This window comes from Rhinolophus ferrumequinum, chromosome 7 (assembly GCF_004115265.2).
Source record: "Rhinolophus ferrumequinum isolate MPI-CBG mRhiFer1 chromosome 7, mRhiFer1_v1.p, whole genome shotgun sequence".
Taxonomy (NCBI): Eukaryota; Metazoa; Chordata; class Mammalia; order Chiroptera; family Rhinolophidae; genus Rhinolophus; species Rhinolophus ferrumequinum.
The window spans coordinates 78506709-78650887 of NC_046290.1; the positions used below are offsets into that span (position 1 = coordinate 78506709).

The 144179-nt window shown below is 38.0% G+C and overlaps 3 protein-coding genes and 1 long non-coding RNA gene across 8 annotated transcripts; 2 read left to right on the plus strand and 2 right to left on the minus strand.

The window, feature by feature from the left end:
- Positions 1–10446: 10446 nt before the first annotated feature.
- CDO1 (cysteine dioxygenase type 1) lies at positions 10447–22829 on the minus strand. The gene is made up of 5 exons (XM_033110642.1): positions 22470–22829; positions 19495–19572; positions 17269–17423; positions 12111–12280; positions 10447–11192 (listed from the first exon to the last, which is right to left on the minus strand). Exons 1-5 carry the CDS (start codon positions 22637–22639, stop codon positions 11163–11165), a joined length of 603 nt encoding a protein of 200 aa, XP_032966533.1. The 5' UTR covers positions 22640–22829; the 3' UTR covers positions 10447–11162.
- Positions 22830–25303: 2474 nt separating this feature from the next.
- On the minus strand, positions 25304–37733 carry ATG12 (autophagy related 12). Its single transcript, XM_033110233.1, has 4 exons — positions 37336–37733; positions 33320–33456; positions 27841–27903; positions 25304–27180 (listed from the first exon to the last, which is right to left on the minus strand). The coding sequence occupies exons 1-4, from the start codon at positions 37496–37498 to the stop codon at positions 27121–27123; spliced, it is 423 nt and encodes a 140-aa protein (XP_032966124.1). The 5' UTR covers positions 37499–37733; the 3' UTR covers positions 25304–27120.
- A 115-nt stretch (positions 37734–37848) lies between these two features.
- Positions 37849–100293, plus strand: AP3S1 (adaptor related protein complex 3 subunit sigma 1). Of its 5 annotated transcripts, XR_004423502.1 has the most exons (8): positions 37849–38049; positions 53911–54002; positions 56988–57099; positions 77126–77197; positions 88985–89092; positions 92386–92426; positions 96879–96926; positions 98163–98888. XR_004423502.1 is itself a non-coding variant. In XM_033110230.1 (7 exons), exons 1-6 carry the CDS (start codon positions 37981–37983, stop codon positions 98289–98291), a joined length of 582 nt encoding a protein of 193 aa, XP_032966121.1. In that variant the 5' UTR covers positions 37849–37980; the 3' UTR covers positions 98292–98314; positions 100145–100293. The 5 variants fall into 5 exon arrangements, 4 of the variants coding, with proteins under 4 accessions (XP_032966121.1, XP_032966122.1, XP_032966123.1 ...); XM_033110230.1 differs by lacking the exons at positions 92386–92426; positions 96879–96926 and adding an exon at positions 100145–100293 and having other exon boundaries at positions 98163–98314; XM_033110231.1 differs by lacking the exon at positions 96879–96926.
- A 25245-nt stretch (positions 100294–125538) lies between these two features.
- On the plus strand, positions 125539–131522 carry LOC117024974 (uncharacterized). The gene is made up of 3 exons (XR_004423538.1): positions 125539–125748; positions 130851–130942; positions 131286–131522. It is a non-coding gene; the product is annotated as an uncharacterized LOC117024974 (long non-coding RNA).
- The last annotated feature ends 12657 nt before the right edge of the window (positions 131523–144179 follow it).

Sequence of the window (144179 nt, forward strand, 5' to 3'; positions counted from 1 at the left end):
AGAGCTATGTGGCCTGGTGGCCTGCCGTCTCACTTGGAGATGCTTCCCAAGTAGTAAGTCCAAATAACTTCTCACCAGCTTGCAACTGTAACCTAAGATACCACATTTCTATTAAATATCCTCATGATGAAGCTTCCAGACTGCACCAGTATGATTTTGACCTTGCAAAGCAACTCGTAGGTATTTTTAAGAACATGCAGGATGCTGTTTCACGTGGGTGCAACAAGTCCCCTTGGCTCTTCCTTCCTGCTTAGCCTAATGCCACTGCCAATGATTCCTAGAGATTACTGGTCCTTGGGCCCATCACTGCATCCCCAAACCTGGTCTCAGGGAGAGGATCCCACCGCCACTTTGCAGGTCCAACCCAAACCTTCCCTTGATCCCTCACAGCCCCCCAGAGACTAAGTTGAGATTAACAAGGTATCACTGAAGGTTTGGGCATAACGAAATAGACTATATATAGTACAGAGTTTCATAGTGTGGCTAGATGTGGCTTCTCTGAGACCCCAAACTCAGACCCGCTTTGAGGTCTCTTAAAATGCTGCCTCCTGCCTCCTCAACTTGGAGGAAGCAGCCCTGCCCCCCTTCAAAAATGATCAGACTTGCTCCATATTTTACAGCTTTCTGCTGAGGCAGAAGAAGGAATTTTCACCCCCCTTTAGTCTATGGCTCATCTAGTCTTTCCCTCAGCCAGAATCTGTCTCTTCCCAGAATGGCTGAGAGAAAACAGACCCTCCCCATTCAGGGAAAGCCTGCCCCACCCCCTCCCTTCCTATCTCTGGAGGTGATCTGGCCCTCTGGCTCCAGTAGAACACTTACAAAGAAAACAGTCCAACTGTTCCTACCTTGCCAAAGTTGGGCACATTCTGTCTTGAACAACACTCAGAGAGGGACTCCTGCAGAGTCCACTCCGAGCCAGGCGATCTCCTTTACACCATTTCTTCTGCAGACGGAGGTAATTGTGAGGCTGTCTTGCCTCACCTCTAGGTCTCTGGAACTAGCTGGACCATACACACTGTCTATACAGAGAAAAGATCCATTTATTCCAAAGTAACAACAAAGTCTGCAGAGACATAAGTCGAATTCATATGATCACCCAGAGCATTTAGGTTATTTATCTCAACGATCGTTATTGGGATAAATGATAGCATCCCAGTTTCCCCAAAAGCAAAGGGTTAGGGCCCCTTGATTCCTTGAGTGTTACTGATGTTAATAAAAGACTGTCTGAAAATATTTTCCATGAACAAAGAGTCTTTCACGTAAGTGAATTCACAAAGTACTTGCAGTTTTTAAATCATATTATTTTCCCAATTTTTAAATGTCACTAAAGTTTCTAAAAATACCAAGGCATCCCATAACACTTATTCATCTCCTACCTAACACAGATTTAAAGGCTTCTATGTTTCACACATGTTTATAGGAGGTATTTAACTACTTTATTTGTTGTTGATGATGTACATTTTGAATCTCTGATAAGTGTCTGTTGTTTGTCAGGGACCAAGAATGACTATTTTATAAGCTGCCATAATGCAGAAATGCACATTTTCAGAAGGAGGCAAGACAAAGTGCATCTCTCAGCTCATAGCCTGTAGGTGCTCACCTGATCTCTGGATGACATCACCTCTGTTCTTACACTATTTGTACTCTTTTACTCATGATTTGGACCTTTTCTGAGTTAGAAATCCAGGTGTTCCCAGCAGACCCTTGCCCTAGGGGCCAGTGGAGTGCAAACTCTATGAATCTGAAATCCCTTTTGATTCAGCATTCAGTTCCCAGCAGCCAGGATCTTATCCAACATTGGAAGATGTGTTATTTGACTTTTCTGTGAATCAAAGTAATCCCAGCTCTTAGCCAGTATCTTATAAGGCTGACAGGAAACTCAATTTTGGTTTTTATTGGAGGGAGTTCCGACCCCCTATCAGGATTACACAAGAATTCAAGAAGCTTATGTGATGCTGAGAATGTAAATACCTCTATGCTTCATTTCACCTTGTTGTCACAGATAGGCTTATTCCTTAAATCCTCATGGTCCTTGGAAAAATCCTGCTTTGTGCTAAGGCTGGAGGTTCTAGTTCTCAGAGTCCAGCCTCTGTAGGTGTACCATAAATCAACTCTTTAAAATACTTCCAGGGAATGGGGCATAGGTCCTACTAAAAGAAATCACGTCCTTTTCCATTAGCTACGATCCACAAAGGCTTCTGGGAGCCTGCCTCTCTCCACCCTACCTACCCCTTGAACATCCACCATAATCTCTTCCATCAGTTTAAGCTTTTGAATAAAAAAGGTGGGGGAGAAGAGAGGTTGTCCTGAAGCCACTTCTTTAGTCCCTGAAACGAGGGAGGGAAATACAATAAAAAACAAAACAAAACTCAATGGCCAGTATTCTTTCTGATTTCTCTAACGTAGCAAAACAAGACAAAAATTAATATTCTTTTTTTAAAAAATTGTTTTGCAATAAGAATTAGCTGTGGCCTGCTAAATAGACGCCATCTCTGGGGCTGCTCAGTGCCTGAGGTATGTTATCTGGTGGTAGATCAAATATTCCTGTAACCTAGAGCGAATGTGGCAAGTGCTCCAAGAAAGTCAAAATGAAATTCTATGGAAGCCCAAAGATGAAGAGATTCCCTCTGATTGGGGAAAGTTCTCAAAGAATTGATGTTTGAGTTGGGCCTGAGAGAGGAGTTGCTATTACTCTCAGAAATCAAGGTACGAGCGCAGATTGTATTTTAGGCAGGAGACAGAAGAACAAAGCTAGTGAAGTAGGAGAGTGTTATTTGGCCAAAGCACAGGGAATTCTAAGATCTGAATGGAAAATCTGGCTCAGCTGGGGACGAGAAGGGGTGGGCAGCAGACATCAGTATGGTCATAGCAGGAGCTGGCATGTGGTCCTAACAGACTTAACACAGTCATGTAGATTGAGGAATGAACATTAGGAGAAGGATTTGAGTAACTCACAATGGCAACGCAGACTCCAACTCCTCAGCCTTATTTTATACAGAATGGGGAGGGTCGATGGGCTAGGGTTGCTTCCAGGACAACAGGCCCACCAGCTCCTAATGAACCCTGACGGGAAATACCTTACTCCAACCTCTTAGTGACTGACCTCTGTAGAATATGATGGGTATTTGACACCTTTTATTTTCAACCTTAGAATTTAGCTAGAGTCTGGGACAATGGGAAAAGCCCACTTGCCTCCTATTACACAGAGCTGTAAGTCTGGTGGAAGAATTTTGACACGGGTTAGGACTGATGGAGGTTATTTAGATACTAGTGGTTTCCTTGGGGCATACCCATGAGTCTATCTGTAAAGTCCTGTTTTGGGAGTGATGGGGAGTTTTATAAATTTCACCAGCAAGATAAAGAATAACAACTACTCTTGGATTGTTTGAATTAGTGTCATCAGGAGTAAAAAAGTGATGGTGATTTAGTTGCTATGATCTTTGATCATTTCTTCATCCATAATTCAACAAATATCTATTGGGCTATTGAGCTCCTATGTAGTAGAAGAAATCTGTTGATTTTGTCTTCCTAGCATCTAGTCTCCCCTTTCCCCTTTCTTCTCCTAAGAGAATCCTGATTTTCTTTGGTGACCCTACTCCCCACACCTATTTATTTGATTTGCTGAACTGGTTCTACCCAACTCCAGAGGTAAACACATGATTCAAGTCAGTGCAGAGATCATACCTTGCTGGTCATCATGCATGTGATACCATCAGAACCCGTATAGCTAAATTCCTTAACTTCTGTGGAAAGACTGCCAAAATTAAAACTGAGGTTGTAAACTGGGAGATACTGGGAATTATCTTACTACCACACACATAGACTTTAGAGTCAAGAAAGGCGGAGAGCAAGATAGAGTCCTAAAAGGTGTTTGAACCCCTCGATCCACCCTTGCCTGAGTATCCCCTGAACTTTGCAGTTGCATGAGCTTGTTTTGTTCAAGTCAGTTTAGGTGACATGTTGTCACTTGCAAATGAGTGAGTCCTACCCAAAATATACTGGTCTGGTGCCATGGGGTAGAACTTGTAAACATAGTCTCAAAGTTTATAACTCGTGCCCTGTCAATTAAGTAGGAATAAAAGCCTAGTTCCAACCTCTGCTATGACATAATAATTAATTAGATCCACGCAGGAAAAATAAAATTCTTCATTCTCCCATCCAGCCTGAGTACCTCATGAGTTTTTTGTTTGTTTTTTTTTAACTATGAAGTCAGGAACCAGTTGACAGATTTCAGACAGGAAAGCCACAGAGTCACCATGGCATTGGTCACGTTGTTGACTTTCTGTTTCCGCTTAATAGATTTTCTCTTTTGCCAAAGGTACAATGTGTCCTAAGCAGAACCAACATCTATTTTGGTTTTTCCATTACCTACTTGTGTGTCTTTGGGTAAAATAATTCATCTCCATGTGCCGAAATGTCCTCATCTCTGACATGAGACAAGGAGTGATAGTGTCTCTCTTACCTTAAAGGATTTCTGTGAAGTGACAATAACATATATCTACATATGCAAAAAATAATTTAAAAATTTAGAAGTCCAATAAAAATTAAAGGATAGAAATGTATATTTAAATAGTCCAGGCAAATCTTGTCTTTACCATATTTTGCTGTGTATAATGCGTACTCCCATATATAATGCGTACCCACGTTTTTGGCCCAAACTTACAGGGGGAAAATATCTTTCATCTTAATTTTTTTAATTCAAATTTGTATTTGTTTATATGTAGGAACTTGTTTTTTTCTATTATAAAGGAATTTTAGCATTTATTTTTTAATGTGTTATAGTAGAAGAAATTTTATGTAACAAATAATTACAAAACAGAAGAACAGATACAAGGTATGAGAAATTTTATGTACAGGTAACAAACTTATAATAATTACACATCATAGAAGGCCAAGAACTCTTTGTCCTTGCAAGTTTGTGATAAGTTCAACAAAACCCATTATCGTGTTCCAGGGTATTATTTTGCATACGGATATTGTTATTGGTTTCTAGAGTTCACTTTTAACTCATAAGCATAAATAAAAGAACTAAAAACATTTATATAGATATGGAATTAGTACTATCCATATATAATGCTCATCCTTATTTTTCCCTCAGACATTTGGGCAAAAAAATGCTCACTATACATGGCAAAATATGGTTATTTTGAATTGGTTGAATGGCCTTAGCTACAATGGTACACTGGCAGATGTGTAACAAGACTCTCTGGGGAAGAGATCTGCCCTGATTTGTAGCATGGACAGATTTCCACAGTGTACATACTCCCAACCACAGACAATTTTAACCTACCAATCAGTTTGCAGAATTCCCATGGGGCAGTATGAACCTGCACGAGTACAACATTGCTCAGATATGTTTGGTTACCCTTAACCTCACCTGCCTCAGTTTCTTCATTTATCCAAAGAGTTGTTTGGCTAAGTACTCACTCAAGTACATTTCATCTTTATGATTCCATGATATCATTATTTTATATTTATCAGTTAGACGAATCCAACATAAACTCCTTATGATCATACAGCTTTCGCTGAAAGGTGTATTGCAGTGATCTGTTCTGGTAATGACACTGTTTATTTTTGCTGTGACATGCCTAGGAGGGCTTTTGGCATCGAAGGCTAATCCATCTTCAGTTGCATTAGATTACTCTGTAGTTCCATATTTCTACTCCTTATGTGCAAGGAATTTTTCTGGTTGTGCTCTTAGGTAAACATTATACATATCACTATAGTATATGGATATAGAGATGCAAATATTTTAAGCAGAGATGACCATTTCCTTGAGCTTGTGTAAGGCTGTCTCACAGGCTGCTGACAGGTTTAAATCAGTGCTAAAACCCATAGTCAGCAGATGTCAGTGTCTCAGTTTCTTTATGTATCTTTTGTGAATTACTTACAAACAAAATGCCCCTCATTAAGCAACCTGTGAGGAATGTTTTCAAATAGCACATAAGGTTATCACATCTTCTCCAACCACTCAAAAAGCTCAGTGATAAAAACAAACAAAAATAAACGTCAAAAATGAAGCAACTCTCCTAGGCAGAATTCTAAACTGACTATGACCAGATCATTAGTTTTTTCATAAACACATGGGCTTTCTTGTTTGTAATAAGTCATCTCTCAGAATGTCAGGCTTCTGACAACATGGGAAGCTTCCCATGAACAAACATGGCCAATGCACAGACTGAAACGGCTGAATTGACGAGCAATGACGTCAGGTAAGAGATTCTACACAGAAAGGATACTCTTCAGCCAGGGCTGCTTGCCGTGACCTTTTCCTGTTATCTCACTTCCTGGGGCTGAGTTATCTTAGTTGTTTTGTAATAAAGAAACAAACAACTGATGTTTGTGAAATGACATTATATACATGGTTATTCATTGCAGAATTGCTTGCAGTTGTAAAAGGTTGGAAATTACATCAAAGTCTATCAATAGAGGACTGGTAAACTAAACTATGGTACATTCACACAGCAGAATACCACGCAGCCAGCAGGACAAAAGCATGAGGAACTGTTTGTATTCTGATATGGAAAGGTCTCCTTATAAATGTACAACATGTGCCTAAGTAAATGGACTTTAGGATGCTATCCTGTGCATAAACCATGGAAAAAAATAAATGAGGAAACACAAGAGACTGGTAATATAGGTTACCTCTAGAGAGGGAAACTGAGAGCCTAGGGAAAGGGATGAAAAGGAAACTTTTCACCATATGCCTTTCATAGCGTTTGCATTTGCTACGACAGTATGTCTTACCAACACACACACACACACACACACGCACACATACACGCGCATTTTTTCCCACATATGCTTTTTTTAGAAATAACTTTTTATTATATGCATAAATATGCATATCATATGCATAAATAATATTTGGGAAAATATGCATAAATAATATTTATGATTTTAACCATTCATAAACATACAATTCAGTGGCATCAAATGTATTCATACTGCTGTGGACCCATCACCACTATCTCCGCCCAAATCATTTTCTTCATCCCTCAAAGAATCTGTACCCATTGAACAATAACTCTCCTTCCCCACTCCACTCAGCCCCTGGTAACCTTTATTTTACTCTCTGTCTTTATGAATTGACCTATTCTAGGTACCTCATATAAGTGGAATCCAACAATATTTATCCTTCTGTGTCTGGCTTATTTCACTATCCCACATATACTTTTTCAAGAAAGCATCTACCAACTGGATAAAGTTGTGAAACTTTTTTTTTTTTTTCTTTTGCAATGTCTTTACAAAGAAAGAAAACAGATCTTGTAAAATGTGTGAATATGCCTCGGACAAAGTAGCATCAGCCTCTGGTGTTTCCTAGAAACCCGTTGGGATTTTTAAAAGGTTAACTAGTCACCGAGTTTGCTAATGTCCTCCTATCTCAGAAAATAACTACCACTTCCCACACTTCTGGACTCACATATGACAGGGTTCTTTAACTGGGGTCCCTAGTGGTCTTCAGTGGGTCCAGGAATCTTTTCTGAAATTGTATGCATATTTGTTGTGTGCTGGCCTTTCTGGAGAGAAATTCTTTAGCATTCAGAGATTTTCAAAGTGGTCTATGAATCAGAAAATAAATAAATAAAAAAGGCTAAGCACCATTGATTGCTAAATGGGGGTAATTAATGCTGTCCCTTCCCATGAAAGCCCTTCATTCATCAACTAGTTTGTCTAAGTATATGATTTAATGAGCCCACATCAAAAGATAAGCCTCTGACACAGGCCTTACAAAAGAAGAATGTGGCTTAAAGAAATAATCCTTACAATTTCCATTCTTAATAAAAATAACATGGCACACTTGATTTGGTGGCACATAGAAGAGAGCGTAGCATCAAGGGTTTCTTAATACAATTCTTATGTAAGGAGATTGAGGGTTTTTCCATTCATTTCATAAATATTTATCGAATACCTCCTGTGAGCCAAGGATGGTCTACGTGCTCAGGATACGGCAGTAAATGAAACACCATCTCTACCCCATGGGGCTTGCATCCTATTAGTAGGATGTAAATGATAAATGAGTGGAAAAAATAACGACACTTTTCAGATAACCGTAAGTGCGTCAGTGAAATTGGATGGAGAACGCCCGGAGATTTTACTTTTAGATAGGGTGGCTGGGGAATTCCTTTCTTAGGAGATGGCATTTGAGCTGACATCTGAAGGGCAAAAGGAGCCTGCCATGGAAAGAGCTTGGACAAAATCATTCTAGGCAGAGGGAAGAGCAAGTACAGAAGCTGGAGCTGTAGGGAAGGGAGGGATGGAGGACTGAGGTGGGGTGTGGGCCCACCACCAGCCCGCCTCTCATGTCTCCTCACACAAAGGGCTCGTTCCTCCCTGTCTGGACTCAGGTCCTTACCAGCTTCTTCCAGCACGACTCCGGCCCTCATGTTCTTTCTCCCTCCTACGTAAAAGGCCTTTGAGCCCTTGATGGCTTCCCTGCCTTGCCATTCGTGCATCCACCTCGTCAACCCAAGTGAGCGCTGAGCTCCTGGAGAAGCATGGCTGCTTCTCTGTGACCTCTGTCGTGGGCGGTAGAGATCAGAGGCGATCACAGAGGTCAGGGTGGGCAGGGTGGCCAGGACAATCAGAGCGTCCCTTTAGGTTGGGCCTCACATGCACAGGGATCCTCAAACTCAAATTTGGCCAATATTTGTCACACGTAGGGTATTACCTCATCTGTTGTTACAATTTGTTATTTATTAAACATATAAATATACCGTAACTTTGTTGTTTAAAAAGAGGAAACACAAAAATTGGAAGTGGCCCAGGTTTCTCTTACCCTGAAAGGCTTGACTATAAAGAGAATGGATTTTAAAGGAAGGTTGCTTGGCATCAAATCCTGGCTCTGTAATTTCCTGGCTGGTTAACTTTTGGTAAGTTTCTAAACTATGCTTAACAGGTTTCCCTATGGGAAAGAATTGTGTCCCAGGATGGCTAACACCATCTTACCATACCTAATTTAAAGGATTTGGAACTTGAGTTGATGAGATTTAGATAAGATTTTTGGAAGTTCACTTGGCATTGTGATGGAATGAGACTTTGGGGATCTTTGGGGTTGGGGTGAAACTACTTTACACATGGGATAGACATGGCTCATTGGGAGCAAGAGGACAAACTGTAGTAGGCAGAAGGACCCCACGAGATCCACATCCTATCCCAGGACCTGTGAATATGTTAGCTTACATGGCTAAAGAGACTTCACAGATATAAATAAGGGTACAACCTAGAGATGGAGATGTTATCTAGTCACTTGAGTCCTTCAAAGTCCAAGAGAAGGAGAGTAGGTCAGTGCTAAGATATAAAAGGACTATGCCAGCCACTGGTCGCTTTGAAGATGGAGGAAGGAGATACCAAGCCACAAAATGCTGGCCGTCTCTAGAAGAAACAAACCAGTAAAATAGATTCTACCCAGAACTTACAGAAAGAAATGCAGCCCTGCTGACCTCTTGATTTTAGCACTATGAAACTGTTCGATTTCTGACCTATGGAGCCAAAGGAAAATAAAATTTGTGTTGCTTTAAGCCACTAAGTTTGTGATAATGTGTTATAGCAGCAGAAAACCAATACAGTACCTAATTCATTAGGAATTATACTAACAAAATTAAGTTAGTACACATAAACAACTTATAACAATACCTCGTACATAATAAGCACTCAATAAATGCTAACATCCTTCTCAAAGATGACAGGAAGCAAAGATGTAAATAATTCTGAGATGGTATAAATGCAGCCAGACCTATGTAGAAATGTCTGCAAAGAACTTCACTTTGTAATTAAGTTCCTAAGAAATTGCCTGAAGTAGGGACAGCAAACTCAAGGGATACAGGCAAGTTGGAGGCTGCCACAGATTAGAAGCATCCCTCATCTAAGGGACAGACCCTAGCCTAGATAACTAATGTCAATGAAAATGCAATGCAGGTGCAGTGTTGCTAGATACTTCAAATTTTTAAGAAGCAGAAAGCTACACTTTCTTTTTCCATGAAATCTCCAGTTTTTAAATGTTGGAAAATAATTCACATTAAAACACAAACAGGCATACCTCAAAGATATTGCAGGTTCAGTTCCAGACTACCACGATAAATAAAGCTAGCTGTAATCTTTTTGCTGGTGGAAACTCTTGCCTTCAATTTGTAAAAATCGCAACATCTGTGAAGTGCAATAAAGCGAAGCACAATAAAACGAGGTCTGCCTGTTCAGACCCACACAAAATTTTCAGGCAAAATTGGTTATGTCTACATTTAGACACACAGGTTAGTATCTCCAGGCAGTTAGTGAACACAAGTAATGCCACAAAGGGTATGCTGCTTTTGAATGCACTTTTTGGCCCTCTCATATTCTTACATCATAAAAATCAAACTTTGCAGTGCTTTTGGTAGTCTACTGAAATCTAAGAAACTATGAATTTTATAAAATTCTTATCAACTTAAACAGAAAGACAACTTCAAATTGTGTTCAAATCCAGTTTTATTAAAATTATTTGGGAATTTGGGGAGCATTACAAAGTTTTTGACTATGACCACTGGACACACTAGACATGAGTTTATGTTTTTGGTTTGTTGTGGGTTTGGGTACACGTACTTTTCTAAATCATCTGTCCTTCATTTCATTACCAAATGTCAAAGTACCTTACATTTCTCTATCTATAAGATCCTATTAATAGAACAGGAATTTGTAACATAAGACTGAAAAAAATAAAATTCATAGGTTCAAAAAAATTCCCTTCAAACATTAAGAACATACAAAGTATACTAAAGACATCTACATTTAGTAATCCAAGTAACAAGGCAGGCTTTTGATGGCTGTGGTGTCTTGTTTTTATTTATTGCTAATTACAGTTCAGAGAACAAAGTGTTTCCAAAAGCTATAAAAACCTTCACTGACATTTCCAGGATGGTTCAATGGATTTAGAGGATAAAACCAGGAGAGCACTTGGTTTGGCCTTTACAATCACAAGCCTTTTTCTTTTCTTTAGTGGGATTTTTCTTCTGCAGTAGCTCAGGGCACTATTTGCTTACTTAATGCCTTATTAATTACCATCTGACTTACAGGAGATCTAAGTATTGGCTTTGTAAAGTGTACTGTTGAACAGCAAATGGTGGGAGGCCTTCCCGTCCGAGGCAAAACTTTCAGCAGACCTTAAAGTAAAAGCGCCTTGCTTCTCCTTAGTTGTTCTCCAGTGACCCTGAAGTGGTCTGCAAGAAAGGAAAAAAAAAGAAAGCTGTATGAGCATCTTCATACCAGACATTTCAGCTTGTTCTACTTAAGTTGTCCTGCTTTCTTATCAGACTATGAAAACTCAGCTATGGCAATGGAGCCCTGTTGTTTTGTTCCTGCGATAAGAGTAGCTCTTGGGGATCAAAATGCAGAAAACAACGCGGGGCAAACACTTGAGAAAATTCTGCCCTCGCTTTTCTCTCAAAGGCTGTACTTTCATAAGATACATGAGGATTGTTTACAGTCTTAACAGTTCCCTAAATGGCCAATTTATTTCACCAGAGGTAGGAGATTGCTATTCCATATGACTGTTGGTTGCCTTATTATTTTTAGGTGGAAGCACCTGTTCCTCTAGAGGGAACATGTTTTTAGATAGTCTGTTCTCATTTGTGGTCTGAATAGCATCTCTACTCAAAGAAAAAGCAACTTGGCAATCAAAATAGGCAAGTTTCTTTATTTGTACCATCAGAATAGGGCCTCACACTTTTCAAAGGTTAACTATGTAAGTTATTTGTGTGTTGTCCCAGAAAATTAGACCTAAGAATATTAAGTCATAGCAGAAGTTATATGAAATAATACAGGTTTCAGTTTATTATTCCAATAAATGAAAACATTTTCTTTAGGAATGAGCATTCATTTTGAACTTTCTCAATAAATAATTCTTTGCATCTAATTTAAGGCATTTTTAAAAATAAATTGAAAATATAGTCTTCAAAATTAAAGAAAAGAATTAGGATATAACGGGGCTTTCTCCTAAGTTAAGGTTCATCTAAACTTCAATTAAAGAATCCTTAAAACAAAATATTCAAATAATATATAAAACAAAAAAGCAATGCATAGTGTAATGTTGCCAACCCACAAAGTAGTTAAACCTAGGAGAAAGAAATTATACTTACAAATGGAGTCCTGATTCCAAATTTGCTATGGAATGTCATGGTGACTTTGTTTTTATGTCCTGTTCTTTGATCAAAGGCATGGCATGAATCAAAAGGTGGACTGTACAAATGAAGGCTCACGGCAGGTTCCGTATGGCTAACATTCTCTACCCGATGTAAGCCAATGGAATCTAAACAATATCCAAGAAGAATAGATGAAGGATTTTAGATGATAGCTGTAGGTAAAAATTTTGTCACTCACCTAAAATCGTAAATAAACTGGATACATATGGAATTAATAGAACTTGGTTAGAATTGAACTTCTGGTTAAAGATAATGAGACACATATACTTTGTTCTTTCCTGAAAACCCCCTACCGTTGCAGTAAAATAAAAAAAGGATCCACAAAGGTAATAGAAAAGAGAAAACATAAAAACTTAAAAGGCTGAAAGTACAATTGACTCTTGAAATGCAACATTAGAGGCACCAACTCCCACCCCCTGCAGTCAAAAGTCTGCATATAACTTTTGACTCCCCCAAAACTTAAGTTGTCCCTTAGTATCCACAGGGGAAATTGGTTCCAGGACCTCCCTGTGGATACGGAAATCCACAGATGCTCAAGTCCCCTGTATAAAATGGCGTACACCAATGCATACAGTTGGCACTCAGCATCTGCGGACTCGGATGAAAAACTGTACAGGTACTTATTGAAAAAAATCCATGTGTAAGTGGACCTGCACAGTTCAAACCCGCTGTTCAAGGGTTAACTGTAGATGGATTGCTTTGCAGAAGAGAAAAAGCTAAATCCTCAGCTATGCAGGGGGATAGCCAAGAAATAACCTGATTTATATCTTGAAACTCCGAAACGGCTCAGGAATTGGCAGCATGGGCATTTCTGGAAATGAGGATGAAGATAGGGCTACCAATACAAGAAACGGTTGAAAGTTTAAGTAGAGTCTCAAATCCCTTCCACCACTTCTCTCTCTCCTTCCCTCTGTTTCTAGCCTGAGAGCTACTCTCGAGGACGAGTATAGTAGATGAACTCAGGACAGGTGAAAAACAGGTGACTGAAGTCAATGTTTACATATTGAATGGGAAGATCTCCTTTCTTCACCACCTAACTGTCAGAATAATGCCAGACAGGAATTTTTTCTCCAGCAGGAGTTGGAAAGCACCTTCTCAGGGAATCTGCTTACCAAGAACAAAGCCCTAGAACAAAGCACAAAGCCCTAAAGATATTGCCATTGGTTCTTCTTCAAGGAAAAAGCTCTGCCAGACTATCCCAGAGTGAAGTCCAGTGTTCAGAGCTACTAATTCACTTTTTCTGTCTCTGGTTTTTAAATATTAGCACGCAGGCAAGGTCACCAGAAATTTGAGCAAGACCTCTATTACGAAACAAAGGCCAGAGCAACCTGAAAAAAAGCAACTAGAAACAGACACTATTTAGGAGAAGACTTAAAAAAAACACACAAAAAAACACCTTACCATTAATATCCTCAGAGATAAAATATTATAAAAAGACCGGAGAATAATAAAAAGAGCTTTTAGAAATAAAAAGTGATAGCAGAAACAAAAACCTGAGTAGAAGGTTGGAACCCAAACTGAGCAAGACTCAAAGAACAAAGACGGAAAATAGAAAGATAAAAGAAATCAGAGGAATAGTTCAGGACGTTTTAATATCTGACCAATGAGAATTTCAGAAACAGCAAAAAAAAAAAAAAAGTCAAAGAAATTAACTTGAGAATATTTTCTTGAATGTAAGGACATGAATTTCCAGATTGAAAGAACCCAGTGAGTACCCAGCACAATGAATGAGTCATGAAACAAGGTACATCACTATAATAGTGGGGGCAGAGAAAAGATATCAGAAAGAGATCTCCAAAGTTTCTAGAATGAAAAAATAGGTTTCACAGAGAGATTCAAGCATCAGAATTGCAGCAGGCTTTTGAGAAGAAGACTGGAAACTAAGACAAGGGATTACCTTCATAGTTCTGAGAGAAGAGGGCTGCCATTATCATTCGTGTTGCAACGGTTGAATAGAGAGATTTTAAAATATATGACGTCTCAAAAAATTTCTTCCCACGAATCCTTTCTCATAGAGCCACTGGAGGGTATGCTCCACCAAAACAAGGGCATGGACCAAGAATGAGGCAGACAGGAGATCAGGAAACAAGGGGATCAGCAAAGAAGACAGCAAAGGGAAAGCTTGGATAGTGTGAGGGGACCCCAGCATGACAGCTGAGCCCTGGCCTGGAGATGACCTAATCCACACTGAAGCAGGTCCACAGGCCCTGGAGATGTCTTCAAGAAGATTAAAATAAGAAATGACAAGATACACAATTGAAAAAAAATATGCTGGAAAGAAATTTATAGTTAGGAGAGAGTTTGAGGATTAATCAAGGAAAGAATTCAGTGAAATTAGTGTAGAAATATAGGCACCTAATTTGGCCTTATGCTTCATGATCTAGCTCCATGAGTTTGCATGGTAAAGAGCTAAGCTTAGAAGCAGAAGACTTAGGTTCCACCCCCAGCTGGACTATCTAGCTAGATTACCTTTAAACAGCTCACAACTTCTAGAATCTTCAGTTTTCCTCACTTCTAAAAATACGTAGGTCCCAACTCTCAGATCGAGAAACTCCTTGATTCTGAGGCTTACTGCTTTCATAATATACTGGCTTAAGCACAATTTTGAACAAAACTTCAACATTCTTAAGAACTGACTGCGCCAATACAAGTCAATTATTTGTTTCTCCAGTTGCAAGTGCATACACCATTCAATGCACGCTGGACAATTCTGCAAGACTCTGCAAAAACTAGTTAGCTATCTTTTAGAGAAGCACATGAAGCTCATATCTGACCTCAGTTGTTAATCCCAGCATTATTATTATTTTTGGTTTTTGCCTCCTTTCCTTTATCCCCATGGTATACCCTCTGTCACTGTAATATAGAACTTGGTGATACTTACGGATGCCACTTTGGTCCTGGCTATGTCTATCTTTTGCCTATTACAATAGGTAATTTGGTCTCCTTGCCCCAATTCTCCCTGTCCTCCACCCTATGTTGTATACTGGTACCAAAACTGATCAAAATACTCGCAAATAATATTCTGCTGACCAAAGCAAGCTGTTACTTTAGGCTGGTCTTGGAGGGCCAGGCCCTGATCTCACTTTATTCTTCCACTACACTTGTCTAAACCTATTCTTCTTTGTTCCCTCTATTTTTATTATTTGCAATGATTTTACCTTCACTCATGTTTTCCCCTGTATTTGAAACATCCTTCCCATTGATCACTATCTGCAGTCCTACGCCTACATCTGTAAAAATCAAAGGTTGTAAATTTGTGACTTTTGATCATATGGATAATTAGTCTATAGAAATATTTAGCTATCTCACCCAATATTGTACCAATTGGCAAAATTTCCCACAAAAATTGGAATTTCCCACTTCTATGGAAAAAGAAATCAGAATGATCTTGCTGGAGCTGGCTGCCCATTGGTGCCCCCTGGCTTGCACACATCAGTTCCTACAGCCTATTCCCAGCCTGATGGCTCATGTACCTTATCTGCTTGGCTCCAATAGTCTTTTGTATTGAAGACTCTTGAAAAAGCACCTATTCTTTAAGACCTAAACTAGTTTTATAAAGACTCTGACTACCTGAAAGTAATTACTCTGAACGGCTTTTTGCTTTATTCTGAGTTATATGGGCAACAAACTTGTCCTTGAAAGTTTGGTATGCCTCATTCACACACACACACACACACACACACACACACACACAGTAACTCTCAAATAATAGTTTCCTGCTCCATAAGAAATACCTTGTGTTATGTAAATGGAGGGAAAAAACATCCCATACCGTAGTCCCTCCTTATCTGCAGTTTTACTTTCTGCAGTTTTAGTTACCTGCAGCCAACCACAGTCTAAAAATATTAAATGAAAAGTTTCAGAAATAATTCATATGTTTTAAATCTTGCACTGTTCTGAGTAGCATAAAACCTCCTGCTGCATCCCGCCCAGACGTGAATCATCCCTTGTCCAGCCTGCTGTATCGGCTACCTGCCCGTTAGTCACTTAGTAGTTATCTTAGTTATTAAGATCATTTATCAGATATTTTGAGACAGAAAGAGGAGACCACAATTACATAGCTTTTTTTACTGTGCTTAATTTATAAATTAAACTTTATCATAGGTATTTTTATGTATAAGAAAAAGCAGTACATATAGGGTTCAGTACTATCTGCGGTTTCAGGCATCCACTGGGGGTCTTGGAATGTATCTCCCGCAGATAAGGATGGACTACTGTACACTCTGACCTTTCTAAGTGGCTTACATTCTTAAACTAATTAACAAATTTAGGCCAAGTATCAAGGCCAATACTGGTCTTTAAAGAAAGAACCTACTTTGCCAGAAAAATCTCGGTACTATTTTATTTTATGTAAGTGGGATAGCATCCCAATTAAGAGTATGGCCTTTGGAATCAAATTGCTTGAGTTCAAAGCCTGACTGCTACTTATAAGTTGAGTGACTTGGACAAGTTATTTAATCTTCCTATGTGTTGTAATATCATCTATAAATGGGAATAACTTCTCTCATATAAGCTTTAATGAGCTTTTGGGAAGGTTACTACCCGCTTTAAGAATACAAATGTTAATCACTGCCTCTCCTAAAAAGCATTTGGCTCTCCCATATCACATTTAGGGGAAAGAATGAATTCTTGGTAAGAGATCTACAAACCACTGCTAAATAATGTGCTTTGTAAAGTTTCCCTTGAGAATATTCTTTTAAGTATGTTGTATGCATTTTAGAAAACCAGGGACTAGTTAGCATTCTTAAACCACTTCCAGAACTTTTCTTTACATTTTCTAACACAGACTAATATTTCCAACTTGGCCTTACTCCTTTATTAAAAGATTCTACATATGTAAATTCATTATTTGATTCTAACTGTCCTAAGATTTAGCAGGTAAATGACTTTTTGGTGTGCACTAATTTACATGCATGTGTTTCTAATAGTGATTCCAATTCAGATGCAAAACTTTAAAAAAGGTCATTTCCCAAGTATTTGAAATCATGACTCCACAATCCAAGTTATACTGCACATGTATAGGAGTAACCCATTATTTCAGACGGGAGTCCCAAGTTTTTCCCACTTGCCCTTAGAAAAAGATATTGGCTGTTACCATTGATGTAGGCACACTGGTTTTCCCCCAAGGTTCTTTCTGACTTCTTGGTCATCTCATTGGACTTTTTGTCAGGCCAGGCAAATAATGTCTCCTTTAGATTTCCTTGCAGCATCTTCAAAAAGCAGTGGGAGTTGGTGTGATCATGGATACTGCTATATATACACAAAACGACAATTGAACTCAGTAGATGGTCCAGTACCCAGACCTGCAGTAACAGTCGGCCCAGAGCTCATAGCTGCACACTGTCCAGTAGGACATCTCCCAGGACAAAATCCATTTCAGCTAGATTTTTAAATGTCATCAATTTATAATTCAACATTGTTCAGGGCAAGATAATAAAATGTCTTCCACATCAATGCATAGACGGGGTACAGTTTTCATGAATAACCTCTACTAAAGAACAGTTAATTTTTAGAAATCTCCTTTTAATACTACTTTGATAAAAGAAACACAAAATCAGCAGACTTTTATCTTCTACAAAATATAGCTTTTAATAACTCAGCTAAGCTGGGCTAAAGCTTGATTATAAAACTACACTGGAGAAATTACAGAAAGGACAAAAATAATCCTCTATAATAATTGCATCACACTTTGAAGATCACTTAACATTTTTTTTTTTCCTCAGGCCTTTTTTCTCCTTCCGTTGGGGGACAAAAGGTATGTGTGTGCATTACCACCCTAAAATTATACTGTAATGTATACATAATGCTAACGCTTTGCAGATTTAGAGTATACTAATTAGTATGTCCCAATATTGCTGGGAGATAGAAAGTAAACTGGATTTGGGGAAAGAATTTATTCATACAATGTTAAATAGTACTTAAGTTTAAGTAGAATTAGTTGTAAAGTTGATTAAAGTATATGAACTTATATACATTTTTGGTATTTACTTCATATGTTGAATTCTATTAACCCATATTTGTACCATAAGAACTTTTTCCTAAATCCAGAGCCTAGTCCTACTCTTGACATATAATTTGCTTTCAAAACATACTGAGAAAGTAAGTGAAAACAACTTCACCCCATATGAGTACATAAATGTACGGTATTTTGTTGTGTATAACGTGCACTTTTTTGCCCAAATTTGGGAGAGAAAAATAACGATGCCTATTGTACATGGGTAGTACTAATTCCATATCTATATAAATGTTTTTGATTCTTTTACTTATGCTTATGAATTAAAAGTGTAACTCTAGAAACCAGTAACAACATCCATCTGCAAAATAATGCCCTGGAATACGATCATTGATTTTGTTAAATGCATGAGGAACTTGCAACAACGAAGAGTTCTTGGCCTTCTATGATGCTTAAATATTGTAAATTTGTTACCAGTACATAACATTTCTTGTTACCTTGTATCTATTCTTGTGTTTTGTAATTATTTGTTACACAAAATTTCTTATACCGTAATATGTTAAAAAATGCTAAGATTCCTTTATAATACAAAAAACAAGTACCTAAATGTAAACAAATAAAAATTTGAATTAAAAAACTAAAAAGATTTTTTCCCTGAAAGTTTGGGCCAAAAACATGGGTATGCATTATACATAGAAGCGTATTATACACAGCAAAATACAGTACTCTATAGACCAAATTTTCCAAAGACTTGTAAATTAACGTTTCCTTTCTCCCATCAAAAATGGGTCTGGATTATTGTTTTCACCATTCTCAAGACTGAGAAGGATTGGCTGAAAGAGATAACAATACTCAATTGGTAATAACGCTAGCAAATATTTAAACTAAGGACAATTTCAAAAGCAACTTTCAAAGAATTGACATTAGTTTAACTTGCCTTACCCTCTACATAAAGAAAGTAAGCAATTAACTTTAAAAATGAAAAACATTTTTTGAATTTGTGACTTGCTTTTCTAGCTCCAAATCCGGACACTTGGTCTTTGGTCCCGCAATTGTTTACACACGAAGGCCAAGTTTTAGTGCAATTCCATAAGTTTGGAGAGAGATTAAGTTAAACTGGTTTCTACCTCTTTTTATTTATTATTCATTTTGAGGGCTGGTTTTGATGTGCATGGTGTATGACTAAACCCCTCATGCTAATTCCCGTGAGGTTTTTTTTTGTTGTTGAGATTAATGAATATTATGAATAAATAATTACAAAATGATACTTGTTAGTGCTCTCAAGACTTGTGGCCAGCCTGGCTCTGTACATCTCATAGGCTGAAATAGATACTCTCATAAATATCTGTGAATGAATAGTTGTCTTACCTGCCATGTCCTTCACCCCAACATAGAATCATTAGATTAAATTTTCCGTTTCCTTGATCCACAAGATTTCGGGTGTACCTAAAAAGAATGTATTCAGAAGTTTGAATTTGGTTGATGAAACAAGCACTGGGAAAAATAAGTGTGTCACAAAGTACCATTCATTTACAGATGTTACTATTTTTGCCTCTAAGCAACTTTGTGGTTTTCTTATGAGAAACCCAGCACAAATGAAAAATATTTTTTCACAGTTCATTTTGGACTTTTTTTTTTGTATTCTGCATCACCACATTTCCAGCTCCTCAGTTTTAATTAATGGCATGGAAAAGTTAACAGGAAAAAAAGCAAATTCCTCGATTCTCCTTTGACTGCCTCAAACTGTTAAAAAAGAATCCAAGTTTCTCTCAGAAGGTATTTGCAAAGTGTATTAGTGCTCTAGGCAAGAATGAGCTATTGTTTTGCTTTGTCTCCCCTCCCTACTCCCCTAGCTCAACCAGAACTTGAGAAACAAGGTTTTATTAAATGGCTGTTACAGAATTCTCCTTAGTTTTCCCGATAGCCTACACACAAACCACATTCAAAAGTACATTCAAAAGTACTGCTAATGAAAAGTCCTCCACAAATAGGGTGGGGGTTGACCTAAGTACCAGAACATAGGAAGTAACCGAATCTTTTACAATGATGAGAAAACAGTAATTAGTCAAAATAAATCCTGAACCAAAACAAGCACACCATCAAGAAAAAAAGAGAAACTTTAAATTTTCTGTTGGTCCAAGAGGTACTACTGACATCATCTAATTAGAAAGTTTGATAATTATGACATTCATTTAGACCATCACTTTTAAGGAAAGCAATCTTTAGCCAATTTTCAGGGTAGTATTTGTTCACATGCCCCCCCCCCCTTCCCTCTCCTCCCCAGGCTGGAGCCCAGGTATTGGCAGCGTAGGTTCATTGATGGAGTTGATTAGTAAAAGCTTTTTAGATGTCAATCATCCTCACTTAGTAGCCCCTAATGACTTAGCAGGGAGCTGTGCTCACTGCCTTTAATTCCTACTAAATGCCTTTAATTCCCAGTAAATTCGGTTCCTGTAGCAGGATCCTACTTCTCCCTCCACCATCCCTCTTGCTTCTCTGGGGTTTCTTTCAGAGAATTCACTGTTTGGCCCATACTGGAACATTTTCTGTCTTGGTTCTTCTGCATTGGTCTTCCCAAGGTCAGAGATCAGAATCTTTCCCAGTGCTAGGACACCTATTATATGCAAATCGAATTGATTTCTGCTCTCTCCTCCCTCCTTCTCTCCTCCCCCAACTGCCCACCCAGCACTGCATCTATTATCTTAATTAGCTGTACCTCAGATACTTGTGGAATAGATCAATACAAGTGGTAGCATTTCAAATGGTTCAGAGCTCGTCAATCAAGATGAATTCAAGGCCTCTGAAAATACTCTCGTTCTAAAGATTAAGAGCCCTTACAGTTTATTCCGGTTAATTAACTTCACTTGGTCAATAGTATATCTAAGCAGAAGAAAACTATTATGCACCGTATGTCTGCAAGAAGTTTGGTAGTGGTTTTGAATGTGGGCTCTGGAATTATGCTAATTTGCATCCTGGAGCCACTACAGTGACAGAAGCATGACCTTGTGCAGCTAATACAACCTTTTTATTGCCTACCATTCATTCCTCATCCGTAAACCGGGGATAAGAACGATGGTACCTATGTCATAGGGCTATGGTGAGGTCATGAGTGATTGGGAGAGTATCTGACTCATAACAATCCCTCAGTTGTCTGGAACTGATGGCACAATTAAAAACTAGATGCTGGTACCTTTATTAGCAGCCACAGAAGGACCTCACCATGAACTGAGTTCATAGGAAACAAGGAAATTTCCTAGAGCTACTTGCAAGTGAAAAATGGGATCCTAAGTAGGCGTCACTTTATTTCAAACCCTAAAAAAACAGCCCTTGCCAACAACTTTACCAAACACGCCAGGTATGTTTAGTGAAGTGATTAACAAAAACTGCTCCCAAGGAAAACTTAAATCTTTCCTTATTCTTCTCTTTCAACTACCCTCAACCCTAGTAACCTGAGACTGAGGCTCTAGGTTTTCCCTTCGGGAGATGAACCCATCACCCTTCATGGTGATTAAATTTTACTTCTGGCCCCAGAGGATTGGTAGATTGATTTTTACTTAATCACCAAGCTGGGGCTGCAAAGGACCCGGTCTCCCAGGGCATCTCACTCCAGCATTGCTGGGAAACAGCGGTCGTCAACTCACATTTCAGATCCTCAGAACTAAGGATAAGAAGAAGTAATATTGTTTTGGGCAGAAAGATAGGTATTCGTTTAATTTGCGAGCCTGACAGTGAGTTGAAATAAAACCTCAGTCCAAGAAATTAAAATGGTTTGGGAGAGGGGGCACCACAGATTGAAAAAGAGCAGTTGACAACCTCAAGATACAAAAAATGCCTGTTGGCAGGTGCCCGGTCGTAGGCGACCGAGGGCGAAGTGATGGAGAATTGGCGTCTGGGAACTGTGTCCTCTATCGTTACCCCTTTCTCCAGATGGCTGATGTAGTTCTCTCTTGGGAACACCCTCCGTTAGTCCATCCAGCCGGTTCCCCAGGGCGGCAGGCGGCTTGAGCCTGAGGGCATTGATCCCGAGGCCGAGAGCAGGAGGAGTGGCGCTTTAGAAGCGGAGGTGGAGGCGTGAGAATAGAAAACTAGCTGCGCCGTGGCCTCCCCTCGGGAGAGTGAGCCCCGCAGCCCACGGAGGCGGCGCAGCACCGGGGTGCGGCAAAGACCCTGGGGCGCTGGGAGCGTGGGCGCGGCGGCCGCTGCGCTGCCCGAGCTCCCCGGGAGCAAGCCCCCTCCCCCACCGCACCCCTCACGCCGGCTCCTCCGCGGACTCGGCGAGTCGGCGCCCTGGGCTTTGAGGCCCGCACCGGGGTCCTCGGCGGGCACGGCTGCAACGCGCTCACCTGTACTGGTCGTATTTGGCGTACACTGCCCACTCGGCGGGGTCGCTCTCGTAGGCTTCCATGACGGCCTGCACCTCCTCCACATTGACCTCCTCGCCGGCGAAGAGCTGGTGCAGGATGCGGATCAGATCGGCCAGGGTCCGTGGCTTTAGCACCTCGGTCTGCTCCATCCCTCGCGGAGGTGGCGGCGCGCCCTTCTCACTGCTGGGCTTCGGAGGGGTGCTGAGCAAGCCGAGGAACCGAGGACGAGGGACCCTAGCTGCCAGCTAGACACACAAAACCCCCAAACGCTCGAGGACCACAGCTGAAAGAATCCCTGGCCAAGATATAAAGAGACCCCCCCCCAGCCCCCAGGGCAGCGTGGCGGGCCTGGGCTCGCAGAGAACGCGCAGAGCACACAAATCAGGACCAAATCTGTCGGGTTTAGCCTCCCGGGCCCTTTTTAAGCTCTTAGAGTCAGCGGGAATGTACCAATGGCCCTCGGAGGGTGGGGAAAGGCGGGTGCGACCTGAAGAAGGTGGCGGAGGAGGCGAGAGCATGCGGGCAAGACCCACGCACTTGGCGCCAACCCTCTGAGCACTCCAGCGCTCGCAGGAGCCCTTCCCTCCCGAGTCCTGGCACTCGGAGTGGGCTTCGCGCAATCTCTCCCCCACCTTAACAGGACGCATTTTGGCAGCCCATCCCAACCTCTCTCGCCGCGCCCCCCGCCGTCGCTCCCGTTGGTTCCTTAGGACCGCAGGGGCTCGCGACGCAGGGACGCAGACCGCAGGGGTCGGGAGAAGACGGCTAGGGTTGGATGATGAGGAAGAAAGGGGACCCTGCCTTTCAAACAGAGCTGAGGAATCCTGAAGAGCTTGGTAGGTTGCGGACGGATTCCTCCCCCAAGATGGAGAGCTGTTTTTGTCTATAGAAACTAGATAATACGCTCCAGGCTAGGTGAACATGAGGGTCTTCCTTTAGAAAAACCTTAAATGTACTGTACTGAAAGTACATTTTGACAAAGGAGGCTCAGATCTCAAGCAAGACTAGTGAAACGATGGAAAGCTGTGTCCCTCTGATTTTAAAATCAAACATTTCCTAAAAAGATATTCAGTGCAAAGACCTGATGTTTCAATTTATGGTGAAAAAAAATACTGACTTTATGTCTCCCAATGCAGTAATTTAAAGGGTCCTGATTAGGCTATTTAAATCCTTCAATTCTAGGCATGTGCTTGAAGAAGCCTACTGTTAATACACGTAAAGAAACACATTTCTATATTGTGCATAGCACTTAGCACGCTTGGAGAACAATGCAAATTATGAATGAAAATAAGAAAAATGTGAGGTACAGAAGAAATGCAAGTAGATTCCTTCCTCTTCATAAATGGATCCAGGGAATAATTTGGATTAAGGATACTAAAGGTCTAGATTTCAGGAAGACTGCTTTTTCTAGACTTTGCTTCAATATACCGGAGGTGCCAAAAAAGTGTACACGACTTGTATTCATCTTTTGTTATTGGTATAACAATTTTAGTAGTTTTTTCCTTTCTTAAAATGTCTACACATTTTTTTGGCACCCTCTGTATTTGTGTGTATAATGTACATATTTACATTTACTTGTGCCACATGAAGTCTTTCAAAAATCCCTGGTTAAACTGAAGTATTCTAACAATGCTATTAGGAAGTAAAAATGACAGCTCAATCATCATTGTTCAAAAAAGGCTTTGGGTAGAAAAGCAGGCCAGAAGCCAACCTTTTGTGTTGTGTTGCAAGGAGAGGCTCTATTATAATACCTAGATCTAGAAAGGTTGTAGTTCTGCATTGCCCAGGGTGATGATTTACACATTTTTAAGACATTGATATCCAGGGTCTTCACCCCACCCGTGCTGCACCTCTGGGCTGCAGGGTGACTGGGCCGAAGGCAGATCCTGCTTTTGCTTTGATATGGGATGGCATCATCATATACGCATTGTAATATCTCACATTACAAGAGAACATGTATTTTGAGACAACACTCACGTAACTTTTATTACAGTATAGTTATAACTTGTTTTATTAAATCTTACTGTACCTAATTTACATATTCAACTTTATCATAGGTACGCATGTACAGGAAAAAACAGTATCTATAGGGTTCGGTACTATCCAGTTTCAGGGATCCACTGGGTGGGGAGGTCTTAGAACATATCTCCCATGGATGTGTGGTCTGTAGCTGATTTCCCTGGCACCCAGTATATTATAGTCCTTGGAAAAGGAAGCAGAAGCTGCATGGAAGGTGATTTTCATTTTCATAGCCCCTGAACACTGCAGACTTTCCCAATTTGGATTACACACAACTAAACTGGCTGACCAATGCTCTATAACTAAAGGCATAGTCTGTACTTCTCTTTCAATTTTCTAGTCTGATATTTAGGTGATATTTAAGATCCCTTCAGGGTTAAAACTTAAAGAAAATCAGATTCCAGGAAGTATCCAATCTTATTTTGATTACGGATAAACATTCTTAGCTTACCTTACACCCTAAATATGAGGAACTCATTATGAAGTCCTTGGCATAGATACCTTCAAAGATGGAAGCACAATATTCTAATAATCATATATACTCCGTATGTTGTGGGTCATTTTTGCACAGTAAGATAAAGCATGACATTACTGACATCGATTTTCTCATAAACATGGAAAACAAAATATAACCTGAGGGTTCAGGCCCTGCCCCCCCAAGTTCAATTACAATTAACACAGTTTAAACCAGACATCTGCAAAAGCATTTGTGAACTGTATTTTAGGTTTTAGTCACCCAGTAACTTATGGGATCCAGTACAAGTAAATGTTGCTGCAAACTTAGCATAAAATAACTTTGGGTAAGGATTAAGAAATAATAGTGTAAATATGGTCTGAAAAAGTATAAAGCCCTATATATTCTTCAAAGTTATTAGGGGGAAAAAACAAGTAAGGTATACATATTTAGCTAACCTTAGGTTTAATAAACTAATAAGTTCTTTAGCTCAAAATAGAACAATTGATGTCACAGATTTGAACTCATTGAGGTAGTAAATATTCTATCACCTGAAACCTTAACAGCAAATATAACTTAAACACATTTTTGCTATTTGTTAAATATACATACAAATAAATATATTCACATCCTTCAGTAAACTACAAATGGACAAAGCTAGAGAACAGATCTTTTCCATATCCAACCTATTTGACTTGAAAATACACTTCCCAGCTTTCAACATATATACAAATTTCTTAGCTAGTTTACAAGATAAATTTGCACAATTTCAATCTGTATTATTCCAGTGCTAACTACTAGCTGTATTAATTTATTCATAGGAACACTGATATAAGAGGACTTAAGAGTTCATTCTTGGACAGAAAATGAGAACTGAACAGAGATTTCATTACCGTAAACTGAATTGTTCCTTTGCATCCCCCTGTGCTAATGTATGGCAGATCATTAACCACATAGTACATTCTGGGATTTAAGGGACATAAGTATAGTTCAAAGTCCTTTGACAAAGTCATACCATTCCCATTACCTTTGGAAAAAAACATAGAATTCTTGTACACACCTTAGATCCTGTTTGGACATTCCATTCAATTTATTGGAATGCTTTCTTTTAAATGCTACATTACAAATATAATACAGAATGAAGAAAAAAGTTAAATTTCATTTCAAGCAATTACCAGTATATTAGCATTAGTAAAAACGTACTTTTAATCATGGCATGAAATACATATAAAATCTATGGTTATTTTTTTCAATTATTCTGTGAGCATTTTGAAGTTGAAAAATGCATTACAAAGAACTGAAAAATGCTGCTATGTTTACTCAAGGGCTTTTGACTTTGTAAAAATAAGAGACAGAGTTAACACAACTGTAACCACCGGGACTCAAGAATCATCAAATGACAGGACTGAAAAGAGCTGTATGACTCATTTGTCCAAAATTTGTAAAATTCCTTTTGCTTCCTAATAAAATAATTAAAACTAAACTATGCATATTCTAAAGCAGTCTTCCAGTGTATCAACACACATGCTCTCTTGGCTAGATGTTTGCTAGAAATGAGCAGGAACAGCGTTTTTCCTCCATTATCATCTGGCCAAGATGTAAAACCAAACTCCTTCTTTCTGCCAGCTGGGCTGCCCTCTACTGGACGATATTAAGGTATAAAGAGAGCAGGTCAATGAAACTTTGTTTCATAACATACCATAGTAGATATCAATGAAAATGAGAAAAGGCATATCCCATTAACTCAAACAAACTGAACTTCCCGGAAATAAGCACAAAGAATCCTTTAGTAAACTACACTGACTTTTACAGTGGGAAAAAAATCAGCAGAGTGCTAATTCTACAAGTAAACAATTTCAGTCATTTAGAGAACTGGTAATAAAGCTTTGTACAGTTTTAGTCTCTATCTGGAGCAAGTTGTAGTAATAGATATGCTGTAATGTCAATCTTTCATGATGATTTCTGTATTAATGCAAATCGATTTTTTTGAGTCCATCTCTCTATAGATTTTTTAAAATGCATAAACATGGGTCATAGTAGATAACACGCTGAGTAGATCATATCCACAAGTCTCTTGCCATAAGTTTCAAAACTTTTCAGAGCTGTTTCCTTTGTGAAGATTTATTTTTAAGTTAGCAAGATCTTTTTCTCTGTAGTTCATCCCCATGCCTGAGATTTGCAGTAATGCAGGACCAGTTTACCATCACTGCCAAAACACTACAAAAAGAAAAAGGCAATAAATTTGTTATTCTTAGATAAAACTAAGAAAAAAAGTTATATGCATCATAAATATCCTCATACAAGTACGTGTAAGTTATCTATAAAGCTATTTCTTTCAAGAGATCAAGTTGCTATTAGACATGTATCAGCAATCAGAAATGTTTAATAAAACCTGTCCTTTAAGAATTGTAGGCATGCGTGGGCTTATGTATTTTACTTTTGTTCATTCTCTACATCTTGACTATACTGTATATAACTGTTTTGTACACTGTTTTGTAGTAGTGATGCTAGTGTGCATACTATAGTGATTACTGCCATGAAAATGTAAGAATGTTGAATAAAGTCATTCTTATGTAGTTTCCTTTTAAATTTCTTGGAGGCAAATCTGGATTACTGACTATATAAACAATGTAGAAGAAACTAGGTAATAAAGGAGACCTCACTTTCTGGGCATACTTCAAAGTCATCTTCATTCCTTAATTCTTCAATCACTGTATAATTCATTGAGATCCAGCCACGTTCAAGGTGTTAAGAGATATAACAGAGAATAGAAAGTAATCTCTTTTTTCCTGATAGGCAATTAAGAATGGCATCTCTTTAAATTAATAATCACAGATGTGCATACACTATTAAGAAAATAAAGCAGTAATGTTTTACCTCATAGAGAGTTCCAACTTCCTGGTCAGGGGAAGGGGCAAAGGACTGATTCACATAAATAAACTGCAAGAAAAAAAAATATGGCAATTCACTTTTAATAGTATCCTAATTAATCCGTATCTATCTGGATTCCAATCTGCCAGCTATTTCAAATTCTTTGTCTTCAGAATTGAAGAAAGCTTCCATAAACTTTCTTTCCTAATTCTCATAAATTAGTCAACTAAGGAGATTTTTATGAAGACCACATCTTTCCTCTGAAAGAATAAAAACAACACAATATTTGCTCCAAGAACAGTGGTTACCAACTTATAACTAAGAAACTTTTAAATATTGTTTTTATAAGTAGCTTTAGAAGGTGTATTCAAGAAATTATCTAAAGTATTAATTTTCCCATTTACTCATAATTAAAGACAGAATTTTTCCCCAACAAGATTTCACTCACATAGCCCAAAGTCAAATATTTGAGATAGTCTGTACCTTTTTCTTGGGTAAATGACCTACATGGTTGGATTTTTTTGACCTTTGCCACTTTTGAAAACTCTGAAAGGTACTGAACTCCAGGCCAGGTGCCACTACTGTAGTCACTTGTAGCCAAGTAAGACAGAAAAATAATGTAACATAATTGAAACCTAATGTCCTTTGTTCTTTAAAGGATTTATTATTCAATGTTTTAGTCTGTTTTCACTATTAGGTTGATGCAAAAATAACTGCGATTTTTGCCGTTAATTGCAAAAAACCGCAATTACTTTTGCACCAACCTAATAAAACATTTCTAGTACAGGTATCCTTGGCTTTTCAAAAGTTCGTGTTTAGAAAGACCTACATTAGTACCTGTTTTCACTAAAGAGGAGTCTTGCTTTTATGAAGGTGAAAAGTGAAAATAATGCTCAGCATGTTTTGCAGTGAGCCATTATATTCATAGAAGCAACTCACACCCTAGCAGTGAGTGGCTCTGCCAAGCTCCTTCCCTGGAAACTACACCCGGCACCTCAGCATCAATCCACCGTAGCTTTGAACTGTGTCTGTGAGCGTGTGCTTTATCTTGATTTATTTTGTGCATCTGTTAGCAAGATGTATCAAAAGGTATCAAAAAGCCTAAGAAAGATCAGCATAAAACTGGATATAATTAAGTGTATTTAGTACAATTTGATAGGTTACCTTTTGGGGTCTGGGAATGCTCAAAAATCTTCCCTTATAAAGTAATGGTAATTGCTTCTTTGTTTTATGCCATTTTAGCTTAGGAAAGGTTTGTAAAGAATGGTCTCTCTACTTTCGGATAGTGAGGAAAACCTGTACTTAAGGAAAAAATTCCTTAAGATACTGAAACAAAAAGTCAGAGTGTCAAAGTAGCTTTTGGTAATTTTTTTTTTAGAAAACAAAACATTATTTGCAGGCAACATTTTCAATTTTCTTTCATCTATAGGCAAATTCTAAGACTAAAATTTCCCGGGCTTTAAATATTAGTCTTTAAAACCCAACAATATCAGAATAGTTGGTTAACAGAGACTATTTGGGTCACCAGCTATAAAGAGTAAATATTGCTTACAATTCTCCCTTAGGCCATACAGTACGTTAATTAAGAATAGAGGGTGTACTAAGAGGATCTAGGTTTAAATTCTGTCTCTAAATACAAATAACTTTTCTCAGCCTGTTTGCTTATTTATAAATACGGAATATAATAGTAACTATAATAGTACTTGCGGCAGCTGGGAAAGATAAAATGAGATAGTATCAGTGCTTGGTATATGCTCTAATTATTAAATTATTTAAAAATAGTTCTTTGTAAATATCAATTAATGGTTAACACTGAGTAATGTTCTAATGCTAAAAATTTCAGAAACTTAACAGAGAGCAGTGTGTATTTAAATGTGTATTTCTGTAATACAGATATAATTTGTCTTTAGCTCCTGGCAGTTTAACTATTAATGAACATAGATTTTCTCTTGGGTGCATTTTAAATTAGGAGGGCCCTTGATAACAGTTCATTTCAGCAAACATTCACAGAGTGTCTATTATGTGGCAGGAATTACAAAAGGTGTGGAACGATGAAGATTAATATGATATAGCCCCTCAGTGAGTTTTCAAGCTACAGGAGAGGCAGACACATAAACAGATAACATAGACAAGAAAAGTGCATCTGACAAGGTGTTTAGTACACAGAGATGTGGCCTTAGTTTAGCCCAGCAAAAAGGTCAGGGAGAGCCTCCTGGAAGGAATAAATAGGATTTAACTAGGTGAAGAGAATTAGGACTTTGTAGGCAAAAGGGGCAAAAGTAAGATGGTTTGAGTGTTGAGGGGACAGTAAACACAGTAGAAAACTACAGGAACTCAATGTGATTTGTAACAGGAGCCAGCAACTGAAAGTGACCTCTAGAATAATAATAATAATAATAATAATAATAATAATAATAATAATAAACCAATTCAGCTAGTTTACAATTCCACGTTAGTGAAAATTTCAAAATGCATTCTTTTGCTATATGCTAGAACTTGGGTATATAAAATTATTTTAATTTTAAAGAATAATGATTTTGTTTTTAAATCACCAGTCTTTATGGAAATAGTATTCCTTCAGTTATTGCACATTACTAACAGTTTGTGCCCTGATTAAAAGTCAGTTGTATATAAAATCCTTATCTGACGCTTTCTTTCTTTGTATCTTTGCCATCAAAGTTTGATGATAACCTAATTTCTAAGTCAGGTCCTCCTTTTTCCCCTAGATGTCCAAAGAATTTTTTTTATTTCAAGTCTAGCAATTTTACCAGAATGTGTCTTGGTGCTCACTATTCTCAGGTATTTCGTATATTTTTTCACTATGTAGTTTCAAATCTTTTTAAAGAAATTTCCCTTGAATTATAGTTTTAAGTATTTGTTTTGTCCCTTTGCTTTGGTTTCCTTCTTCAGGACTCTTGTTTCTCGTATGTTCACTCTCCTTTGTTCATACTCAATACTTATCACTTTTTCTCAAATCCTTTTTACCTTTCATTTTTGATTAAAAAAAAATTTTCTTTTTCGCCTTCTATTTTTAAAGGTTTATTTAAAAATGGTTTATTTGCTCTTGTCCCTTCTAGTTTAGTCTCCATGTCTGAAATAACTTATTTATAATTCTTTTCCTGAGCGTTGTCACTTCATTTGAGTTTTCCTAATGCCGATTTATGTTGTTCTTGCATGTCTTGCACAATTTTCTTAATTTCTTTGAGTTTGTTTTGAAATAGTAAGTTATAGTCATTGACCTGTCTTGTAGGCACATTTTTCTGACATGCTTTTGTCTTTAGTGATGTTATTCTTTTTTTTCAATAACATTGCATGGGATTTGACCTTGATACTTTTGTTACTTGTTTTTATACGAAATTAATTTTCTTCAACTTTTACCAAGAGGTCAGTGTAGTTTCTCTATCTCCAGAGAGCTCCCTCTTCTGTTTTGTTTTTGGTATAGTCCTCAACAGCATGGAAGCCTGCTTTCTGAACCTCCAGGTTCTGTTCCCCTCCACTTTGACCTTGTTCTTCTCTTTCTGTCCTCTCTGTTCCTGCCTTGATCAATTTCACTTTTTTTTCCCTTGGAAGCTCCTCCACAGTGTGGGGTCTTGTCCTGGAAGGGAGCCTTACTGCATCTGTTTTGAGAGCTCCCAGGAGCTAGACTGCTCCAACCCCTTCAGTCCTCCTTAGTTTAGATATATAGTAATCACCTGCTTTGGAGAGAAAACTTTGAATTTCAGCTACTATTCTTAAACTGGCCCACTGTACTCTCCAGTGAATATCTGTTAGCTATGTCCAGGTTCTCCCTTCTCAATGTTGTCAGATGACAATCCTGTTGCTTGCTTGCTTCTTTCAGCATGTGCTGATACCATGTGGATCCTGCAGTTGGTGGTTTGTCCCCACCAACTTGTGTTTTAAGGTTCCTGAGGATACTTTGTCATTTAGTTTTGTTATAAATACTGATCATGGGTTTTTGGTTTTGCTATCTAGTTGACTGTTTTTGTGGGAATTTGGAGATTCAACTATGCTTTCAGACACCACTGCTATCTTCCCCAAATCCTACCATTATTTTTTTTAACATCTATTTTGCTAAAATAACGTGGGGTACAGCTAGATCAAAGCCAGAAGATGTAAGTGTTAGTTTAATCTAGAAAAGTGACAAACCGATTCTACTTTTGTTTGTTTCCTATTGCTTAAATGGGAAGGGATAATCAGATTCACTACAGAAGTTAAAGGTTGAACCATATGAAACTGCTGTTTTTCTAGTTTAAAATGGTTGATTAATGACAATGTTACATGGTTCAACCTAATACATGTTGATATTAATCAAGTCCTTTCAGATTACTGGATATAGACAATACAAAATGTCAAGACTCTAACATTAACATAGAACATAGCGTCATTTCATCTTCTATCTATAAATTTCTGAAAGTAATTCTTTAATTACTTGGCACTCGCCTGGTTTCCTACCTCTCCAACTCTTCATGCTGCACCCTTAGTAGAGGTAGTCTCTCAAGTGTATGTCTTCATTCCTTTGACTTTTCCATTTAGATGCAGACTCTAGGCAAAGTCCTCTGCTCCTGAGGTGTTAGCTACCATATGCATGTGGATGACACTAGCAACTTCTTGCCCATCTCTGACACTTAACTAAATTCTATATGGCACTTAACACATGTTTTTCTCACTCTGAGTTATCACAAAGGGAAGATGTTCACCTGCAAATCTCAAATATTCCCAACACTTTTCCTAAACAACTTCCTTTGGAGGAATCACTGGCTCTCTGCTATTGTTACCTCAAAAAATTCTAGTGATTGACCTGTTTTATACGTTGCACCTATGTTCCTTTTGTGAGAGCCACTTACAGCCAAACTCTTAGATAAGTATTAATATTGACAGTATCAAGATTGTGATCTGTAGATGAAAGTGTCTGATATATTAATATAACATGCAAGAACATTCCTAATACACGTAGACATCTAAATTTTTGTAGTCGAATACCAAGTTAAAAAACAGTGGCATTTAAAATATTAATCCTTACGCCTGCTACCATTAAGTGCTTAACATGTACTATAATATGAAATAAGTATATATATCTTAGTTCTTCCACCACATATGGAAAAGATATATTGCTTACCTCACGAGGAATGGGAATGAAGCAACACTGATAGCAAAACAAATTTTAAAACCCAGAACTTTCCATATTAATGTTCTATGATAGATCTTTCTGCACGGGCATTCAGTGACTTTTTGAGGGGAAAAAACCAACACAGTAGAGGAAAAAAAAATCAGTTCACACTGTAAAAGCAAATCTAAAAATTCATTTCCTTTCAGGGTTACCCAAAGAATCTTTCAATAAAGTACATAAATTCCACCAACAAAAGAAATAAAAGTAACTAAAAGTAACATGTGGATCCATATGCATTTCTATATACAACAATTATTGACTGCTGCCTAGGAACTATCGTGAATTTTTGTAGGGAACTATTCACCATTGGTTTCATACCAACTGTTCTGAAGCCAAAAGTTTAAGGAACTTTTTGATGAAGTCAATGAGTCCTTGGATGGTTCGGGTTCGCTCTACAGCCCACTTCTTTGTTTTCATTATAGGGGTGTCTCCCACAGCCTTTAGCAGGATGTCAACTGTAAAAGGAAAAAAAATTCACAATTATACTGAAACATCAAAAGTGAACGTGATATAAAGGAGTTTATAAAACTTAAACCTTTAATCTACATTTTACGTATTTATGTATTTATGATACTGGAGGTATGTCCGAGATGTACAAATGGTAGGTAAGATTCTTTTGTCATGTTTTTGGTTTTTTTCCCCCTTGATTCTACAGTCCCACAAAAACTTCCCCATGAAATGAATTTTTAAAATTCATTTGAACATAACAATTCCAAAAAGAAATAGAAATGGTCAACAAAGGTATGAAAAAAACCAAATAAATGTTATGGTCTTTTTCATCTACCCAATTAGTAAAGATTAGAATAATAATAATGTAGATGATACTACCATTGGGAGTATAAGATGGCACACCCTTTCTGGAGAACAATATGATAATACATTACCAAATACTTAGAGATATCCTTTGACTCAATAATACTCAATAATAATCTTAGGAATCTAGTCTAAGAAAATACGAGATGTAAAATGATTCACTTAGAAGGATTTCACCTTTGTTGAAATATTTACTTTTTATAGAAAAAAACTGGTAAACCTAAATATCCAACAGGATATTTAGAGGGGATTGATTAAATAAAGAATATTATATTCTATGATAGAACGTATGTAATGCAGCAAAGAACATACATTCTAAACTCCCTGGGTTCAAAATCCTGGCTCTGTCACTTGCTAGGTACATATATCTAGATAAGCTCTTTAATCTTTCTGTGCCAGTTTCTCCATTTATAAAATGAGGATAATAGCACCTACCTCATAAGGTTGTTTTGAGAATTAAATGAGTTAATACATGTACAGTGTTTAGAACAGTATCAGCTTATAACTCATAGTTACTGAACCTTAAGATTAAGTTGCCATTAAAGAACACATATTATGAAAGTATATTTAACAGTATGAACAAATTATTAAAATATACTAAATATAAAACGAAACAGCATGTATAACTTCAATTTCATTAAAACCATACAAGCACATATTCATATAAATGGGGAATATGCACCAAAATGCTATTTCTCAGTAGCAACATTATAGGTGATTATTATTTGGTTTTATTTGTGCTTTTAATAACCACCAAGTTTTCTATATAACCTCTTTAATAAAAAATTTTTAGAAAGCAAATACAACAACTAGGGGCCAAAGTTTTCAATTAGAGAAATTAAAGGTTTCAATAATCCAAAATACAAAGACACAAGCCCAAACTATGAATGTCACCTGAAGTTACTTTGCTTAGGGGAAAAAAAAAAAAAAAAAAAAATCAAAAGCAACCATGAAAGCAAAATAGTGTTTTGCTGCCCCCTAAAGTTAATTCTATTCTATTACATCTCTCTTGTCCCATTCCTTATTAAAAATTGGAACCCAATTGATCATTGAGATCAATTTATTCAAGTTTACCTTGGAATGAAGGCATGCAGAACACATGATGCACATAGTCATTCTTTCTGCTAATCTTTCTTCCCCCACATAATAATTCTAGCTTCAGTTACCTAGGGAATAGTGGTGAATTGGAAGATAACTGAGGAGATTTTGAGTAACTCTCCTTCTGTGCTCCCTAAATCTGCTGGGGCTATCCATAAGTTAGTTGCAATGGAGCATTTCAAGAAAATGAAGCAGAAAATATTATGAGTTGTACTACTGAAGGAAGAAAATTGGGAAGACAAGCTAGAGAAGGAAACATTTATTGTAATGTAACTACTATTTTTTAAAAAAATTCTGAAGATGATTTGCTTGTAGTTCTCAACCCTAGCTATGCATTAGACACAACTGTGGGAACATTTACAAGAATACCAGTGTTCACATGAATTAAATCAGAATCTTTTGGAAATTAGGGCCTTGGCACTGGTATGTTCAAAAGCATCCCCAGGTGATCCTAATGTGAGGCCAGGACCAACAACCTCCATCTGTAGATTAAACCAGAAGTGGAGCATACGAAATAGTAATAGTGAAGCTTCTTTCGTCAGAAGAGGTCCTCAAAAAAGAATGACAATTTCAGGGTAGAAATTCAATAGCTAGAAACTAAGTTTTATACCAGAGAGGCAAACTCAAATGCTCAGGGGAGCCAGAAAACAAAAACCCAATTTTTAAATGATGGCTTTAAAAACACATACTGTGCTGATCGAAGAAAACATGCCATATCCCAGTAGCGGCTCATTATTTTTTAGCCATTGTTTTACAAAGCTATCTTCAGGGTCAAGTAATGAGCTTTTGATTAAGACCATCAGAACTTACAACAAACAAACCTTTTGAAAGTCTGTTCCTGTTTTTAGTAAAATGGAAAGAAAAAAAGCAACAAAAACCTGTAAAATTCATAGAATTCTTCTGAAGAAAGATTCTAGTGGTTACATATAAAAATAATCAAAGGTTTCTGTTTCTCTGCTAGTGCATCATACGGAAATGACAGAACAGATTTCCCCCAAACGTAGTGGCAGTCTGACTTAACAGGAGGACAGTGCTGAGAGAGACAATTATCCTCCATAGCAGGAGAAACTGAAGTTCGACCCAAGACCGCGAGATCACTGTACAGAAAACAAGCCATACCCACACTAAGACTCTGTACTGAGTAAACGTGTCTCTGGCTCGGGGTCACTCTCTTCGAATTGCAGACGTTGATTTGCTGCTTTTCTCAGAGGTAATTCTACACAGAATGCTCCAGGACACGTAAATTTAGGAATTTCTGTATTTTACAATGGCGAACTAATTCTCAAGCAATAAAGGGTTGATGACAGGACAGCCCGGTGGCTCAGGCGGTTAGCACTCCATGCTCCTAACTCCGAAGGCTGCCGGTTCGATTCCCACTTGGGCCAGTGGGCTCTCAACCACAAGGTTGCTGGTTCAAATCCTCGACTCCCTCAAGGGATGGTGGGCAGCGCCCCCGGCAACTAAGATTGAACACGGCACCTTGAGCTGAGCTGCCACTGAGCTCCTGGATGGCTCAGTTGGTTGGAGCGCGTCCTCTCAACCACAATGTTGCCAGTTTGACTCCCGCAAGGGATGGTGGGCTGTGCCCCCTGCAACCAGAAAATGGCAACTGGACCTGGAGCTGAGCTGCGCCCTCCACAACTAAGACTGAAAGGACAACAACTTGAAGCTGAACGGCACCCTCCACAAATAAGATTGAAAGGACAACAACTTGACTTGGAAAAAAGGCCTGGAGGTACACACTGTTCCCCAATAAAGTCCTGTTCCCCTACCCCAATAAAATCTTTTTTTAAAAAAATAAAGGGTTTATGACAGCTAGGTCAAACACTAAAATGATTCGCTTCTAAAGGTTCCAAAATAGTTAAAAAAAAAAAATCGATGCTTATGCCTTTAGTTTCCCCCTAACATTCTTCGTAGGGGACAAAATTTCACTTGTTTGGTTCAAGGAGTGAATTCACGTGCAATTGAGCAATAAAAAAGCGAAGTAATTAGTCGATGGCGTGGATTCCAATCCAGACTTACCACCAACCACCTCTATCACTTTAAATCATTAAATCATTGTTCAAATAATTAGCTACCATGTTAAACACCTGGAGCTATCGAGATCCCACTCAGCTCCCACCTTCAAAGAGCTCGCGCGGTCTAGCCAACTCAAAAGCAGCTGAGAGAGCAGTGTCTTAGGTACCGCAGCCAAGTACCGGATACCATACTGCGAAGATGCGTCCAGAGACGGCTTTCTTGGGAGGCACTCAACTTAAAGGTGCTGAAAGCCAAAAAATACACTTCCTCTCTCCTGACAGGTCAAAAACCACGTCTGGGACAGGCCCTCCTCTAAATTTTTCTTCTTTATTGGCCGCTATCACTAGTGAGAAACAACCTAAACCTCCCCTCTCTGCCCAGAAAGAAAATGCTCTCAAAATTACTTTTTTTCTTGGTGTCGCCGGCAGGTTCCTCTGTTCCCGGGGAGACTGAGGCGGAAGAAGGGGGCTCCGGAGTGGCTGTTCCTGGGGAGCTCTCCGTAGGTCCTTCTCCATCACCTGCAGTTGAAGGAGCCAGAGGCAGAAGGGACTCCGGCTCCTCAGCCATCTTGCTCCGTGGGAAGCGAGAGCGGAAGTGGAGGCTCAGCGCGTGCAGTGGGCGGGCTTTGGCCGGGGCAAGTCGCTAAGGAGGCGCCAGAAGTAGATGGATCCAACCCAACAGTGAGAGTTGGAGACTCCCGTCAGTCTTCTACGTCGAATCTGTTGCAGACCCTTGACCATTAATATCGCTACTGTTTTCCCATAGCAACGAGCCTTGGAAGGGAGACTATAGACTAAGTCGTCGCACGCCCCCTAATGCGCAGGCGCCCCTCTGGCAAGTGGACTGCGGCCTGGAGTGTTTCCGCTTTCCTCCGCACCAGCCCCGCCCAGGCCCCGCCCTGCCCAGGGCCCGCCCCGCGGCCCGGGGGCGCGCGCGCGTGTGCGAGAGGGGGCGGGTGGGGAAGGATCGCTGGCGAGATCCCGAGGCAAGGCTAGCGCGCCCGCCCCCGCCCTGGCCCCCAGCGCCCACCCGGTCAGCCCGGCTCAGCCATGATCAAGGCGATCCTTATCTTCAACAACCATGGGAAGCCGCGGCTCTCCAAGTTCTACCAGCCTTATGTGAGTATCCCGCCGCCGCGGATCCGGGCGAGGGGGACTCGTTGGCGGCTGGCAGCGCCCTCAGGGCGACCCCCTGAGGCGCGCCGCGGCCCTTCTCGCGCCTCGCCGGTCTCGCGCTCCGGGGCTTTCAGCCTCCTAGTGGGTGTGAGCAAGGTGCCAACCTCCCGCCGCGCTCCCATCCTCCGACGTGGCTCTGCCTAGGCGGCTCCTCCGCTCGTCTGTTGCCTGGGTGGTTTCCCGGCTGCGCGGGCGAGGCCCTGGAGACTTTCCGGTGCGGGGCCCTTGCCTGTCGGGCAGCCGCAGCCCACCTGCGCCCGCGAGCCCCCCGGCGCTCATGCCTTCCTGCCGCCCGCGGCTGCTGTTATCCTCTGAGGAAGACTGAGCGGAGCTAGTTGGTCTCGCAGCCCCACCTCCCTGACTCGCCGTCTTTTCCTGTTGGACTTCTTTCTCTTCTGCTATGGACAGATGGGCTTCTGTTTTTCTGGATAATCCTCTCATCGCGCAGGAACTTTGGCTTCCTGCGGTTTGATAATAACTGCACGCTCTGCACAGTCTTTCCTGTATGTTGAGATTCGCGATCGACTGTCCAGTTTGACTTTCAGGTGTCTCCTTATTAAAGAAAAAGATGAGTGAGGACCTAACATTTTATTTTTATCGGGCTTTTTACCTTAGTGGCTGTAAATTATTTACTTCTGCAATACCTGGAGACGTTTGTAGTTGACCGGTTAGAACTGTGATTCTCTGTACTTGAAAGTTATGATTTCAGCTGCTGATTTTGCATTTTTCTACATAAGGGAATTTGCCCTAATTTACAGTTTTTCTTCTTATGAAGAATAGTAATATTTGTAAACTTTTGGAAGTGTAAATGTTGCTTTAAAATGCAGAAGATTTTAAGGTAGTAAAGATAAGTAATTTATTGACCAAGGGAGGGTTATAGACATATGTGCCTATCTGAGGGTAAAATTCATTAGGTAAAACAAACTGGGCCTCATTGCTAGGATCATTGTAGAGATAATAACTATTGCATAGTGTTGGGGCATTTTGCTTATAGCCAGAAATGAACTTTCAATTATATATTGAAATTGTGCCAAGACTAACACTTTTATTAAGATTAATCCCAGATAGAAATCATTCCTGCCATTAAAAATTAAAGGTGAATATGTCACTGTGCCTAAAATGATAATGCAGTATGTAGAGGTGTTAGTTGAAGTGAGAAATCTTGAGCTTACTCCTCATTTCCTTAAGTAGTTTTATTTTTCCTAGCGTTAAAGAATATAGTGTAATTTAAATGCTTATGCTCTGTTTAAGAATTCTGCATCATTCCTTAATCCAGGACAAAATTTCCACTTGATCCTGAGTGAAAAAAAGTCCTTTAGTTTACATTGTTACCTATTTGCGTAAAATATAGTAGTGCTATCCTTTATTGAAGGAACTTTCTCTTAACCATTTTGCCTGTGCCATCAATTTTCAGTATAGAAAAGTATGATCCAATAATGAAACAGAATTCAAAAATTTGTTTTTCCATGTCTATGCTTAATAATTAGACAATCTTAAAAATAGTAGGTTTCTTGGCTAATCTATAATATATAATAGTAAGGTAACTACTCCTGTAGTATAGAATTTAACCATCTACAGAAGAATGAATTTCACTTGGAATACATCTTTCTCTTGTCTAACATTGGGAACAGAATATGTTTTACCTTTACTCAGTAGGTAGCAGTGAAGGTTAATGTGGGAAGAGAGGCTGTTATGGAAGCAGTGGCAGCTCTGGTGTCATTTTTGGCCATTGCGTAAGTGACAGTGTTATTGGAGGCAGGGACCTAAAAGGCGTATAAAAAAGAATCTAGTGGTCACCAGCTGTGTAGAAGTGGGGATGCCAGAAGCTGTTTCTGTGTATTAGTCTTTTATAAATTGGGTTTTGCCAGCCGTGTATTTATTTTTGTCATTCAAGAATAATTGAAGATTACACACACACACACACACACACACACACACACACACACACACACTTCCTCTACTAGACCATAACCTCTTTGAGGGCAGAAATCTTTTTCGCTCATTTGTTTGATCAGTCAGTTTGTCAGCAAACATTTATTTCATGCCGACCCTGTGCAGGCAGTGTTTTAAAATCTGAAGATGAACAGATAACCTCTGCTCTTTCGGTAGGGGGATACACAAAGCTGCTAAGAAGTAGAATATATAGCATGTCAGATAGATAGTAATAAGTGCTGTGGGAAAATAAAACAGGCATAGGGAGTGCAAGGTAAGTTTTTGCTGAGAAGGTGACATTTGAACAAAGAGTTGGAGGAGTTAAGAAAACCTGCCTTGCATATATCTGGGGGAGGGAGGCAAAGGCCCTGAGGAAGAAATGCCTGTTTGAAGAACACCAAGAAAAGTGGCGTGGCAAGAGGAGAATATGTGTTTGTATAGGGCGTCAGTTTATTCTATTCTCACTGCTTGGAATGTCCTTTCTTCCATTTTGCCAAATGTCTAAATTTGAACCCTTGTTCCAGGCCTAACTCAAACATTACTCAAGCATTCCCTGAAGCCTTTTATCTTGCTGAAAGACTCCTCTTAAGATTTAGGTTCTTAGGATTTTATTTTTATCTTTATTATGGTATAATATTCTGTTTCACAGCCTGTAATTCCTTTGGGACATCCTATAGATTCCTTGAAGGAAAGGTATCATGTTTTAGATTTATTTGTGTCATCCCAGCAATCAACATTGAGTTTGGAACATAGAAAACTCTCAGTAAATCTTTGCTAAATATATTTATTATTCTCTCCTAGCTTGGGACAGAATTTGGGCTAGAAGTGACCTAAGATTCCTTTTACCTCTTAAAATTTAGTCCTTCATTAACTAGAGGTTTTAAGAATCCATGCCTTAGGACAAAAGTAATGATGGAATAGTTATTACTGCAACTGCTTCTGTTGTAAGTTGAAAGAAATCTCTAAGAAGTATATATCCAAAAAAATTTACAGTTTTGAGTATAATTTATTAAACAATATTTAGGGATGTGGTTGGGTTAATAGTTTCATATCCTCATAGAATGCCAAGTCCAATAATAATAGTTTAACACTAAGCATTTTGAAAAGTGCTTAACTATTTGCCAACCAGCTTCCCCTACTGCATTGGATTTCCATTCCTCATTCATTTATCCTCCCTTACATAACAATTTATATGTTCATCTTTACCATTTAATAGTGCAGATTTCCATTTCCTGCTGTGATTTTAAAGTTTGTGCTTCCAAGTTGCTGTTAGGTGTGAGACACGAAGTCATACACCTATTTTGCTAAACTGAAGTTTTTGGTTCATTTTGCTAGACTCAGACATTAAGAATTCAAAGATGAACTAAGAATGCATCCTTTTTTGTTTAGCCTTTTATATCCTTGGGCTGTGACTGCACAAATTCAAATGTTTTTCTTCTTTTGTCTCTTCAAATTGATGCTTAGCCACAGCAGCTTGACTAAATAAACTTTAGTTTTTTAATATTTGCCTGGCTAATATTATGTGTCTTACTATAATATAAATGACTAACGAGACTTATATTTTTTAAACCAAATATATTTTTACATAGCCATCAAACAAGAAAATAAAAACAAAACCTTGGGTTATGATTCCTGTGTTATTAATGAACCATTGCATATCCTTTGGTAAATAACTTTAATAAAGTAAAAAATGTTTTTGTTTTATATGAATTATCTTAGTTGTTTCTACAGATTTGAAAGATTGTGTGTATACTTGTGGGCAAGCTCACACACAAACACAAATGAAAACAGAAAAGTGTTCAAACTGTTGTTACAATTACAAGTTGCCTCAATTTTCTTATAAACTGTATGTGATTTTTAAGTTGTTTCTCAACCACATGCAAGTCCTAGAAGGAACCTTAAGATTGTGCTTTTCTTTTTTTGAATTTGTTATATAAAGTATTGAAAGTATGTATAACTTTTGTTTTCCTTTTAAAAAATCTTTAAGAAAGACTCATCCATGTTTATTAATGTGTTTTTTTAGTGACTGTTAAGACAGTGTGGCAGATGGGATAGTTAAATTTAAGATCAAGATAGAATTGTCAGCAGTTCTAAGAATTAATTAAGGTGTTAACACATTATATTAACACACAGTATTTGAGCTGTTCTTTGTTGAGAAGATAATTCTAAGTGACTTGTTTTCTTTCCACATTAGTTAGGATGCTTTTGGATACATAAATTGGGTTTTGTGTAGCCTGATTCAAATTAAAAAACACCCACAAACTGTTAGGATACGTAACCTGTTTCCCCGAAAATAAGACCTAGCCGGACAATCAGCTCTAGTGCATCTTGTGGAGCAAAAATTAATATAAAACACGGTCTTATATCATTTTATTAATTTTTGCTCCACAAGATGCAATAGAGCTGATTGTCCGGCTAGGTCTTATTTTCGGGGAAACACGGTAATAAGCAGTGCAGAGTAATAGATTCCAAAACTGTTTGATTCAGCAAATCAATAACTGCATCATAGGTTCAATTTCTTTCTCTTCCTCTGCCTTGCTCTTCACAAAGTTGATATCCAAAGGCTGAATTCCTCCTTGAAATCAGTGGCAATCAATTAAATCCATAAGGAGAGAGTGATCTATTCCTGCATTCCTGGAATATGTCTTTCCCTTCAGTCTGGTTAGTCCTACCCAAAAGTAATAATAGTTTGCACTAACTAACTAGGATCTCCCCTTGGAGATGAGGATGGAAATATGAATAAAATTGGTATTCTATTTGAAAGGTGGAAAAGAGGAGCGGATGTTGGGTAGGCAAACAGGTGTGCAATATTCTCTCTGTATTAGCTCATGTTATTTCTTTTGAATAGATACTAATTTTTCTCTCTGTAATTTTAGTATACTTATGAGGTTGGTAATGTTAGGAATGGTTCCTGAAAATATGTGGTTCTGAACATGTCACACAAAAGATCTTAGTTCAACACATTCCTAACATCAAAGAATCATTGAAAAATTCCACTTTAATATGATCACAATTATTGTAGGTAGTATGCTTGAAGACTTGCTTTTCAAAAATTAAGATTAAACCTGTTGAAAGTTAAAGGGGGAAATGAAATGTTTAATTACAGTGATTTTTGGTTTTAGAGGAAAGGTTATAAATTGTGCATTGGTGTAGGTCTTTTTCTCCACCTTTCTAAACGGAGGAAGGCCTTGTATAGGGTGGCTATATTTATGTCTCTCTAGCAAAGTTGTTGATTGTTAAGTTACTTATTTTAATTTTTAAATAAATTTCTTTTTGTGATTATGTGGAAAATACTTAAATATTAAAATCAGTAAAGTCATCCTTGATTTCACTATCCACAGATAACTGTTAACATTTAGTGTACTTCCTCCAGCCTTTATTTTTCCTTTCAGATGTCTCAATGAAGAGTATACACCATTTAGGCATTAGTAACACAAAATGAATGCATTAGAACTGTTGGTAGATTTATTGAACATTTGTGGCTTCAATATAACCAAATATGTTAATGTCTGGCTGCTCTATTGTTAAAATGTTTAAAAATACATTAATATATGTTAATAGGACTCTAATAATTTGCATGTATTTTTTCTCTGTTTATGTCTTTCTTTTTTTTACAAAATTAAACTTTATGTAACGTGAGTGTATCAGGGTCTTTCCCTTTTCTGATCCCAAAAGGAAATCTTTGCTATTTTTTGTTGGAAAGTCAGAATTTATTCTTGTCGTTAGCACTTGTAGTCATTGTACTTGTGGGTTATGGATTTCTTCACTGCTGCTGCTAAGCCCAGGTGATTCTGAGTTGTAGACCACCTACAGGAGCCAGTCCCCTTCCAGCCTCTTGTTATCTAAAACTCATTCCTCGCCCACCCCGCTCTGCCAGCCTTCTCCTTACCAAATCCTTTGAACTGCAGTGTAGATAAACAGCTTTCTTTACTGAAGGATCAGGCAACTCTCAGGATATTGCAGAGGAGGAATAAAGGCTATCATTCTAGCTAACAGGTGTTAAGTTCTTGAGACTCCAAAGGAAGGTACTTCTAGACAGTCCTTTGAGAGGAGTGGCCTTTTGGGATATTACCTGATCTGTCCATTACACTCTCCTTTCTCTCTTTCCCTGTCCATATTCCTTCAACAAATACTTACTTGTGTTTGTGTGGCCCTGTTTTAAGCACTGGTACTATTGCAATGAGGAAGATAGATGTTACCTCTGTGCTATGAGTTTATATTCTAATGATAGGAGATAGGCAGTAAACTAGCTAAGGTTGTATTTAGTATATGAAGAAGGATGAAGCAGTGTAAGGAGATAGAGAGTGATGGAGGAGAGGCTAGATTAGATAAGATCATCAGGAAAAGCCTCTTTGAGGACCTGACATTTGAGAAAAGAACTGAATGAGGCAATGGAATGTATGAAAACAGCTGAGGAAAGAATGTTTCAGGCAGAAAGAGGTACAGGATCCCTTAAGTGGGACCAAACTTGGTGCGTTGAAGAATAGGCAAGTGAAGAAGGCAAGTGAATGACTGTAAGAGTGGCAAGAGATGAGGTTGGAGAGAAAGACAGGACTGGATCAGGCCCGCAAGTCATGCAGCCCTTTCTTCAAATCTTTCAGTCTGATGACATCATCTCCAAAATTCTCATCACAGGAAGAGAGATTTCTCCTTGAATCCTACTTGTATTTTGCACAATTGAACGATGCCTCTGGCCTCGGCGGGAGAGGCAGTGATGATCTCTTCTGCTCAATTACTTTCTTTCCCACCTAATTATCTTAGGCTCTGGAAGGGTAGGAAGCTGGCCCAGTGAGTAGCGGTAGGGAGTCCCATTCTGCACAGCCTCTGTACTAAGGAGACCAGTGATCAAGCTGGGTCCGTTTCCTCAGTCACCTGGGAAATAATACAACTCAAGAAGAAAAGCGTTTCTTTTTCTCAGACATCTCACAGGCTTAGTTATAGGGGGGCAAAGTTTATGGGAAGCCCACCTCTTACTGTGCGGAGAAGCATTTACATCTTTCCTTCCTTGCTTGAAACCTGGTGTAATTACAAGAATCTCTAGCTGTCAGTCATTATTCTCTCTGTTGCCCAGGAGGAAAGGGCTCCTTGTCAACGTGCCAGATCCATTGATTATTTTGATTCATTCCTGTGTGCTATCTAAAGGGGGAAGATTGCCAGTTCATCCCATCATGTATATACACCTTGCTGTCATTCATATATCTTAGTATGGTTGTTGAAGATAATTTTTACAGTGATAAAATATACATAACATAAAAAATACCATTTTTTAAGTGTACAGTTCTGTGATACTAAGTACATTCACATTGTGTGTGACATCACCATCATCCATTTCCAGAACTGTTTTATTTTCCCCAGTTGAAAATTGGGAAGATTATATAGCTAAGGAACTGTGGAACATTTCAGAGGTTGTTCTCAGCTACTCTTTATATTTCCCCAACATGAATTGTCTCTTTTATTTTTATTCTCAAAGACTCCAGTGTTTAAATTATGTGAGCCGTGTTTGGGAATGAACTTCTTTCTTATTGCAAATTAGAGTGTCCTCCAATATTTTTCCTGAGAATATTTCCAAAAGGAGATAATGTAGTTATAAAACTTGCTGCAGCTTTTCCTTTTTTTAAGGATTGGCTAAACCATAAAAAAATCTTTATTAAGATACCATTCACATACTATAAAATCTACCCACTGAAAATATGTAATTCAATGGTTTTCATTGTATTTACAGTTGAGCAACTATTACCATAATCTCAGTTTAGAACATTTCAAACCAAATGAAACCTAGTACCCATTAACAGTTACTCCCCAATCCTACTACCCCCAGCTCCTCGTAACCACTAATTTGTTTTCTGTGTCTATAGATTTGCCTATTCTAGACATTGCATATAAATGGAATCATGAAATATGTAATCTTTTGAGACTTGCATTTAGCATGATACTTTCAGGATTTATCCCTGTTATAGCATGTATCCATACCTCATTCCTTTTACAGCCAAATGATATTCCATTATATAGATATACCACATTTTGTTTATCCCTCTGTTACTTGATGGATGTTTGGGTTGTTTCCACTTTTTGGCTATTATGAATAATGCCACTATGAACATTCATGTGAATTCATATGAAATTTTTGTGTAAACACTTGTTTTCATTTCTCGGGTATATATCTTGTAGGAGTGGAATTGCTATGTCTTATGGTAGGTAACTCTGTGTTTTAAGTGTTTGAAAAACTGCCAAGACCGTTTTCCAAAGCGAAACTACCATTTTACCTTCCCATCTGTGATGTATGCGGATTCCAATTTCTCTGTATTCTCATTAACTCTTGCTATTGTCTGTCTTTTTGATTCTGGCCATCCTGGTGGATGTGAAATATTATGCTGTGATTTTGATTTGTATTTTCTTAATGACAAATGATGTTGAGCATCTTTTCATGTGATTATTGGCTATTTGCATATCTTTGAAGAAGTCTATTCAAATCCTTTGCCCATTTTTAAGTTGGGATTTTTGTCTTTTTATTATTGAGTTGTAAGAGTGCTTTAGATGTTCTAGATACAAATCCCTTATCAGATACATGATTTACAAATATTTTCTCCCCTTCTGTGGGTTGTTTTCACTTTCCTGTTGATACCATTTGCAGCACAAAGGTTTTAAATTTTGACGGTATCTATTTTTCCTTTGCTTGTGCTTTTGGTGTTACATCTAAGAAAGCTTTGTGTAATCCAAAGTCATAAAGATTAATACATACATTTCCTTCCAAGAGTTTTGTTGTTTTAGAGCAGGGGTGTCCAAACTTTTTTCAACGTTTTTCACCAAGGGCCATATGCGGTAAAATACACAAACAGCCGGGCCACTCACTCGAGGTGAAGTACGTATTGCCTCACCTGGTTTATTTAAGTAACTAAATATATTTTTGGAATTTGCTGCAGGCCAATTAACAATGGATTGCAGGCCGCAGTTGGCCTGCGGGCCGCAGTTTGGACACCCCTGTTTTAGAGGTTACATTTAGGTCTATGATCCATTTTGAGTTAGTTTTATGTATGGTGTGAGGTAAGGATCTAACTTCATTCTTTTGCAAATGGACGTCCAGTTTTCCCAGCAGCATTTGTTGAAAAGACTATTCTTTCCGCCACTGAATTGTCTTCGAACCTTATTCCAACTTTTGTTCCCTAAAATTTACCTTTTATTGTTTTGAGTTCTCAGATCTTTTCAGTTGCTACCATGGTTCAAATTCTCTCTTTAAATAGTTCAAACTCAGTCTATCACTTTCTCAGCTGTTTGTTATTTAAGTAAAATAATAGGATCTTTGTCCCTGAAACTGGGAAACATCTTACTATGGTAGGTGGATTAACAGTCTGGTGTTAATAGCTGCCGTTTACTGAGTGTCTTCTTTGTTGTGCTAAGTATTTTAAATACATTTTTATACACTGTGAGGGACATAGCAGAGGGTTCTTTAAAGAAATATAATGAAATAGCTAGGCAAGTGTTAATACAATTTCTGTTGTAGGTGCCCTTTTTCCTCCTTGTTTGGGATTTAAGGGTAGCCTCATCCTGACCGCTTGTTCTTCATGCACTGAGGCCAAAGTGAAACCCACCCACATATAGCAAATCTCGCCAGACTTCCTACTTGGGAGAGGTCTGGCAAAAAAATCACACTCGTGGAATTTTCTTTGCTGGGGCCTTCTCTTTTTCATGATTCCTAAATGTTGCAATGCTTTGAGGCTTAGTCCTCAGATTTCTCTTCCATTTAATGCAAAAAAGAACTAATTATTCCTCATATTCTCCTTGTTTTCCTGATTTCATGCTTTTGCCCTTATTTTTCTTTTTTTGCCTCAAATGTCATGCAAATTTACACTCTATTCTCTGTATTTCTAAATTCTACCTATCTATGGACCTTTCTAGATGTCTGTCACTTTTCTTTGAAGATGATAATCTTGCTGCTGGAAGTCATTATTCCCCTCTACTTCTTATGCTACATTATTTGTAGTTTTCTTATGATACGGATTGCTCTCGAATTTTGGTTATGAAGACAGCTATTTCTTTTTTGAAATATAAAAAGACAAGATACAGAACACTAAATAGAAGTTTAAAGTAGTTGTATTCATATTTTGTTTCTTGTGTGAAGCTCTGAGAAAGGATCTGTTTCTCTTTTATCTTGGTAATCCTCAATAATTCTAACATCTAGCAGAGTGAATGAATGCATCTTAAGAAAAAAAGTCTCCGAATGTGTGTGGGAGGGAGGAATGAGGATAAGGCCACATTTACTGTTGGATTAGAGGGGAGTTTGGGTTTTAAAGTTGCCTTTTATGACATATATACAAAAGGACAGGAAAGGAACATAGGAAAAGAGAAAGTTTTATTAGGAGGTTACTAAATTTTTTTAAAATTTATTTTTTATTAATGCATTAACATGTATTTAAAATAATGCAAATTGTTGCCTTTTATAACTACCGTGTTTCCCCAAAATAAGACCTAGCAGGACAATCAGCCCTAATGCGTCCTTTGGAGCAAAAATTAATGTAAGACCCGCTCTTATTTTACTATAAGACTGGGTCTTATATAATATAATGTAATATAAGACCAGGTTTTATATTAATTTTTGCTCCAAATGACGCGTTAGGGCTGATTGTCCGGCTAGGTCTTATTTTGGGGGAAACACGGTAGTTGTCTTCAGATGTAATCTAGTAGTTATGTAATCTAGATTACTACTGATGTAATCTAGTAGTTATGACCAACTGAAATGTATCTTTTTTGACTTCAGTTATGAAACTGTGGTGTTAGGAAATCTGATCAGTCTGAATTTTGATCCTCAGTTTTGATGTCATTGCTCCATTACCTTTTAGTTTCCAGTATTGCTGTCAAAAAGCCTGTAGCAGTTCTGATTATTCTTTCATATGATCTGTTTTCATTGTCCAGAAAGTATGTAGACTCTTGTTTGTCTGCAGTTTCTGAAGTTTCCCAGACCCCGGCTATGAGTTTGTTTTCATTAATTGTGCTGGGTACTTGATGGGCCCTTTTATTCTGAAAACTCTTGTCCTCTCTGATGGAAAAATATCTCAGTTTTCTGTGTTCTCTTTTCGAATCTTTTATTCAGCATTCCTCTACTTTTCTTGTCCTATCTCTTCTACTTTTCTTGTCTTTTCTATTTTCTATCTTTTTTGCCCTTTCGCTCTATTTTCTCAACTTTATTTTTCAGTCTTTCTCCTGAGTTTTAAATCTTCTCCCTATATTTTTAATTTTCAGGAGCTTTGTAATTTCTGGATGTTACTGTTTTACAGTATGCTGCTCTTGTTTTGTAGTTGCATTATTTTTCTTACCTCTCTGATAGTAACGGTATGTATTTTAAAATTTTTTTCTCCCTGCTTTGTTTGTTTTCTCTGAGTTGCTTTTCCCCCCAATTCTGGCTTTAGCTTTTATGTTAGATGTCCAATAATCCTTGGTTGACTGCTCCCGCCTAAAGGTAGGATACAAAAGGCTAACTGAAAGCCCTGAATCCATGAGTAGAGATTGCCTATATGAGCTTTACTTGAGGTGATCGGGCCCGGCAGTTTAGCTAGTGTAAGAATTGCAGCTGCTGTAACAACAGTCTCCTAAATCTTAGTGGCTTAACACAAGTTTATTTCTCACTCTCATAAAGTCCAGTATTGGTGTTCCTGATCAGCTAGAGAAGGGACCAAAGGGACTTCTGCGTCTAGCTAACATGGAAGATTGTGCAGGAATTTTTATGGGTGAGGCTTGGATGGTATATTTTTAACAACTGGCTCAACTGGGAAGAAAGAGCTCTAATTTGTAGTGCCTGCTACATGATGTAAGTACGCCCATCATGGTCGTGTCAGGCTACCAACGTGATGGCTCTGGGTGCACAATTGGCTTTCAGTGGTGCCAACTCTGGCATACCACCAGTCATGTTCCATGGGTCAGAACTGAGTTGTATGGCTCCCTCTAAATTCAAGGGAGAATGGAAAATACTGTTGAATTGTGTGCTTGGAAAGTAAGGAACTAGATTTTGGTGAACAGATAACAGTTTCGGCTGTAACTGGAACCTCCAATATCATTATCTTTAGATCTAGGTAGAGTTCCCAGGAGAAGTTTGTTCCAGGCTCCTGTCTGGAAGGTGAAGAAGGTCATATATTTTTGTGCGTTCGAAGTCTGACATGGGTTTTACTGGGCTAAAATCAAAGTCTCAGTAGAGCTGCATCTCTTCCTGCGGCGCTAAGAGAGAATCCATTTCCTCGCCTTTTCCAGCTCCTGGAGGCCACGCACTGTCCTTGGCTGATGACCCCCTTTCTCCATCTTCATAGCATTTCTGACTTTTCTAGTCATAGCTCCCTCTAACCAGGAGCCATTTCATTAGATTAAGCCCAGTCAGATAACATGGGGTAATCTCCCCATTTCAAGGTCGTTAATGTTATCACCTCTAAAAACTCCTTTTGTCATGACAGGATTTATTCACAGCTTCCAGGGATTAGGAAGTTGTCACTTTGGTAGGCTACTTTGCCCACCAAAGTCCCATGCTCTCCAAAGACCCTCTGTTTTATCGAGTGGGAATGTTTACGGACTTTTCTTGGGGCTGGTGGAGGGAATTTAGTGGTCTTTCTAATTCTTAAACCGCCCTCCTATTTTTCACTCCTCTCTCCATTTTCACTTCCAGAACGTAAAAGCACCGATTCCTGAGCCTTTGGATTTTGTGATACAAATTGGGTTCGTTCTTGGGTGTCCCTGTTACCAATTTAGGGTTACATTTTCTGAGGTTAATTTAATACTTTACCATTTCCAAATTTTGTTGCCCGTGACTTCCTTTACCACTTACCTCATCCTTGTGAGTTTATGCCTTTAAAAAAAAAGAAGGAAAAAAACCAACCCTTTATTGTTGTTTTAACTGGGTGAGAAGACAACAAATGTAAGATGTGTGTTCAGTTTACCATGTTAATTAGAACAGGGCTCATACTTTTCACTACTACACCGTACTGCTTTACTTCATTGCCTCGTTTATGCGGTGTGTGGGAGATAACCTAGGTTTTTAATAATATAAAGGGATGTGGATCCCGTCTTTTAGATTACAAATTCGTTTATTCAGTACACTTTTATTGGCTATTATATTCCAACCACTTGATGAGAATTTCAGATTCAAAGACTATCTGGAGGAGCTCAGAGTCTGGTGGAATTCAGGTGTCTAGGAAGGAAATTTAAGCACATTGTTATAAGTGTATAATAGGAATAGAAACAGTATCGAGGAAGCACTGAAGAAGAAGGAACTAATTTTTCCTGGGAGAGTAAAACAAGACCTCACAGAAGTTATCATGTTTGAAGTGAGTCTTAAAAGGGTTCTGCTAGAGAATGGGGTGAGGAAGTAGGAAAATGTGGAGTAAATAGTGAGAAGTTCACTGTGGTTGGAGCAGATTGTATAGGGGAGAAGGAACAGATGATGAAACTTCAAACGTAGGTTTTGGAGGGTGTTTTATGGCATGGTAGGGAGTTTGCATTTTACTTTAGGTCAGATGGAAATGAGGACTTTAAGAAAAAGTACAGATTTTTTTTAGGAAGTAACTGGTGACACCTGTGGTATGGAATAGAGAGACAGGTGGCAGAGTGAACATTTGGTTGGTTCTTACAGTATTCTGGATAAGAATAAGAATCTGTGTTGAAGTAATGTCTTTGAATCCAGTTTTACTGTTTCTGAAAAAGTAACAGGACTGAATGGACGTGGGAAGTGAAAGAAAAGGAATCATCAAGGTTTTTGGCCTAAGAGTCTGGTGAATGGTGATGCTATTAACTGAGATTAGAATATGGTAAGAAAAATAGGTTTTAGGGAAAAATGGGATGTTTTTAGTCTTCAACATGTTTAAGTTTTAATATAACTTTATTGGCTACAAGTGGAGATGCATATTGGAAGCTGGAAATATCTATCACCAACTCAGAAAAGAAGGTAGGCTTCTTTTAGGCACTAGGCGTGTGGGCGAATTAAAAATTAGGGAGATAATAACATGGTTGAAGCCACAAGAGTAGGTAAGGCCACCCAGGGACACTATTTAGCTCTAGATGAAGACTAGAATGAGATGATACAGAGACAATCAAGCAAACAAGGAAAAAATAGGGCGCTGTCTTATACAGTGCTTTTTCCCCTCCCTCGCTCCCTCCCTCCCTCTCTCCCTCCCTCCTCCTTTTCAGTTTTTTAATGAAACATTGATTAGATAAAAAAGAATATATCAAATATCTGTAAGATAAAAGAAATAACCTCCAAATTACAGTGTATTCACCACCCTTTTTAAGAGAAATTACCAATATCTTTTGAAGTCTTTCTGTACCTGTCTTGTATTTCATCCTATTTCCTCTCTATTCTATAACTACCATCTTGAATTTTTAAAAATAATTTTTATTTTTGGTTTGCCACATATTTTATGTCCTTAATTTATTGTTTAGTTTTACATGTTTTTGAACTTAAAAACATAGAATCGTAGTGTTTATAGTCTTCTGTGACTTGATTAAAAAAACCCTCAACATTTCTAAGATCATCATTGGCATTAGAGCTGTTGTAGTCATTCATTTTCATGCAGGAATAGGCCACAACTTAGCTATGTATTCTAGTATTGATGGATGTTCATCATACATTGTAGTTTTTTTTGTTTTTGTTTTTTTTTGGCTGTTACAAACAGTGCTGCTGTAAGCATTCTTGCAAACATCTTTTTTAATTTCTCTAGGGTATAACTAGGAGTTGAATAGCATTCTCCTGGTGTACTCGCATGTTCAGCTTTACTAGGTAATGCTCATCTGTTTTCAGAAGTAGTACCAATTTACAGTTCTTCTAGTATTGTATAAGTGCTTTGTTCCACATTCTTGCCAGTATTTTATATTATTAGACATATGTCTTCATCAATAGTATGGACACAATAGTACAGACGCTATTGTAGTGTCCATACTAATGTTGTCATTGTAATTTTAATTAGCATTTTTGTTTTTCATTTTTTCATTTATTAAATTTATTGGGGTGATATTAGTAAAATTATATAGGTTTCAAGTGTACATTTCTGTAATACATCATCTATATATTGCATTGTGTGTTCACCACCCAGACTCAGTTCTCTTTCCATCACCGTTTGACCCCATGTTCCCTCTTCTGCCAACCCCACTTCCCCCTTACCCTCTGGTAACCACTAGACTGTTGTCTTTGTCTGTGAGTTTTTGTTTCTTTGTTTATCTGTCTTGTTCGTTTGTTGCTTTCAGTTTTATATTCCACATATGAGTGAAGTTATATGGTTCTCGACTTTTTCTGTCTGATTTTTCTGTCTGATTTATTTCACTTAGCCTAATCTCAAGATCCATCCATGTCGCATTTTTTTTCTTTCCTGTGCAGACTTCAGCATCTTTCATAGTTTATTCACCATTCTGGTTTCCATTTCTGATAACATATAAAGATAAGTAAGATGGATTGACTCTTATCTCAATTTGCATTTAGTTAAACTTGCTTAATTGGAAGCTCCAAACTTTCTTTCATTAGAATATATTAGATTAGCTACATGGATTAGTTATAACTAATTCTGTTTCAGTTTACTCATTTGAAAAACAATAGGCTTTGACTAGTTAATATCTGGTGTCTCTTTTACTAGTGTCTGTAATTCATCTGATAGTTTCTTGTTGGTTTTTGAACTTAGAAATAAATTAGTTATATTGTAGTGGTAAACTATAAAGTGTTGATTCTTGTTTTTTTTGTTTTTCATAAGAAAATGTTGGGTTTTGTTTCTGTAAGATGTGATATGTTCGTTTTCCAAGGAACTCTCTTTTAGATGAATTTCCTAGACAGATACTACTTTTATTTTTTAAATTCTTAAAATGCTATTAAAACTATAAGTTCGAGTCTAACATATATGAATTATTCTTTTTCAGAGTGAAGATACACAACAGCAAATCATCAGGGAGACATTCCATTTGGTATCTAAGAGAGATGAAAATGTTTGTAATTTCCTAGAAGGAGGATTGTAAGTAAAGCATTCCATAGACATTTGTAATCTTTGCCTATATGATTAAAGTGTATACTGTTTAATCAGTTTATGTTAAAAGTTTCCTAATTTTAATTAATTGGATAAGATGAATTAATTGCCACTTAAGCTAGCTATAAATCTAATTTAAAGAATGTTTTTAAGATATATAATCAATTTTTTTCTTTTTAAGAATTTTATAAAGGTATTTTAAATAAAGATAATATATTCATATGGCAAAAATTCAAACATTGCAAAGAAGCATAAAATGTAAACTGTCTCCCTCTCCGAACTTTAGTTCTTCTTCCCAGTTTTTTGTGTATCCTTCTAGAAAATTAATTTTGCATTGACTGACATGTAAAAGTATGACCTTAAAACATTTTATTTATGTGATCAAACCATGTATGCCTAGTTTGCATGTTGCTTGTTTTCACTCAATATTTTGAAAAGCTTTGTGTGTAAACACATCTAGACCTATCTTCTTCTCTTTAATGACTACAGAATCCTTTATTTTATTATTACAAACAAGACTGAGGTCTGCTTTTCAACTATATATTCCTGTATGTGTGTACACGTATGTATAGGCATGTCTGTATATATATAAATTACAGCTAATATATTTTTCTATTTTAAATGAATAAATAAGAATTACTTATAATTAAATTGCCAACGATTAAAATAAATACTTTTAAATTACTAGGTTCCATAAATACAGTTTGCTCTCAAATAATTTTCTAAATGTTCCCCCCATGTTTATGTAATTTCTTAATAAGATACTTCCTCACTGACCATTCAAAAACTAAACTTTAACTGAGCCCCATTATGAATAATCACAAGTTAGTCAGCGTAACCTACACTTTGTATTTTAAGGTACATATTATAAAAAATAGGATAGTAGTAATTCTTATCTGACCATAAATTACTTTTTGTCATGTAAAAATTTTACTGTCTTTTCATAACATTTTATATTATGCTGTGCTTAAATTTACAAATACACACTTAGAATTTGTAAATTTTGCTGTTAATTCAAGACTTCCAATTTAATAGTTGAGACAGATACACCTGCTTTCTGTTTTTGTATTTTAATTGTACTTTACTTGGTTCCTTTAAACTTCTGTAGTTTAGTTGTGTTCGCCATTACCAGGACTTCCCTCATCTCAGCCTCTTAATCTCTTATCTCATAGGAAACTTACTACCCAGCACAATGCACTGCATGTGATAGACGAGCAAGAATCTGGTTGATCTAACCAGGGCACTGTTTGAACTAGAAATTATGTGGTTATTTCTTTCCAACCTTATAAAAAGTAGAAAGCAAATGTTGCATCGAAGATGAGGCTACACGTCCGGTTGGTTCTAGTTTTGTCATTAACACACTGATTTTCTTGGCCAGGTAACTTAAATTCTTAGACCTCAGTTTTCGCCTCTGTAAAATGAGGTATTTGGACTAAGGATTTCTAAACTTCTGTGGTTTGATACGATGTATTGCATTCCATACAAGAATTTGTATCAGTGTTTATTATCAGTATTGTACTGTAGTTTAATGATGAAAATGTTTTTAAAGGCAAAATACATACTTGCCACATTAATATCTTTGCTTTCTTTTAATAACATTAATAGCCATTTGGAAACTTAAAGGTTGGGTCATCTTTTAATGCAGAGCCAAACAAGAGTGTAAGATAACTCACTGCTACATTGCTGATTCAGGATGAAGCAAAGCCTGCTGTTTGTGCTTTTTGTCTCTTTCAAGGAACAATTGCAGTCATAACCTATAAAAATAATCGCAGAGAATTTTTAAAGTGCACATATTTTCAAATTGAATATCTTTTCTAGAAATGTATCTAGCAAGGTAGAAACTTTTTTTGTAAACGATTATTTCCCCTTTTGCTATTAGAGAACATAAAGATAGTGTATAGAGAATTTGTTTCTACATGGCGTGTAAATTCAGTGTTACCATTATTAAGTTAGTAATAGATGTTATTTTTCCATATCTTGTTTGATTATTCAATTAGCTTTGTTTACATGTAGTCCTGCTAATAAGTTAGTGCTAGAGGGCCTTTTGAGAGAGTGAACCAATTATTGTAAACTTAGCTATGAAATAGCTAAACTGTATTTAGAAAACTGTTAGATGTTTGGAATGATTTCTAAATTATTTTTAAAATTCTGTAATTCTAGTCAATATAAAAACAGTCGATGATAGAATTGAATATCTCTTAGCTCTTTTTTTTTTTTTTGCATTTATATTCCAAAAAATGTATTTTTGAAGATCTTGATGGGAAGTCTGTTCGAATTTAAGAAGAAATATCATTCTTTTTATTTTCTAGTTGTTAATCAGTCTTAAGCTGTGTAACTTACTGTGACCTATGGAGTTAAATCTATTAAACACTTACAAATGCCCTGTGATATGATTTCTGTCTACTTCTCTGACCTCATTGTTTACTAATCTTTCTTTGTCTTCAAGCTTTGTTTCTCTTCCCTGAACATCAAGATTTCGTTCTTGGTGAAATGGCCTTTTTATTAGTTGTTGCCTTTGCCTGAAATGCTCTTCTCTAATTTTTTTCATAGCTGGCTCATTATCAGTAGATCTCAGCCTAAATGCCTTAACATCCAACCTGAAATAATGAACCCATCAATATGGTGTCATGCTATTTTGATTGCCTATGTACAGTAGCACTTTCCACTCTGATAATTTTTTCTTATTTATTTGTTTGTTTATTGTTTTTTGCCCACTGTCAGTGCCTGGCACATAGTAGTTATTCAGGAGAGAATTGAATGAATGAATTAATTAAAATTAAGCACCGGCATCTTTTACTTGACATTTTTGTAGAAAACAACCATCTTAATTTAGTCTCTAATACAAGTTCACTTGAATGCTTGCTTTGCCATTAAATAAAAGGTTTTTAAGCAAATTGTCAGTTTGCTTGAGCTCATGAAAATGTTTTTCATTTTGTTCCTATAACATTGCAATTGTTTTGTTTTGTCATTTAGATTAATTGGAGGATCTGACAACAAACTGATTTATAGACATTATGCAACGTTATATTTTGTCTTTTGTGTGGATTCTTCAGAAAGTGAACTTGGCATTTTAGATCTAATTCAAGTAAGTTAACCCTTGCCTCTAACTGTCTTAAATAACAATTTTGGCATTTATAGTTTTAAAAATTTGTATGTTCTAGATTTTCTAAACTGATGTTTTGTTTGATAAGAAATGAGGTGTTCCGTAGTAGATATTGGGTGGATAAAAGAGGGATGAGGGATGTAGAAACATGTAGGCTAACTTAATCTGATTAATACTAACCCCAGCTAATTTCATCACGCCCCTCTTTTCCTGTTCACGTAAGTCACCACAAGAGCCCAAGACTCATGATTCTCTTACTATAGGTATCCAGATCTGACCCCAAAACCCACTGTCCCTGTCTCCTGAAAAATCTTTCATTATGTCTCTGGAGCTCAAGGTCAGTTCTCAGCAAATTCCTCTTAATCTTCAACCTGTTCTGTTAATATTACCTTCACCTATTTGCTCTAAGTTAAATCTGGTTTCTCTGATGACATTACCTGCAACCCTTCCCAGTGGTAGCAATTTTCTCTCATGCTTTCTTCATACCATGGAGTCTGGAGGTGTTTTCTTTGCTTCTCATTGCTTTTTCCAGACCATTCTCTCTTCTAAAACATCTCCAGACTTTATCTCATGTTATCAAACTGTACTGTACCACCTTATACCCGTTCCATGGCAGTAATCTTTCATCCCTACTTCCCATTCATTGGAGATTTTGTCAAAAACTTTCAAGGGTCTGAGATTTTACCTCACTTGCAAGCTAACAGGGTAACTGCTACAGTTTCATCGATGCTAGCAGAAGACGAGAGATTTCTGGGCCAGAAACGAAGGACTATTACTAACAGCAAAAGCAGGAGCTAAAGTTACAGCATTTGCTTACATTGGTTCCTCAAGTCCCAATTCCCAAAGTGTGTCTTGAAGAGGGCCGCATGATACCTGCATACACAGTGGGCTGAGCTGTAGGAGAGGAACCCAAGCTTAGGGAACTGGAATCTTTTATAATGGACACTCATGCACGTCTGCCCTTCACACGGAAGAAGAAAATATCTGCTAATAGTATAGGTAAACCTACTTCAGAGGGAGACAATCTCTGTTTTCCAGGGCTTTTTGCTGTGTAAGCTTGCTTGAAAAGATAGTCCACAATAAAGGCAGTCAGAAACTCTGTTCCCATTATGTGCAGAAATGGGAGACCATGGAGAATTGTTCCCTGCATTCACTCCTGTCCTACTTGTGTTATAATTCTTTGTGATTTCAGTGTTCGTGGGGATAAGTCTTCCAGTATGCTGGTATCTACAAATGTAGAATTCCTTTTCTTTAATGAATTTTGCCCTCTACCCCACCTCCCTAATTTCATTCCTCCATCATCTCAATTTCACAGTTTCCACACTCTACCACCTCTTATCTTTCATATCACAACTTCTGTTACTCCAACAATTCTTTAAGCCTGTTGGGATCTTCAGTCTTTTAAATCTATCATTTTTTCACTGTCCTTGATCCTCTTGATGTCTTACATTCCTTATCCAGCTTAAACTCTATGGTCAGTCATGATAATCATACCCGTACACACTCATACACTCAGCTCCTTCCTGGGGCCCATACATCTGAACATATCAGAGAAAAACAAAACAAAACAAAACCATAACCATGCACATTGGCCTCACTTTAAATTCATGATCCCTGACCTCATTGAGGTCTTAAAGCTTCACAGTAATCGTACTGTAGTTCCCGGTCCATTCACTGTCCCGTACTCCTAGACAACTACTGATTCATTCTTCTTTTCCCTTAAACCTCTAGCACTTCTAGCATCTTGTTTCCCAGCTCACTGAGAAAATGGAAGCAATCGTAAGAGAACTTCCACGGAACTTCTACATCCGTGTCCATGTACTCTCTCTATTCTCTCTGTGAGAGATGAACTCACTGTCCTCCTAAGCTAAGGCCAGTTTCCTCCTCCTCATTGCTGTAGCGATTCTCCCTTTTTCTTTTGTGTTACTTTTTCGCTCTTATATCATTCCCATTAGCCTACAATATGTTCTCCCATCTTAAACCAAAAAAAAAAAAAAAAAAAAAGCCCTGTCTTTACTTCCTTCTCCAGCCACTGCCTCGTATCTTTTCTTCTCTTTACAGCAAAAACACTTTTAAAAAGTTGTCTGTTTACAGTGTCTCAAGTTTTTCTTCTCCCATTCTGTCTTGAACGCACTCCAATGAGGTTTTCAGCTCTATAGTTGCTGAGCCAAAGGTTTTCATCAGTCCTTCTTTATTTGGTTAAGATTGTCACTGTCTTCTTCATGAAATGTCTTCTTCACTTGGCTTGTAGGACACCTTACTGGCCTGATTTTCCTCCTCCTTCTGCAGTTGCTTCATTTCAGTTTCCTGATCTCTCCAACCTCCTCTTCTTTGGCAAATCCTGTTGGATATACAGAATCTGATGACTTATTCCTCTCTGCACTGCCACAGCCTTGATCCAAGCCACCACCAGCTCCTGCCTGGATTGTTACAGTAGTTTTCTGACTGGCCTCCCTGCTTCTCCTGTCTTTTCCCTTTGGTCTTTTCTCAGTATAACAGAGTGATACTACTGAAATATGTTGCATCTTACACTCTTCCATTCTGAACTCTTCAGTGGCTTCCTTTCTCACTCAGAGTAAAGGCCAAATGCCTTACAAATGACCCATGAGGCCCCTATGTGCTTTGACTCCACTCCCCACATCCTACTACTTTGTCGTCGTCTCCTTTTCCTTTTGCTCTACTCACACTGGCCTCTTTGCTGTTCCTCAAATATACAAGGCATGTGTCCACCACAGAGCCTTTCAACTTGCTGATCTTTCTACGTAATTGTTCTTCCATTTGATATCCCTATGGCTAGCACCATCATTCTTTCAGGTCTTGATCCAGGTGTCACCTTCTTAATATGGTAATCCTTGGCCCTTCTCTTTGATATTTTCTAACCCCTTTCCTGCTTTATTATTCTTTTCCACAGTATCTATTACCACTTAGAATACTATATATTTGGCTTACTATATCTAGTTTATTGTCATTTAGCCTTATAAGATTGAATATAAGCTCTGTGAGGACCAGGATTTTTGTTTATTTTGTTCACTGATTTATCCCCATTGTGTAGAAAGGTCCTGACACATAGTAGGTCCTCAACAGATAATTGTTGAATGAATGAATGTATTTAATGCTAAGATTTTTGTACTTTCTGTTTGTGATATTCTATTAAAATTTAAAAATTAACTGACAAAAAATGTAGTTGCTACAAATAATTGTATTGCATTAAGATTATCATGAGGGAATGTTCTGAATTTATATTTCTTTCTCTTTCTTGACTTGGGACAGTGCAAAAACATAGGGACATAGTGTAGGTAAGTTGTAGATTAGAAGAAGCTGCATGTCAAAAGGAAGTTTTCTTTGCCAAACAAGTTTCATGTTTTTGAAATCAACAAGGAGGCATGGTTTGAGATCTAGTTAGTTATAAAGTACATGAGAAATTAATCAAAGCAGAAAATTGTGGTAATAATTATGAGTACTAAAGCTTAAAAATATTAGAAGTAGCTAGTATCAAATATTGGCTTTCAGTATCAAATATTGTTAAAAGAAAGAAAAGACACATGATAAGTAAAGGTTAATATGCCAGGTTACTCCTAAATCCATAATTCTTAAAGTGGGTTTTGAGGAAGAACTAGATTAGATATTTGACTTCTATGAAACCACAAAGAAATCATGATAAACGTTCTTGGTATGTATTTTTTTTTAATTGGTGGTGAGGAAATGACACTTTTAATATAAATATGTATATATTAAGATAAACAAGCATGTATATTATGAGGTAGAATAGAAATTTTATGTAATATTTAAAGCTTTAAGAGCAGACTTTTGCGCTTGAGGTGGATATTCCTCAAGACCTTGGATACATATTTACTTTTCTCCTGGGATTACTTGAGCAACACTGCTAAATTTTGTTGTGTTTTATTTTCCCAAAGGCTTTTCTAGTGAAGAAAGAGAAGCCAATTTTTCCATATTCATGTATTGGTAACAGTTCAGGGTTGATCAGAACTCTATACTGCATTGCTTTTAACTTTGTTAATTATTACTTTTGTTGATTTGTCTTATATAATAAGTAGTAGTTAATTCATTATACCATTATTTCAAAGAAGTTTGTATTTTTTAAAACATGGTTTTTTAATCTGAAACTGTACTTATATTTCTCTCTCAGTTATCCATGGCTGGAGAGACTGACAGAGATACACTCTATATTCCAAAACATTGCTTTTTTATTGTCTTGACATAGCTACTAGTGTTATAAGAGGAAAAAAACAAAAGTAATCCATTTCAAATTCATTCTATTTTATTGAAGAGAAATATTGCAATTAAGAAAGACTAAAACAAATACAAATTTTCCCAGAGGCAAATCAGAAGTATTTTACACTTGTGTCCTGAGATTTAAGGATTATCATTGATAATTATTTTGATGCTGTGGTTCATTTTAATGGTTATGATAGCATAGTTGTTATACTTCAGAAGGGAATTATATGGGAACTCGTCAAAGAACAAATATTCTTTATCATATCTGAAGTAATTCTATTATGTGTTGTGGAAAGTGGAAACTATGTTTTATGTTTTGCAAAATTTTATACCCATTACTGTTGAAATGTTGATTCTTGATATTTCAAATTTGTCTTGATTTTATATAAGACATAGATAAGAGAATTTCAGGAGAATTGTGTTATCTTCCCATTACTAATGTAGGCTAGAACTGTTTTTACAAGATCCTATTGAGTTATCACATGTTGTTGAACTATTGTGTCACAAAAAAAGAAAAGTTCTGTAATTTACCTTACATGGTCTAATTCTGTCACTACTATGAAACGGAAGTTCTGTAGTTGATGTCTTTCCCCTGTGATTACCACAGATCATTCAATACTTAAGAGGGAGTGCTGAGCAAGTATGAGTCAGTCACTTTTAAAAACATTGGTTGAGTGAACAAAGGTGGAAAAGCTTACTTACTGTTTCTGCTTCTGTTTCGTGAAACAGCTATTCATAGCTTATTTAGAACTGATTTTCTTATTTTGTCCATCCTCTAGTTTTGAGACAGGCATATGTAATGTAAAAAGTAAACATGGAAAATTATAAGCTAAGAATTTAGATCAAAACCTCTTGGTTTTGCATATTCTTTAGAGAATGGATCAAGAAAACATAAACATCAATATATAATTACTAAGCATATGCTTAATTTTGGTATTTTGAATGTTAAAAATGATACCATTTAAATTATCATGGAAGCATATTATTTTTATGCATAAATTTTGTGTAAATGCATATGTCATCCCAGATTTGACATATCTTGTGTAAAATCTAGAAGTCATTGTTAGTAAATTCCTCATCATCAAATTGAATAATCAGCTTATGTTTTCTTTTGTTTCTTTTTTTTAATTCTTTATAAGTTGGAAAAAAAGACAATCCTTTTTTGTTTCTGATATTTTAGTGTGATATTGACTGCCATATAAGCAAATTTAAGAGTTGACAGCTAGCTTTTTTCAGTCCTTTCTGTTGTAGCATATCTTCTTTGGAAATGTTAAAATATTTACACAGTGAGAATAGAAGTTCATTAAATATTAATGTCGATTGTTTGAGTTATTTATAAGCAGTCATATTGTCCTCAATTTATTATCCCAAGCTGATAATGGAGGCATAAAAGTTCAGTAGGTAATTCCACATTCTGTTGTTTTCTGTACCACATATTGTAATTATATCAACATCAGTCTTGTTCAGTTGTAGTTAGGGAAAAATTGAGAACTAATAGCTAAACTTTTCTTTAGGTATAGAAAGGTGTGTTTTGACTATGGTTTTAGAATATGCATATGAACCTGAGCTCCATGTATAGCATTTTCATTACTGTGGTACTGAGCATTAGACTAGTTTTTGTGAAATTATTTTGTTTATGGCTGCTAATGCTAATTTAGTATGAGATTGAGTATGTCATTTAATCTTTACACACCTTGAATTTTTTCATTTATAAAGTATGCTTCTTTCAGTGTACTGCCTACAGACCTGGCAAAAGGTCAGTGGATTAAAGCAAACTAGTAGTGGCTAAAACCATTCAAGTTGTGCTTTGTACTGGCTATCTAACTTTGGGCAAGTTATTTAACCTCTTTGACCCGAATTTTCCTCATCTGCAAAATGGGGGTAATAATAATAATAGCAACTCATAGGATACGTACAGGTATTGAAAACAAGATATTGTACATGAAGCTCGTGGCTAAAAGAATGACAGGGAGCAGTCAGTAGTTTTTAACTAATATTATCATTATAGCATGTATTTACAAAGAAGACATAATAAAGTATTAGTATACAAACTGAATTGGATAAAGAAATCCTTTTAGCTTTTTTTTCATTTTTACATGAATTTGTGAATATTTTGTATGTGTGTAATGGCTTAGGATGAATTCTACTCTATGGTAATAGAGTTGTGTGTTAAGAAATGGGCTTAATTGGGGAAACTCGTAAGCCAAGAATATTTAGGTAAGGAAAGATCCCCTAATCTTTCACTGTCACATAGGCAATTACGCCGAGGTGGGTGCTGCCTGACAGAATGGCGTGCCCGGGAAGCCTCGCCCCGTCCTGCATCATTCTCTTCTGTTATAGGGGCAGGCGTGAAAGCACCCTTGTCAGTGGGGTGACGTACACATAACCTAAAGCTTTAGGCTACGTAGGTTTAAGCTCTGTAGGCTATGTATGTTTTGGAGAATTATCTGGGAAACTCAGCTGATTAGCACTTGGGGACTGTGAGAGGTTGCAGCTCCCTTATTGGGAGGGAGGCAGGGGAATAAACCCCTGATCCCCTGGGAAGATGAGTTCTGGTTCAGTTCGTCCTGCTGGAGAAAGAAGGAGTCCTGGCCCTGCTGGCTAATTTTCCATGCAATCCAGAGTGAATGCCCAGGGTCATTTTAGGAAAGTTCTGCTTGCTACACCATACTGTATTTCCAGAGTATTAGAACTTTTCGTTTTCAATAACTTTTTTTCTTAAATATATGTGGGAAAGCAAAAAATATTTGTGTAAGCAATTTGAATTAGATACTGTTAGAAAGTGAAGATTCCTAAGATTCTTTCCTATCTTATTTTCTTGTTGAGAAGTCTAATTTCCAATAATTGGAAATATTTACTTTTCAGTTATGTACATTGCTACTTCTTCATGATAAATCTTGCTAACAAGTTTGGTGATACTTACTGTTCTAATTTACATGTTTTGTTATCTCAGCTGTCCTCTCAGGAGGCGTGATAGTGTCAGATTGGCATTTGGAGACTGATGGCACAGGTTTGAATACTGGCTCTGTCATCCAACAGTTATATAACTTTGAGCAAATGACATAACCTTATCCATCCCCAATTTTCTTGTCCGTAGGTACTGATGTTCGTACCTCCCTTGCCAGCATTGTTGTAAGAATTGGAGCTAATGTACATAAAGCAGTCGGCATAGAGCCTAGAATGTAGTAGACGTTATTATTCTTTATTTAGTAATGGTGAAGGAAGTATTTTGGAACTCAGGTACTTAAACTCAGAATTTTGGAGCTGGAAGCAACTTAAAATTAAATTGTTTCCCTTCAAAGTAGGTTTGAGAGAGAGAAAACAACTCAGCTTATGGTGTTTTCCTTTAATTTAAGGTGACTTCTTTATTTTCCAGTGTAGAATGGTAGGGTTTCAGGGAGGAATTGGAGCTAGAGGAGGAGAGTACCCTTTGAGCTTGGTTTTTCAAATTGTTTTATTCTTTTAAAATTTTTAAAACACTTCTCATGTTGAAATGATTTCAGACTTACAAACGAATGGCAAATATAATACAAAGAATTCTTCCCTACACTCTCTTCACCCAGATTCCCCAAATTCAAAATCTTGCATATAACCACGGAACAATGATTAAAATCAGGAAATTAACACTGATGCAGTACTACTGTTTAATCTTCAAACCTTATACAGAATTTACTGATTGTTCCATTAATATCATTTTTTTTCCTTCAGAGTTCAATTCAGGTCACATACCGCATTTAGTTTTCATGTCTCCCAAGTCTCCTTTACTCTGTAATAGTTCTTCATTTTTATCTTTTATTTGTCTTTCATACCTTGATCTTTTGAAGAGTACTGGCCAGTTATTTTGTAGAATATTCCTCAGTTTGGGTTTGTTTGATGGGTTTCTTAATGATTAAATTCAGGTTATGTATTTTTGGCAAGAATACCACAGAAGCGATGTTATGTCCTTTTCGATGCATCATATTAGGAGGTACATGATGTCATTTTGTCCTTGGTTAAGGTGGTGCCTGCCAGGTTTACTATAAACTTCCATTTTCCATTTTTGCTTAAAAGTAAAAAGGAATAATTTTGAAAATATGTAAATATCCTTTTTCTAGTCATATTTTTGGTCATTAATTTTTAACATATATTGATGATTCTTGCCTGACAGAATTATTACTGTGATATTTGCCAAATGGTGATTTTTTTTTCCGTCATGACTTCTGTACTTCTTGGTTGAAATTCTGTAAGGAAAAGCTTTCTAAGATTTTTATTCATTTTATTTTGGTTTAAAATTAGTGCTCTAAATAGAAATTGTACCATGTTCAGTTGTAGGTAGAATATCTTTCAAGGCCAAATGCCATTTATTTTTATGTTTTTTATTTTACAGCCTTTTATTCGTGCTATATCTTCAAAATCCAGCATGTATTATGCACTAACAACATTTCTTCTCCATTTGGACTGGCTACATTTTACGTGGTCATTGGTATCGTATAGGACAGGCAGGTTTAGACTTTTTAAAATTAATTCGTTTTGACATTCAGTATTAGTTTATATTAATTTCAGGTGTACAACATAGTGGTTAGACATTTATATAATTTAAACAAGTGATACCTTTGACCCACCTGGCACTATGCATAGTTATTACCACATTATTGACTATATTTTTTATGCTTTACTTTACATCCCCATGACTGTTTTGTAACTTCTTAATCCTTTCACCTTTTTTACTCTGCCCTCCCATCTATCACTCCAATAATCTAGTACCCATCTGACACCATATCTAGTTATTATTGACTATATTCCTTATGCTGTACGCTACATGCCCATGACTACTCTGTAGCAACCAATTTGTACTTCTTAATCCCTTCCCCTTTTTCACTCGCCCCTAAACCCCCTCCCATCTGGCAACCATCAAAATGTTCTCTGTATCTATGAGTGTTTCTGTTTTGTGTGTTTATTTCATTCTTTAAATTCCACATATAAGCGAAATCACATTGCCTCTGTCTTTCTCTGTCTGACATACTCACTCCACTCAGCACAACACCCTCCAGGTCCATCCATGCCGCCACAGATGGCAGGAACCCATTCCCTTCCATGGCCGAGAAATATCATGGTGGTGATGAACTCTATATATGTACTACCTCCTCTTTATCCACTCATCCATCGACGGACACCCAGGCTGCCTTGACATCTTGGCCATTGTAAACAATGCTGCAATGAACATATGGATACACATGTCCCCTTAAAGCAGTGTTTTGAGTTTTTTTGGATAATTACCCAGAAGTGGGATTACTGGGTCCTTCTTTGTCTCTCGTTGCAGCCTTTGTTTTAAAGTCTGTTTTGTGTGGTGTAAGTATTGCTATCCCAGCTTTTTTTTTTTTTTTCATTTCTGTTTTCATGCAATATAGTTCTCCCATTTTTTCACTTTCAGTCTGTATGTGCCTTTCGATCTGAAGTGAGTCTCTTATAGGCAGCATATGTAAGGGTTTTGTTTTCTTATTCATTCAGCCACTCCGTATTTTGCTTGGAGCGTTTCATCCATTACATTTAAAATAATTGTTAATAGATACGGAGTTATTACCATTGTATTATTCATATTTTTTATCTTTTTTTCTTTTTCATCTTAAGTCCCTCTAATCTTCCTTGTAGTACTGGTTTGGTGGTGATGAACTCTTAGCTTTTTCTTGTCTGGGAAGCTCTTTATCTGTCCTTCAATTCTAAATGATAGCTTTGCTAGGTACTCTTGGTTGTAGGTCCTTGCTTTTCATCACTGAATATTCTGTACCAATCCCTTCTGGCCTGCAAAGTTTCTGTTGAGAAATCAGCTGATAGGCTTATGGGAGCTCCCTTGTAGCTAACTAACTGCTTTTGCTGCTTTAAAGATTCTCTCTTTGTCATTAACCTTCAGCATTTGAATTATGATGTGTCTTGGTGTGGGCCTCTTTGAGTTCATCTTGTTTCGAACTCTGCACTTCCTGGGCTTGTATGTCTATTTCTTTAACCAAGTGAGGCAATTTTCCCATCATTATTCCTTCAAATAGGTTCTCAATCCCCTGCTCTCTCTCTTCTCCTGGTACCGTACCTATGATGCGAATGTTGATATGCTTGATGTTGTCCCAGAGACCTCTTAAACTACCCTCATTTTTTTACATTCTTTTTTCTTTCTGCTGTTCTGATTGTGTGTTTTTTGTTACCTTATCTTCTAGATCACTGATTTGATCCTCTGCTTCATCTAATCTGTTGATTCCCTTTAATGTATTCTTCATTTCTTTATTATTTATTTCTGATTGGTTCTTTTTTATGTTTCCTATCTTCATTTTTATGTTTCCTATTGCTTTGTTGAAGTTCTCCCTGAGATCATTGAATATCCTTAGGTGTTTGGAGCTCTGCAACTGGTAGATTGCTTGTCTCCATTTTGTTAGTTCTTTATCTAGAGCTTTGTTCTGTTCTTTTATTTGGGACATGTTTCTTTGTCTCCCCATTTTGGCTGCCTCCTGTGTTTGTTTCTATGTATTAGATAGGGCTGCTAAGCTTCCTGGTCTTAGTAGAGTGGCCTTATCTAGTAGGTGTCCCGTGGGACCCAGTGGAGCAGTCTCCCTGGTCACCAGAACTGGGTTCTCTCGATGTGTCCCTTGGGTGTGTTATGTGTGCCCTCCTGTTGTGATTGAGCCTTGGTTGCTGTTTGCACGTCAGTGGGAGGGACTGACCTTCAGGCTGATTGGTTGTGGGGACTGGCCATGATACAGTGGAGGAGCTGTGGTGTAAAGCCTCACCCTACAGAGCAGGCTTCGCTTTACTGGGGCTCTGGTGCCTGCCCAGTCTGCCCTTTGGGTTTGTTGTCCTTGGAGTTGGCTGGATGATGCTCCAGGTTGGTCTGAACCTGGCCATCAGGTTTGCCAGCCCTGAGGCCTCCTGGGAGGGTACCCACTGCAGGCCAAGTTTAGTCGTCACCTGTGCCCAGGCCAGGGCCACCTGGCATGAGCCACAAAGCAATCTGCAGATGGCCACCACCCGGCCTGTGAGTGGAGGTGCCTCGAGAGGCCAAGCCTCAACTGAGGTCAGCGGTCACTAGTGCCAGGTTTACGGCTGCTCAGCCAGAGGTATGGGACACGCTGAAGCCACATGCTGTTTGTTTGGGTTTTGTGAACCTTTGAGAGATTTTAGGAAAGTCTGCAGCATGAGCTAAGATAGGATTTTTGTACAGTACAGCCACTGGAAGATGCCTGGGTGTGCCCAAAAGTTTGGTGGGGCAGGGTGTCAGGGAATCACTAAAGCAGGGAGATGAAAGGTGATAGCCAGTTTGATGGAGACTCAGATACGGCCTCTCCACGCAAAGAGAAGGAGGGCTCAACAAAGAAACAATGGCTACTGCTGGCTTCTCCATCTGGGAAAAAGCTGCCCCTCCAACCCTTACCCTGAAGCTAGATATTTCAGTTCCTGGTGCCCTGAAGCTGCTGTCCCAGTGCTGGAGCTCAGAGTGAGTAAGCCCATTAGCGGTCCCTTTAAGAGGAGTGCCTGGGATTGCAGCCTCCCTCTGTCTCACTCAGCCACAATCTTTGCTGGTTTTCACAGCCAGAAGGTATGGGAACTTCTCTTCCCAGCACTGGAACCCTGGGCTGGGGAGCCTGGTGTAGGTCTGGGGACCCTTGCTCCTCGTGGGTGGACCTCCGCAGCCGAGATATCCCTTCCGATTTTTAATGGTCACACATGGGTGTGGAACTAGGGTGTGGGACCAGCCTGTTCCGTGTCTCTGCCCCTCCTACCAGTCTCAAGGTGGCTGCTTCTGTATGTCCTTAGTTGAAGGGCTTCGTTTCAGCTAGGCTTTAGGCCATTCTTAATGATGGTTGTTCTGTGGTTTAGTTGTAATTGATGTGGTCCTGAGAGGATATGAGCACAGTGTTTACTTACTCTGCCATCTTGACTAGAAAATTCCAGCCAAATACCATTTTTAAAATCAACTTTTGTTTGGAACTTTAAATATAGTACTAACAATTTAAGTCAATGTACATATTTTAAAAAAATGTTTTCATGAGTAGCTTGTGTGCTGAGGAAGAAATAATCAGAGGCTACTTTCATTTTTAAAATTAATATTTGTTGTATTAGCCTGACAAATTCAAAACTCTGTTTCTTCCTTAGACTTCTAAATTCAACATACAAATCATATATAAGTCACTTTAATGGAGGGGCAACAATGTAAATACATTTCCCATAGTACAAGCAGTCTTTGTTTTGCACTATAGTATGTTAATGTGGGTGGTAGTATGGAAAGTTAAAATTGTGCTTTATGCTTTTCTGTAGTTTTCAAATTATTTAAATAATCACTTTCACTACATTAAAAATAAAGTACTATTTTTTATTCTTGTTGGAGGGATTATTCCTAGTGAACAAGAATGTAGATTCTGCAATGAGACATTGTGGATTTTAATCAGGACTCTACTACCTGTGTTAGTAGGTAGTTAACTTTTTGCTTTAGATTACTCGTCTGCAAATGGTTGATAATAAAAATACCTGCCTTGTGGGATTACTGTGAAGGATTAAATAAAATAATCTATTTAAAGCACTTGGAACAATAGCAGTGCCTTAATAGTATATACTGTATAAATGCTAGCCATTATCATATTTACCTTTTGTAAGAGAAGTAAATCAGTTATTTCTGATTTATTTCTATTTCTGAGAAAAACAGTTATTAATGTGATCCCTTTCAAAATCATTGCGACATGAATATAGAAGACAGTCCTTTCATCAACCCTTCATTTCTTCATATTTATTGAGAGTTTAGTATCTGAAAGTGCCTGTAATAATGCTCAATAAATGTCTCTGCTTTTACTAAGATTGTCATCATTGTCACATTAGTGTCCAAGTCAGGTTTAGTGGAAACCTAGTCCAGAATCCAGTCATATGCTGAGTCGAGTGCCACATGTCAACACAAGCACAGTGTCGCAGCTGTGCGACACTGATATACAAGGTTATGAAACCTCACCGAGGTGTGTGTACAGTGCTGCCAGTGTAAGCGCACGGTGGCAAGTTCGCGAACGTAATTGTCAGACCTCGTACACACCTTAAAAACCATACCTTAAAGATTCTGAACCAAAAAAAAAAAAAAAAGATTCTGAATATTATGTGCGATGGTACATATTGCAGAGGGTACCTAGGCTGCATTCAGAGTTTTTCTTCAAAGGTCATTGATCTGATTTTAAGTTCAGTCTGTCTTCCTTAGCTTTATTGGTACATTTTTAGCAGTATACTTTGATTCTTGGTTTGAGCTAAACCAGTATCTCTAGAACATTTTGCTGCTGCCTAAGAAAATTCTTTTAGATCTCTTGGCATTTTATTAGTATTCTTAAATGTATGCCTCCTATTCTTGGGCTTAAGACTTTCCCTAGCTTATAACATGTCAGTTTCACATTTATATACTCATTTAATATTATAGATTACAAATAGTAGGATCAGTTCCTCTTGAAATTTAACAGAAGTCACCAAACCCAGAAAGAAATTATTGTTTAACGTAGAAACTCTAAAAGGGAGGTGGGTGTGTGTGCTAAATAAGTGATATTGCTTAAGGATATTTTGTGGCATCTGTTTTTATTTTACCTGGTATACATTTTTATTTTTCTGTATGTGTATAGCATTATAGTACTAGCTAACATATATTGAATATTATTTTTGGTGAGACACTGTTCTAAGCTCTTTATATTTATTCATTTTTATCACTAAAACAACCCTATGGTGTAGGTGCTATGTTTATGCCCAAATGAAGGAACTGAGACTTAGAGTTAAATAACTGGCCCTAGATTTCATAGTTAGAGGCTACACTGGAACTTTAATAGAGACATGCTAAAGCTTGTGCTCTTGTGTGCTCTTAAGTACTCTTAATTGCTAAGCTGCCTCATAATAGATTCCTGTCGTCCTTTGTGGCCTGGACATAATATATTTGTAATTAAAGATAAAGGAAACAGAAGGAAGTTCTGTTGATAGAAGAGCATGGGGAAGGGAAACGGTTTACATGTGGATGTGGCATTTTTCTGAGTATCTCAATCTTTTATACTTATTTTTGGAAAACTAGGTAATTATTAAAATGAAGGAAAATTTAAAATATGGTTCTCTTAGTAAATTAAAAGTAACTTTTCTCCCATTAGCCTTTGAATTCCTTGAGGCCAGAGATTAATGAATAGCTATTTAGTAGATAACTGTTATATTGAAATTGACTTTAAACTTTATTTTATTTTAAAAATGAAACACAAGAGGGTGCTATTTACCATTCACGACTAGTTTTTGGTTTTAAAATAAATCTTTCTCCTTGAAATATGGTGCAACAGCAACATTATTATTTTTTGTTGTTGGTCTGGCTAGAACGCCCATGGCCCATTAATTTGTTTTTCTTAATGTCTTTACTTCCGTTTGTAGATTAATAGTTTTTTATTGGCCTTGTCCATGTAACACGTCAGCAGTGGATATCTATTCTACCTTGGGGCTTTAGATTTCTAGTTATATTAAGTAATGTAATTTTCCTAAATTAAAAAGAAAATTAATGGAAAGTTTTTTGAAGAGGGTCTTTGATTTTTTTTAACCACACTTACCATTTGAATGCATTAAATTTTAGGAATTCTTTTCCTAAATTAAGAACTTGTAGCTATAATGACACTTTGCTGCAGGGTACTTTTTAAAAAATATTCACATTTTTCATAGGTGGTATGGTTCTGGTTTAAATATTGACAACCTTTTTTCCTTTTAAGTTAAGCAAATCACAAAGTGTTCACAGCCTCGGCATGTAGTTACCTTGCTTTTATATCAGTATTTATTAGCAGAATTGGAATTTTCTATTTCTATTTTAATTTTATAGTAGCATGTATTGAGCAACAGATAAACAATACTGACTTCCATTTATTAAATGTTTTGGGCACTGTGCTGAGCACTTTATCTAAATCATTTAACTAAATCTTTAAGATAATGCAGAATGGTAAGTAGTTTTATCACCATTTCATAGTTCTGCTATTTGGAGGAGTTAAGTCATGCTCGAGCTCACATAGGTAGGTAGCAACACAGCAAGAATTTGAAGGCAGGTCTTTCTGGTTTCCTCACCACTATACCACGCTGCCTCTATAGGCAGCCCATATTTTTTGCCACTCTATAGTTCACAAGTGGCACCAAGACATTTTTTTTTATTATTTTGTTCAACATAATCTGCACATTCACTGGTTCCACTGGTCTTTCATAGGTAAATGAAGGGAAACTATTTAAACAGTATTTTCACCAAGATAGTCAACTCCTAATGGTTAAAAAAGGATGTCTTTTGTATATGGGTATTCAAACCACTGGAACTGAAAAAAATAAGCATGAAAAAATACATTCTAATAATAATTTTATATTTACGAGGTTCACCTCACACCGTACACAAAAATCAATTCCAGATAAGATTCAGTCCAAATATGAAAAATAAAACAATAAAGCTTTTGTTCTCTTCTGGGAGAATATATTCTTGACATTGTTGTAGGTAAAGATTTCTTAAATTGGACATAAATTAACCATAAAAGAAAATAAGCTGATAAATTGGACACTATTGAAATTTAAAACTTCTGTTCTTCTAAGTATACTGTTAGGAGAATGAAAAGGCAAACCACAGAGTGGGAGAAGATATCTGTAATAGGTACATATGACAGGACTGCGTCTAGAATATGTAAGGATTACAGTGGTACCTAGGTTTTCAAACATAATGCGTTCTGGAAGACAGTTCGAGTTCTGAAACGTTTGAGAACCGAGGCATGGTTTCCCCATAGAAAGTAATGCAAAATGGATCAATCCGTTCCAAATCTTTAAAATTAACCCCTAAAACTGCAAATTTAGCATGAATTTTACTATCTAATGATACCATACATCCATAAAATGTTCATCAATGGAGACGTTCGAAAACCGAGGTACCACTGTATCTATATTATCAAGAAGAAATGTACAAACCAGTAGATAAATGAGCAGAAGTCTTGAACAGACATCATGAAAAAAGGATATCTAAATGGCTGATACATATGTAATGGTATTCAACCTAATTAGCTATCAGGAAAATACAAATTAATATCACAATGACATACTACCATACAGCCAGAAGAATGGCTAAAATTAAAAGAATGACAACATAAAGTGCTGACAAGAATGTAGAACTGTGGGAACTCTTATATATTACTATTTGGAGTGTAAATTTATATAATTATTTTGTAATCTATTTAACAGTCTGCAAAGCTGAATATATGGTACTCTGTGACCCAGCAATTCTACTCTAGGTATACATTCAGTAGATATGTGTACATATGTTCACTAAAAGACATGTGTACGAGTGTTCTTAGCAATACTAATTGTAATGGCCCCATACTGGAAACAACCCAAATTTCTGTAAATAATTGAATGAATAAATACATTGTGGTATAGTAATACCACAATAGTAGTATACTATACAAGAATGAATGAGCTGTTGTGTTATGTACTAACAAATGAATCTCACAAAAATAATAATAAAGAAGCCAGTCACAAAAGATTGCATACTGTATGATCCCATTTAAATATAGTTAAGAAATCGGCAAAATATTATCTATAGTGTTAGAAAGCGGGGGTAGTGTTAGCTTTGATGATGACAGCGACTGATGGAGTAGAGGGAGGGGAACTGGTAATACTGTGACACTTGATTTGGGTGTTGGTTACACAGATACGTTTACTTTGTGAAAATTCATCATGTTATACATTATTATGATTTGTATATTTTTCTATATGTAATACTTTGGTAAAAACATTACTGAAGGGGGGTGGAACTTAAATGGCTTTATTTTCCATAACTTATTTAACTGTGATTTTATAAATTGGTATTCAGACCATTTCCAAGCTAAACTCTCTGAAAAGTAAATATTTTCTTCTTTTTCAATGGGAAAAGTTTTCTTTTTTTCACTCTGATTCTTTCTTTCCCCAAGAAGTTAATGTTTGTTAAAGCTTACTCTGTGTTTAAGCAGCATTATCTCATTCAATCCTCATAAGAAGAATCTGTTATAACAAGAAGGAAAATGAACCTGAATTAGTTAGAAATAGAATGAATAAAGTCATTCCAGGGGCCATGTCACTAAGGCCTTGAGGAGAAATAAATGTTTGTAGTTTGGGTGGATCCTCAGTGATACTTATTTTCTACCTACCATAAAATTGAAATAAACTAGAAACTCATTTGAGGCTGACTCGTGTATGCCCCACACTTGGTCATCCTAATAACTTGACTTCTTTTCATAAATAAAATTATGAATAAAACTGTATACTCTTGGTTACAGACCTCTTATTTCTCTTAGTGACTCTAAGTCAAGGGTCAACAAACTATAGCCTGCAGAGCAAATCCAGCCTGCCACCTGTTTTTGTAAATAGTTTTATTGGAACAGAGCCATGCACATTTGTTTAGGTATTGCTTTTATGCTATACTGTATGGCCCACAAAGTCTAAAATATTTACTCTCTGGCACTTTGCAGAGAAGTTTGCCTACCCTTGGTCTAAGACAATGTTGATTATAGCCATCTAGTTACATATCTATATTGTTTCACCTGTCTTACCTGTCTTCATTGATGCCAGGAAGTAACCTTGGATTGTAGATCTGTGTAAATTGGCCTGAGGTCAGAGCAGTTATATCAAGAAGCCTACTATTTAGATTTTACTCTTTGTCTCGTAAGATCACCTATGAATAGGGTGACCACACATGTCAATTTGCTTGGAGCAGTTCTGGTTTACATCTGTTATTCCAGGCCGTTATTATATTATGATAACATTACATACTATTATTATAGTAATAATTAATAGTGGCTCTCTGTTAATAGCCCCCAGTTTGGATGACAAATTGTACGTAATTGTATGTAATTCTATCTGTGAAAGTTACCATTGAGAAGGCTAGTGGGGATAGAAATAGAATAGATATTGACAACTATGCAAGGTGGAATTTAAGAGATTAATTTTTTTTTTTAAAGATTTTATTGGGGAAGGGGAACAGGACTTTATTGGGCAACAGTGTGTACTTCCAGGACTTTTTTTTTCCAAGTCAAGTTGTTGTCCTTTCAGTCTTAGTTGTGGAGGGCGCAGCTCAGCTACAGACAGGTCCAGTTGCCATTGCTAGTTGCAGGGGGCACAGCCCATCATCCCTTGCGGGAGTCGAACCGGCAACCTTGTGGTTGAGAGGATACGCTCCAACCAACTGAGCCATCCATCTGGGAGCTCAGCGGCAGCTCAGCTCAAGGTACCGTGTTCAATCTTAGTTGCAGGGGACGCTGCCCACCACCCCTTGTGGGACTCAAGGAATCGAACTGGCAACCTTGTGGTTGAGAGCCCACTGACCCGTGTGGGAATCGAACCGGCAGTCTTCGGAGTTAGGAGCTAGGAGCTCCAACTGCCTAGCCACGGGTCTGGCCCTGAGATTAATTTTTGATACTTTGTATCAGAGGTCCCCAGGACCATCTGAATGATTTGCTAGGATTCACAGGACTCAGAAGTTGCAATGCTGTGGTGAGAGTTTATTACAGTGAAAGAATACGAGTAAAATCAAAGGCACATGAGGGAAAGTCTGGAGGAAAACATGTGCAACCTTCCAGGTGTCCCTTCCCATTGGAGTCACACGGATCCCCAAAATGATATATGATGACATATGCAAAGTGTTCCCAACCAGGGAAGCTCACCTTAGCCTGTGTGTCCAGGACTTTGATTGGGGGTCAGTCACATAGGCAGGAAGAACCTGTGTGACTGACCTTGGTTACTTAAGCTCCAGAACCTCAGAGATGATCACCATAAATCACATTGGTAGCATAAGCTGTTTGCTCAGACTGGTACAGTGTAGCCCAAGGTCTCAGGAATATAAAACACTCTTATCAGACAGAGCTTTCTAAGAGCTCAGTTCCCAGGAGCTAGCCAAGGGCTGGTCTGACAACAGGCCGCTTTGGGGAATGTGTAGGGTTTGAGCAAACCAGGCCTGCTGAGTTACTACTTTTCCACACTAAGTCATGCAAGTTATTCGAGCCAGAGTCTGAACCCAGGTAAATCTGATTCCAAAGTCTGTGTTCTTTCCATAAGTAATTTTTAGTGATCTTTTATACTGATTTGCTGATTAGAAATTCTAGCTAATTAGATGTGGTGGAGACTTGGACGGTGCCTGTCTATCTTGATAACCACGTTTTCCCGAAAATAAGACCTAGCCGGACAATCAGCTCTAATGCGTCTTTTGGAGCAAAAATTAATATAAGACCCGGTATTATATTATGTTTTGTTATGTTATGTTTATATTAGGTTTATGTTTATGTTATGTTATTTGTTACGTTATGTTATATTATATAAGACCGCATCTTATAGTAAAATAAGACTGGGTCTTATATTAATTTTTGCTCCAAAAGATGCATTAGAGCTGATTGTCCGGCTAGGTCTTATTTTTGGGGAAACACGTAAATACTTCTAATAATCTTTATTTTTTTCTCACATGAGGATAGGGAGCTTGATTTGAGTATATTTTAGTGCTTTTAAAGTAATGGTGCTAAGAATCTCTAATTCTTCATTATTATCAGCAAAGTTTAGTTTGTTTTGTATATTAATGCATTGAAAAGTAGTTTAAGTGGAGAGTAGTTTGTAATTACTCCTTTTGTACTTAACTACAATTTTTTAATTTAAAAAAAGACATGTGATAATAGACTTAGAAAAGTTTTAGTTCACAATTAAGAATTGTCTGCCTTATAGATAATAGATTTAAGTGAACTTACATAGTCCTCAAAAATTTTTAACCTTTTTCTTTTTCCTTTTTCTTTAGGTATTTGTGGAAACATTAGACAAGTGTTTTGAAAATGTCTGTGAACTGGATTTAATTTTCCATGTAGACAAGGTACTATTTCTGTATTGTCAAATCTAAGCTTTTGATCAAGAACAATCTTAATTTGTATTTGTCAAAGTAAAAATGGATTTAATGAATAATACTTTATTTATTTATTTATTTATTTATTTATTTATGGATTATTCAGTTCATTAATTGTGTTTACTATGAGCCAGGCACTGTGCCTAGTAAAGAAGATTCAGACCCTGTTCTAGAGGAATTCTTATCTAGAGAAAGAAACAGTGGCATTAACAAGTAACAGTATGTTTAGAGTGTTAATGGGCACACAACTGAACCACCTACCTCTGCTGAAAGTGTGTAAAATGGAAGAAATTAATTTAAACTGGATTTTTAAGGATTAGTAGATGTTTCACAGACAGAAAAGAGGATGTTTCTATAGGCAGAGATATAAAATACAGACTTCTTGTAGAGGAGAGGGATTGTTATTGGTCAAGAGACCTAATTTTGAAGTGCCGTTAGTGCCGTGGATTGTGACTTCATTCTGAAGCAGTTTAATCTTTTTTAAACAAGCTTTTATTGGCATTTTTATTTCTTTGTACATTTTGGGGGCAAGATTTTTTTCTGTTTTTCATAGGTCGGATTGGTAGGTGGGAGATTAAAGACAGGGAAATCAATTAGGAGTCTGTTGCAGTAGTCCAGAAAGAAATGAACTAAGGCAGTAGGGATGAAAGAAAGTAGACTTGACAGGCCCCAATAGCCTATTGAAAGATGGAGATGAGAGAAAGGAAGAATGATTCAGTCTTCTATCCAGTATTACTGGGTATTGGTGATACAGAATTTAGAAGGAAGAGATTTCACTTTTACTATGAACAGAATTTTTTCTGTATTAAGTTAAATAATGTAACAGATTGTTTTGAATAATTAAGCCGTTGAATAAAATAGTCTGAAAATAAGCTGCCAAAAATTTTAGCAAAAATTTTTTTAAATTGGCTTTATGGAGGTATAATTTATATGCATTAAAATTGAGAGTTTTAAGCAGTATACAGGTAACTAAATTTTGGCAAATGTGCAAGGTGTGATCAAACAATACGGTGAATATTTAAATAAAAAAATTTATCACAGTAAAAGACACTGTCAGTCTCCTTCAAAATACTCTCTCTTCAAACACACTTACCCCATCGTTCTTGCCACTTTCTGAAGCAGTTCTCGAAGTCCTCTTTGGTGACTGTCTTTAGTTGCACTGTCGTGGCTGCTTCGATGTTCTGAGTTAATCCAAAACATTTACCTTTCATGGTCATTTTGACTTTGCGGAAAAGCCAGAAGTCTCACGGTGCCAGATCCGGTGATAAGGTGGATGAGGACACACTGTCATGTTTTTGTTTGACAGAAATCGCCCAACTAGACACATACGTGTGACATGGAGCCTTTCTGTTGTGATAAAAAAAAAAATACGATGAATGCTGCTGCCGAGTGCCATCCAACTGAAAGGCCAGGATCTTCAATATGGGAAGTGGCGCATTGAACCTTAGCAACAGTGTGTGACAAGTTTCAATTTGTTTGGTGCAGTCAGTTGGGTGTGAGCTACGATTGAGAGGCGGTGTGTTTTAAAGTGTGCCGTAAATCATCCTCCATCATGACAACGCTCCGTGTCACACATAGCTTCTGGTATATGGCAATTTCTGTCAAATACAAACATTACAGTGTTTCCTCACCTTATTCACGGGATCTGACACCATATGACTTCTGGCTCTTCCCCAAAGTCAAAATGATTCAGAACATTGAGGCAGCCACGACAGCGCGACTAAAGACACTCACAAAAGAGGACTTCCAGAACTGCTTCAGAAAGTGCCAAGAATGGTGGGATAAGTGTGTTCAAAGTGAGAAGGAGTATTTTGAGGGGGATTAATGGCAATGTGCCTTTTACTGTAATAAACTATTTATTTAAACATTCACTGTATTGTTTGATCACTCTTTGTACTACGTAACCACTACCAAAGTTAGAGCACAAGGAATGCATTTTATTTGTGAACATCAAAAGGATGCATTTATCATTAGTCAATCCTCTAGATCATATTTCTCATTTGCTAAGTGATTTGACTTCATGTATTAACTCATCTTGGACAGAGAACTTAAACTTCATATTTTAAAGAGTATTTTTAGTTTTCTACTTTTCTATAATATATCTTACGCTTTTTCACACTTACAAGGACTTTTGTTATTTTTAGGCATTAGTGTTCACAAAATTCAAAATTATGTTTTGGTACACGATTAAAATGTTTTACAAAGCTATTTTTAAAATGACTGCTCAAAGATCATTAACTTATATAATACATCTAGCAATTTTTTAAGAAAATTGATGATTCTGTTGTAAAATGTTGCTGTAAGAATAAAGTTTTCACATTTGTACTAAAGGATAGAAGTTTTCCTCAATAGGGAAATTAAGCTCTATTCATATATAACTTCCATACATGACATACAATGTTTTTAAAACTTCTATTTTGTATTAACATACATTCATTTTAGATAAAATTAGAAAATACTGAGAAGAGGAAAATAAATAGAAGCCATTTCAATTTTAGAGATTGCCTATTGTTAAAAAGATAAACTGAGGCATATTAAAAATTTTAAGAGTTTATTTGAACAAAAATTGACTTAACTCGGGCAGTGCCAAACCAGAAGTGGTTAGGAGTACTCTACTGACAGGAGCCAGGGGAAAGACTTTTATAGCAAAGAGGCAGAAGCAAAGCAAGGATTATCTGATTGACTCTAGCTTAAGCAGTTATATTATTTGGGAAAGTGAAGTTGGCTGTTTCTGATTGGTTGTCCTTAGGTTTTGATTTCTTAATATAAGCATTTACAGGCTTAGGTTTTGTATGTATAGCCTTACATAGGCTGCTGAGGTATTAGAACCACCTCAGTCTGATGGCCTCCTTGTTTAATTAACACTAGCACTAACACTTCAGGGTATGTATATTTCTAGATTTTTTTTTATACAAATAAGTACAGAAATATGTCTTTAAAAGAACAAAAATGTAATCATACAATATGTAGTGTGTATAGCCTGTTCATGTCACACAATAATGTGTCACTATTTTAGAACCTGCCAAAATTAGCTATGTCTCTTCCTTCTGGCTAAGCTGTTGTTTTAATTTTTTTTTCAGTGCAATGAGACAAAAGCTTCAGGTTACTAAGAGTCAGAGACCAGTGAAGTAGACATTCCCTCTTTTTACATTCTCTGTCTAAAACAATGCTAGCCTTGTTTTCGGCCCTTCTACCCTGTTTCCCTCAAAATAAGTCCTAGCCGGACATCAGCACTGATGCGTCTTTTGCGTGGTTTGAAAAGGAACCTTGCAAAGGAAGGAGCACTTGGACTTTCTTATCAACTTGCCCAGATCTGGGAAAGGAGGAAGGGAGAGTGGTGGGGCTTGAAAACTGTCAACAGTCAAACTCCAAAAATAGAGCCAGACACAGCGAACATCTGCTGTGGTGATAACTCATAAAATATGAGTAACTTGGTTTATTTCTTACACTACATGTCCACTGTGGGTTTGCTGGGAAGGTGTGCTTATTTGCTCAGCTTGGTTACCTGCCCATTTCCTGAACACTGTGGCTTTAATTGGGCGGCCCCAGGTTGTTGCCAGTACTGCAACACAGCAACAAATCCCAGGGCAAAGATGAGAGAGCTGAAGAGTCCACGAAGAGCTTCCTTTCGAGGATGTATGACTTTGACAGCTGTGAATGGCTCTGACCACCCCTCCCTGCATTCCCTCCCTGTCTTCCCCAATGATCAAGATGAGGGAGATTGATCTCATTGGAGGCCTAAATGTCTTTCCTACCCTTCAGGCTAGAAGAATGGAAAATTAAGAGCAGAGTGATTTCCTGCAGACCAGTCCCTCTTCAGGAGTTTGACCACCTATCCTTAAACCGTAGTCCACAGAATGAGAGGCTCCTTTTCTTTTCACTAACTAAAAATGTCTAGCCATTAAGAATATCTCAGCAACGAGACCTAAGTACCAGTAAGTCAATGGAGAAAAAGAATGCCACTTCAGTAGGAGACAGGAACACTAGGAACAACAATCAGAACATATGCTCCATGAAAAAGAACTACTAGAGGAGATACCCGGTTTCCCCGAAAATAAGACCTAGCCAGACAATGAACTCTAATGCGCCTTTTGGAACAAAAATTAATATAAGACCGGTCTTATACTATAGTAAATATAGTATATATTATAGGTCTTATATAAGACCAGGTCTTACATTATAGTAAAATAAGACCGGGTCTTACATTAATTTTTGCTCCAAAAGACGCATTATAGCTGATTGTCTGGCTAGGTCTTATTTTGGGGGAAACACGGTGGGTAAACACTTAAAATTTAAAAATGATAAAAAGTAGTTAAGGAGGTATAATTTGGAAAAGTCTTCCTGGGGCTTAAAACCAATCTCCCTCATCTTGATCATTGGGGAAGGCAGGGAGGGGTGGTCAGAGCCATTCACAGCTGTCAAAGTCATACATCCTATCGAGTTTAAAAGAAGAGGGTGGTGATAGGTTGAGGCTTGAATTATAGGTAAAAAATAAGTGCAGGAAATAACCGTAAAGCCCAGGACTGAAAGATTAAGAGAGAGAAAACATGAAGGAAAAGATAAGAGACTTTGAAGGGTACATTTAACTTGTATTATAAAAGTATTTGGATTATCTTATTCAACTGGGGGAAAGGAGAAAGAATAGGGTATGATTAGAACATTTAAGTAGGAAAAGAAGTCATCTCAATGATAGAAAGACTTGATATTTGTTTCACAAATATTAACAGTGTTTGATTAAAAGAGCAAGGAGAAAGATAATAATGATTAATGGAAATTATAAACAGAATCTCTGGTTTAAAAGAGGGGGAATAATATAAATAAAGTTTGATCAACACTGGGAGGGGGAGAGGAAGGAATTTAAAATAGATAACGTTATTCAGTACACAAAGTGTGAACTGAATGAAATAATCCATTCAAAGAAAGAGATGATGGGTTTAAAAGGCATAGTTTACATATGAAAGGCACGATAAATTTTAGAGTATTTTCCTTTATTTACCACTTTTCACAACAGTTTGATTCACTAATACCCACCAAAAATGATTGTTGAATTTTTTTAGTATCTTCGTGACATTTGAATTTTAAAATAATCGATTTATTTTAACTAACTACAGATATTATTCTTTTTGATGCTCAAATTGTACCATCTTTGGCCAATTGGAATCTTTTCAGGTTGTCTTTTGAGTCCTTTTGACATGATCTTTTCCCCCATGGACTTTGATATCTGCTTTGTATTCTGGTACAAGATGTTTCAGACTCATTTTGTTCATTTCCTGCTCGAGACATGTTATTAGCCATTCCTTTTCAGAGCTTATTCCTTTTAGTGGGAAATGGTACATAGAAACCACAGTCTGGAGGTGCTTATAATTATGAGGTGATCATTGTTTCCAGGCCTTTTCTGTGGACAGAATATCTTGGACGAGTATATTTTCTGCCCAGCCCTCGAGTCAGCTATTTCTCCAAGCAACCCTGGTTCCTTTTAGTGGGCAGTGATATTTAGAAATGACACTCTTAGCACCAGTATGTATACTCATTACTAAAGGGGTGATATTACTCCTGGTTCTCTGTGAGCCACGCTAGGAAATAGGTGTATGTACACACCCATACACACCCTTATTTCTATATTGTTATATATATTAAAAATCATTGAGATTTTCTTAATACCTTAGAGTCTAGTGCAACATTATAGAAATTATTCTAGCCTTCTCTTTTTTCATATTTGCAATTTGCTTCTCTTGACTGTGAGAGATTATTTTTAGTCTCGTTCCTATTATTCCCATTGTTCCTCATGCATTTACTTGTTTGCTCAAATCCTTCCTTTGTATAACCAAACTCCTGGCTGGGTAATTCAAAAGCTAATCCCCAGACAAGCCAGTTGCCACCCTCTCCTGTCAGCACTAGTCAAAAGCTTCCCCCCCCCCCCCCACCCCATCTACTCAGCAAGTTCTTAAGTCAATCTGGATAAAAATTGCACTGAGTATTTAAAAAAAAAACAAAAACCATACGATTTGAAAAAGCACTTAATAGAATTTCTAGAAGAGGAAAATGTGAAAATTAAAATTTTCAGTGGATGGGTTTAAAAGTAGATTAGACATATCTGAGTAAATGAAAAGGTAGAACACATTGCCCATAATGCAACATAAAAATACAATTGACAATACAATAGTTTACAGATCAGGGAGGATAGAGTGAGAAAGGTCTAATAAACATTTATTCTTAGTCTCAGAAGAAGAAGAGAGAAAGAATGAGGCATGTTCAATATCTAATGGCTGAGAATTTTCCAGAATTAATGTAAGATACAAATCTACAGATAAAAGAATCACAAGTAGAATAAATAAAAAGAAATCTACATCTAGATTAATGATAAAATTGAATAGGAGCTCTTAAAATCAGCCAGAAATAAAAGACACATTACCAGGAACAGTGGTTAAAGTGGAAACTGATTTCTCAACAGCACTCACGGAAGTTAGAAGACAATGTGTTGAAAGAAAATAACTGCCAAACTGTAATTCTAAAATGAGCAAAAATATCTTTCAAGAATTTGGGTGAAATAAAGGCATTGTCAGAGAAAGGAATGTTGAGAGAATTTGCCACCAGCAAGCCTTCCCTAAAGGAAATTTTAAAGAGGGCACTTAAACAGAAGGAAGTCTGAGATGTAAGAAGGAGTGAGGTAAAGAAGAAAGAAGAGCAAAGAAAGTAGTAAATTTGTGGGTGAAGATAGGAGAACATTAGCTATTAAAGTATGTGTGGGATGGAAAGAAAAAAAAAATTTTATAAAAGAGGCCCCTTACCTCCTCCACCATGTGAAGACCCAGCAGAAGGTACCATCTAGGCACCAGAAAGTGGACCTTCACCAAACACTGAATCTTCTGGCACCTTGATCTTTGACTTCCCAGCTTCCAAATTGTGAGAAATAAACTTTTTATTTTAAAACAGAGTTATTCCTGTATAGTCAGCCCCAGAATACAGTATACTAGAAAGTAGGAACAGCTTTCTAACTTTTCAGTTAGATTTGAATGTTTTGAATTTTCAGATTTTGAGACATTTATATTCTGTGTAAATATTAAATGCATTGTGTACCAAAACAATTTCTCTTAATCTGTTACTTGGAATTACTGTACCCCTGTTGCTTTCCGTTAGTCAGCAATTAACAAATGTTTTAATTATTAATATATTAATTGTATATTTTCCCTTCCTATTTTTATCTTGAAAATTTTACCAAAATTTTGATAGGCTAACAAAATATACTCTCAATTCCTTTCAAAATTATTTTCAAAATTGTCATACTTCAAAATTTTCTTTCATAATATAATACTAAAAAAATAGTATTTGTGAAGTATTTGAATGTTTTTTCAGAAAGTTTCTGGGTATATCCAAGTAATGTATGTGTATAATTTTGTGTGTTTGTAAATTTCAATGGGACCATGTTACAGATATTGTTCTATCCCACTCGTTTTTTCATTTAATAACCTATCTATATTTCTGAGCGATCTGTAGATTTTTCTCATTTTTAGCTGTGTAATAATAGTGTGGAGTCACCACTTTATAATTTTGTATTTTTGTGTCTGTTTTTAACCAACAAATTATCATTGATTATCCTTGTACGTGTATCTGGCACCGGTATCTTTTATCATTTTCTTAATTCATATCTATTCTTTCCTGCCTCTAACTTTTAACACGTTTTTCATTTTCTTGCAGAATTATAAAATATAATGTATATAATGTGATTTCATTTATGTAAATTATATATACATATAGACACATCTAATAAGTTTGTGCATAACAAGTTTTCTGGAAGGATATATAAGATACATATAAGATATATAAGATACAGCTGAGATTATCTTTGAATAGAGGAAACTAATAACAGATACAAAAGTGGTAGACACTTGTTCATACATAAGTTTCTGTATGGCTTAAACTTTTAATCACTTGCCTATATTGTGATTTAAAAAAATAAAAATGAAATTTAGAAGTTATGGTCTATGCCCAGAAGCAGCTTTGGAGTTGGATAAATGTTGCGTCCCGCACGACGAGGGTTATGGGGAGCAAGGAGGGCGGTGCAGGGTTAAGAAAGACAGTAGCCAAGAATAGTGTGCACGTGGGGCCAGGGAAATGCAGCCTCAAGGACTGAGCCCCGAATGGGGACGCATAGCTTTTATTAGTCAGGTGGGGTAGTAAAGGAGATAAAGCTTGTCAATCTCAAGATCTGTGAGTCCCATACATTATAATAGGAAACTGATTCAAGCCAATCACCCTTGCCTGCAGGCAGCTGAACCATAAGTCTCAGGATGTACCTACTTCCCCAAGGGACAAAACCTATATGCATATGAATAGATGGAGAACACATCATTGAATCACTTCCCTTGTGGGTTGTGGGAAGGAATGCAGCCACAGAGGCAGAGGTTCTGCTTAGCCGGGGAAAGGTGGGGGGCTGTGCCCACCTCTCTGAACCCTGTGGGTTCTCCTGTTGGTCCCCACTCGGCTGTCTGGCTTGAGTTGTCCCCCCAGTGGGGAATCTTACTCGTCATTGGCTAACAGCCATCTTTCTGGGGCCAAACAGGGAAACATAAGGTGCAAGTAAAAGGCAAAGCAAAGTCCCTGAAAGGATCCATCTCACAGACTCTTCTTTCTTTAGGGGCAGGTACGAGGAGACAGACGGGTAGGCTGTTGCGTGGCAACAGATAAATAGAGCATGCATGTTTTTAAAAAAATAAAAAAATACATTGTATTTGCTACTTTTAAAAAATACTTAAGTACCTGTAAAAATTTAAATAAGAAGGTAAAAACTCACTGACTCTTATTTTGGGTGAATCAAAGAGTTGAGTAGATTAGTTATACTACAGGCATATTGTCACCCTTTTATTTCCATAAAAATCTGTTTCAAGTAAAAGTTATAAAACAAAATAATGGAATATGTTAATCATATGAGTTAGGGCTACACTAAAAAGCAGAACTTTTATCATCCTCTTTTATTTTTTATTTTCCCCCTTCTTCCACTTCCCCCCGCCACTCCGGTTGTCTCATTGTGTAGGACACAGCTCCCTGGCCCATGCTGGTATTAAGAACCTTGCCTCGCCTCCCCTCCCCAGGCAGTCGGTTGCCAGTCGTTGGTCTGGTCGGCAGCTCACAGCAGCTCTCTCCGGCTGCCATTTTCATCCTTTTTCTCATATTAATTCTGCCAAAAATTCTTCCCAATTCTTGAAACATAAATTTTCCTGTCACTGGACATACTATGTTTAGCCTCTAAATTTCCCCTCCTTATGTTACATACCTTACTCTGGATACCATAATCTTGATAATATTGGAGTAGCCTTCCAATTAGTAATTCTCATTCCCATACTGTTTATCTCCTTGAATTTCTGCATAATGTATAGTGTCTCCTCACCAAGAATGGTCTTTAGGCATTTATTTATAATAAATGAGATTATGTTCCTTTCTTCTTTTTTATTTTTAGTTGGGGAATATTGAGGAATAGAGTGTTTCCCCAGGGCTCATCAGCTCCAAGTCATTCTTCTTCAATCTAGTTCTGGAGGGCGCAGCTCAGCTCCAAGTCCAGTTGCTGGTTTGTTTTTTTTCAATCTTAGTTGCAGGGGTCACACCCCACCATCCCATGTCCCAATTGAGCCAGCAACTTTGTTAAGAGCTCATGCTCTAATCAAATGAGCCATCTGGCTGCCCCTCCAGCAGCTCAGCGGCAGCTGGTTGTTTTCAATCTAGTTGTAGCGGGCACAGCCCACTGGCCCATGTGGGAATCGAACCAGCAACCCTGTTGTTCAGAGCTCGCTCTCTAACCAACTGAGCCATCTGACCGCCTTGAGATTATGTTTCTTTAAGGATTTAGCTTACAGGCCCTTCATTTGTGTTTTCTATCTCTTCTAGATTTCCAAATTTGCTTTCATAGGAGTTATTTTTACTCTGAGGACAAATATACATACTAGTTCTTATCTTAAATTGACATACATTGCTAGAATTTCTTGGGTATGACCCACATTTGCAGGCTTATATTTTGATACCTCTAAACTTGGTAGATGTTTACTTAATACTGAAATTTATGGTTTCCACAGCTTTAGTGCTTGTGTTCTGAGATGTTTCTGGAAAGACAGTAAGTAGTACAATGTATAAAAGGATGAACCCACAAGAGAGCCTGAGCAAAGTGGGGTGGTGGAGTTGCTACACTTTTATCAATATTACAAATTGTGCTTTTCTCATGAGAATTTGTTTTAAAAAGAAGAAATGAGGTTCCACTGCTGAAAAAGAAGTTTTAATGAATGCAGTACCTATTAGCTATTATAAAGTAATTTTATTACCTAATCACCTTCTTGACCTTTAATTGAATTTTCATAGATTGTGACTAAAAATTAATTAGCTGTGTCTGTTTCATTTATTGTTAACAGAAGAAAGCAAGGACTTGGATTTGGATTTAAGTTTGAATTGTTAGTTTGCCATATATTAGTAAGCTGGTTTATTCTCATTTTAACAAAGATTAATATGAGAATTAAATCAGACACCATAAGCACAGCATCAAAATACAGCTTTAATAATGATATCTAGTAACAGAAAAGATAGAAGTAGAAGTGATGGTGTTTAGCACTAGTTTTTAAAAACAATTGTGGCTTCTGGTTTTGTGTTGTTTGCTAGGAAAAGTAATTTCTATAATTCTTTATTCAAAATTTGTAGGTGAGGTGTCCATCTTGCCATAATGAAAAATTAGTAAATAATGATAGGATATTTTTAAAACCATGAGTACATTTGCACGAAATCTTATAAAGAAATGAAAATCAAATAATGTAATTATATACTTAACCAAAAAGAATTTTTGTTAAAAAAAGTTCTCTTGTAATACTTACACGTGGAGTGCTAAGCATGTTACATGAATTATTCTTATGATAATCCTATGCCTATACTATTTCTATCTCTATTTTACAGATAAGGTGACAGACTCAGAGAGGTCATATAACTGCTGAAGGGCATATAATTAATAAATGGTAGAGTCAGTATTTACATCTATTGAATTTCAAAGTCTCCGTTCTTAATGCCACCATGTTACTTTTTAAAAATTATAGCAGAGTATACTATTCTGTAAAACTTAATTCAGATTTGAATTGGTGATTTTTGACCCAATAAACACCTTATGAAAAAACACTTGGGTTATATTTTTTTTCCCCAATGACACTATTTTTAGTCAGAAGATGTATTTGATGATTAAAAAATATCAGTATTTCATACAGAGAGGGCTTTGGCGTAAAAACATTATTAAAGTACCTAAAATAAAAAAGAGTATTTTACTTTTTTTCAATTTAGAGCTTATAGTGATGCCATATAGCTTCATTAAGTACCTTGAGCATAAAACAACTTCATAGTTATTAGCTAAAAATCTGGTATAAAAGGCTCTCGTAGATCTTTTTTTTTTTTTTAACATTAAACTTGGTAATGGTAGCTGATGTTTATTGATCATTTACTTTGTTTTGGGCACTTCCATGAATGACTTCATTTAACCCTTTCAGCAATCTATGAAGAAGGTACTATTATTATCTCTGTTTTACAGCCCATTAAACTAAGACTTAAAGAGGTTATATAACTGCTGAAGGCTTTACAGTAGTGACAAAAGTGAATTATGAACCGTCACTCCAAATTATTGTATTTTACAGCTCATATGTATAAAATAAATACAGTGGTATTTGGAACAAAAACTACTGAAATTATGAAATGTTTTTGTAGTGAGTTTTCTTTATGGGTGTGTATTATTTTTTCCTTTAGGTTCACAATATTCTTGCGGAAATGGTGATGGGGGGAATGGTACTGGAGACCAACATGAATGAGATTGTTACACAAATTGATGCACAAAATAAACTCGAGAAATCTGAGGTAAGAATGGAAAGTGCTCTAGTTAATAAGGGTAGTAAGCATGATCGTAAATTGTGCATGATTTGTAGCTTTCACTGTTTGTCCTTCAGTATCACCCTTTAGGTACTGCAGGTATGCTTATTCAGTTTTTAAAAATGGAATATACAAATTTTAGTATGCTAAGTGTTCAGTGACTGCTATCTACCAAATAGTTTTGTGCATTCTTCTTTTAGCCACAGTCGTAACTGCCTTGGGTAAATTAACACAATTCCAAGTTCTTATTGCTTAAAAAAGAAAGTATTTATTTGAAAAATGAAATCAATACTGGGGGTGCCAAAAAAATGTATGCAAGTAGACACTTTGGTCAAGCAGTAGTTCGCCATAGTCAGAAGTGTCTGGACGCTGATGGTAACCACTTTGAGCACCTCTTGTAATTGCAGAAGTCAAACATGACTTGTATTCATCCTTTGTTATCCGTATATATTGAGTATTACAATTTTAATACAGTTTTCCTTTCTTAAAATGTGTGTACATTTTTTTGGCAACCTCTGTATTTGCTTTGCAAAACATTAGTCAGTAATTATCAAGGAAATCTTAAAATTGATATTTTAAAGATACATAAATTTACAAAAGGAAAGGAAAGACAATGGCTTAGCAAGCCTGAGTACGTATTGAAAAAAGAAATTCAGTGCCTTACTCTTTTAATTCTGGATCCTTCTCAAAGGTCACTGACAAGTTTGTTAAGTCACGTTTATATTCAGTGATACATGTATTCATGGCTTTTATTGCATTCTATCAGAGAAAGATTTGGTTAGTTATATATACATGGTTAACTTTGTGCTGTTAGATTGGGTGAATGAGGACCATCCAGCACTATGAGCATTGTATAAAACCCTAGTTTAGAATTTTAGTGACTCTTTTCTCTCGTGTGCTAGGCTGAATATCAGTAACAGGTGCTGTAGCTGACCCACTCAAGTTCACATTATTTTGGATGTTTACTGTAGCAGATGTTTTGAAAGATGAATAGTCTCAATATCTCATTCAACACTGTACTTGTTTGAGGATACTCTTATCTTTGTTATTTATAGTCATACTTCAGATTAGGAAAATATATTTTATTTATAATTATTAGTACAAGTTCAGGTGTTTGGTTGATATAAAGTAAATATTACTATAAAAGCAGCAAGGTATTAAAATGTGCTAGCAAAAATTTACAACAGGTGAGTTCTGAAGAATTATTATCTTCTTTGCACTGTCGATGGTCAGTTTAACACAATGCTGTGCTTACTAGAATTGAATAAAACACATGGGATGATGGATAAATCTGATATCGGAGGGTTAGAAGCAGGTGAAGCTATGTATAAAAACACTTCCCCATCTTTTATTTAAAAGTAAAATAGTCCTGCATTTCTACTCATCTGAATTTACCATCCCTATTGGTTTCCCAAATGAAAGACTTGTAATAGTGAAAGCTTAAAATTATGACTCTTTTAAGTAATTGTATATCTTTTCTGTGTGTTCTATAGCCAATTTTTAAAATACTGGTTTTTGAAAAGGGAAAATATAAACTAGATTAATAGAGAAAATTTTGTTTTAGGACGAGGACTCAATATTATTTTGTGTGGTTGGTTTGCAATCTTATATACTAAAAGATTTACTATAAACTCTAAGCTATAGTTTTTAAAGTCTTAAAATGATAATTTGAAAATTATGTAATCTGTTAAACTTTGTATTACAAAACGGTACGGATATAGATTTTAAATGCCAAGAGATAGACAGTGACACAATTCATTAGTAATCAGTCTAAAGTGAATGGATACATGGTAATTTGTAAATTCTTTGTAATCATCTGTAAAAATGTATTGATTTCTTGTCTGGAATTTTCACATTTCCAGGTAGTTAACTGCTTTCCACTGGTGGTGTCCTGTTTTTTTCTTTTTCTCCTTAGTTTGCTATATATGATATTGACGAAACTTACGAAGGACCTATAATAATTGGATAATGGATATTTGCTTTTTAATTGTCCAATAAACTTTGTTAATGAGCATTTTTTTCATCTCTTAAGAGCATTTTAAATACAGAATTTACATTTTTATGGAGTGTATAGTTATAAGAATACTATAACATAGAAATCCTTTTATAGAAGCAGTGCTGTTTAAAATAGTTTTGAATATTAGTGAATACTTATATTTTTCATCCACTGATCATCTTTTAACATATAGTCAGTTGTTGTCCGCTACCAGATTACAAGAAAGTATGTTTTAAATTTGATTAAGGATAAACCACATCATTATATATTTATCAAGTGTTTCTCTATATGTGATGTCTGCTAATATTTTAATTATAAAATAGGATTTGGGGTCAAAGTGACGCCACTTAGTCCTGATCGTATTTTAAGAAATTGTGTTGAAAAATAATGTTGACTTTGGGTAATTTTTCAATAATTTTCATATAGTGTAAGTATGTTTGGAAGGCTACTGGCTTTATTCCAGACAAATTTAAAGGTCAAAAAATTTCATATAGATTCAATTTCCATGTTACTTAAATTGGTTCTATCTACCAAACGTGACTACAGAATAATCTAAGATTACTTGAGAGCAATCTGTAAGCTTTTATTAATCTGAGTCGTACTAAATTTTAGTTAAAATTTATTATGTAAGCAAAAACTTACCAAAAGACTTAATTAAAATCCAGAGTATCATTATTGATGACAAGACCTGGTAATCGTATTTTTGAAATTAATTTAATAATATTTAGAATAGCATTTATCTTTTAAAAATCAGCTTGGGTATAGTTAAGATACAGCTTTTAAAATACAACATGGATCTACCTAGGTCCCTTTACTTTGTAGAAATAGAAGATATTATTTTGCCTTGAAGGTAATATATTTTCAGTGACAGTCAAAAGTGAACCAGTTTAATTCCCAGTACCTAGACAGGTAGAAGCAAAGATCACCCAGATCTTTAAAGAGGGAAGAAGCAAAGGTATGCTCTGAATGTATTTACGTCCATCCTGATTTGATAGAGAAATGGTTTACTGTAATAGTGGGGTCTTGGAAAAGGGGGGTATAAGCTGGGAGGTGGGTGGAGTTTGGGAGAAGTGTGAGGCACCCAGGGATCGGAGGAATGAAGGGATTCCCTGGGGGGGTGGAGGTAGAGGGGTGGGGTTGGGGAGACTTGTTAGTTTTTATGTATTTCATGTTATTTTTAAGATGAATAAATGGGTCTGAATTTAGTCATTACTTTTTGAAAGTCAGTCCTCTTTTCTCCGAACATCCTGATCTTTCTAGCTCTTTCCATTCTTCTCTCTTACAGACCTTTATCTTTCAATCTCCCAGACAGGACAGGTAGACAAGGTATTGCTGACTTTGAGACAAATATACTTTAACAAAGGGGAAAGCAAAATGATGTCAAAGGCAATTAATTATTTAGGCCAGACTCAAAAATTCTTTGTGTTAATGAACCCATATAGTCCCTGTAGCCTATTTTCCATTCTAGTTTCTCCTTGTAGTTTCTTCATCTTTTATTGGACTTAGTGTATTTTACTAGTATATCATTGATGTCATGTTTGTTCTGTTTTGTCTGCCTGCGTTATAAAAGGAAAGTTTAAATGTTTTGTTTTTTTTTAAACATTGTCATTTAACTGACAAATTACATTTTGTAGAAATGACAATTTACTTTGTATATAAAATTTGAGTTTATTTTGGGCATCATATGGCAGAACCAATCTTAATTTAACTCTCACAGATTTTTTTTTTCCATCTTCCTAAATTAGGATTCTGACATAAAATTGCCTGCTAGGCTTTGGAAGCTGTGAATTTAAAAACCAAAAGCTAAATCTTCAGAGTTTTGCATACAAAGTGGGAAGCAGTGAATGAAGGCTTACAATAATGACTGTGAAATACTACTTCCCTCCCCCTCCACCCCAAAATGGTTTTCAGTTCCAAAGTCTTAACAGAATTGCTTAAACAGAATTGACTAGTTTTGACTAACAGGTACATATTAAAAGTGACCAACAAAAAGCAAGATCAGAATCTTCTAAAATTGAATTAAACGCTCTAAAAAAATGAAACATATTGACCAAAATAAAATGGATTTCCACTGTAGCAACCTTCTGACATCCATACATACATAAGATTCAATAAACTATTGTAAACCTTGAATATTTTTGCGAAGCATATTGGCAAATATTACAAACGTTTTTAATAGATTCCTAGCTTTCAAAATTGAATTTTCTCTGATATTTCCTGTGCATTTTTTTTCCACACCATAAGGTAACTGAGTGAATTATTCTTTAAAATTTCCATGTAGGTGGTGATCAACAACTTTTTTATACAAAGCCATTTCAGGAAAAATGAAAATGTTTTTAGGCCCCCATTTAAAAATTTCAAAATGAAAATATTTTATTAAGTACCATGGAAAATATTTTATTAAGTACCATGGAGGAAAAAAATCTATAAACTTAACAAGCTAGATTACCTACCTTACTAATTAGGAAAATGCCATTGAGAATTTGGCATAGCTTTTTAGCCACTAAGTGATTACTTTCTGGATGTGTTTGAGAAGCAGCGACAGACAGGTGGCTTTATAATTTCTTTTCCCGTGATCATGGGCTATATCATGAAGCTGGGGATACCACTTTTGGTCCCTCAATTCATATGACTTTATCCCTGGAATACAAAATACATAATGGTCTCATTCACTTCTCCCTCCCCTACCTTTCTTTCTTTTTAAATCAAGTATCTGTTTTCAAAGTGTATAAAATAAGAAAAGTGAGCCTGAGAAACATATTGGAGTCAGCTTGTGAGTTAGTTCTGCCCCGCTATGTTGACATGCACAGTTACTCTGTTCTCCTACAGTAGAACAGAGGTCACTTGTAGTGGGCAAAACTAGTTACATTAAATCCATGAACAGTGTTAGTCTGCTATATTTATTTTACTCAGGCAAATCCTGTGCTAGAAATTAAAATGATAAAATGAAGATTATATAAAATGACTAGTAATTTGGAAGGCTTTACAATTTTTAAATATTCTAATTTTGATAAAACAATTTTTAAATACCATGTTCTTGCTCATTAGAGTATCGTCATCAGCATTTCTAGTCTCTTTTGTTTAAAATTGCAGTATTAAAACACTGCCTTTAAAGCAAAGAGCAAGTCTATTACAACTCCCCAGATTAAAATTTATTCTACCTTATATTCAGAAATTAAAATATTGACATTTTCTGTTTTGTTCAAAACATGCTTTCAAGATCTGCCATTATTTTGTTAATGATTTTGAGTCTGAAACCATTTAATACTGTTTATTATGTTGATGTTCTTTCACTTCGCTATTAGGTCAAAATTGTGAATGTGCATATAGCAACTTCCAGCAGGGAGGGTGTGTAAAAGTTTTAGTATGTACAAATTGTTCCAACTACCATCTTCTTATACTATATTTCAAGCTTGAAAAAATATTTTAAGATGGTAGGATGGTATTTTATGTCTTAGATGAAATAAATATTTAGATTCTTTCCTTTTTCCTTTGAGAAAGTAAATTGCTTATTGCATGAGGAAAAGGAAGCTTTCAGATTTTTTGAATTATATTTTAGTAGTAGCTGCTTTTTTTCAGTTTTGCTTGCACATATTTTATTTATTTTTGGGTCTGGCAATTTAAAAACAAAATCAAAAACAAACCATATCCATCCATTACTATCTTTGTGATTCAGTGCTTGAAATTTCCGAGAGTTATGTCTGTATAAGTCTTCTATCTGTTTGGCCTCATTTTGGTATACTTGCAGACTTCATTTTGTTTTCTTTCTCTTAATTCTGTTAATTTATTTAATCTCATGGGAGAAAAAACATGACCATTCTTTTATATACTGTACTTCATTCTTTCATCCAATTCATACTCTTAACTGCTTTGGATTCACATATTTGTTTTTGTTAGTGGGGTTGCTGCAGTTTACCTGCCATGGTGGTGCTCGAGTAAAATAATATAGATGGAAACAAGTTATTTCTCCAGTAGGGTTTCATTCTTTTTATTTCTGCTTGTGTCAATTGTAAAATATTAAATCTTTACAAACTATGTTGTACTGTCAGAAATATCTTCTTTTAATATTTTAAATTGTATATACTACTAACAAGTCAGGTAAACTTAATTTCTGTAAATTTTAGTGTTCAAAAATTTGAGTGTTAGTAAAAGTTATCTTGTTGCTTTGAGTGTATCTTACTGAAAAAAAATCTTAACTAAGATGAAAATTACACCTCTGTGTTGGCAAACTGATTTACTAATGGTAAATTACCTCTTTTACATTTTATTCTTTAATAAACGTGTTTCAGACTTCACTTCACTGGAAGACTTCACTGGAAGTCTGAAAATAAAGTTGATTTTATAGCAGTTTGGATGTTGACTACCTGGTGACATGACTTTTTTTTTTTAAGCCCTAAGTTTTTTTATATAAACATTGATAGCTCATTTAAGCATCTATTTACTGATCAACAGTCCTTCTAGTCTATAGAATCTGATTTCTTAAAATACTAGTTTAATTAAAACCCAATTTATATACACATTACAATTTTTAAATTTTATACCATTTAAATTCTTGACATTCTACAGGAAAGTATTGAACATGCTTGAGAAATAATTTGATTCTCTTAATTCATTTGCGTGTTCTGAATAGTTACCATCCTTTGCATGTCTATGGCTTGCTGCTTATGTTTAGAAGGATTGTAGTTTGTTGTACTTAGAAACTTCTTTTGGTTTTACATAATAAGAACTTGGCACATATAGTATTTAAATCAATTGCTATATTGACTTGATGTATTCTTATTAGCAGCCAACAATCGACACCATCTTTGGTCAAAGAAACTACTTAATCTAATGAAATTTAACAGGATGACTTTTTATTCTCATTTTCTTTGCTTTAGTTTAGCTGTTCATGGTACAGGATATTCTGGTAAAGAAGGCTTCTTGACAATTATATTTGATTTGATACTGAAAAATATTATTTTAACTATAAAATATAAAGCATAGCATCCAGTAAAAAAAACACACACACACACACACACACACACACACACACACACACCCCTACCTTTTCTCTCTGTTATAAAATCCTCTAATAATAATTCATGCTTTTTAAAAATATTTATATTCAAATATCTTACCAGTAACTTTTCTATAGTCCATATATCATTGGTATCCTGTATAGAAATTTCAAAGTAAAAATAGTGGCAAATCGGTTTGTTATTTAGAAAAATTACAAAATCCTTCTACCTGGAAAAATGATACTAACTCCAGGATGTTTATAAGTTTGTAAAATAAATTTTGTTCCCTTGGCAGATAACATACTTCCTGGTAAAAGGAAGAGAGCCTACAACATAATAAAGTTATTTGAACTGAATACTTCTTTGGTCCTAAACCATTCTAAATTTTTGCAGCTAGACATTGAACCTGAAATGATCCCTTTGAATATGATTCATGGTGCCCTAAGTAATATTCATTTGTATCTCCATTTTTGGGGGCAGTGGGAGGGAAGTGTGGGTGTAACAAAAACTGTATTACTTCAGGTAGGTATAAATGTAGAGGTCAAACTTTTAGTTATACATCAAAAGCAACCCCTATTAAATGAGAAAAATTGAATTCCCAGCCCTACTCAATCTTTAATTGGGTATGGAATGTTTTATCCATATCGACCTTATCATTGCCTGCGTGGACCATATCTATTATTAATATTATTTTACTGATTTTTTCTATTATTTCCAATTCTGACTTGATAATCCATGGCTTTTATTTCATTGCTTAACAATGTTTGTATCCTTTATTCAGCAAATAGTTTACACTGGCCTATTTTGTATCAGTCAAGATTTTTCTCAGGTAACAGCTTTATTATTATTATTATTTAATAAAAGAGGTAGGATTACATAAGAGAAAAAAACTAAAATTACAAAAAGGGACTTTAAAATTAGTGTCTCTAATTACACAAGCATTGTTTGTTATATACGTAATCTAAGCAAAGTGGAAGATTTGTTTTTGTTAATTGTCTGCTTTTTGCAAGACGATGTATGCCACTGAACTGAGATGTGTTATTATATAGCCTGAATAAAAATTGATGAATTCTAATAGTATATAAATTAAACCAAACCTTAAAAATGTGAAGACTTTTGATGTAGCTATTGGAGAAAAATGATGTATATTCATTTTTCTTTTTTTAAGCATATTTTCTTTCAAAATTACTTCATAAAATTATGAATTTTCCTATTAAGATGAAAGCCAAATATTGTACATTAATAGTACTAGGAATTTTAAAATTTACATACATATATACTATCTTTTATATTTATGCTATTCTTTACATTTATATTTTGTAAACTAAACATGTTGAATCTACTTGACATGACAAAATATTTGTAATCATTATATTTTTACTAATGCTTCAAAGGTTGGACTGATCCCTATGTTGGTGTTTCGTTTTTAGGCAGAACTGTTTTCTTTGGATTGAGATTTATTTTAAAAGCCGATTTTTAATATTCTGGACTTCCCTAGAAAATTTAAATTCCCTTCACAATTTAAAAAATAATTTTAAAATATTTTTATTGTTTTGAAATGTTTTAAGGGGTTAGCCCTAAGTAAAGAAACTTATAAATAAGAATGACCTATTACTTTTAGTTTTTATTTCACAGCATATATTGATAAAAAATGCCATTTTAAAATCAGAAAAACCCAAAATATATCACAATTATTGCAAGAGATGTTTAATAAGGAAACTAATGTAAAATATGCTTCATACTTATGTGTCTGTTAATATAGTTGAAGATCTAGCTTTTGTCATTTGAATATTGTGTGTAATATCTAAGTAGTACAGTTTAATTTGTATTTAAATCTTTACATTGTTATCATTGCATGTGTTCACTGTATTTTTTTAATGTGTCAACTGTTTTCTCTTTATAGATTAGTATTTCAAAGTAACCATCCCATACCAATTCAAACTACCATCTTGTCTCTAAGCTTGTTATATGAAAACCTTTTATCATTGTCCTCCATTCTTAGTGCTTTGATGAGCTACATCTGAGTTGTACATTTTCTTTTTCTTTTATTTGCTTCTGTATACAGGCTGGCTTAGCGGGAGCTCCAGCCCGTGCTGTATCAGCTGTAAAGAATATGAATCTTCCTGAGATCCCAAGAAATATTAACATTGGTGACATCAGTATAAAAGTGCCAAACCTGCCCTCTTTTAAATAAAAAATTTTAAAGGCCACTCCCAGGTAAAATCCAGGGGGAAAAGTCATCTAAGTTTACCATGCAGTTGTTTACCAAAAATAGAGGAGGAGAGTCTTAACTTTTGCTCTTGGATTTAAGTCAAGGTACTGTATAGAAGTTGTGTAAAATCAGTATGGCGGTTCAATGTTGCTTTTCTTGCTCAGTGATTTTGAAGAAATGAGTAGTTCCGGTGTGATTTTGTTTCTCTTTTGTTTTTTCCTAAATTGCATTCCTATGCCCACTAAGGCATGCCTCTCTATGTATTGGCTACAACAGTATTTCGAAAAGTGTTTGAGACATTTCTTTAAATTATGTACAATCCATAATGTTGCTGTTTTGTATGGATCACAGGTGCAGCATTCCTTAATTATTTCTGTTATTTGTCACGATTGTTATTTAAAGAACCAAGTATGTATTGCATGAAAACATTATGACCTTTTTCTCTTAGTTTAAATAAACTCCAAGGTAACTGGACTTCTAAAGCACCTTTCTGTTTGCCTGATATCTACTTTAGCAATAATTTTTTTTACGACCCTCTGACTCAACAAAGTAAATAAAACTATATTTTATCACTGTTAAGAAGCTGTTAATGTTGATTTTTTAAAATTTATATTTACGTTTTTAATATTCAGAAACTCACAGAATTATTGTGTAAAGCTCAGTTATTTCACAATCGAGTAGTGTAATGTGGTACCTCGGTTTTCGAACATAATCTGTTCCAGAAGACCATTCGAGTTCTGAAACGTTCGAAAACCGAGGTGCGGTTTCCCCATAGAAAGTAATGCAAAATGGATTAATCTGTTCCAAACCTTTAAAATCAACCCCTAAAACTGCAAATTTAGCATGAATTTTACTATCTAATGATACCATAGATCCATAAAATTTACAGCATTCGTAAACCGAAATATTCGTTATTGGAGACATTCGAAAACTGAGGTACCACTGTATCTCATAGCACATTGTGTAGGATGAGATCTGGAGTGAGAGATGACAAATCTTTTTCTAAAAATTGCGAAATCTGTTTTATACATATAAGTTTAAACATTGCATCTGAGCCCTTCTTGCTCAGAAAATGAAAAGCTAAATTATTTTCTTAAGTCCTAACACTCTCATATTGTGATTTCTCATAATTGGCCCACATTTTCTTATTTGATCTTGTATATGTTGTGAACCATGAGCGGGGTTCCTCTTCTAGCTAGACCAAGGTTTTCCTTACGGTTCTAGTCCTCCCTCCTCAAATGTTCTCTTGGAAACATTTCCTTAGATTTGTGGCATGTATGAATTTTACTCCAAGCTCTGGAATGTAAGAAAAGTCACTTTATTTTTTTCTAAATAAAACTAATCTGACTCTAAGCCTCATCCTGTTAAGGCAACAGGAAATTCAGTCTGTGATTATTGGTATTTCTGTCCGTTCACAGGAAACAAGTGATCCCCCTATCTAGTCAAGTACCCACCTGACACTATACATAGTTATTACCATATTCTTGACTATATTCGGTATGCTTTACATCCCCATGACTATTTTGTAACTACCAATTTGTAATTATTAACCCCTTTACCTTTTTCACCCTGCCCCCAACACTCCTCCCATGTATCACTCCAATAAATCTAGTACACACCTGACACCATACATAGTTATTTATAATATTATTGACTATATTCCTTATGCTGTACCCTACATCCCCATATCTACTTTTTAACAACCAATTTGTACTTCTTAATCCCTTTCCCTTTTTCACCTATCCCCCCAACCCCCTCCCATCTGACAACCATTAAAATATTCTCTGTTTTTTAATTTGTTTCTGTGTTGTTTGTTTGTTTCTTTTGTTCTTTAGATTCCACATAAAAGCGAAGTGACGTAGCATCTGGCTTTCTTTTTCTGACACTCCAGTCAGCACCGTACCCTCCAGGTCCATCCATGCTGCCACAGATGGCAAGAACCCATTCCCTTCCATTGCTGAGCAATATTCCACTGTATATATGTACTACCTCCTCTTTACTCATTCATCCATTGACAGACACCCAGGCTGCCTCCACATTTTGGCCATTGTAGATAATGCTGTAATGAACATATGGATGCATGGATCCCCTCGAAGTAGCGTTTTGGGTTTCTTCAGATAAATACCCGGAAGTGGAATATCTGGGTCCTTGTTTGTTTCTTGTTGTAGCCTTTGTTTTAGAGTCTCTCTTGTCTGGTATAAGTATTGCCACCCAAGCATTTTTGTTTATTTCCATTTTCATAAAATATCTTTTCCAGTCCTTTGCTTTCTTCTGTCTGTGTGTCTTTCAATCTGAAGTGAGTCCCTTGTAGGCGGCATATGTAAGGGTTTTGTTTTCTTATCCATTCAGCCTTTCCATGTCTTTTGATTGGAACACTTAATCCATTTACATTGAAAGTAACGGTTGATAGATATGTAGTTATTGTCATTTTATTCATATTTTAGTTTCTTTTTTTTGGTCTTAAAGCAGTCCCTCTAAGATTCCTTGTAATACTGATGGTATTACCTCAATAGTGAGGAACTCCTTTAGCTTGTTCTTGTCTAGGAAGCTCTTTATTTCTCCTTCAATTCTAAGTGATAGTTTTGCTGGATAGAGTATCTTGGTTGTAGGTCCTTGCTTTTCATCACAATGAATATCTCTTACCAGTCCCTTTTGGCCTGCAAAGTTTCTGTTGAGAAATCAGCTGACAATCTTATCAGAGCTCACTTGTAAGTAATTAGTTCCCTTTTACTGCTTTTAAGATTCTCACTTCGTCTTTAACCTTTGCTGTTATAATTTTGATGTATCTTGGTGTGAGCCTGTTTGATTCCATCTTATTTGAGACTCTGCACTTCCTGGGCTTGTATAGTGTTTCCCTGCAAATAAGACCCAGCCGGATAATCAGCTCTACTGCGTCTTTTGGAGCAAAAATTAATATAAGACCCAGTCTTTTATTATAAGACCAGATATAATGTAATGTAATATAATATAATATAACATAATATAATATAATTAATATAATATAATACCAGGTCTTACCTTAATTTTTGGAGCATTAATATTAATGCTCCAAAAGATTCATTAGAGCTGATTGTCTGGCTAGGTCTTATTTTCGGGGAAACATGGTATGTCTATTTCCTTCACCAGGTTAGGGAAGTTTTCAGTCATTATTTCTTCAAATAGGTTCTCAATGCCTTGCTTTCTCTCTTCTCCTGGTATCCCTATGATGCAAATGTTGTTACACTTGATGTCCCAGAGGTCTCTTAAACTTTCCTCATTTAAAATTTTTTTTATCTTTTTGCTGTTTCAGTTGGGTGTTTTCTGCTACCTTGTCTTCCAAATTGCTGATTCGATCCTCTGCTTTATTTAGTCTGCTGGTGATTCCTAGTGCATTCTTCATTTCAGTTATTTATATTATTCATTTCTGACTGGTTCTTTTTTATAGTTTCTGTGACCTTTTTTATGCTTGCTATCTCCTTGTTGAAGTTCTCACTAAGTTCCTTGAGCATCCTTATAACCGTTGTTTTGAACTCTGTACCTGGTAGGTTGCTCGTCTCCATTTCATTTAGTTCTTTTTTGGAGTTTTCTCCTGTTTTTTCATTTGGGATGTATTTCTTTGTTTCCTCATCTTGGCTGCCTCTCTGTGTTTGTTTGTATGTATTTGGTAGATCTGCTACATCTCCCAGTCTTGGCTGGATGGTCTTACATAGGTGCCCTGTGGGGCCCAGTGGTACAGTCTTCCTGGTCACCTGTGATGGGTATTCCAGGAGTGTCCCCTTTGTGGGTTGTGTGCCCTCCCCCTGTTATAGTCAAGCCTTGATTGCTATTGGCATATCAGTGGGTGGGAATGACCTGACCCTCAGGCTGACTGGCTATGGGGTTTGGCCATGTCCACAGCTTATGGGCTGCGGTGCAGTAGGCTTACCCCATGGTGTGGGATTCTCCCCAGTGGGTTCTGGTGCCTGTTGAGACCGTACTTTGGGTGTGCTGCTTGTGGGTCTAATTGGGTGGTGCTCTGCTGTGTTCTGAAGCCATTCCCCAAGTATGTTAGTTCTGGGGCTTTTTGGGAGGGGCTCTGGTGCAGGCCCAGGGCATCCATTGCTTGTGACTGGCCGGGGACAACCTACCTGGTAGGAGCTACAAAACAATTGGTGGTTGGTCACTGGCTGTACTAAACCTGGAGGCCTATCAGAGAGGCCACGCTGTGAACCAGGGATGGCTGCCACCAGTACTGGGCCTGAAGTAGCTCCACAAAAAGCCAGGACACTCCGAGGCCTGCTGCCACCTGCCCACTCCTGTAAGGTTCAGCCACTTATAAAGCCTCATGCGGTACACAAATTGGGTGATGCAGGGTCTTGGAGTCACTAGAGTGGTCACCAGCTTACTGTGGGTTCTGGTTTGGTGCCAGTGCTGAGCCTGGAGCTACTCAGCAAAAGTCTTGGAGCGCACTGAGGTCAGCCACTGCCCTCCTGGGGCCCATGGACCCCTGATAGTTGTCCAAGAAAGAGTGCAATGCAGGCAGGGCTGGCTGCAAATGAGGAAGTGCCTCAGACCAATTTAGATTCAGATTGGCCATGGGCATGGGAAGAGGGCTCCACACAGGAAAGATGGCACCCTCCTGCCAGCTGCGTAGGAGGAGGACTCCACACAGGGAAATGGCAAGTGTTCCTCCAGTCCTCGCCTCGAAGCTGCACAACTCAGTCTCTCCCCATATGTCTCCAATGCCCTCCGAGTCACTGACCCTCCACCAGATCCCAGGGTGAGTGCCTGCAAGCCAATGAGTAAGTGTGCAGACCCTTTAAAAGGACATTTCAGTTTCCTGCAGCCTTCTGTCCCACCTGGATGGTCGGAATCCCCACTGTTTTACATAGCCAAATGTGGGGGCTCCTCTTCCTGGTACCAGTATTGCAGGCTGTGGAGCCTGTTGTGGGGCTGGGGTCCTTGCTCCTCTGGGGGGAACCTCCATAGCCAAGATGTCCCTACAGATTCTCAACCACCACGTGGAGGTTTGGGGCCAGCCTATTCTGCGTTTCTACCCCTCCTACCAGTCTTGATGTGGATACTTCTTTATACACTTAGTTATAGGACTTCTGTTCAACTAAATTTGAAATGGTTCTCCAGGTTGATCTGTTGACTTAGTTGTAATTTTGATGTGTTCACAGAGGAGGTGAGCAGTGTTTAAATACAACTCCATCTTGGATCTCTCTCTTGCCTGACTGCCTTTGAACTGGGACATTGGCTTTTTCCTGCCTTTGGACTTGAGCTGAAACATTGACTCAATCTCGATCTCAAGCCTGCCTGCTCTCAGACTGGAACTATATCGGTTCTGGTTCTCAGGCTTTTGGACTCAGACTTGTTCTCCATCTTAGGTTCTTCTGGGTCTCCAGCTTGCCAACTCACCCTGAAGATCTTAGGACTTGTCAGCCTCCATAATCACATGGGCCAATTCTTAGTAATAAATTTCTTTAAATAAAAGAGAATCATGGTATTGGTAATATTTTTTAAAGAAATAAAAGATTTATTATAAAAGTCGGTTTCAGTTTGAAGGCTGGAAAAACCTGATGTTCTAGTTCAAAGGCAGGCAGGAGGAATTTTCTTATTTGGATGAGGGTCAGCCTGTTTAGTCTATTCAGAACGTCAGCTCATTGGAGGAAGCCCACCCACATTGAGGGCATTCTGCTTTATTAAGTCCATTGATTTAAGTGTGAACCTCATCCAAAAACACCCTCATAGCCACACCCAGAGTGTTTGACCAGATGTCTGGTCATGGCCCAGTCAAGTTGACACAAAATTATCACAGAATGCTACCAGTTAAGAAAAAGGGAGAGTGTGTGTGTTTGTGTTTATATTTTTAAATAGAAGTATAAACCATGTATATTTTTAAAAATACACCTATAGTGAGGATAGAAGCTAGACTTCTCAGAATGTACCTTGTTTTTGAATCATGTAAAGATTTCACACAATTAGTAATTGAAATTTAAAAAAAATCTAACAATTGAAAGCAAAGCAAATGAATTGAATAATAGCTGGTGGCATAGTCGCCCAGAGAGTAACTATTTCACATGACTTTAAAACACTTTACTAAAGACAAAAAGACTTGTCCTCCCCAAAATTAAATTATTTTCGGTAATCCTGGTATTGGTGACATGTTAAAATTCTGAGGTTGTGTGTGTGGTTTGTGGGGTAAAGGAGATGGTGTCCTGATGCTTGTAGTGGATACTCTGGGGCACTCATTCCCTCAGCTCCCAGCAGTGTTGGTGGCTGAGGACCCTCAGCTCAGTTGCTCTCCAAGAACTGCCGTCAACTGAAGAGAGCTACTTCATCCAAAATCATGATTCTTCTCCAAAGACATCCTACATCCAACCTCCTTGGCTAAGGCAGGACAAATCTGAAAGGCCATCCCTGCTCCAGAGCAGATACCCGTGGGACCAGCCAAGTCCTTCGTCGTGACTGCATTACAATTTCACTTGTCCCTACATTTCATTCTACTTCCTTCAGACCACACAGGCTTTGATCCCAATGACATACCACAGTGAGCATTTTGCATGCAAATCTTTCTCTCAGCCTGTTTTTCCAGGAAGCCCATCAAAGACAATTATAGTCAAGAATGGTCTGAAGAAGCAGATTCTAAAATGAGATTTTGGAGCTGATCCCCCCGTGGCAGGCTGGCAGTGGAGTTGGCAGGTGGAGCCTGGGTCAGCAGTCGCATGCCATAGCAATGTAATTGTGGAAACTTTCCCTGCTAGTGAACTAGGATGGGTACTAGGAATACCCTGAGAGGGACAACGTCACAGGCATTTGAGAAGTTCCAGAGAGGTGGTAACTGTAAAGAGTGTGGAATTGGATGGCTGTTGTTGGGGGCAATCAATGCATTAGAGAGATGCTGAGGATGATTAATCACCAGTTAAAGGCTGTGTGTGAAGTCCAGAGGGCAACCTTGACAGTATATAAAGACTCTCATCTCCTGCAGCTGGAGGAGAGAAAAAGCATAGGCTCAGGCCCAGGATTTAACTGTAAGATTGGCACAGCTCTAGAGAAGGTTGGATTCCAGCCCTATCATGTCTGCTAAGTCATCGTCAGGGACATGATTGCAAAAAGAATAGGACGGTGAGACGGAATGAAGACATCTAGGTTATGCACACAAAAACCTTGGATATGGACCTGGAGAAGTAGCCCAGTTCTTCCTGTTAGGCTCCCACTCACTCCCTTCCTCCCCTTGCTTGAAGAGGATGCAGAAGCTTCTACCTTGCAGGATATCATGCCCCTTCTTCACCTGCTCTGACCACCAAGCCAATAACTAGGGTCAAGACACAACCTAATTGGGCCAGGGAAGTGCTGGGCCTGCCAAAATTGCTACAGAACCTTGCCAAAATAAACCCGGAGGAGCTGAGAGAAGATACATAAGCCTGGATCATGAGGGTTCTGGGTCAAGGGAGAAGGAACATAAAGTTGAGTGAGGGAAAGTTTGTTTATATGTAAGCACTCTCCAATGATAAAAGATTTAACACTCCGGCAGGGATTTGGAGAGCCAGTGCTGATACACAGCTGGAAAATGCCTGAGCCACTTAGCTTGGCCCAATTAAAAGAAGTGTAACAGAACTTCCAAGGCAGACAAGGTGAAGAAGGAATCAAAAACTTCAGAGAAGTGTGCGTGCTAGAGTGAATACACTGTGTAAGGCAAAAAGGCCCGGAGGTTCTTTCATTTATCAAAGCAATAAGGAATGTGCTGTTTAAAGGGACCCCAGCATCGTTTACAAGCTCAGGAGTGGTTTTCTTCTGAAGGCCAGGACTGATGGTAGGAAATTCTGTTACTGAGCTGTTACTGCCCTCATAACAATGAGGATGAGATCCTGAAATAATAAATGCCAGACTGTGGCACTTAACTGTCAGGAGCAGAGGGTCAATTATCTTAATGAACTAACTGCAAGGTCAGGGTGGCAGCCAAAGTTCCTGATCTGCAGAGAGCTATTGAGATGATTAGTGGAACCAGGTACAAGATAGATGGTCCGCCAGTAAGGACATTGCCCAATCTATATAATCAAAAGAAATAAAAAATGGATTATCAGGAGGCTGAGAGCAGCCACCGCAATAAAAAATCATGAAGTCTTGTTCAGTTTCTGGTCATGAGCCAGTTCTGACCCAGAACTCATTGACTGAAAGAGGAAGGACCCTGCACACCATGGCAAGTGCATCCATGAATGATTTTCCTACTGCTTCCCCAAAGAGTCTTACTTGGGCAACGAAACATTGGGAAATGGAAAATACTCAATATTTTGAGGATTATTGGGCACAGTTTTCAAGTTGACACTGATAACTAGGGACCAAACATCATCATGCCCCTTTGTCGTTATTACACTGGGAGCATTTGGGGGTGCTAGGTAATTTAGTCTTGACCTGTGTCTAGCTCATAGTGAGTCCACTGTACCCACAGATCCAACTAGTGGTAATTTCCCCCCTCCATGAATATATCTAACCATGATAGACACACTTAGTGTTGGGAAAAATTCCATAGTGGTTCCTTAGTCTGGGATAAAAGCTATTTTAGAAAGAAATGCTAAGGGGAAGCTTTGAAATTGCCCTCATACTCTCAGCTAAGATAATAAGTAATAGCAGTATCATCTTGGGGAGAAGAGATTAGTGCCACACTTCAAGACCTAAAAGATGGAAAAATGGTGGTCTCCATCACATACCCATTTAATTAACCAGTCTGTACTCTACAGATGGAACCTGGCGGAAGACAGTGGACGACCGCAAACTTGACCAAGTGATAGGTCCAATTGTAGCTGCTATTCCAGATGTGATACCTTTGTTAGGGCAGATCAACAAGGTAGATGGTATGTGGCCATTGATCTAGCAAATGCCTTTTCCATCCCTGTTAGGAGGGAGGACCAGAAAGTTCACGTTCTGGGTACACTGCAGTGCTAATGTCAACTCTCCTGCCCTCAGTCATAATATAGTCAGAAGGGATCTAGATCATCTGGACATAATATCACATCGGACCACATATTGGTAACATTGTGTCACCTGAACTGGATGAACAAAGAGTTGCAAGCACATGGAAGGCCTTAGTAAGATACATGACCTCTATGGATGGGTCAAGGACCTGCCATATCAGTGAAGTTTTGAGGGATCCAATAATCTAGGATATGCCAGGATATCCCTTTCAAAGTAAAAAACAAAGTATTGTAATTTCACACCTCCCCCACTCAGAGGCAAGCCACAGTGGATGGTATTCTCAAAGTGCCTTGGATTCTCAAGTCAGCATATTTCAGACTGGGAACACTATTTCAGCCCTTTTATGCAAATAGCTTCTAGCTTTGAGTGAGGCTCAGAACAGAATGATCTGCCACAGGTCCAGGCTGCAGTGCCAGTTCATCCTTCCTGATGGACCATACTTCCTGACCGGCCCCATGATAGAGCTAACCGTTCCAGAAGAAGGTGCCATGTGGTGTTCATGGCATGCCCCAGTTGGAGAATTACAGCATAGAGTCTGCAACTAGACCATGCCACCTGTATTGGAAAATTACACACTATTTGAAAAATATTTCCTTGGGTGCTTCTGGCCCCTCGAGACAAGCATGTAATCGTAGAAGTGATCATAGCTCCAGAACTGAGCTGGGATATGTCACAAAATCATACGGTTAGGCAGACACAGCAACCATCTATAGTAAGATGCCAGTGGTGCATGGGAGAGAATGGAGCCAGAGAACACAAATAAGCTGCACAAGTCCTGACCCCAGTTTCATTCCCCACTGTTGATCAGTGCCTCTCCTTCAGCTCCAGGGAAAGAATGGTGAGGAAAAATCCTTCCAGTGGGTGAGCTTTGGGTTCTTTACATGGGCATCCACTTTATGTGAAAATAAAAGTGGCCCAAGAACTCATAGGCAATAGGTATGTATGACTCATAGGCAATAGCTAATAGCTTGGCTGGTTAGCCAAAGACCTGGAAGGAGAAATATTGGAAGATCAAAGACAAGAAAGTTTGGGTAAGAGGTATGTGGATAGAGCTATAGGAAGGAACATGAAAATATGAAGATTTTTGAATCAATAGTATGTTACCCACCAGAGATCATCTATCACAGAAAAGACACTACGAAATAGAATAACTTAGCAAAGTAGCAGTGTGCCTCTGTTTATTGGCCACTGCAGTGTGTGGTATAATGGGAGCTAGAATGAAGTAGCCAGGGATGGAGGCTACCCATGGGTCCAACAGCACAGGCTCCTACTCACCAAGGCTAATGTCGCCACTGCTGTGTCAAATGTCCTATTTACCAGTAACAGACCAACACTGAGGCCCTGATACAGCGCCTTCCCTTGAGAAAACCAAGCAGCCACCTACTGGTAAGTAACTTTGGACCCCTTCCAACTTAGAAAGGGGAGTAAATTAATCCTGACGATAATGTACACATATTTGGGTATGAGCTCTTCTTTCCTGGCCGCCTAGCCACAGCCAACATCACTACCCAAGGACTTACAAAGGGTTTGATCGACCTACCTAGGATCCTACGTTGCACCACAAAGGACTAAGGAATCCACTTTACAGCAAAAGAGTTGCAGCAGTGAATTCAGAACCATGAGATCGATTGATCTTGTCATGTGCTGCCAAACTGAGAAGCTGCTTGACACAGCAAAGGAATGGCCTTTTAAAAAGAAACACCTGAGGCATCAGCTTGAAGATGATACTGTGAAGATGTGGCAACATTCTGCACGATGCAACGTACCCTAAATTGACAACCACAATATGGCCCTGTGTTCTCAATGGGTAGACTGCCTGGGTCCAGGCACTAAGGAGTGGAAGTGACTCCACTTATCCCACTCCCAGTTCCTCACAGGGGAGTCTGTACTCCTGTCCTCACAACTCCAGGATCTATGGGTATAGAGATCTTGGTTCCCAGAAAGGAAATGCCCTCCAGGGGCACAACGTGGGTCATATTAACTTTTAATCTCTAGCTGCCCTCCAGTTATTTCAAGTTCCTTTTATCAAAAGACCATTTGGCAAAGAAGAGTCTCTATCTTCCATTCCTCCACAGCTCATTTAAATTTGACCCAAAAAGTGTCTTGCAGAGGACCCAAAATAATAGCTATCATGCTATTTTGGAGATAGATTTCATTAGGATCCTGCTGCTGGGTTTCCAGGTGCTGACTTAATACAGCTCGCTCAAACTCCAAAACCAGATGTTAAAATGTGTGTGTGTGTGTGTGTGTGTGTGTGTGTAGGGGGCTCAAACTGAAGGGTAACTGAGTATTGCAGGTGAAGAAGAGGTGAGGATACCTCTTAGGCTACTACCCATGTAAGATCACAGAGTTTGGAGAACATCATGTCTATGTTAGAATTACCTCTGTAATAGGTTGCACCCTATGAATTGACAGGGAGTGATGGCAGCATCATGGTGATGTAAGACATTTCTCCTTCCACCCACCCCCACCCCTGCCCTTTTTTAAAAAGTGGTGAAAGAGAAGTTTATTAGGACAGAGAGTACACTCCAAAGAGTTAGGAGGTGCTGGCCCAAGCACCTCCTTTCCCATTTTTTAAAAAACAGATTAGACATTCATCCAAATAAAAGTGCCTCAGTGGGAGATGTGGGATCCAACAACTTATGCTAAGGGACCTGGGAGGATTCTTGCCTACCTGTGCTTTAAAAAATGGACAAGCATACCTGGTTAGGGCTGAAGATCCAAGGGAATCAGTGAACCTGCCCCATCCCTGCTCACCCCAGTAGGGGAAAAACCTGGAGAGTGCTGGCCTGTTCAGATACAGGTGAGACAGAATTTGTAGAAGTCCAGTCTGCCTGAGGGGAGATTTCAGTGCATAATTGGAGTGGAAAGGGTAAGAGTTTGTACATAGGAGAGGGAGACCCTGCCATTGTCCTACATCTTCTCCCCCACCCCCTCCCTGGGACTGCATGGGACTAAGCTGTCAAGTGTGGAAAGCTGTGAGTGTGTGCGGAACTACCCCAGTTTTGCGGGTTCTGGCTAGAGAAACCTGTTTCTCCAGCAGTACCCAGAGTACTGAGGCAGAACCTCCATGACTGGGGGAAAGGAGAAGAAAGGGAAGGAAGCAGATAAGAATATCAAACGGCATTAAAGAAACATGGTTCCTGCTCACTGCTTCAGGACTTCAGCAGGAATACTACTGACAAGCCTTTGGGAGTTTCCCATTTGAGAAACTCCCCACTGGGTCCCCAATACCCCCAAGTGTTAAACCCACACCTTCCTTGACTCTGTGGCAGTTCCTTGTGAGTGCGCCTGAGTGCAGCAGTGAAAGCAGGTCTAGCAATCACAGTGCTCTCAGAAAAACGGATCAGGGTCTGTGGGCAATGGAGAAACCACAAACTGGAACTGTGGCGCCACCTTCTGGGAATGAAAGAAAGGTTTCCAGTAGTCAGCCTACTGAGATAACAAGAGAGATGTAAAAGCTTAAGAATTCTGCCACAAGAGGGAGCAAGAGGGTGGAGCAGGTCTATCCATTAAAAAAGCTGAAGAAACCCCAAATACAGCAACAGCAATGATATGAAGGCAACCGATAAAGAATTAAGAAGGTGTCTGCCACTTCAAATGGGAAAAACCAATGCAAAAATACAAGGAGCATATTGAATCAAGAAAATATGTTACAATGTGGTGATGGAAGGAGAACTGACTCTGGATGGTGAACACATAATGTAATTTATAGATGATGTGATACAGAATTGCACACCTGAAATCTATGTAATTTTACTAACAATTGTCACCCCAATAAATTTAATTTAAAAAAAGAAAAAGAAAATATGTCACATAAAAAAGATATAAATATCCAAAAACCTAGCCCAAACTATAGAATACTGTGATCTAGCTGACAAAGAATTTAGAACAGCTGTTTTGAAGAAATTCAATGAACTACAAGAAAACTCAGAAAGATAATTCAATGATATTGGGGGGGGGGGAAACATGAACAAACAAAATGAACTCTTTACCAAAGAGATAAAAATCATTAAAATAAACCAAAGAGAAATTCTGGAGCTGAAGAATTCAGTGAATGAGATGAAGACTACAATAGAGAGTATCTGAAGTAGAATAGAACAGATGGAAGACAGAATAAGTGACTTAGAGAATAGGAATTTAGAAATGACAGAAGTGAAAAACAACGAAAAAAGAAAAAAGAGCAAAGAAAGCCTGAGTGACCTAGGGACTCGATCAAAAGGGCAAATATTAGAATTATTGGGATTTCTGAATGAAAAGAGAAGGTGAAGGAGACAGACTTTATTTAAAGAAATAATAGCTGAAAACTTCCCAAACTGGGAAAAGACTTTGACATCCAAGTTCATGAAGATAATAGATCACGAATTTCAAAAGGTAAGCATAAACAGAGGGATAAAAGAAAAAGTGAAAATACAAAACAACCAGAAAGCAATCAATAAGATGACAGTAATAAATCCTTTCATATCAATAATTACTCTAAATATAAATAGATTGAATTCACTAATCAAAAAGCACAGAGTTGCTGGATGAATAAAACAAGAACCAACTATATGCTGCCTACAGGAGACCCACTTCAGTTTTAAGGACTTACATACTCTCAAAGTGAAGGGATGTGAAATATATTCCATGCAAGTAGAAACTAAAAGGAAGCTGAGGTAGATATACAAACAAAATAGACTTTAAGCCAAAAAAATGGTAACAAGAGACAAAGAAGGTCATTATATAATGATAAATGGGTCAATACACTAAGAAGACATAATAATCATAAATATATATGTACCCAACATCTAAATAAGCAAATTCTAACAGGTCTGAAGAGAGAAATAGACAATACAATAATAGTAGGAGACTTCAGTACCCCACTTTCAGCAATGAATAGATCATCTAGACAGAAAATCAGCAAGAAATATTGGAATTGAATCATACTTTAGGTCAAATGCACCTAACAAACGTATATAGAACATTCCTTCCAATAGCAGCAGAACACACATTCTTCTAAAGTGCACAAAAAACATTCTCCAGAATAGATTATATGATAAAACAAAAACAAGTCTTAGCAAATTTCAGAAGATTGAAATCATACCAACTAACTTCTCCTACCACAAGGATATGAAACTAGAAATCAAGAACAAGAGGAAAGCTTGAAAATTTACAAATATGTGGAAACTGAACAACACACTCTGAACCAATGGGTCAAAGAAGAAATCAAAGGGGAAATTAAAAATATCTTGAACCAAATGAAAATGGAAACACAACATGGCAAAACCTATGGAATGCTGCAAAAGCAGTTTTGAGAAGGAAGTTTATAACAATAAAAGCATACATTAAGAAATTAGAAAGATCTAAAATGAACAACCTAACTTTATATCTTAAGGAACTGGGAAAAAAAAGAATAAATTAATCCCAAGTTAGCAGAAGGAAGGAAATAATATAGATCAGAGTGGAAGTAAATGAAACAGAGACCAGTAAAACAATAGAAAAGATCAACAAAACTCATCTGACTTTTCAAAAAGATAAACAAAATTGACAGACCTTTAGTTAGAACCAATTTAAAAAAGAAGAGAAGATTCAAATAAATAAAACCAGAAATGAAAGAGGAGACATTACAACTGATACTACAAAAATACGTAGGATCATAAGAAACTATTATACTATGAACAATTACATGCCAACAAATTAGATAACCTAGATAATTCCTAGAAACACACAACTTACCAAGACTGAATCAGAAAGAAATAGAAAATCAAAAGAAACCAATAACAAGTAAAGAGATTGAATCAGTTATCTAAAACTTTTCAACACAGAAGACCTACAACCAGGTGGCTTCACTGGTGAAATGTACTGAAAATTTAAAGATTAATGCTAATACTTCTCAAAACCTTCCAAAAAATTGAAGAGGAGGAAACACTTCCAAAGGCATTTCTACGAGGCCAGCATTACCCTAATACCAAAGGCAGATCAGGACACTACAAAAAAAAAGGGAACTCTAGATCGATATCCCTGATAAATATAGATGTAAAAATTCTCAGTAAAATATTAGCAAACTGAATTTAAGAACACATCAAAAGGATTATACACCATGACCAACATGCTGCATACCTTAAACTTATGCAATGTTACATGTCAAATATATTTCAGTTAAAAAAAGAGAGAGAGAGAATTGACAGGACTGGGAAAAGGAAGAAGAAACTCACAGACCTCTCCCATTTCAATCATCTATAACAATTCCCTTCACTTTGAACCCATTATAAAATAAACCCATGGCAGTTCTTGAAAGAATCCATGCACTGCATGTTCCAGGATGATTATTTCCATGGCCTCTACAGTCAAATTGCCTAATTTCTAATCCTAGCCTGGTCCCTTGTTAAGCCAAATACTCAATTCCTCTAAGCCTGTTTTCTTATGTATAAGTGGGAATACTACTGGTACTTCATAGAATTACTGTGATGAGTACATGAACTAATCCATATAACGTGCCTAGCACAAGGCCAGCATTTAATGAACTGGTCATTTTTCTTTTCCTTTTTTTTTAATTTATGTGCCTTTGTTCCAGAGGGAAATACATACAAATACAGAAGGAGCCTGACTGGTTAGTTAAGCATATTTTTCACTTGTAAGGGTTTGTTCTGCTTGGAACATTGCCCTTTGGAACCTTCTCTTTCAGACACCTTCCTTAACTATTCAAGCTCCTGAATTTTGGTTTGCTAAGACCTCTCCTCACCACTATTCCAACCTCCCCTGGGGTTGGAGAGGGGCTGCATATTGCAACACAGAAATTAAGATCAGAGTATTTTCCACCGAAAGGCTATCTTAGTTTCAGAAGGCAGGAATTCTAATTATTATGTTTAAAAACCCTCTTTGTAATGTATATTCCACTTCCTGGAGTTTATTTTTATAGGTGCTTTCATGTTCCTGTGAAACTAGAAGAGACAATAATACTCAAACCGCAAAGCCATTCATTCTGGAATCAACAATACTTATATGATATTTTTTTCCAGAGGCTCCCCAAATATGAAAGATAAACAGATTTTGTTCACAATCTACCCTTTGACCCTGAGTACCACCACTCCCTCTATGTACCACCACCAACCCTACCCCAGTGAGCTGGCCCTGTGAATGGGTCCTGTGCGTCCCTTCGGAAGTTGTCCCATGTTGGCTTTAATTAGATGTCCTTTCCTAAACATATGGTATATTTTATACCGGTTATTTGTAGAAACAACAAAAGTTGGTTACTGACTATTCCTTCTACCCTTAAGTTGCTTTCTAGTGCCCTACAATGGAACATATAGAATTAGAAACTGGTAAAAGTCGTTTTAGAGTGAAAAAAAACTCCTAAACAGCTCTCTAATGTGGACGTCATTAGCTTTGCAGTTTTAAATGGGCCAATGCTACCTGTGTCTCACTCAAATGATTTTCAAATGTACTTTAAATCTGACTGTAGTAAAAGGTACCAACCTAAAGCAGAAGATTTTAGGTGACTAGATGAGCTACTTGGAAGTTTGAAACAACCTGCAGGTGTGGTGCTTTAGTTCACTGAGAGCCGTAGCCTGGAATAAGCCTCTGTGTGCCAAGAAGATCTCTTGCACATTTCACCAGTTACTGCTTTCAGATTTATTAATAAACTTTCAAAAATGCAGCTGTCACAGGCTGCTATGGTATGAATTTTGTGTCCCCCCTCCAAATTTATACGTTGAAATCTAACCCACAAGGTAGTGTTATTAGGAGTTGGGGCCTTTGAAAGGTGATTAGGTCCTGAGGGTGGTGCCCTCATGAAAGGGATCAGTGCCTTTATAAAAGAGGCTCCTGAGAGCTTGCTTACCTCTTCCGCCATGTGAGGACACAACAAGAAGTCTACAGCCTGGACAACGGTCCTCACTGGCACTCTGATTTGGACTTCCAGCCTCCAGAACTGTGCGAAATAAGTTTCTATTGCTTATAAGCTACTCAATCTGTGTTATTTGTTACAGCAGCCTGAGTGGACTAAAACATAAACCTAATCACAAGAGCTTGTGAATGTTTTATGCTGGGTAGGAAAGGCATAATTTTGGACTATAGGACATCACAAAGGAGGATACACCTGGCTTCAAAAGAGACTGAATCAGTCTGGACATAGCTGACTAAGGGAAGAGGCAGCTAGAGTTTGATTTCTCAACTATGGCACCACTGACATTTGGGGCTGGATAATTCATTGTCATGGCGCTGTCCTGTGCGTTGTAGAATGATTAGGAGTAGCATCCCTGGCCTCTACCCACCTAATGCCAGTAGCGGCTTCCTTCCTAGTTGAAACAGCAAAAATGTCTCCAGACATTGTCCAGCGTCCCCTGGGCTGCAAAATCACCCTCAGTTGAGAACCACTGAAATACAGAATTCAGAGTTCCAGGGAGAATCTTTGCACCGACTATATTTTGTTTAGGCTCCTGACGGCAGTGGTACCACCTATGAGCTACTAAGAAGCATTTGTCATATGATGTCAAGAGGTTGACATTTAAAGTTTATCTCAGTTGATCCCAATCTGTCCTTCTTTGGGCTTAGTTACTTCCTTGAATTCCAGTGTCTTTCAAGATTCTCAGGAGATTATGAAATCAATTTAATGGGCCCTAACCAGCATTTTCTTAAAAAAATGAAATAATGGAATGAAATAAAATAGTACAGAAAATATCAGAGTATACTTTGTGGAATAAATATAGACTTGCAAAACGTTTGATTATGAGTTTGTGTGTGTACAACGGCGTATGCTTGTTCATATTGGATATTGATGTAAAACCGTATTACTTACCAAGAGTTTGCAATCAAAGGAGTTTGAGAATCCCTGTTCTATTTTAGCATACCTCCTACACATATACTTCTTTCCTAATATGCAATGTATTAGTTTCTCATTCCTGCTGTAACACATTATCACAAACTTAGTGGCTTAAAACATAAAAGTTTACTCCTTTGCAGTGCTGGAGGTGAGAAATCCCAAATTGGTTTCACTATACAGAAGGCAAAGAGTTTGTGTTGGCAGGAGAAGGACCTCAATTCTATAGATGCAAGGATCTGAAGTCGGCCAACAACCAGTGAGCCCAGGCTGACATGTTGACTGCAGCCTTGTGACACCCTGAACAGAGGACTCAGCCAAGCTATGCCCAGACTCCAGACCCACGGAAACTGGGACGTAATAAGTGGGGTTTAGTCCCTAAGAGTGTGCTAATTTGTTATGCAGCAATATGAAACTAATGCAGGCACTGAAGGGAATGACTAGAGCAAAAAATCTAAATTATGCTGACTTAGTACACAGTTATTAATATTAAAACTAAGTGATTTTATGTAATAACGTGGAAGAATCTCAAATGCATTTTTGCCAACTGAAATAAGCCAGATCCAAGAGGCTGCCTACTATATGATTCTACTTATATGACATTTTAGAGAAGACAAAACTATAGGGATGAGGAATAAGTCAGTGGTGAACAAAGATTAGAGATGGGGGAGAGGTTGACTACAAAGGGCAACAGGAGAGAATGTGGGGTGGGGTGGTAAGTGAACTGTATCATGACTGTGGTGGTAGATACACATCTTCATGTGTTTGACAAAAGACATGAAACTGTACGTCACAGACAGTGGCATTTACTCTGTACAAATTTAAACATAAACTTAAAAGTTAAGTGATTTTTTAAAAATTGTAAATTCCTTACTTGGAGTTCCTTGCCTTGGGGAAGGTTTTTTCCCCCAGTTGGACAACAGGAGAGGCTGAAAAGAACTTCTTGTCCCAGGATTGGGGCCACCACCCTAGGGCTTAGCCTGGGAATTATGAAGAACGTGGCTTCTGAGCACTTCTGTTCCGCTCGTGGAGTCAGGGTCCAATCAAAACGCTCAACTCCAATACGTGGCCTGGTGAAGTTACTACATTTCAATGATAAAGTTACTAAATTTCAAAGCAAAATTGTTAGGAAAAGTGCGTTATGTAGAAGAAGGGGAAATTAGGTTGGCTTATACTTCTCCACAGTTACATTATCTACAAAATGTATACTAATGGATTAGATTTGGAGACATTGGTATGAACTCATGTTTAGCTTAATATAGATACAGATGGATGCACATAGAAATATTTATGGATATGTGTGTATACACTGGTTAGTACACACACACATTTCTTTATTCTGTCAGCTGAGAGGGTCTATAAGAAGCAAAAAGAAAAGATGTGCCACACTCAGCATTCGGAGTTTGGATTCTAAATGCCATTTTTCCGTAAAGGGAAACAAGGTTCCTTGGAGAAACGGCTGATTCTAGGGCTGAGGCAGGGAAAGTACAAGATGAGCCTGGAGCATCTTATGGTTCCAGAAAGTAAGGAAGTGTTCAAAAAGCAAGACAATGGGTGCATGTCAAAGGGACTCAAAAGCCAACTGAAAGAGCTCTCAGTCGCTGGAGCCAAAATGATTTGAGCAACAAAGTAAATTACATAGTATTGGCTTTTAATCCAAAGTAAATAGAAAATGAATACCTTTGAGTCCATACTGACACAAATAAAAGAGTGGGTCGATAAATAAATAAAACAAATCTGTACTAAAGAATTTCAAATCATTTATGTAGGAACCATATTCTCAGGTAGGTATGCACTGCATTCACTGACTTCCACCCAAAGAGGGGGACAAGAATGAGAAATGTGACAAATGCTGCTTCTGCCGTGCAACCAAGCTTATCATCATGTTGGCAGCATGTACTCTGGGTGTATCGTAGTGAGAATGGCACTTTACCTTTGCAGTCTTCCTCCTAAGAACCCTAGCCCTAATCATGAGAAAGACATCAGACAAACCCAGATTGAGGGCCAGTCTACAAAGTTTCCCGTCCCATACTCCTCAAACCTGCCAGTCACCAAAACAAGAAAAGTCTGAGAAACTCACAGTCCAGATGGGCCTAAGGAGAAATGATGACTTAATGTAATGTGGTATCCTGGATGAGATCCTGGGGCAGAAAAAGGACATCAGGTAAAAACTAAGGAAATTTGAGTAAAGTATGGACTTCCGTTAATAATAATGTATTGGTTCATTAGTTTTGAAAAATTTATACTAATATTAAGACATTGTGGGGACAACTGGATGTTGGTATAAGGGAACCCGACTACCCTTGCAACTTTTCTGTGACTCTAAAACTATACTGAAATTTTTAAATATTTAAAAGTACATTTTTAAAATCCCAAAGCATACATAGTATGATTTTCCTCCCTTCCTCCCTCCCATCCATCCATACATCCATCTGTTTGTTCTTCCATCATTTCTCTCTGTTTAAAGACATAGAGGATAGCCTGTAATGCTATCCACCCCACTTCAAGGACTGCTATATGTCTGACTAGTGGGATCTGTGGTGATTTTCTAAATTGCTTCAATTATTTTTAATAATTGTGTTTTTTCTATCAAAATGTTAAAGTCACTATGTTTTGTAAAATGAAGTTGGAGAGAAAAGGGCTAACCATCAAGAACTTTTTATCTTGATAATGTTCTAATTATGATCAGAACCAACATACTGTTTCATTTTGTAAGGGTTTGCATAAATACAGTTACTTATATAACCAAAAACAAACAAAAAGATGTTAATTTTTTTTTCCTGGGGGAACTCCCACAAAAAAAAGAGAAAAGGACCTTGCTTGTGTGATTTTGCTATTAAGATACATAACATCTTTTACAGGTAGCCACTGCAGGGATGGGGAACGCTCAAGTGTTCCCACCTCGATGCAGCAGAGCCCCGTTCATTTGTAATCAAGAAGTAAAGCGTACCTGAAAGCAAACAATGCATTCAATCCGTAGTAGAACTTTGCCTTATGTGAGAGGAGGACCTGGCTTAATACAAACAATTATTATTTCAGGTGAATATAATTACCATAAGGCGTTGGTTATGAACAAATGAAAAGAAGACAAAACTTGACAAGAATCACTGTACTTTTGCCCCCATCCCTCAAAGCAGAAAAAGTGGCCAAATCTCTCAATTTCTAAAATGTAACGTTAATGAGAGGTTGGTTCTAAAACCTTATCATTTGAACACTGGAAGAAATATCCAAAATCTGAGTCCACCTCCCTCATGCTGCAGATGAAGAACAGAGGATATACTGAGTGCTGAGTTTCAGAAAACCTGGTGAACCCACTTCTGCTTACAAAACCGACCAATCAGGAGGTGGATATTAATTTACAAAAGGCGGTATTCTCTTAAATGTGTTCCCCATATGTTTTTAAAGTATGATTTAACTTGTAAGAATGGAAGTCACACACAACCTTTAGGAATTCATCTAAATTTAGCAAATACACATTCCTAGCATGTCTTGTGTTCAAGGCTCTGTGCTAGGCGTCACCAGCATTGTAGAAATGGATCCCAGCTCTGCTGTGACCTTGAAGGAAACTTCATTTATCCTGGAAACTGACACTCTTCTGTAAAAAAACAAGTTTGTAAGTTTTCAGAAATCATCAAAGTCCAGTGAAAAGCAACAACAACCATGGTCTGAGTGTCACACCCATTTCCTGGTGGCTTCATCTCCCTCCCTGTTTCTCTTCTCATCACTGCTTTTCTGTGTCCCAGGCCAAGAGCCCACAAACATCTGACTAAAACAAATCAAGTGTTCACATATGTAGATTTCCAAGAAAGCAAGCCAACCAAAACAGAAATGAACTAGACAGGAGAAAACATTAGAATTCTTCTAAATCCTTTACTCTTCAATTGAACTTCACTTTGGATTTCCATTATATGATGATTGTGTATCTTAATGCTTTAATTCATCCAGATAACAGGCTTATAGTTTTCAGGAAATCATATATCCCGGGTTTAAACATGACTGCTGTTTGTCTTCTTAGAAAGAGTACGTTAAGATTTTACTAGCAAGGGGAATGTGAAAGCCTAAATATCAACACACTGTTCTGAAGTTTCCACCCTAGGAAACATACGTGGTTGTAGACAGTTGCCTCAAAGTTCTTGGAGATTTTGTAAAACCCATAGACCAACTCTAGGACTAGGAATAAAATGAAAAGAAAACATAACATAACCCTTTATTGATAGCAACAAAGCAGCTGTGTACAAGTCAGGGTGATTATTTGTAAAGGGTTGATAATTGATGTAGAGATGATAAAAGTAATTTGTTACTTATACCACAGCAGTGTTACCTGAGGCAATTATGGTAATGGAAGGATCCAGACAGATTGGAGGTTCGTGGAGATTAAATTCAAATGTATGTAAAACACCCAGATCCATTTTTAAATAATAGATGTTCAAAATTTGTTCCCAGTTCTCTTTCTGAAGCTCTTGTCTTTTGGGCTCACAGAATCTGCAGTGGCAGCATTTTTCTTTTTGAGTAATTATGAAGAAAATCTGACTAGAAAAAAAACCAAAGCCCAATAACAAAAACAACTTATGAAAGGAGGAGAAAAGTCAAGGTGAATTTAAATTTCTAAAGATGCTATGTTTTTGACTAGAGGAAATAACACATTTGCCAATTGGCTTCATGAGATCCCCGACTGGGCCCAGAGACAGATGGAACAGATGGTGGAGCTTCTTGGATCGTGTGGCCACACTTATATCCCTTAGAGTCCCCAAACATAATTCTCTGAGAGATCAGAACTTTCCAGGTCCTTCAATTGTATGCACGATCTCATTCAGAGGTGACAATGCTGAGCCTGTGCTTTCCCGGGGTGTAAACGGGGCTAAAATATTGTGATCCTGGCAGATCTTGTGTCCCAGTATGTCCCTTGGCAAATTCTGCCACTTCTGGGAAGACCTGTTGCTGCTCATGTTTCGGCCTCGCCCATTCCCTCCCCCTTCCTGTCAGTGAGACCTGCTTTCCTCACTATGCAGAGAACACCCCCGTTGGCTTCTGCTCCAAAAGGTCAGCGCATAGCTAACATTTATGGGTCTGGCGCCCATCCACATGCCCTAAGGAAACTAGGAATCTTGACAGGCTTGAGAGGAAGTTAATGAAACACAAACTAACCACCCTAGCATTTCACAACCAGGAAGGGAATACAGAAACCAAATGAAAATGAATTAAATGTCAAGATTGAGACTTAAAAAAAAAAATTGCGAGAAGAACATTGACATCATGTGTGGAAAGTATAGGGATCTGTTCTAATTATTTTAGAAAAAGCCACAATCTGAGAGACATGCTCACGGCAATTTTGCAGACTGGAACGGGATGGGGAAGAGCAGAAGGAGCAGATGGGAAATGTCAGCCTGAGCATTTCATGGCCATTTATGTCACAGAAGTGCTCCTGGACTGATAGGAACCTTTAATTCAAGTTTAATAATCTGAGCTGGCTCTTACAATAATAATAATAATAATAATAATAATAATAATAATAATAACTTATGAATCATATTGCCCTTAATTAGGTTTCAATTGCTTTATAGAAGCTCCTCTTTCAAGTGACATAATCTTGTCTTTCCAACTAGACTGTAATTTGCAGAAGATCAGAGACTGAATCTTAGACTCCCGTTTATTCTGTTAGCACTGAGGTCACTTCAGCGGCTGTTAGTAGGTGCACAGTACGAAATGGAGCTTAAGTTAGTCACGAAGCTAAAATAGCTCTAAATGGAAATATTCTTCTCCAAACCCCTATTGAAGCAGGTGTATTCTTTAACTCTCCAGAAAAGATGTCTCTCCCTCCCCGTCTTACACATCCCTAGAAACTAGAGCCTGTGAACACCCCCAGGATTTTCCATTCAGACTTGATCATCAGCTTGTATGCAATGGGACGGCCAAATGGATTGGTAAAATACTGAAATACTGGTCTGAAAATAGGCCCTGACCAAGCCTCCAAATGTTCTTCCTCTGCCCCCCAGGCTCCACCCCTGGCACTCACAGACCTCCTCACCAGGCGCCTCAGTTTGCTGAGACTGCTGTAACTAAGTACTGCAAACTGGGTGGCCTGTACAACAGAAATGTCTTGTCCTACAGTTCTGGAGGCTGGAAGTCTGAAACGAAGGTGTTAACAGGTTCATGGTCCCGCTGAGGGTGCTTAGGGAAGGACCTGCTCCAGGCCAGTCCCCTGGCTCCCGGTACTTTGCTGACGATCTTTGGTGTTCCTTGGCTTGTAGACAACATCACGCTGATTCTGCCTTCATGTTCACATGGGGCTCTCCTTGTGTGCGTGTTTGTGTCCAATTTTTCCCCTTTTATAAGCATACTGGATTAGTATGATCTCATCTTCATTAATTACATCCACAGGGACTTTCTTTTCAAATAAAGTGACATTCTGAGGTACTAGGAGTTAGGACTTTAACATATGAATTGGGGAGGGGGCACAATACAACCCCTAACATCATTTACTAACTAAAATTCAACTCTTGGCATGACAGTAGGTCTCTAGAATTCACTCCAGTTCTCATCCATTGTGATTCATCCATTCACATGATATTGCCTTGGTGATTATTTTGAATATTACCTTACTCCCAAGAAGTCCATTCGGTGCTGATAGATTGATTGATTTCCCAAGAGGTATATATAAAATCTTTTTGTTCCACACTTAGATAATACCAGGAATGCTACAGATGAGTATTTTGGAGGTTCTGAGCCAGCTGCATGCTTACAATTCTACCTTCATACTTTTTTACCAGCTAGTGAATCAGGAGGCACCAAATGGATCTACCTAACCCCCTCCCACTGTCTAAGAAAACCTTGGTTCTTAGAGGCCAGAGACCTTTGACATCCATCTATGGGGGTCTCTGAATTCTTGATTTGTTGGGATGAGCCAAGCTGGAATGAAGACGTCTTTAATGGTAGAAAGAAGACCTGCAAGGAACTGAAGAATTATCTTGCAGAGCAGAGGAGAACTTGGTAACCCTCTAAACCTTCAGCAAACTAAGGATCTCAATTATAGAGCCATATATAGGGTTCCCATCTCCTCCTGTGCAAATTCAAGATGTACTAGGACAAAATTCCTCAACACAGTTTTCTCTTCCTGTTTATCAAGTCTTATTCCCACTGTGGCTATGTTTATAAATAACTGTCACAAAGTGCGGCACACATCATTTTTTTCATCTTGCTTCTTTTCTGTCAGAACAGAATTACAGTTCTAATATTTGAATAGCACTTTGCAACTTTAAAATTCAGTAGGGTTGGAACTGTGCTTCAGGCATCTGGGGGACAAGATACATCAGGCTGGGGGGAAGGTGCAGGACATAGGAGAGAAGTATTCTTGGGCATTTTCAGTCAGGGACTTTGGCAATCCTTTAGACCAGTAGTTTTCAATAGTTTCCTTTCCATGTTTAACAAGAGCAGTTCTTGTTTAAAAATCTGTTTTGAATAGTGCTATGCTTTACAACAAACAAGTTTGGAAGTCTGATACAAGCTAACAGTTCCGAGAGGTTTGGGCCTTACTGGGGAGCTCACAGATGTCTCCCCTTGGGAAGTGATGGACTGGGTTACAGTGGCCTTTTTCTCAGCGCAGTGCTCTTGCTTCCACACCACTCTGTTTCTGCCTCCAGCCCCTGATGTTTAATTCGGGTGGAGCTGGTCCTTCCCTTGTTTTATTTCTCCCATCCATTTGGAAAAGTCCTTTCAAAATAAGGTCCCTGTTCACTGAATACTGAAAAGAGCTGTGGCCACAGAAGGAGAGAGCACATGAAGCCCAAAGTAAAGAAACATTTAAGTGCAAACATCTGGACAGCTGTCTCGGGCCTCTGCCTCAGTGCAATGACAGCCTGTAGCTTTGACAAACTCTCTTGATCTCTCCTTATTTCCTCTGAGCGGCATGCTGAATTATTTGGTGAAGCATATGTTTCTCTAATGTTGGAGATTGGGGGAAAAGGAGAAGAGGACGAGGAGATAACAGAACTTAAGGTTTCCATAGCTTTAGGCTGTCCTGATGAGTCCTGCCCTAGGTTCCCTGGATCCCAGTTCATCCCTAGAGTATGAGATCCTGCCTGAGGGTAGGATCAGGTTCTAAGGCATCCAGGGGCCTGAAGGCCTCATGGTAGCTGGAGGAGTTCTGGGGTGTTCTGGGAGTGTCACAGCCTCGGACACTAAAAAGCCGGTGCTGCTCGCTTTTCCTACAATGGGACTCGAGCTCTAGTCCAAGGATAGCCACCCCAAAACTCCCCCCTTCTGATGGAGTGGCTTTCAGTGTCTTAAGGAGGGAGAAAAATACACATTTAATCTCTAGCGGGTGACCTGGCTACATTATTGTACATTTCTGTGCAAATCAACGGCTGAATGATGAGTGACACTTGAAAATAAACCCCATTGCCAAGAGGCTGCATTTGGTGCATCGCGTTGCTCTGGGAATCATCTGTTTGGAATTGTCAACCGCACTGCTTGATATGATAGACTTCAGTTTGCATTTGGCGCAGTTCCACCGCGGCCCCAAGGAATTCCCCGTAGAGGCACATCTGAAAGTGCTCTGGTACGTGTGTCAGAGGCCAGACGTTTGACGGAACAATGGGAGCAATGTTTCTCTATCGAACCCCAGATACCAGATGAAGGTTCAGGATGGAAAAACATTTCCTGCTCTCTCCGTTCCTAAGTTCCCCACCTTAAAAGAAGAATCACCAGCACACTTAATAGTTCCAACATTCTGAGTTGGGGAAAAAATGATGTAAGTACTTCCCTGAATTTCTAAATTGTTTGGTCATCGTGAAAGGCCAGGGACTAAGGCAAATCTGCATGCATTAAAGCTCTCATTACAAAGTGGGGAAGAAGCAAGATCCGAATCTAGATTCCCCCCACCTTGCCGGCTGGGGGGGGGGGGGTTGGTTGGGAGTTTCTTTTTACTCAGCAACAGTTTTGAGGTCCGGGACCACCCACCCATTTGCACACGACTGGCTGTTTTGCTGTACGGGAAATTTTGATCCTGAGACATTTTGCCCTAACCTAAGAAACAAACCATCTTGTCCTGGGTTCTTCAAAGAGCAGAGCCCAAGGCAGAAGCTTATGTGCTACAGTGTTATCAGGGAGTGCAATCCCAGGGAAGGAGTGTGTGTGTGGGGGGGGGGAGGGCAGGGACTGAGATGGGGAAGTAGGAGAGCCAGCATGACAGTGTATTACCCACTCCACAGCCGGGGCCAAGCAGCTGATTGCTGCGTCTCACAGCACTGTCTTCTGAGCCTAGGGCAGAAGAATGTATATTCTGCCTCCTATTGGCCTGCACGCCATCAAATAGGACATAAACTGCCCACCCCCTTTGCTCCACAGGAATCAAGTTGAAAGAGGCGAGGCCTGTCAGGTGGCTGGAGACTCCACGGAGCTGGTCCTCGTAGTGGAGGCGGGAAGGGACCTCTGACTACAGGGTCCAAGACTGAGAGCGGGATTTGACCTCACTCTCCAGGTGGCTTCAGCACCTTCACGCTTTGCCCATTCACATCTTTTTATCTTCTCGTCTCTTTTCCTTCCTGACACTGACGTGCATCATGGAGATCCCTCTTCAAGGAAAGATTTGGTGACTAGCAGTGGGAAGTGGAACCAGAAGACAGCCTCCCGCTGTCAGCTCTTTCAGGATCTGCCTCAGCTGCAGAGAGTCTCTGACCAAGGCCATGCCTGCCCTGGGACAGTCTGCTTCTGGTGAGTGAACCTGGGCGGGCCATTTATGTCAGGGGTTTAAAGTCCCGGTTTTGGATGACTCAGAAGGCCAGTGTTCATTCCAGAGCTCCCCCCTGGGTTGGCCCGTGTTGCAGTGTGACTTCTCCCTCTGCCAGTTGTGCTTCATCCCCTTCCTGTCACAGGTTCCTAATAAACATCTTGCACCCCACATTCCATCTTAGCATCTGCTTCTGGAGAACCCACCCTGCCACAATTAACTTACAGCACGGCATGCCCAGCAGGTGTCAAATATGTACAATGAATTGGAAATTTAGGCCATTCAGGAATGTACAAGTGTCTTCTACATCCCAACCCTGGTCCCCACTAGCCTCAAGGCAACTAGTCCTGAATCTGGTCCAGGAGCAGTAGTGTCAATGACAGCAGTAAATTTCTGATTCGTGTTGGTAACACCACATGAAGATATCTGGGGCCAGAGAACCCCTGGGTAGACATTTCTGCTACTAAGTGCACAAAGCAGTGTCTTTGGGGCATTACCATACATGTGACCTCATTTACATCCAAAAGTTAGATAAATCCAAAGGCCAGGACATATAGCTACTTTTATGTTCAGTATTTGGTGATTGTAGAGCCCTCATATTTCCTCTCTAGGTTGCTTACCACTGCCCTGGTCTATTTATTAGACCTAGAGGCAGGAAGCCCCATATCCTTCTTTTCTGCCCCCTCTCTGCTTTTTCAGGTGGCCGATATATTACAGTGGCTTAGGGAGTAGTGGGAAGTTTTGTAGTAGTACTTGAAATGACAGATAGTAATAGAACATTTTCCCTGAGGATTTTTAATTGTGTTTGCTCACGTTGGACACTGGGGTGGCATCATAGGGCGCATATCCTGTGCAGCATCGCAGCCTACTTCCTTCCATGAATGAAACTCAAGCAGAATGTGTAGAACAGGCTTATGTGCTCTTACACCCATAGACTCCCACACACCCTCCTTAGCAGGTTCGTCCTTCCTTCCATCAAGTTGTACCTGAAGCCTCTTTGTCAGTCTTCTCTCCCAATAAAAAATAATATATACTTATTTAAAGAGAAATGGAAAAGGTAATTGAGAATTGAGTATCTGTTGGAACCATCTCTGTGGGATAGAGTCCCAGGGAGCAGTTTCCAAGCTCTCGGCCTCTCATGGAAAGGTGCTGGCTCGGTGATTAGATGGCCATCAGCTGTTACCGGTTAGCCATTAGCCAATAATATAACTGCCGTGGCTACGCTGGCAAGGGGGTTGGTTGGTTGGCAGAGAAGTGGAAGGCAGATTGCGGATAGTGTGGCTCCTGCTTCCTGTGTGTCTAACTCGGCCGCCAGCGAGAATATAGTGGTGTGACTCCCCTATCTATGGCTCCGTGGGTGCTCCTTTTCGGCCTCACCGTGTCCTGCGTTCTTGTGCAGGCTGCAGGAGCTGAGACCCTGCATTACAATCTCCTCTCAATTTCCATGTCACTCAACCCAGACATTAGTGTAACTGAAGCAGAGACACTGACAGGAAGCTTCCGGTTAGCTCCATATTATAGCTCAGGCTTGATGTGGTATGTGTACTTCCAGTATCAGAAATTCCTTCCATGTTCTGCCCTAACTGTTGATTCATTTTGTGGAGCTGAGAATTGTTTGGAGATTTCCAACTTAACTCAGTGAATTAATAAGAAACGATGCCAAAGAGACCCAAAGGAAGTCAAAGTACACGCCCAGGTAAGTTAGGTGCTTACTGCAGAAATGGGGGGGGGGGGGGGGCTCACCAACCGTCCATGTACTTCTCTACGTTTCCTTGTCTCCCTTGCAGGCAAGTGAGATCATATGACTAGTTCTGCCCACTAGACTCAGTAGAAGGCACGTCTGGATTGAGGTAGTTTAGAGATGGTGGGCCTCCACTGTAATCTCTTTCCTCTACTCCAGTGAATTTGAAGACCACAGCTTCTAAGTGGTGAAGCAACAAAATAGATAAAGACCACTCAAGTCACAATAGACATCTTTTCTCTTCCTGTATCCCTTGGTTCCTCGAGTGTCCTTGGGCTTTCTCGCCTCCCTCGTTGCCCTCCCCACTCCTCACATTACCGACTAGCAGTAGCACTTGACAGAGATATATATGTGAGTAATGTGAGACTCAGAGACATACCACCCAATGTCTCTACGAGACAGTAATTTTCTGTTCTGCTATGTCGTCTCTGCCTCTGTGAGGCCCGTGATGTCACTAAGGAACTCCACTGTGCCTTTTTTATTGTTACTTCCACCACTGACAGTCCTTTAGCTAAGAATCACGTAGTTTTAATTTTTCTCATATAGTTGGATTTCATATAGTACTAAGTCTTTGTTCTCCTTTATCTACAATTAATGATAGAAAATGTTTACATTTCAATAATTTTAAGAACAATGTATTTACTCTTCTTCAAGCTAATCAAATATTATTTTAATTTTTTGATGTTTATTACAACTGAGAAAATCCTTAGTCCTTTCTAAATCAATATCAAAATAAACATATAAGGTACTTCATAATATAGGTCTTTTCAAGAGAGTTATTGTTTAACCCACTAATTATGAAATATTAGCTTTCTACACTCTTTTATCTGTACCCCAGACTGAGATTCTGCCATAGCTCAGCAGAAGTAGAGACCTTTTCATATGATATTTGAACCGATAGGAGCCTCCAGGTCCAGCCACAGATTTTTTTTCAGTTTTATATAAAATATGGATCTAAGTCTTATCTCTTTTTCCAACCAGGAAGTCCCTCATGGCTCCTGGTGTGTTTTTCTGGCTGCTACCGCCATTGCTAACTTCACAACAAGCACATCAGGATTCCAAGGACACTGTGTCTCCTCGATTTGTCAAGGGACACTGTTCTGGCCTGGCTCCCTACTAGTATCCACATCAGTCGTTGTCTTCTCTCATTCCATCCCCGCCCGCCTTTTCCAGCTGTTCCTGTAGTAATACTTGCCAGATCCTGTTACTATTGTTCTTTGGGGCCCTTTCAGAATAAGAAGTGGGCGTTTACAATTTAAACCTTATGGGATTGAATTTTCAAGTTGTGAACTTAAACCTTTTGGCGATTACTCTTGTCCAAATGCAGATTTCTGCTCTCATGAAAAAAAAAAAAGAAAAAAAAAAACAACCTCCAAAGACATTTGGACATCTAGTAGCTTTTGCAAAATAATGTATGGTTGGTGATTTAAGTGTCAAGGAACCAGAAACATATGGATTACATTTCATTTTTAAGTGACCATGGTCTTCATGAGGAGGAGAGGTGGTCAATATTAAACTATTTGAAAGGTAAGGCAGAGAACCAGGCCTACCTGCAGGATTCTCCATCCCTGAGTAACAGGGAGCTGCTGCTATACCTGGTCCTATTGAGGCCACTCTCCAGCTGTGAGACCTGTCATATGACAACCACTGGCATGGGTCAGGAGACCACTACTGTCCACAGGCGTTATTGAGTGATGACTCATCACTCAAATACATTTAACACCCATAAATAAGTGGTTCATAAATAGAGGACCTAACACTGATGGGACATTAAATATTTGAAGCCGTTATAATATTTCAGTTATCAACCTAATCTTTATAAACAGAAAGGTCTGTTTTCAAATCCTAGCTAAGTGACCTTGAGCAAATCCTTTTGCTTTTCTGGGCCTGTGTCCTCATCAGCATGAGTATTGTTAAATAAGACAATGTACATAAAATATGTGATTTTTCTGTGGGTGACTGGCTTCTTTCACTTAACCTAATGTGTTCAAGTTCATTTATGTTGTAGCATATGTCAGTATTTCGTTCCTTTTTATGGCCAAATAAGATACGAATAATGTGGCCAAGTAATAAACAGAATATATTTTGTTTATCCATTCATAAGTTGGTGGACATTTGGGTTGTTTCCCCTTTTTGGCTGTGTCATGAATAATGCTATTATACATTCATGCACAAATGCCTGATGGACATATATTTTCATTTTTCTATGGCATGATATCACTGAGCCAAGAGACATTACGATTGAAAAACGGTGAGTGTCTCCTAAAATACTCTTCATTCATTTCTACTATGCAGATCCCTGATTCTGCTTTGAAGTAGAAGCCTGTCCCTTCCATGACCTGATTCTTTAACTCTTTTCTTGAGTCTACAAGCTATCCCCTTAAACTACCAATATGCACCTTTTAAATTTATTTTCTGTTTAAACTTGATAATCCTGAAGATACATCAAGCACAATAATACTCGTATGAAATGTTTCTCCAGCACTTGCTGTGGACCAGGCACTCTGCAAAACTTGTCACCTAGATTTTTTTAGTTAATCTTCACGATCACGTCTGAAATGAGTAGCATTTTGTCTCCCTCTTATGCATGAGGAAATTATATCTTTGAGAAGGCAAGCGGCTTGTCCCAGGAGACACAGCGGATTAATGGAGGAGCCAGGTTGACGCTCGTGTCCCAAGTACGTGCCCTTAGCTCTCATGCTATTAGGCTTCCCATGGCATCGGGCTGGCAGCCAGTGAGGGATCCTCTCCACTGAAGTGCCTTACACAATTTTTGGTATCGAGGATAGTTCACCTTTCTCTGATGACACTTAATCACACTCTATATTTTATTACAGTGATTTGTGTACATTTCTTAACTTCCTTAGCCCAGAATCTAGTGTGTATAAGAGGTAAACAATAAATATTTCTGAATGGATAAATAAACACATAGTCGCATCTATAGAAGACCAAATGAAATTTCCAGTTCTAATTGAAGAAGTAAATTGCTTTAGCAGAGCAAGTAGAGGGACCTTACTCTGCTGGCAAAAATGGTGGCAGCTACCCTTTTCCCATGAACATATTTATAATTTTGTCTTTAAAAAGCTTGTCTTATAATTACAAAATTCTGATCTCCTTTCTAGCATTTTATACACAAACCTTTAATAGTGTATGGTGGTTGAAGTCACCAAGGTTATTTTATTAAATGCAGTAGTTAGCAAATACTGTGGCAGAATTTCTCCCCAGTTATATCATTGCCCAGCAAAGCAAACAGCTTTTTACTAGAATCTCTACACTGGGATGTTTTCTCCTGCCTTTTTCCCCCCAACATTTCATTTACTTTTTTTCTCATCTTGCTTTTCCTAGATTTTATTATGGCCCAGCTGAACCAGATGTCTCTCTCCTTGTCACTGTAATGTTACATTCTGGAAAGAATTGAAGGAGAAACAATTTCCCAGGTAATGACTATTGGTAAGGATAAGAAGGGAGGGAGGGGAGCAGCCCAGTTGGGAAAGGCCGATGCCAGACTGGCTGGCTGATTCCGGGTAGAATTAAGCAGGGTGGCACAGGCCAGCACAAATGACATCAGTAATAACCTTGTAATGTTCCCACAAACTGTATAAGTTGTCTAATTGAGTCAATTTTTTTTAAACTTTCACGGAAAAGATGAAGAATCTAAGTTTTACTTTTAAATATTCCCAGCTGCTACCATTTACTCTCCAAGCTTCGGAGGTCTAGGATTTCAGTCCCCTTTATTACTGTCAAGGAATGCAACATTTGTATGTTCCATGTCCCCTATAGTAATATAGAACACTTTAAGATGCTCCTATCAGATGAACTATGTGATGGAAAACCAACTAGAACTCTGCAGATATGGGAAAGTAAAACTGGTAACTTTAACTGGAGACAGAGGAGAAAGACTACGGTGGACCATGGAATTAGGTGACTTCAAAGAAAGATGAGATCCATTACGGAAGATCAACAAGGAGAATGAAAGCATTGAAGGTAGCAGGAATTTTCCATCCTTTCAAAAAAGTGAACATATTCTATGCACTTGAAAAGTTTCTTTTTGTTTCATTTAAATGTTCTTTCCCAGTAAACGACTGGATTAAGAAACTGTGGTACATTTATACAATGAAATATTACGCAGCGGTAAAGAAGAATGAAATCTTACCATTTGCAACAATATGGACGGACCTAGAGAACATTATGCTAAGTGAAATAAGTCAGACAGAGAAAGACAAATACCATATGATCTCACTTATATGGGGAATCTTAAAAAAAGAATAAATGAACGAACTAATCAGAAATAGCCTCAGAGATATAGAGGAAAAACTGAGGGGTGGAGGAATGAGGGAGAAGGTAATGGGATTAGAAAGCACAATCGGTAACCACAAGATTGCCACGGGGATATGAAAGACAGTTTGGGGAATATAATCAATAATGTTGTAAAGATTTTGTAGGGTATCCAATGGACACTTATCTTATTAGGGAGACCACTTCATGGATGGTGTAGGTGCCTGATCACTGCACTGTACACCTGAGGCTGAAGCTGAACAATGATGAATGTCAACAATAATTATATATATATGTGTATATATTATATATATTATTATACAATATTATATATACAATATTATATATACAATATTATATATATATATGGTATATGGTTACTAGAAGTGGAGTACAGCATTATGAATAGAGACAGTGGAAATGTAATGGCCATATGTGATGTCAGAAGGGTAGTAGATTGGGGGAGGAGGGTTATTACTTTGTGAGGGATATAAATGGTAAATATCTAACTATTACATTGTTTTGTACACCTGAAACTAATGAAGAAAAAAAAGGAATTTACTATATGCTGATAGATTTGAGGCAATAATCCTAAATCACCAAGTAGAAGTTAAACGATTTCTAAAGTACTCTGCTAAATTAGGCAGGAAAATGCATATAGTACACCTCAGAGAACAGCTTAAATGTTCAGAGTACTAGGGCTAAAATCTAAATGAAGGTCTCTCAAGATTCCTAATACTTCTGATTCCAGATAAAAGAAGTTTTACTATAGTGACTATAGAACAAGAGAGTATATAATGGGCAGGGGGACTCCTCAGAAATGGATATATAAAGTAACAAATTAATCTCTAAAAATGTTCTTTCCCAACATTAATAAATAAGCAGAATAGTTCTTAAGAGGGGCATGCTAAATAATGGAAATATCATGGACTTCAGGGCACAAAGACCTGAACTGAATCCTGGCTCTGCCACTTCTCAGCTCTGTGTTCTTGAGAGAACTGCTGAGGCTCACTGAGCCTTAGTTTCCATGTTTACACAGTGGATATTAAAAAAAAACAAAACAAAACAAAAAAACAAAACTGCCTGCAGGGCTATTATTACAAGGTGTGAATGAGGTACATGTATATAAAGTACTTGCTTCAATGAGTGACACACAGTAGGTGCTCAACATATGACAGCAATATATGAGCTCTTCTAATGTGCTGACCTGATCACCAGCCTCTTCATGATCAATGAAGCGAACACGATCCAGTCACTATGTCTGATGCAAAGAGAGATGGTAAAGGAAGTTAAAAGATTATGTAGGAAGGCTTTTATGATAAAGAACATTTCTTTTAAAAACGATATATTTCTCTCATGTAAAGTGTTCATGACACTCACTGCTAAAGTATCTGAACATCTCTTTTGTGGGGTTTGATGCAACTACACCTTTCCAACAGAATTACAGACTAAGTATATGAAATAAAGTGGAGGCTGCCCAGTTTGTAGGTAAATGATGACCTCAGTACAGTTTTAACAATTTTAATTCTTGCTAACTGAAGCCTATGTGAACACTCAAGAGAGCCAACTTGAGTCCCAGAAAGAAAAAGAATGTTTGAAGCAATGGTGAGTTTAAATTATGATGAAAATAAAACGGGCAGGGTAAAATGAACCTTGTTATCTAAACCAAAGAGTTTTAATAACCTGCAATATAAATCAACAATCAACCTTACAATATGAGTTATAAAGCCACTGGGTAATAGTTGGAAAGTGGTTACATGGTCATAGCCAAAAATCACAGGAAATCATAGACCTTTGATTTTTATCTTGAAAGAGAATAGACTTGATTTGAATTTGAACATTTAAATTAGATGCCATAATTTCATCTTACCCAGCCCTCTCTAGTTTTTGGCAATGATTCTTGGCCTCAGTAATAAGATTCTTTTTGTTTTGTTTTCTTTTTAAGATTTTATTGGAGAAGGGGAACAGGACCTTATTGGGGTACAGTGTGTATTTCCAGGACTTTATTGGGGAACAGTGTGTTTTTCAGCTCCAAGTCAAGTTGTCGTCCTTTCGATCTTAGTTGTGGAGGGTGCAGCTCAGCTCCTAGTCCAGTTGCCATTGTTCAATGTTAGTTGCAGGGGGTGCAGCCCACCATCCCTTGCGGGAGTCGAACCAGCGACCTTGTGGTTGAGAGCACGCGCTCCAACCAACTGAGCCATCGGCTTCCCAGGAGCTCGGTGGCTGTTCAGTGGCAGCTCTTCATTCTAGTTGCGGAGGGCGCAGCTCGCTGGCCCATGTAGGAATCCAGCCGGCAACCCTGTTGTTCAGAGCTCGCCCTCTAGCCAACTGAGCCACCCGTCCACCCAGTAGTAACATTCTTGAAGCTTATTCTATGCTACTAGATATAAATTCCATGGAAATAAATAGAGTTGGAACAACATAGAGGGGGAAACTGAACTACTTAAAATTGTTCATTGAATTTGAAACTTTTTTCTTTAAATGATAATTTATCAGGTATTTCCAGAGAATGATCTGCTCCACCTAAATAAATTTTGCAAGCAAAAACCAAGACAGTTTTTTTTTAAAACTATTTATATGAGGAAATCTGTTACATTTTTAGCCTCCTTAATAAGCAGAATAGACCGAAATAGACCGAATATCACCCAATCTTTGTTTACTTTGACCTGGAGGACTCAGGGTAACTATTTTGAATATTTGGAAGGTAAAGCAGTGATACATTAGAAAAAGCACAGGATTAGGAGGTCTAGTTATAACGAACTCTGTAAAGTTGGACAAATCATTCATCTGGGTCTTGATTTTCTCACATTTAAAATTAGGGGTTGATTTCTAATTTTCCTCAAGAACTGAAATCCTTTACTTTGGGGGCCAGCCTGGTGGCTCAGGCGGTTAGAGCACTGTGCTCCTAACTCCGAAGGCTGCCGGTTCGATTCCCACATGGGCCAGTGGGCTCTCAACCACAAGGTTGCCAGCTCAATCCCTCGACTCCCGCAAGGGATAGTGGGCTGTGCCCCCTGCAACTAAGATTGAACTTGGCACCTTGAGCTGAGCTGCCGCTGAGCTCCCAGATGGCTCAGTTGGTTGGAGGGCATTCTCTCAACCACAGGTTGCCGGTTGGATTCTTCGACTCCCGCAAGGGATGGTGGGCTGCGCCCCCTGCAACTAACAACAGCGACTGGACCTGGAGATGAGCTGCGCCCTCCACAACTAAGATTGAACAACTAAGATTGAAAGGATAACAACTTGACTTGGAAAAAAGTCCTGGAAGTACACACTATTCCCCAATAAAATCCTGTTCCCCCCTTCCCCAATAAATAAATAAACAAGCAAATAAATAAATAAAAACCAATGTAGGCGGACAGTTAGCTCAAAAAAAAAAGAAATCCTTTACTTCTGAGATCAATTATGAGATTATGCTCTGAAGCTACAAGCTGTAGCTAAATCCATATCCTCATCTTACCCCTTCAGCAGCATTCAACATAACTGATCTCTCTCTCCCCTTAGAAACGTTCCTTTCACTTGTGTTCCAGGTGAAGGTTTTCCTCTCACTTCACTGGCCTCTTTTTTGTGTGTCTTTTGTTGAATCTTTCTCACCTTCCCAAAGTCTAATTATTGGAGTCCGCACATCTTTCCTAGATTATTTCACCCAGTTCTACGACTAAAGCCGTAAAAATATTCCAACTGTTGATAACTCCCAGATACATATGTATAGTCCTAACGTCTCTCCATAATTCCAGACAAACTACTCAGCTACTCCGTTGGAATATCTAATAGGCATATAAAAACCAGGGATCTAAACAGAACTCTGGGTTTTCCTTCACACACCTAATTCTTGGCAAGAATTCTGGATGTCAATAAACAGCCCTTCCATTTATCCTGTTTCTCAGGTCAAAGGCTTTGGAGTCAGTCTTGGCTCCTCTCTTTCAATTGCATTCCACATGTCCTCCATTCGCAGATACTGTGACTTCACTTCCAAAATATATCCACAATCCAAGCACTACTCACGTCTTCAACTGATACCACCCTAGTCTAACATACCATCATCGGTTGCCTTGAAACCGTCTCCTAACTAGTCTCCATCAGCCGCAGAGTGAGGCTTTCAAAATAAAACCTCATTATATCCTCCCCTGCTCATAACCTTCCAATGGCTTTCTGTAACAAAGAGAAGAGAATCCAAAGTCCTTACCTTACCCTGGGTGATCCGGCCCTGGTGGCCCTCTGCTCCATCTTCTTTCGCCTCTCTTTCCAATCCAAACACACTGGCTTTCTTGCTATTTCTTGAATTCAGTAAGCACACGCTTGCCTCAGGGTCCTGGCTCTTCCTTCTGCCTGGAATGCTTTCCCCTCGGGTCTTTGCATGGTTTGCCCCCTCACTTGTTCAACTACCACTTCTTCAGAGAATCTTCTTTAGCCATGTCTAAAATTGCAGCTGCCCCACTTCCACCATTCTCTTCTTTTACTGACTTCCTCCTTCTTTAAAGCATTTATTTCTACCCAATGTTATTGATTTGTTTGCTTGTTTATTGTCTGTCTCCCTGGCTAGAATGTCATCTGGAGGGCAGGGACTTCAGTTGTTTTGTTCACTGCTACATTTCCCAGCAATCACCACAGTGCCTGGCACTCCGTAGGAACTCAGTAACTATTTGTCAAATGAATGATGAAGGTATGGGACTGTTTGCATCGAACTTAATTTGTCCCAGAATGTTTGTGAGCATAATGTTTGATGACTCCTCTGTGTGCTGGCTTCTACGTCTACTCCCACCTTTTTATGATCTGCTGCTCCTCATGAACTACGGTTATAACCTACAAAGAATTCCAGGGTTTCCAGGGGAAGCCAGATAAATAAACCTGTTAGGACAGTGAGATTAATTTTATGTCTAGTGCTGCATTAATAGGTTCTGTCTGCGGCAATGTGGAAAAAAAAAAAAAGGGACCTGAGTGGGAGCCAGCCGCTTGCAGTTCTAGTAATTATTCTCCCACCAACCAGCTGTGGGATGGGGGTGAGAGGTGTGGTTTCTCATCCCCTCCTCCGTCCCCAGGTCCTGAAGATACCTCATATTGCTGCTGAAAAGCAGAGCACATGCATTTGTGACACCTATTTCTATCACTACTGGGAAGGTATTTTTCATGCTTTTGCCTTTTGGGCTGAGTGAAAGATATGTTTGTTTGAAATGATGCATAGTAATTGACTGGAATTCAGGAAGCTTGTATTCATTAATTTTGTGAAAGATTTATTGGGCATATACTATGCCAAGCAGCGTAATAGAAACTGTAAATAAAGTGGTGAGTAAGATAGTCCTTATCTTTTCCTTTATGGAGTAACCAGTCCAGCGATAAGACTCAAACAAGCAACCACAGGCCAGGAGACCAGTTAAAAGGCTTTTGCAAGGCTCCAGGTCAGGGATAACCTTAACCTGACCTGGGGGGTGTGTAGAGGCACGGAGGAGAGAGAAAATTAGAGAGATATTTTGGAGGTAAAAATGATAAAACTTGGCAATTGACTGGATGTGAGGAGTGCAGAAGAAGGGGAAACATGGGTAACTCCCCCAATTTGGTGATTGATTGGATGTGAGAAATAAAGAAGAGGGAGGAAACATGGCTAACTCCCAACTTGCTTGCTTAAGCAACTGGAGGTGGGAGTGGTGATGCCATTTCCTGAGACAGGAAACACTGGAAAAGGAGATGTGGGGGCAAGAAATCGGGCGAAAGAATGAGTCCAGTTCAGGCCGAGGAGCCTGTGAGACAGTCGGCGGCCATGTGAAGGAGAAGGTGGTCCCATGGGCCGAGACTGCAGACACACACGTAGGGTTGTCATTGGGTGTGTGCTGTTCGGACCTATGGTGATGACAGGGTGACATCACAGGTGGGAAAGAGCACAGAGTCGGAAGAGAATAGAGCCCAAGCTCACGCTTGAGGAATCCTTATATTTAATATTCGGTAGAGAAGATTGAGCAAAGGTGTCCGAAAAGATGAGCCGGAGAGGAAGAAACCAAGGAGAGTTGGGTCCCAGAGTGGTGCACTGTGATGAATGCTGCAGAGAGAGAATGAAATGCTGCGTCATTATTTTGAAAACTGAAGTAATTCTACTGTGCAGCCATGGTTGAAACCACTACTCCAATTCTGGCATATTGGGCTAATTAACTGTAGGCTACTGCTGCGTTTGGGGTCCAGTTAATTTCAGGTCAGATCTTCAAGCTAATATATTAAGGATGGAGTCTTAGATGAGAGCATCAAAATCAATAAATTGGACCTGATTCAATCTTGTATTTGGTCTAACACCCTTGGAATCTATTCCCATTTATGCTCCTTTATGGACTTCTGCTAAAACACAGTTGAAAGGTCATAGGTGTGTAGGCTCTCTTCCTGGAGAGGGCCTAGTTTGGGATCTCATTTTGAGCCTGGAGGCAGTCAGAAGTGTTAGGGTGAGACCTGAGAATAAGTATCCCTTTTCAAGGTAACTGTCCCAGAGGAGACAGAAAGGTTTCTCTGTGAGGGAAGGCTGTTCCTCAAGCAGAATTGACAGCTGCTGCCACTGGTAACGGAGGGTCAGAGGGAATTGATGGTTTGACATTCACAGCTTTGACCATGTCTGTCCAAATATCCCCGTTCCCAGTCTCAGCATCTCACTGCTTTCCACACGGTGCCCTGACTTTAGCATTAGAGACTTGGTGGGGTTGTACATGTAACTGACATTGCAACTCTGGGCTGAATCCAAACTTGGAGCTAGGTAAATGACTTCTTTAAGGTGACAACAGAGATTTTCTGACTGTCCACTTATACCTTGAGATGGGAGTCTAAAGCCTTAAGTTTATGTTTTTCTTTTTCTTTGTGGCTCTCTCCAATGCAGTCAGAAGATGCAGTAATAATCCACCAGTAATCCTCATAACCACTATTGTCACCATAATAACTAAATCTTACAGCCATTCCATCTCCCAATGCCTTGCTTTCTATCAGTAATCCATCCTACACCGCCATTGGAGAGACTTTGAGTAAGCACTGTCCCAGCTAGGCGGACAGTCATATACTCTTCACATACGTCAGCTGCCCAGTCTAATTGCCACATTTTGAGAGTTTATTTCCTGGGACAATTCCTGATAAAAATTATTGTATCCGGTTCCAACAGAAAACAGATCGCACAAACCATGGGTTTAACTGGAGAGAACTTAACAAAGGAGCTGTTTCTGGTGGAACAGACAGGATGAAGGGAAGCAATAAGGAATTGTTATACACCCAGACACTGACAACCATGAGAAATCATTACCACATTGAGACCTGAAGGGATAAGAGGAAATGGTTTTAGCAGAACCTGGAGAAAGCTGGACTGTGGAAGAGAGCCACTCAACAGGAGCTGTGGCAGAGACAAGCTCAGCCCTTGCCAGAATCACAGTGTCGAGGTCTAGAAGCAGCCAGGGAGAAGAAATACCCCAATCTCTCTCTCTCTCTCTCTCTCTCTCTCTCTCTCTCTCTCTCTCTCTCTCTCTCTCTCTCTCTCTCTCTCTCTTTCTCTCTCCCTTTAGAGTGCTTGATGGTGCCTCCCACTGGTCAAACCCAACTGGACTCAGAGGTCAAGAGAGGCTTGATGTAGTTAGTCAGATTCCCAGAGCAAAGAGTGCATTAGACGGTGAGGAAGTGATAACAAGGAGCCCAAGATACCAATCTCTTTCCAAAAAGGTGCTACAGGAACAAAACAGACCTCTGTGAAATTTCCATTGATCTCAGCCTTTGCTACCTATGAATTTATCTTTGGCCAGTGATGGGATGCTCCCAGGATATGGGAATTTAAATAAATGTTTTATTTTTCTTGATCTCAATTGATTTTGATACTGTCAGTCCATGGGAAAGCTTCTTAGTGAGGTAGTAATAGAATCAGGGAGGGAAATGCAATTACCCAACTCTTAGCTTGCTATTCAGTTCTCTGCCTGAGCTCCAGAACTCTCCCTGGTTTGCTGTTGTATGGTGATCCTGATTTACACAAATGCTGACGCTTCACTGGATGCTGACTCAGGGTTTTCTGGTCTCTGGGCAGGCTGAGTGAGATGCCAACTATAGGGAAGTGCTCAGTCACACCCCCACTTCCTGAAGGCATAGGAAATGGGGTGGAGTGGGAATTTTAGACAGAACGCTAGACAATTGAAGGTGTAGTTGGCAGGTCTGAGCTCCATTTTGGGGTAAATTTCATTGCTTTCCTATGGCTCATAAACTGAGTGACAAATGATAACCATACTGCCAGTGCTTGCCATGCATCCTTAAATAAAAATAATGTTTGGCACTAGACAGTATTTTCCCTGAGGTTTAGCTTTGTGGTAGCCTTCTTTTTTGTCTTTATTTCAATCCTGAGGCAAAAATGCACTAAACTGTTTTTGTCAAGGATGGCAACGACTGCTAATTGTCTTCCAACGTCTATTTGTTCTTTTCTCCTTTTAGTAATAAAATCTCCCCATAGAAATTTAGACACAAATATAGTTTCCCTTAGAGCTACATATGGCCATGTGATTTCCTTCCCTTTAGAATATGAACAAAAATGACATGTGACACACATCTGCATCACTTTCCTAAAAGAAAACATATGCCCTCCACTTTCGCTCTTTTCCCTGCGTGGGGCCAGGTGCCACATGTGGTGGGAGCCTGTGATGAGCGTGTGGATAAGGACCACTCCCTCGGGGGCCGATGATGTCATGGGAGAGAGCCGCTGGCCCAGCTCCCATCCTCCACTTGCCTCTGGACTATCGCGTCAAAATAATAAACTCTGTCTTGCTGGAGCCACTGCTGCTTTGGATCCTTTGTTACAGCAGCTTAGCCTAAACCTTAACTACCACATCAGAGCTCATTTGGAAGTAACCTGACAAGTGACGGACAGGTCTGTGTACATTTGTCTGAGAAGTTCTCCTGTAATTCCTAACTTCCCATCTAAACAGGTGACCAACCAAAATATTTTGTTGAAAATCAAGTTTTTAATTTGATTTTATGCCATTAAATGGATAGTTGAAAAAAAGAAATGAGCGCATATTTTAAAATACGTTTTTGAGTATTATTTCTAGGATGGTTTTCTCTTTCATGTGTTTTTCTTCCTCTCCTTATTTAATGACTGTTTTCCATACGGACGGTTCCCACACCAGATTGTGTGCAAGATACTACAGAGAAGAAAACACGATTTTATCCTCCTCTTTAGTTTGTTCTCAATTATCATATGTGAACTGCCAAAGTTAGGCAGTGTATTTTCTAATTTAGGAAAGAGGGTTGATTTACATGCAGTTGATCTTCATTTTAAACACATTAACTCAGCGAAATATTATATGCAATATGACAGAGTGGAGAAATAAAATCATTGGGAACTAATCATTTGAATCCATTATTCATTCTAAAAACATTTATTGACCATAATATGCTGTGAGGGTGCTGTGCTCAGTGCTTCAATCACATTGAAGCCATGGTTTCTGTGAAAAATGCCGTTAATGTATAGAAGGGAAGACAGGGATTTGCACATGTCTTGTACAAGACTGTAGGGGATGAGGTAGAGGTTTCTGGAAAACAGCATCTCCTGACGCACCCTTCCTGAGCTTGTCCAAAATACCCAATCAGCTTAGAACTTCAACTATCCACTCCCTGGATCAGAAATAGGAACATTGTTCTGACTAGAGACTGACAAGTGTCACCTGCTTTACAAGTGTGGTTTTTGGGGTGCTGTCATAACGCTATTGTTTCCCAGCTCTCTTTTGCCCTTCCCGTCTTTTATGACACCCAATAAATAATTACAACCCCTAGATAGTTGAGAGTATCCAGGGAGTGACATGTTGCATCCAAGGTGATATTATTCCCACGAATAAATTATTTGAAGTGGGATTGGAGACAAGAGGCAGCAAAGCTTTGGGGACATTAGAGTTTCCTTATATTCAATCTATAGGCATGACGTGCTGGTGGTAGTGGAGGAAGGGAGTGGGGACGCGACGTATTAGCCTCGTGGAATACTCTGTAATTAGCTCTGTATTAGACCGACTCTCACCATGCACAGGTATGTAGAACTCTTGATTTTATTCTCTACCCTCTTGGTCAAATTATCTTTGTCAGTACTCAGCCTGGATACTGTCCTTGCCCGAGTCCCAGTACTGAATAGATTTTTCCTTTTGTGCAGCTATATTGTGGGTAGGAAACACTTGATAAATTCTCCAAGAACTCCCGAGGAAAAATGACTTAGGATAAAAATAAAGAGAAAGAGCATAATAAAGAAGACAAATAACAGAGATTCGACCTAAGAATTATGGGTGTTTCTGATGAAGGAACAAGAACAAGTGAAACAGAAGAAGCGATAATTAAAAACATAAGTCTAAAGAACTTTCTTAAACTTGGAAAAAAATTGATTACAAATCTCAAAAGAACATGATGTTCTAATAAAAAAATAATCAATTAAAGAGACTTGCTTTTAAGCACATCTGAGCAATAATTTTTGAAATATGAGGATACAGAAAAAAATCCTTTATGCATTCTGACAGAAGTGTAACAGAACTTTAAACAGAACTTTTTCTATAGTATGTTAGTTTTGGTGTTCCAAGAAGCAAACTCCAAGGTGGGATTAGATGTGGAAAGAATGTCCTGGGGGGAAATGACCGTGAATGAAGGGCAGGGAGCCAGAGGAGGTGGGGAGAGCCTTCACACTGTGCTGCTGGTCTGACCGCTGTGTAGCAGGAGGGGAGGTAGGATGCTGGATAAGAAGAGTCTCAGAACGCAGCGCGGTATTAAACAAGTTTCTGGCGGTCCAGTGGGAAGTCTTCCAGCCAATGTTGCCCATCAGCTGAATCCCTTCCCAGGAGCTTCACTGACATCCCTGCCACACTCAGGCATTCATTGGCTGGGAGCAGGGCACAGGGTGCACGGACTCAGTATGAATACAGGAGACTCAGAGCAGCAGCTGGGGCTGTCAGTCCATTGCACTCACTCCAACAGGACATCTGAAGAAATATTTCCATGGTCACCATCTGCCATCACCAGAAACCCCAAACCTGAGGACCATAAATGGTTAAGTATCAATGCATTTTACAAGTTTATTAGATACATGCAGTGGAACTTAGTAAAGGACAGCAAAAAAAAAAAAAAAAAAAAAAAAGAAAGAAAAAAAGAAAAGAAAAGAAAAAAGAAAAGAAAAGAAAGAAAGAAATAAAAAATAATAAAAAAAGTGGTTTAGAGACTGCTACCCCAACCACACTCTAGAAAAGAAAGCTACAATTTCAAATTTCAAAAGAAAATATTTGAAAGGAAATTCCTCTCTTCCTAGAAGGCTACTATTCTCTCTTCAGCTGTCTCTATCCTACTTTAATATCAGAAAAAAATTTTGCAATGTATATATCCAACAGAGGACTCATATCTAGAAAATACACAAGTCAGTAAGAAAAAGACAATCAGTAGAAACATGCACAAAATCCTTGAATAAGCACATTACAAATGAGGAAATCCAAAGACCTGATTATGTGAAAAAGCCCTGCGCCTCACTGTAAATCAAGGAAGTGAAAATTAAAACTACAAACACACCAAAACGGCTAAAATTTAAAAGATTGATAATATCGAGTACTGGCAAAGTTAAGGAGCAATGGGAACTCATATATACATAGTTGGCAGGAGTGAAAATTGGTACTGCCAATGGCTTCACATCATCTACTAAAGTTGAAGGTACACACATATCCTAGAGTAATAATTCCATTCCTAGATATATAGTTAACAAAAATGTATACCGGCAGACATGCACATACACACACACACACACACACACACACACACACGAGATATATATATATATACATGTATATGTATATATGTGTATATACATATACACATATATACACACACATATATATCTCAACACTTTTCATAAGTCACACATTAAAAATAACTCAAATATCCATCAGCAATAGGATAGACAAATCGTGGAATATGCATGCAATGCAATACTATACATTGGTAAAAATAAATTGAATCTTACAAACATGTTGAGAACAGAAAAGAAAGCCAGACATCATAGAGTACATCTTAAAGTTCTTTTATATAAAGTTCAAACAGAAAAAAATTATATAAGGATTGGGGATGCACATAAAGAAACCAAAGGAAGTGAATGTCATAAAACTAGAGGACAGTAGTTTTTTGGGGGAAGGGGGTTTATCATTGAGAAAGGATTGTACAGGGTTTCTGAGGATTCTAGTAATGTTTTCTTTCTTTTGTCTCTTCTAGGTTTTTATTCTAACATAATATTCATTTTTCAAAAGGATTCATGCTTTTTCCTTAGCAGTTCAACTGTTATATTTCCAAAGCAACAGATAAAATTACAAACAAATATTTAAGGACTAAAACACCCAGAGAGTGACAATAACTTTTAGGCTAATGTCTGCATATTCCTGAATTTTACTAATAGGTCTT

Bases quoted from the DNA above. Each gene is read 5' to 3' on its own strand.
- CDO1 (XM_033110642.1), bottom strand. From the start codon at position 22,639: ATGGAGCAGACCGAGGTGCTAAAGCCACGGACCCTGGCCGATCTGATC. The intron at 19,573-22,469 runs GTGAGCGCGTTG...CATTCTTTTTAG, and splicing joins GCCAAATACGACCAGTACAG to GTACACCCGAAATCTTGTGG. The intron at 12,281-17,268 runs GTAACAGCCAAT...GATATTGTTTAG, and splicing joins CCAGTGTGCCTACATCAATG to ATTCCATTGGCTTACATCGG.
- ATG12 (XM_033110233.1), bottom strand. From the start codon at position 37,498: ATGGCTGAGGAGCCGGAGTCCCTTCTGCCTCTGGCTCCTTCAACTGCA. The intron at 27,904-33,319 runs GTATGAAACCAA...TTTTTCTTGCAG, and splicing joins TTTTGGCTTCAGAACAGTTG to TTTATTTATGTGAATCAGTC. The intron at 27,181-27,840 runs GTAAAACATTAC...TTCTTTTTGTAG, and splicing joins AAGTTGGAACTCTCTATGAG to TGTTTTGGCAGTGATGGTAA.
- AP3S1 (XM_033110232.1), top strand. From the start codon at position 37,981: ATGATCAAGGCGATCCTTATCTTCAACAACCATGGGAAGCCGCGGCTC. The intron at 38,050-53,910 runs GTGAGTATCCCG...ATTCTTTTTCAG, and splicing joins CCAAGTTCTACCAGCCTTAT to AGTGAAGATACACAACAGCA. The intron at 54,003-56,987 runs GTAAGTAAAGCA...TTTGTCATTTAG, and splicing joins AATTTCCTAGAAGGAGGATT to ATTAATTGGAGGATCTGACA.